The sequence below is a fragment of the Lepisma saccharinum genome, chromosome 8, assembly GCF_977018435.1.
Source record: "Lepisma saccharinum chromosome 8, izLepSacc3.1, whole genome shotgun sequence".
Lineage (NCBI taxonomy): Eukaryota > Metazoa > Arthropoda > Insecta > Zygentoma > Lepismatidae > Lepisma > Lepisma saccharinum.
The window spans coordinates 29,161,712-29,305,890 of NC_139236.1; the positions used below are offsets into that span (position 1 = coordinate 29,161,712).

Here is a 144,179-nt window from a genome sequence, read left to right on the forward strand (position 1 = left end):
CTGCGCTGTGATTCCCCAAAAAGTTTTTGACGATGGACACAAAGCTCAGCCAGGTCTCAGATTCGATGTAAGACATGTAAGTTGTAAAATTGACATCATTTATAAGTGTACGAATTTGTGGTCGTCCGTCAAAGTTTCCTGCCTTCAATTTTTCAATACTTAGTCCTGGAAAAGTGTGGCATATATATTTGAAACAATCACCACTTGTATCTAAGGCCTTGACAAACTGTTTTATCAACCCAAGTTTAATATGCAGTGGCGGAAGGATGATTTTGTCCCTATCTATCAGCGGTTCATGAATGATATAAGCTTTTTCCACTAATATTTTCCCTTGGGGGCCAAACTTTTATCGTCCAATGCTTTTCTCTAGCACGACTATCCCACAAACATAGCAAACAGGGATATTTTGTGTACCCACTTTGCTGTCCTAGTAAAAAATTCACCATCTTCAAATCCACACACACGAGCCACTTATGTTCAGCATATTCAATTTTTTTCTAAAACCATTTTTATGTTTTGGTATTCTTCCTTAAGGTTTGTTGAGTGTCCGATATATTGCCTAGCAATGCTTCATAAGTTGCCTAGCAACAATTTACAAATAAATAAATAAGTTTCTTATGGGAATTTCAGCCCATTATAAATTTTGATATTACCGAGAAAAGCGTAGAGTAATTTTACCTCCTACATTTTCCATGGTGTGTTTATTTTTATAACTGGAGTCAATTCAACTGAACCAATCATACAATTGGTAATCACAGCTGTTTTGTGTGCTGAAACTCTTATTAAACTTTATGCCGCAAAATATTTTTTTTTTTTTGTTCCCCAGTGTAATCTAACACTTAGTAACACATAATCTATCAAAATTTCTACAGATATTGTAAACCCTACCTCAGAGTAACACATAATCCATCACAGGTTGTACTGAGCCTTATCCATATGACCACCCTGCAAGTCATCACAAAACACATCGGTGCAGGAAACCAGTGGCGGATTACCAAATAGGCCCACTAGGCACGTGCCTAGGGGCGGCAACTCTTGGGGGCGGCAAATCTTTTTTCCAGAATATCAAGAATAATAAAAAATGTCTTACGTACACAGTGACAATTTAGACCTATGAAACCAATGTTTCAAATCAACTGTTTGCAACACTTTCGCTTCATACGAAAGAAACCTTGATGTATAGGATTTATGTGTTATCAAGAAATGTTTCGTCTGCTCTGCCTCCTTCGGGCACCAATCAATTTGTTTTTAACCCGTGCTGTGGCTTTTATCGCTTACAATGACAATGGAAGCCTTTGTTGGTTTGTTTTTGTAAATACATACTCCTCGATCTTCCATTAAGCGTTTGTTAATGGCCAGGCAGGAAAGAAGACTGATTGTTTGAAACTCGCATCTGTAACAAAGCCAGTCTTAAAAAAAAATAAACACTGCCGATAAGTGAGTGAGTGGGTGCAGCTTTCGCGTGGACCGCAACTAGTTTTTGTCTTACTGTATTTTCTGGCTGGTGCATTCAGTTTGTTGCTAGTGCGTTTGCGATTTGGTGTTTTTTTTTAAATTTTTATGCAGCAGGCAGCATGAATCGAACAAAGTTAAGTGGGACGGCTTATCGTAAACTTGCAAACGAAAAGCGTGAAAGAGAAGCAATCTTACAGAAAAAGCTTGGTACAGTGGACAGGTTTTTTAGGCGAAAGGAACAAGTGATTTCCGAAAGCAGTTCAAAAATTGAAGTGGAAGCGGCTACATCGAGTGAACTCTGTGAAACGCAAAATGTCGAAAATATTGTGGGTTTAGTGGAAGAAGAAAGTGCCCCTGAGGTAGTGTCCCCTCAGTTCGTAGGAGTTCCTGATTGTGACAGTGAGAGTGCAAATTTCGTTACTGACGATCCTGCCGAGTGGTGTCTGAATGAGTCTACAATTGACATTATTCTAAGACGTGGAATTAATCAGAATGATGAAAACGATTTTTCTAAATCGCAAAGACTCATAGCAGGTAAGACAAGATTTTTAAATAATAGTGTTGTTTTTTCGTAAACTTGTAAATGGCGAATCAATTTTGCGGAATTATTTTGTATATTCATGCAGCAGTGGTGCCGTTTATTGTGCATCATGCAGGTTGTTCGAGGGCAAGACAAACATCGCAACTCACGGCATTTCAGACTGGAAAAACATTTCAAATATTCAATATGGACACATCAACTTTGAAGAACTTATACACGAGTTTGCAACAACCAAAGTGAGGCGGAAGCGGCTTCATTTATGACTGGTGAGTGGTGAATTTAATTTATCAATAGATTACATAATTTTAGGTATAGCACATACAGAAAATTAATTGTTTGTTATTGATTTTTATCCTTTGTTTTTTATTTCAGTATGTTCACTAATTTTTATATTAGCCTGTAAAATACTGCAAATAAGTTACTACTTTTCTTTTGAGAAGGGCGCACATTAAGTTTGTGCCTAGGAGCGGCGAGAAAGCTTAATCCGCCACTGCACGAAACACATTTAGAAAAGGTGTTTCGTGCAGGGTGGTCATATGCAATAAGTCTCAGTGCAACCTGTGATGGATTATGTGTTACTCAGAGGTTGGGTTTACATTATCTATAAACGTTTTGTTAGATTGTGTGTTACTAAGCATTAGGTTTTCCATTCACAATTATGATTTGATTCTAATATCTGTTTTTCACAGAAATGGTGCGATCCGCGCGCGAGAGACAAAAGACAGACGATAGATTCGGGAGTTGAATGGCTTCGTCTACGCGGCTGGTCCAGGGATACGTGTCTCCAAGTTACGTTGCCGAACAATAGGATAGGTTAACCTAACCTACTCACCCACTCTGGGCTTGATTGAACCTATGAAACTACTCTGCTGTGCAACCTGGACGCACCCATCCCCATGCAGCTCTACGCTGTCCTCCAGTGACCATTAACATGGAGGATGTCCCCAGTAGACCAGCATCCATTCCGAGGAATGATTGCTGGTTTATCATAGGGACTTTCAGCCTAGTTATTCCGGAGCGAGAAGTACGCTTCCCGGACTTACCCGCCCAAATATGAATTGATAAATCAAGTTGTTGGAAAGACACATTTAATATTCGGGAAATTATCACTTTTAACCATATACAAGCACTGCACAAACTTATAAGATTGTTTTTACAATTGGAACCAACAAAATGGGTAACAAAAGCATTGTACTTACATCTTCTGCTTCCACCTCATCACACATGGGCCTTGAAACAAACACTTTTCACTCCAACTATAAATGGGGAGATTTTCTGTGAATTTACACTAAAAATATAGCGGTATCTTAAGACATATGGGTATTGTCTTGCAAATGAACTGTTTCAGGGAGCTATATCACAAAGGATGTGCCGATTAATTATGGATGTCTTTGGATACAAAGCATCATGGTTTCCTGAAGGCTCATTGTCCTCACCATGTGGTTTTGAGAATTTCAGAATTTTCATGGATATTGGTTCCATGCACTCTAAGGCACTTCAAGTGCTGTAATTCGTTCATATTATACACTACTGGACTATTTCCAAGCACTTAGTAGATATTTCACATGTTGGAGTCCAATGGCTACTCCATTGTCCTCTCTCCACTGGCCTACTATGGCCCAAAACTTGGAGCGATGTTAACTGTACCAACTGTTAGCAAGAAGTGAAATCAAGATGGCTTCCTCTCATGTTAAAAGCTATCTCAGTTGTATTCAAGGAATATAGAGATTAGGTAAAGCCATCCGAAGATTGCCGATCTTGCACGAACGCGTGACGTCACCGGAGAAGCAGTGAGCTCGGCTGAAGCAGACGGCCCCTAGCATTTATATGGGAGATTAGAGAGTGAAAGTATAATATTACTTTTAGGAGGGGGAAAATAATAATTGTCATCCTCCAAGATGGTATTGAGGCATCCTTTTAATGATTAGTAACATAATTGAAAACGCGCTACTTTTAAAAGGGGGCAAAGTACATCTGAAAAAATGTATTTTGAAAATTCATATTCCTAAAACTTTCTGACCGATGTGCTACAAAGAAAGTTGCGTGTTCTCCTTTAGAATTTCGTCATTTTACAAATCGTAATATAATTTTAACAAAAACGTGGCATGCTAAAGAAGAATTAAAGAGTTTAAAAAATAATTGATTAATAGACTTAGTTTATTTTACTTCGCTATCTGTCACATATGGCTAATCGCAAAGATGAGGATGCGTGATGTTATGATGAAATTGAAGAAAGGAAAGTAGACCCATGCCCGGGCGGGGATTCGAACCTGGGGGCCTTTGGCATCGTAAAGCGTTGTGCTAACCACTTCGCCACGGAGGTCAGCATTACAAGGAAATAAACAGAAATTGGCATCTATGTTTTAATATGCGAGGAGGTTATTGAAGTAACAAATAATTATTGCAAGACGTTGTGATGAAAATTATTAATCCTATCTGAAATATCGAGAGTTGACCTTGCAGTCTCTAAATGTACTTTTAGGGTTACGCAAAACCTTTACTCAAAATTGATAGTGTAAATTTATAAGCTATTAAAATTTAAAACTTATTCCTGTTCGAAAAGAGAAACTGCCAAGTCAAATTAATATTACGTAGAAATACATATATTTTTCTTTCATGAGGCCAAGAGAGTATTTGGAGGGGACGCTGGCTTGGGAAGGCTATAGCCCCGGATCTCGATCTGCAAAGGGGCTTCCAGTGGGAAAACATTGCTATGAAATAGTCCAGAAGAAGGGGCGAAATGATTTTTTTTTTAAATGGCTCAAGAATACAAAGATATAAGCGGATATTTGACAAGCTTAGTCTAAAACTTACAACTGAAGTCGTACGTGTGTGTGTGTGTGGGGGGGGGGGGGTTGCTACGTGAGGTAACACAGTGGAATATGATTCACAATACTAAAATTAAAATAAATATGTGGGAACAATAAAAATCAAAATATGTTGTAGCTAGTGACGGCGCAATAGTAAAGATGGAGGGGTAAATCATATTTTCCCGGGGCAATCATTTTTATTATTCCGTTACATACGACACAAAAATGCACATTTTGGCTAAAAGAGCATTCATTCATTTATTTATTTTGTCGTTTTACTGGGGGCAGATAAGAGAGAGAGAGAAATTGTCGAACGAGAATTGGGGGGCGTTCCTGCTCCCCCCCCCTCCCCGTAGTGTGGTCACTGCTATTGGCTATGCTGGAGAAGAATGCACCAATTAATACGCTATTAAATAAAACAGATACTTTTAAAACTTTTAATCAAATTATTTGTGAACTATGATTTAAATTTAGAGAGAACACATACCTGTTTAATTTAATTTGGATGAGTTAACTTCTGAAACCTGCCATTTCCGAGCCTTCTTCCGGTGTAACTGTACTGCCCTTTGAGCCCTAGCTGCTGCGTTCAGGTGGCGGAACGAGCTGAATACTAATTAAAACAAATATGTGACAAATATATATATAAAAAAACAACGTGTTGAAGCTATTGACGGCGCCAAAGAAAAGACCGAAGAGAAACGTGGAGAGTGCAGTGATATTTTACGGGAAGCAGCAGGCACGTATCCAGGAATTCCTTGCGGGGGGAGGCTGAACACCATTTTTTAAATGGGTATCACAATTGTATGTTTAAGGCCAGTGGTAGCAATTGGGTTCCAAAATGTGCGTGGGGGGGGGGTGGACAAGGAGACAAGCATTAAGAGGCCATAGTGTGATAGTGTGGAGGCAAAAGAATGGGGAGCAACTATCTCCTAAATCGTCGCCACTGTTTAAGGCTGTCATTTTAATCAGAACGTGAAATCGGGACATTTTCTACCACTCAACTCCTCTGTTTCCATGCATTAATATTGTGTGCCGGAACCATCTCAGTATGTATGTTTGCCCATTTCTTCTCATCAGGCATCAAAACATCTATGTACCAGAAGTGTTTTTAAGAAGGTGTCACACATGCACGGGATGCACAATCCACTCGACAACGCAAGATTCAAACTGTGTGCAGGGAACTGGAATCAGACAGTTCACGAATATTTCTCTCTAGTTCGAGTCTGAACACCACTAATGTGTCTTGTCCTCCCATGTTTGCAGCTCTTATAAAAGCCGAAACCCACCAAATTGTTCATATTCAGGCATAAGCACTCGCAAGTGTCCAAAATTGTCTGTTGAGTGTGTGTCGAACCCAGTAGCCTTAAACAAAAGTATTTTTTTATGCCATGAAATTCTCGGACTGCATACACAAAATTTGGTCCTGGCACAACCAAATCATCACTCAAAACTTTGATTTTCAGTTGATCTGTGCAGCTTATTTCTTTTTTAATAAATCGCTCCAATGCCCAGCCCGATACTGCCGAAATATTCACTTTAGAGAGAGAGAGACCTTCGATCTCTTCGTCCTTCCACCCGAACTACTCGTAGCACTACTCGAAGTTCCGCTGTCGTCAATGTTTTTAGCTTTGGGACCGAACTGGAACTAGTGGTAGACTTCGTTACTTTACGGTATTTAGTCCATTTCATTTTCGAATCACTAGATCGTATAAAGCAACCAATGGACACTGACTGATCACTAATCGACTGTATGAATTGTCACACTTACCTCTGAAGTCTCCACCTATTCTGTTGTACAGATCAACCGGGAAATTGAAGCCGCGTATTAATATCCTCATTATATTCTAGAACGTTTCGCAGATATCACGATTCGTAAATATTGCCAGTAGTTCGACTTCTTCTCTTTTTCAAGAACGTTCCCTCTCGCGCTTTCCAGAGATTAAAAAATTACAATGAATCCGAATCGCCCTACCTGCGGCGCTACCTTTGTTGTGCAGCTTCCAAATGCTGACAAGTCTCTTCTACATAGTGTTCAAGTTCGCTACGACAACACCGAAAGCGTAAGAAAAGTTTACGTGCAATATTATCAACAGCAGGGTTATAGAACATTCTCCGTCTTGCCTTGATAAGTATTTCTCTCCTAAAATTATCGTCACATTATTCAAGAAGACAAAAACCTAATTTTATCTAGTGTAAACTGAAAAATTTCCTTGGGGAGGGGACTCGAGACACCTGATGCCCACCTTGGATACGCACTATTAACAATAACAGGGTTATAGAACATTCTCCGTCTTGTCTCTATAATTATTCCTCTCCTTAAATTATCGTCAAATTATTCAAGAAGTCAAAAAACTAATTTTATCAGTGTAAACTGAAAAATTTCCTTGGGGAGCGGGGGGGGGGGGCTCGAACCACCTGATCCCTACCTTGGATACGCGCTATTAACAATAACAGGCTTATAGAACATTCTCCGTCTTGCCTAGATAATTATCTCTCAAATTATCACCATATTATTCAAGAAGCCAAAAACCTAATTTTATCTAGCGTAAACTGAAAATTTTCTGAAGGGGGCTTGAGCCCCCTGATTCCCACCTTGGATACGAGCTGTTACCAATAACAGGGTTATAGAATATTCTCCGTCTTGCCTTGATAATTATTTCTCTCCTTAAATTAACGTCACATTATTTTATTTGACACCACAAGAAACAAAAAAACTCATTTTATCTAGTGTAAACCGAAAACTTTCGGGGGGGCTTGAGCCCCCTAAGCCCCCCCTTGGATACGTGCCTGGGAAGCAGTCACGTTTATTACATCCTTACATTTACATACAATATTATAAAGTTCTGCTTTTAGATCTCGCAAAATGCCTTTTTCACAAAAATGGGCAATCTCGCATTTTTTTATATCAATCAAGCTGTGATATTTTAGTTTTCTTCCGTTAGATTTCTGATAATAGTTTTCACAGCTTTCCATAGCATTTAGGCATGATTTCAGTTGACAAGAACAAAATAATATTATTTCAAAAAGAGCAAAAAGAAATCCAACGCGCTTAAGTTAAAACTCCCTTACATTGGAAGCCTGGAGAGAACAAAACAGGGGTTCCTTCGTAACACGATTTCTTGAAAACCATTTTACACATTTGAATCAACTTTGTGATAAATTGATTAGAAAGGATGAATCTTAACAGTAAAAGTTGTAACTTTTCCCCTGCTACTATATTTTAGAAGATATTCGTTGTCAAATGTCTCAATATTTGCATAAGGCACCAGCCTTTTCCGTGCCGAGTGTTTCGATGGTGGTCATGCATCCACGGACAACTGCGCATACGATCTGCGCCGCCGAACGAGCACCCCCTGAGTTGTATTGTCTGGTAGCCACGCCCATGAGGCCATCTGATTGGTCCACAGCACCTTGGGTTACTTGCCTTCATCAAGTACCTTGAGAAGCCCAATAGATGGCAGTCTAGTCAGGGCTAGTTCCACTGACTCTCACCAGATGGCTCTGGTGCTGTGAGACCGATTGTCTTTTGTCCAAAAACATCGATTTTTTGATGTTTTTGTGGTTTATTTGTACTAATAATTGTGACTTGCAGTTATTTTCAGGGAAAGCAAGTTAATTTGTGCTTGCACAAATATTATCCTGAAAATATCTGTATTAATAAAAAATTTGCCTGAAAAGCAACATGTGCTCTCTGAATTCTGTTTATCCACAAAAGGATGTCTTTTTGATAACCAATGAATTTTGGTCTGGGGCTTATTATTTACTTAATATTTTGATGTTTTATCATACTTTTACTAATTAGGCCTAATTTCTGTTAATCTTAACATATCTGGGAATGTCTATTCCTATTAATTTTACCTGAATTGAATTGGCCTTGTACTTTGGTTGGAGTGGAGTGCTGCCTGTATGTATTGGGGATGTATACCCAACCTTTGGTTGGTTATAATGGATCGAAACTTTATAATCACCCTATATATTTTTCTGGCAAAGACCAAGGCAGTGCCCACCACAACTGGGAAAATATCTTTCTCTGGTGAAGATCAAGAAGGCACCCACCACAACTGGGTATATATCTTTTTCTGGCAAAGATCAAAAAGGTGTGCTCATAACGCTGCGAGTGGAGGTTGCAAGAAGTCGTCCTTGTGCAGCTGGGGTGGTCAAAATTAACTGCGTGATGGAAAATCCCGCCGACTGTGAGGTAAGGATTGTTATTCGATTTCTGAATGCTCAAAAGGTGAAACCAGCAGAAATTTAACAGCAACTGAAAGCAGTGTATAGTGATAATGTAATGAACGAAAGAAATCTTTTCCTGGAAAAGATCAAGATGATGTCCACACACAACTGGGTATATATATTTTTCTGGCGAAGATCGAAAAGGTGCACACCACAACTGGGTATATAACTTTTTTCTGATGAAGATCAAGAAGGTGCACACCACAACTGGCTATATATCTTTATTCTGCTGAAGATCAAGTAGGTGCACACCACAACTGGGTATATATCTTTTTTCTGGTGAAGATCAAGAAGGTGCACACCACAACTGTGTATATATCATTTTTCTGGTGAAGATCAAGAAGGCACCCACCACAACTGGTTATACATCTTTTTCTGACGAAGATCAAGAAGGTACACACCACAACTGGTTATATATCTTTTTCTGGCGAAGATCAAGAAGGTGCACACCACAACTGGTATGTATCTTTTTTCTGGCGAAGATCAAGAAGGTGCACACCACAACTGGGTATATATCTTTATTCTGCTGAAGATTAAGTAGGTGCACACCACAACTGGGTATATATCTTTTTTCTGGTGAAGATCAAGAAGGTGATCTCCACAACTGGGCATATATCTTTTTCTGGCAAAGATCAAGAGGTCACCCACCACAACAGTGTATACATCTTTTCCGGGCAAAGATCAGAAAGGCAACCACCACAACTGGGTATATCTTTTTCTGACGAAGATGAAGAAGGTACACACCACAACTGGTTATATATCTTTTGCTTGTGAAGATCAAGAACGTGCACACCACAACTGGGTATATGTCATTTTTTGGTGAGGATCAAGAAGGCAACCACCACAGAGGTTGTTTCCGATCTATGGTGACGAAATTGTACATCTCTTGCAGCACCACCAATCGGGAAGAGAACGTAGCTGCCAGTCGTGTGGGCACATTGGACCATTGACTGTGCATGACAGGTGTGGCCAGTGCATATCGGGAAGAATGCAGCCGAAAATCAGTGCATATTGGGAGGGTTACATAACTGCACTTTCCAACGTAAACTACAGTGATAGTGCCATTATAAAACTGTGCAAGGAGCGTGGATTCACTGTGTCCAAAAATGGCATAGCATGGGTGCAGGCCCGCAGCCAGGCAGGGGCCAGGGGGGGCTCAGCCCCCCTGGAACTACCATCAGCCCCCCCTAGCACTGAGGTCAGCCCCCTCTCTTGACATTAGGTAAAACTATTTTGTGTAATTTGTTTGCAGTGAGAAGTGAAAATATAGACAGCAGAAATTATTTTGCTCACAACTTTGGTGAAAGATAAATTCAGGGTGCATGAACAGCAGCTACACGTTCATCTTATTTATAAGAAGTCTTAAGTAGCAGCAAGTATTTAGGAGATTCTCCTCTCTAGACTTCAGAAAGTGTCTATCTGTACCTTCGTTGCCCCTGCTGCGATCTCCCATTTATACAGAAATCTGTGGCTTTCATGTCATTATGCAAATTCCCTCTGCATCTGCGTCAAAGGTTAACAGCTCCCAAGTTTTGGGAACGAAGGGGTTTTATTGTTTCGGTCAGGGAGTGGAATGTACGGTAGGCACTATGAATGAATATTGTCCATCTTTTCTTGTGTAATATAAATATCTGTATCATGAAACGTAGTATGGAGTGTGTAGTAAGGGATGGTTTCAGTAGCAGCCAATTAACACTTCAAGTGATATTTTGAAAGATATAGAAAAATGTAGTACACATAATTTACCTTCATTTAACACTGTTAAACCTTTGAGAAATTGACTTGATTTACAAAGCCCCCCTGATAACCCATGAGCCCCCCCGGAGATCAATTCTGGCTATGGGCCTGCATGGGTGTTAAAAGGGGCAGGTAAGGTGAGGCATGGGATGATTCCTATGGGGCAGAAACAGGCCAACCCCCGGCCTGCCACTAGCCGTACACCAGCTACAATTCGGGACGTCCGGGCGCTGGTCATCAGGCAGAATCCAGCCACACAGAGAAGTATTGCGAACCAGCTACAAACATCACTGAAGACAGTGCACACCATGATTCACTGCGATTTGGGTTTGGAAAAGCAACACAAGGGGCATGTTCATAAGCTCAAAACAAGGTGTCAAGTCACACATCTCTCTCAACCTGGCTCTTCCTCCAAAAAATGGCAGATGAAACTGGAATTCATGCCATTCGTTTCACAGACATTCCAGTGAAGTCACCTCAAGCCTCACCGATGGACTTTTGCACCTTCAGCCTACTGAAACGAGCCTTGTCTCATAGGAGACCCCGCACCATTGAAGGGCTATGGAAAGCCTGTCAGGAGGAGTCGAGGCTGGGCATACTACACTTCGTGCCAGTCTCCTACAGTGGAAACTTCGCTGTCAGGCAATTGCCAAGATGCAGGGACACCAAATAGAGCACTCTCGATGGTGGCGACATGGTTTCTCTTAAAGTAGATGCAGTTTGACATCGTCACCATAGATCGGAAACAATCTCTGTATCTGTTTCTGACGAAGATCAAGAAGGTACACATCACAACTGGTTATATATCTTTTTGCTGGTGAAGATCAAAAAGGTGCCCACCACAACTGTGTATACATCTTTTCCTGGCAAAGATCAGGAAGGAGACCACCACAACTGGGTATATATCTTTTTCTGATGAAGATCAAGAAGGTACACACCACAACTGTTTATATATCTTTTCCAGGTGGAGATCAAGACGGCACACACCACAACTGTGTATATATCTTTTTCTGGGCAGATCAGGAAGTTGACCACAACACCTGTATATATATATATATATATATATTTATATCATTCTCTGGTGAAGATAAAGGTGCCCACCACAACTGGGTATATATCTTTTTCTGGTGAAGGTGATGAAGGCACCCACCACAACTGGGTATATATCCTTTTCTGGTAAAGATCAAGAAGGTGCCCACCACAACTGGGTATGTATCTTCAGGCACGTATCCAGAGGGGGGGCTTAGGGGGCTCGAGCCCCCCCCCCCCGAAAGTTTTAGGTTTACACTACATAAAAAGAGGTTTTTGATTTCTTGTGGTGTGAAATAAAATAATGTGACAATAATTTAAGGAGAGAAATAATTATCGAGGCAAGACGGAGAATGTTCCATAACCCTGTTATTGATAATAGCACGTATCCAAGATGGGGCACAGGGGGCTAGGCTAGACCCTCTACCCAGGAAATTTTTCAGTTTACGTTAGATAAAATTAGGTTTTTGGTTTCTTAAATAATGTGAAAATAATGTAAGGAGAGAAATAATTATCGAGGCAAGTCGGAGCATGTTTTATACCTCTGTTATAGTTAATGGCTCGAGCCCCCCCCCCCTCAGGAAATTTTTCAATTTACACTAGATAAAATTAGATTTTTGGCGTCTTGAATAATGTGAAGATAATAAATTTATTAATCTGAGAGAAATAATTATCGAGACAAATCGGAAAGTGTTCTATAACCCTATTATTGTCAATAGCACATATCCAAGGTGGGAATCAGGAGGCTCGAGCCCTCCTTCAGGATTTTCTTCTGTTTACACTAGATAAAGCTAGGATTTTTTCTTCTTGAATAATGTGATGATAATTTGGGAGAAATAATTATCGAGACAAGATGGAGAATGTTCTATAACCCTGTTATTGTTAATAGCAGGTATCCAAGCTGGGGTTGAGGTGGCTCGAGGCCCCCCCTCCCGGATTTTTTTTATTTTACACTAGATAAAATCAGGTTTTTGGCTTTTTGAATAATGTGACGATGATTTAAGGAGATAGACAATTATCGAGGCAAGACGGAGAATGTTCTATAACCCTGTTGTTGATAATATTGCACATACACTTTTCTTGTGCTTTCGGTGTTCTCGCAGCGCACTTGAGCACTATGTAGATACTTGTCAGCATTTGGAAGCTGCACAACAAAGGTAGCGCCACACGTAGGGCGATTCGTTGTAATTTCTAATCTCTGGAAGGCGGGAGAGAGACGTTCTTGAATGAGAGAAGGAGTCAACTACTGGCGATATTAACGAATCGTTTTATCTGCGGAACGTTCTAGAATATAATGAGGATATAAATACGCGGATTCAATTTTTCGGTTGATCTGTACAAAGAATCGGTTAATGAGATTTCAGAGGTAAGAGTAACAATTCATACAGTCGATTGGTGATCAGATCAGTCAGCGTCCTCTGGTTGCTTTATAAGATATAGTGATTCGAAAATGAAGACATTGACGACAGCAGAATTTCCGGGGCCTCAGTGTAGTGCTAGTTCGGTTCGAGAGCCGAAGAGATCAAAGGTCTCTCTCTAAAGTGAATATTTCAGCAGTACCGGATATTGGAGTGGTTTATTAAAACAGAAATAAACTGCATAGATCAACTGAAAAGCAAAGTTTTGAGTGATGATTTAGTTTTGCCAGAACTAAATTTCGTATATGGAGTCCGAGAATTTCATGGTATAAAAATACTTTTGTTTAAGCCTACTGGGTTCGAAACACATTCAAACTCTTAACTACCATAAAGAGACAGCCGAAAATTTTATGAATGTCGAGAAGAGAAAGCAAGAAGATGTTGCATGTGTAGACATTTTAGGCGGAAATTGCAGGCTCTACCAGGACCCAAATCAGGGCTCTACCAACTGAGCCACCTATCCATCCTTGACTTCAACCGATTTTTCGTTGAAATGTCTACATAGTACATGTCCTGTGTATATCAAATCGAAAGGTGTTGCCTGTATAGTGAACAAACACAGAAAATATAGGAGAGAGAAGAAAACTGAGGAGCATTCCCACCGGTTGAGGAGAATTTTTTTCTGTGGTCAACAAGAGCTACTACTTCGAGGTGACAATGACAGTGGCCTAATAAGGGAGATTTCACACCCTGTCGCCTGAGGATTTCACAAATCGAAATTAGGTTTGTGCGGCCTTTTGTGTCGCTACGGTGTGAAACGTTGCTGTTGATTGGCCCATTCCAATCGACATGTATCGCGTGTCCCTTCGGTCTGAAACCTTCCTAAGTCTTGAAAATCCAAGTCACAAGGATGGAAAATTAGGGTCTTGTTAAGGTTAGGTGTGAAGGCAGGCAGACGACAGCACCCTAAAGGATCATATCCAAACCTGCAGGAAGAACGCATCTTACTTCAATCTCCAATACGATGATAGAAACTTCTGGTGAGTTGATTTAAAAAAATGTCCGAGATAAAGAGAGGCGTGCCCAGGATTTTCGGAAGGGAGAGGGGGGAATACTGGATCAAATGGGGTTATTACCTCAACAAACCTCCCTTGGGCACGTCACTGGAGATAAATGAGTAAGCATTTCATCATACTGGGAGACGAAACATTAGATGTGTTGGGAACGGGAGGGTTTTCACTGTGCATTAATTGTTTCGTGATCCACCTGCATTCGAGAAGACTTCCTTTGTTTCGTGCCGATATATGACAAGACAGCGGAAGCTGTGACAGGCATTTTTGAACACTTGTGAGTGCTAAGGCCTGAATCTGAACAATTTGGTGGGTTTCGGCTTTTATAAGGGCTGAAAAATGGGAGGACAAGACACGTTAGTGGTGTTCAGGCTCGAATCAGAGAGAAATATTCGAGAGCTGTCTGCGTCCAGTTCGCAGCCCACAATTTGAATCTCGCGTTGTCGAGTGGATTGTCCATCCCGTGATGTGTAACAGCTTCGTAAAAACACTCAAAGACACCATAGATGTTTTTGTGTCTGATGAGATGAAATGGACAAACACACATACTCAGATGGTTCCGGCACACAATATTAATGCATGGAAACAGAGGAGTCGAGTGGTAAAAAATGTTACGATTTCACGTTCTGATTAAAATGACAGCCTTACAGTGGCAACGATTTAAGAGATAGTTGTTCCCCATTTTTTTATTTTTTTGCCTCAACATTATGACCTCTTAATGTTAAGCCTTGGCTACCAAGAGAAAGCAAACTTTCCTTGCAACGCCCTCCGCACCCCCCCCCCCCCCCCCCGTTTTGGAACCCAATTGCCACCTCTGGTCTTAAACACACAATTGTGAGGTTCTTACTATACCCCTTAAAAAAATGGTGTTGAGCCCCCCCCGAAAGGAATTCCTGGATACGTGCCTGTGTATCTTATTCTGACTAAGATAAGGAAGACACCCGCCACAACTTTGTAATACCTTCTGCTGGGAAAGATCAAGAAAGCACTCATTACAACATATCATATATATATTTTTCTGGGAAAATCAAGAAGGCACCCACCACAACTTACACTTAGTATATATATCTTTTTCTGGGGAAGATCTGGACGGCACCTACTACAATTGGGTATATAACTTTTCTGGGGAAGATGATGAATGCACCGACCACAACTGGGTAGGTATGTTTTTCTGGCAAAGATGACCAAGGCACCCAACACAACTTCGTATATATCGTCTTCTGGAGAAGATTAAGAAGGCGACCAACACAACTGGGTAGGGTATATACAGGGTGATTATAAAGTTTTGACCTATTTCTGTGAAAAACCGATATTAGGATCAAACCAATAATTAGAATGGATAATCTAACATTTAGTAACACATAATCTAACAAAATTTCTACAGATATTGTAAACCCAACCTCAGAGTAACACATAATCCATTAGAGGTTGTACTGAGCCTTATCCATATGACCACCCTGCACGTCCTCACAAAACACATCGGTGCATGAAACACATTTAGAAAAGGTGTTTCATGGAGGGTGGTCATATGCAATAAGTCTCAGTGCAACCTGTGATGGATTTTGTGTTACTCAGAGGTTGGGTTTACATTATCTATAAACGTTTTGTTAGATTGTGTGTTACTAAGCATTAGGTTTTCCATTCACAATATTGATTTGATTCTAATATCTGTTTTTCACAGAAATGGATCAAAGCTTTATAATCACCCTATATATTTTTCTGGCAAAGACCAAGGCAGTGCCCACCACAACTGGGAAAATATCTTTCTCTGGTGAAGATCAAGAAGGCACCCACCACAACTGGGTATATATCTTTTTCTGGCAAAGATCAAAAAGGTGTGCTCATAACGCTGCGAGTGGAGGTTGCAAGAAGTCGTCCTTGTGCAGCTGGGGTGGTCAAAATTAACTGCGTGATGGAAAATCCCGCCGACTGTGAGGTAAGGAGTGTTATTCGATTTCTGAACGCTCAAAAGGTGAAACCAGCAGAAATTTACCAGCAACTGAAAGCAGTGTATGGTGATAATGTAATGAACGAAAGAAATCTTTTCCTGGAAAAGATCAAGATGATGTCCACCACAACTGGGTATATATATTTTTCTGGCGAAGATCAAAAAGGTGCACACCACAACTGGGTACATATCTTTTTCTGGTGAAGATTAAGAAGGCGCCCACCACAACTAGGTATATATCTTCTTCTGGGGAATATCAAGAAGGCATTACCACAACTGGGTATATATCTTTTTCTGGCAAAGATGATAAAGGCACACACCAAAACTGGGTGTATATATTTTGCTCGGGAGATGACGAAGGGGGCCACCACAACTGGGTATATATATTTCTCCAGCAAAGATGGCCCGACCCTGTGGCCGAGTGGTTAGCACATCGCACTGTGATGCCAAGGGTCCCGGGTTCAATTCCCAGTCGGGCTTGGTTGTTTGTGAATGTCCATTCATCAATTTCATCATTTCATCACTCATCCCCACCTTCGCAAATTAGCCAAGAGGCACAAAACGCGAAGTAAAATAAACTAAATCAAATAAAAAAAATCAAATCCAGCAAAGATGAAGATGGAGCCTTGAACAACAAGGCATATATTTTCTTCAACACCATACAAATGAAAATATTTTATGTACTACATAAATGTTTTTGTTTTTTAGAAGATTTTTTTCCAGAAGTTACTTGCATTAGAATGAAAGTGGACAGAGTTTTCCCCTAATAAATTTGTTCTAAATGTATAGCTTTTGTTCTTCAGAAATAAACTCCCTGAAATTTTGTTATGGTGTGATTTTTTTTTTTGTAATTTATATTTATATCGATCTATAAAAGTTGCTATGTATGAGATTTAGTTTTTCAATGAATTGAATGTTGGAAAATATGATTAATTTTTGTATTATACAATTATTCAGATTATTAAGTAATATACAATTGGTTGAACTGCATTTTTCTAATTTGTTGATATAATTTTTCTCACAACTGACTATTTCATTGAAATCTTGTTGAGTTGTTTTATGTTCACTTTATGCACAGATTTGCTAATTGGGACTGGACCTACAGTTTAAAGTGGAATCCGTACCAATCTGGACCTTTACTGGAACCCCGGATCCTTTGATTAAAAGACTGCTCCGTTACTACTACATCACTGAAGAGGCCTATTTTATTGAAATGTTATTTGTCTTTAATGGCATAGTAGCTACACCATCACTTCGAATTACTCTGGAGGCACATTTCAAAGTGGTTCGTGTACCGATTTGCCTATCTAAGCATTAATGCGACAAACTTTATTGGAATATTTTCAAAATTATATACTATTTAACTGGGTATAGATCAACAAAATTAACGTACTTTGTGTTCATTCTGTTTGTCTTATTTTATAATTCTTACCAGCAATGTTGCTTCATTTAAGATCTTCTTTTGACATTAATTATATATTTTGAGACTTACTTTCTACTTTATTACTTGCCTTCTCTGAGTGGATTAAAATTTAATGAAATATTATGTTGAATAAGTTTCTAGTAGAATAATAGTTTTGTAATAAGTAATTGTTAACTCCTGCCATCTTTTGTGAAGATTAAAATAGAGGTTCTTAACCTGTGGTACTCAAAGATTTGATGAAATGTTGAGAGCATTTTTAATTGTCGCAAAGATTCAAAATAAATAGACATACAATTATGAAATTAACAATTAAAATATTAAATATGTTTTACGGCCTGTTAGAGATAAACACAATAATTTCTGTCGTTGTAAACATTGTTTATAGTAGATACATTGTTTATAGTAGATATGTACAAAACTTCGTAATATTGAATTACCCTAATAGAGTTAAGAAGTGCCCTTCTGATTTTCTAGGTCTGATTATACAAAATTGTTATACATTGAATTGTCAAACAAATGTTGATACCTCTCGTAATGACATACTTATGAGAAAAATGCACGTTTGTTTTCCTAGCTTACTCAAGGGAGGCTGTCAGCCCCACCACATCTTGTTTTTCGATATTTGAAGTGTGAACATTTTTACAAAAAATGGAAAATAAATTACAATGTTTCTGTATTACTTTTGTTCACAAAAACATAAATGTAATGTACATAGGAGGGAAAATCCACTTGGCAGGAGTATTTGGCAGCCCCTTGACAGTAACAGTGTACAATTGGTTGGTAATGCTAGAAAGTTTTGTTATTATTAAATTTAATATATAACTGTACATATAAAAAAAGCATTGATGAAAAATTAATATTTTTTTTAGGTTGAGTGAATGATGTGTGACATACAATAATTGGTTAATATTTTTTATCAATGTTCATAATTATTCTAATTATTATGAATAATATATAACTACACCTACATAAATAACAAAGGAAGCATTGATTCAATAACAAAATGGTTTCTTGAATTTTGGTAGTAAAAAAAATGTGGGCCTGTGACCCCCACCCCCTCAGGTAAGTAAGTTTCTTCTATGGCATGGGTAAACTGGGCTTAAAACTAAGTAAAGAAACCATTTGACACAACACACAATATAAGTTTCCATTATTAATCCCATAATTGAAAATTTGAAAGTGAAATGAGTCACTAGCCTTCCTTTCCTTATGGGAATGAGGCTGGTCAGGCAAAGCTAATTGTAGCTGGCAGCACAATTGTTGTGCCCTTTAGCTTCAGACAGCTAACGTTTCTCCCATTTAAATACATGGGGAATTCCATGTTGGACATGCTGTTATTATTAAATTGAATGTTTAATTTGATTTTAACCCAAGAAATGATGTTCGAACACGATAAATTAATAACCAATGCTTTAAAACTAGCATTTTAAAAAAGATGATAGTCAAATACAAGGTGTTTCCCATTCTTATTCAATACTTCGATTGTAAAACAGGGGGTGTACAGAACAAAGTTATTGAACTAAAAATGCCTCAAATGAAACGTCTGCAACCATTTCAACCAGGGGCATATATTCTATGCTATCTATGTTACAGCTAAGCTGGAAGCCCAGAGACATTCATAAATAGTCATTGCTCTGTCATCCTGCACCCTCAGTATTCTACAACATGCATTCAAGGCTCCCTTCCAGCAGGAACCATTTCATTGTTAAAACAATGGTAAGACATTCAGCAGAGATGTAAACACTTTTCATGTCTTTTTAGTTCCAAAGCGAAAAACAGAATTATTATTTCGTAATCTCAGATTTTAATTTTTAAGATGAAGGGCAGAATGTCACTTCACTTTAGACATCCAAAAACATGAATGAGGAAGAGACTCCACCCTTCTTTCCAGTACATATTTTCCAATTCAAATGCTACAATATGGTGATTTCAAGTTACATAAAGGACATTATGTTTCATGTTCATTTCAAGCTATGTAAATTACTGAATACTTGTTTGCCATTCTAGGTCATAATGCAAATATTGAGGGAGTATTTTCATTAATATCAGCACAATAGACTGATGACAGAAATAAACTTTTTATCGCGTCTGTAAAATGTTTGGAACAGGTTGGGTATAATTTCCAAGAGTTTGACTGTTCAGAGTTTCATAAGTAAATTTTAACTAAACCTGAAATTTTGAGAAAAGTTGTCTTCTCTTGAGAAGTATGACTGAAAACAACAACAATAAGTGTATTGTTAAATATTGATTATAAGTTTAGGAATTATGATTGTAAGAAAACATGAAAAAAAAATCATTGTTCTTTTAAACTGAAAATGTGTCAATTTTACATTACTTCCTAACATGTTCTAGTAATGGGTATTATTTACTGTCAATGGTTTGTGTCCTACATTTTGGGGCAGCATGTCCTACTTTTCCCTTGAGTGCTCTGGTAACTCTAGACCAGTTACAAGTTTCCCTCACCCCTATAACACTGCAAATTAAAAATATGTGGCTATTTGAAATGGATGAATTATTTTGAATTATCCTGTATTTAATTTCGACATGCTAACATTTTGTTACCTTTCCTTTGCATGCTCCACAGAAATAACTATTGATGTACATTACTTGCAAACACTAATTTTTAAGACATTCACTGTTAGTATTACTATAAATCAACAGTTATTGTTTGTTTAGAGCATATCTCTCAGAAACATACCAACATTGTTTACATAGTAGTGGTGGTGAAGAGACAAGATTATAATTGAAATCGACCAGGAACTATACTCCATCCACTGCAAGAATGACAAAAAAGTAAACAAAACCATGTGACTTGAAGTTGACTAATATGGTTTTATCACATACATTTTAATGCAACATGCAAAATTCCTGTACAGTTGTCATTCGAACAACCAATAGGACTTGACGAAAGCCCCATATATTTGTTTACATTCACTATATTCTTAAAGCAGATGAAGCATAGTGCATACATGGTATGGTTTACACTTGTAAGTGAAAAATACTAAGTACAGTGTTTGTAATACCATTTTTTGCACATATTAATGTTCAGAAGACACAATGGCACTTATGGAGAAACTGCACAGTGTTGCCAATACAGCGCTAGCTCATGTTGCCGGGAAATGATGAGCTTCCTTCACAATGAAGTTGTTACATATTTTGTATATATAATCATATGTAATTATTAATATTAATATTATACTGTGAATGTCACAGTTCATTAGCATGCTATTTTCCCATTACATTTACTGTAATTTAATACACAGGCACATTTAATTTTCATTCGCCTTTCTCTGTAATTATTTCATAGAATAACATTGAGATATGGTAATGTGTTACATATATATATAAATTCATTATTGTTACCTTAATCGGATAGTGGACCAACACCCTCCATCGACGAGTCTTGGGAGGATTGGCCACTGCTGTCAGAACTGCTGCTTAACCTAATGATTAAAGGTTCGATGTCATCCTGTAGTAAGTCGGCATTCCACATTTCCTCTTCTATCCCTTCAACGTGTCTGCAGTAATTCGACCATTGCTCCTGGGTAACTGATTGAAACGCAATGTCGATCAAAGGTCCCTTTTCTTTCACTTTAAAATTAACGTTACGTTGCCCAACATGCCCTCTAACCTGACTCCATACCATTTCAATTGGCTTCAGTTCACAATGGTAGGGGGGGAAGTCTACAAACAATTGCTCCACGTTCTTCTGCAATCGAGTCAACGTAATTAATATTAAATTGGTGTCGCACAGAATTCACGACACTGAGCAATTCTCTTTTAAGAGAATCATCTCAAAAGGTGATATTTTTTTATTTCAACAATTCCCTAATATCTTCCTTACGGGTTTTGGAAGTAGGAATATTTTCTAATTTCCTTCAATGGTAAGACGCATTGTCCATAACAATGACCATCCCTGGCTGAATATTGGGCAGCAATTGCTCCTTGAAACACTGTTCAAACTGAACACTGTCCATTTCGTCATGGTACTCAGCAACATTTCTTTTTTGCTAAAAAAAAAAACATGTTTAGCCCCTCTACAAACACCATCTTACCACTGGCATGCAGCAAAACAAATTGTGGACCCCGAGCAGTAGGACCTTTAAGACCAATGGATAATCCAGTCAAAAAAGCTTCTTTAGAAGGTTTTATTGTTTTGTCGTTCCAAATCTTTGGCACAGTATGCCCTACGTTTACCCAACTTTAAACTTAAGTACACAATATCCCTTCCCTCATTCCTAAATTGTCTCATTTTCCGTAAATATGAACGTCGCCACAATATAATATCGTTTCTTTCAATCATTAGTGCTTTATTTCCTCGCTTTTCGAATTTGAACCCCATTTCTTTTACCAAACGGTAAAACGTTGAATAAGTGAAATTGGGCAAATCATTATCATCGTTAACTTCCTTCATTACGACCCTAATTGTCGGGGGAGCATTTTGAAACAGAAATGTGTGAAATTTCCGCCATATAGCACTACGTACGAAGTCATTATACTTCACTTCCCTCCTGGTTTTTATATTGAAGCCCACCTTGTATTTTTCACGGTGTAGTGACTGGTCCTTTGCCACTTTCCTTTCTTAATCTAAAGAAGGTGCTTTTACTGACACCAGTCGCTTTACAATAAACGATTGGCTACGTCCGGGGTTCTTTTCCTTCAAGTAGGCGAACACACGTAAGACTGCTGTTCTCTCGCCACTTTTAATTATCTTACCCTTTTTCCTACCATCAGAAATCGCTTAAAAAAAATAAAAATCACCGAGCGCTCACACAACTGAAAACACTTTTTCGAGAGAGGAAAAAAGTCGAAACAGACCAAAGCAGATCTCTCACTCAAGTAAGGGGAACCTGGCACATGGGTTAGATTCAAGTTGCAACCAAAACAAAGAAATGAGTTATGGCCCACTTGAACTCATAAGACGTCAATGACTCAAGCAAGGCATGTCATATTTCTATCTTGGAGCCCCATATTTTGTCACTTGTTGGAAAACCCTTCAAAGGTTAATATGGTGTCTATGAATTTATGTGTACGTTGGAAACTGAAAGGTGATCTTCATTTCAGTATTAATGTCGACAGTAATGTAAACAAAAACAATGTGTATTTGCGACAGCATTAATGTTGCTCACAACAGCAGCATTGGAAATAATTGTCAATTATTAAATTTAAGTAATTGCAATTCTATTATAACAAACTGCATGAAGTTAATATTTTTACTGAATGGAAATAAAATAACAACTCGAAAACTTGGTGGTGATTAGCCGGAATGCTGCGGTGAGTCAGCTCAAGATGACCAGACAATGTCTCCTTACTTCGCGTGCGGTTCGGTTTAAACCAAACCCCAAATGCATGGAAGTAATATTTCTGGGAACCTTTGAGTGGTTATAAAAAATAATTTCATTATTTTTTCCACAACTTTGTCGCTGGAAGTTTTTACTTGGAATTATAGAACAAAAAATGGCCAGCGACATTTTCTACTGCACGAATATAAAAATTCTCCACATACTTTATTTGAATATTTTTTAATGCGAATATGCTTTAAAGTATTGATAAATTCTGAGCACCACCATCACCTATGACAATTAAAAATCAGTCAATTTTTTTCATAATGAATGCTTGTTTCAACGTTAGGAATGAAAACAATGTAAAAATTTTGTTTTCACAGAGAATTTGCATTTTTAATTTATCTAAAAATATGTAAGCAAGTTACCAGTTTTTTGTGTTCACCATTGTATTCTCTACAAAATTTCCTGCAAAACTGCAGGTACCGATTTTACGTAAGCTAAATTTGTAAATAGAGAAATTTCACAACAGCGCACTCGTATTTTCCCATAAGAAAAGCATTGTCCATAAGAGCCCATTGTGTCTTCTGAACGTGAAAACGACTTTAGTAGTTTCTTTTGGCATATAAGTCAATAGATTTATATCCACACATGCACTAATTATACAAAAGGTAACATGATACACTGAATCATGCATTCTTTCTCATGTTTGCTTAATATTTTGGTCATACTTGTACATTGCATGTGACAGTCTCCGAAATAGCTTCTTTGGGAGCATTCACAGCAAAATCAATTGAATTTAATTCTCCAAATGTTATATTGTGTATTTTCTTTTCATGACAAAATAACATTCCATAAAACCACTATCAGTTAACTGGAAAACTAGTACATTGTCTTAAAGGTTGGTTGTAATAGTTTTCAGCAAAAAGCCAGTATTAGTAAATATTTATACCAGCATTGTATTGTATACAGTATTGAATACAATACCAGCAAGGACATAAATGTGCATAAAAATTATATGAGATTCAAAATTATGAAAATTATGTATGAACCTTAAATATAAAAATTTTCAGTTTGTCAATTAACTTCTGTTAAAGTAATTCAACTGCATTCCCTATTTTCTCTGTAACGGTTCTTGTAATTTAAGCAGTTGAATGCAACAGGTATATTACCCAGTTATGGCATTCATTATACAATAGTTGAAAAACATTACAAGATGTGATATTAAAACTTATCTGGTATTGAAATGTAAGTTCTATGCAATCTACACTTTTAAATTAATAGACTGCACGGACACTGAATTGTTTGAACCATCTGGTGATTACAGGCTGATTTGTTGTTTGCTGTCAAAAATAAAGTATGGGTCATAAACATCATTTCAAGCAACCCTTGTCACTTGCAGATTTTCTAGAAAAAACAATTTAAGCACTTAAAAGGGTCAGTCAGTGGGGGAAAGGCCACTTCATATATCTGGACGTGTAGATGCTGTGGCTCCATCAGTGGCATTCACTGCGCAGGCTTGTGTCAAGCAGTGCAAAGTGCAGAGACTTGCCGTCTGGCATATCACAGTTAGGAAGAGCAGCAAGCAGTCGTGCGTTTCCTGGTGGTGAAGACACTAGTTTGCAAAACTTTCACCGGAAGTGTATGGGGAACATTGTTTATCATCATGTAGTGACGTTCTTCTTTCGGAAAACCTCCAACTCAACTCCTTCACCTGCGACAGAGATAAACAATGTTCCCCATACACTGCCGTCATTGGACGGTGAATGTCTCATGTAGTAGCACCTTCCGCCACCAGGAAACGCACAACTGATCACTGCTCTTCCTTACGGGCCACCATGATATGCCAGATGGCTAGTCCCTGCACGTCTGCACTTCACATGACTCCACTCGCACTGCTTCACACAAGCTTGCAACGTGACTGCCATCTGACAGGCAACAACAGAACTCTCTCCCAGTGGCAGGAGTTTTGTGGAGCCGCAGCATGTACACGTCGAGATATATGGGGTGGTCTGTTTTCCACTGACTGACCCTTATATTTCTCTGGGCCTTTTTGTTCTTAATTTTGGTTCTCACTGTTAATTCTACTGTACAGTGTCTCTCAAAAGTTTTAGGACAACGACATTTTAAACTAGGCAACCCAATATACGCAAGCCGTTGGTGGGTTGCGTGTAGAGTTAGGCTCAATTTCAGGGTTGCCATGTGCAGAATAGACATTTATGAAATACGCGAAAGAAATAAAAAAAGCATTATTGTATAAAAATATAAAAATATCACTATTATATCGCAAATGACAAAATTCATTCTGAAAGAAAAAAAAATAGGTTTTCTAGCATTTCATCGCTGATGAGTCTACAGAAAGGAAAAGAGGCGAGAGCAAACAAATGGTGACAAGGGAGAGGAGAAAGAAAAAGCTAAAGGAGAAGAGGAATAGTAAAGGTGAGAAGAAAGAGAGGAGAAGTAGTGAGAAGAAAGAAAAAAGATTCGAGGAGAGATGAGAAAAATGGACCAAAGAAGAGAAGAGAGGAGGAAAGCGAGATGAGAGGAGAGGAGGGGAGAAGACGAGAAGAGGGTAGTGGAGAGTAGAATAAAAGAGAAAAAGAGAAGGATGAAAAGAAGAGGAGAAGAGTGCAATGGAGTCGGAAATCGAAGAGAGGAGTGGAGAAGAGTGGGATGGAGAAAAGATACGAGAAAAGTAGGGAAGGCGATATGAGATAAAAGCAGAGGAGGAGGAGGTGAAAGAAGAAGGAGAAGATAAGTAAGTACAGAAGGACCGGATACAAGAGGAGAGAAAAGGTAGTTGCAGAAAATATCGTCTCTGCGTCAAGAATTGATGCATTGATCAAATTATCGATGTGAAGCATTCAATAACATTTTGAAATGTATTAAAGAATGTGTGATTTCGGTGCGAAATGCCTCTTGGCCGAGTACAGAGCAAGAAAAAATCTTCCACGTAAGATCTTTGATTTTACCTGCGATTATATCACTAAAAACATGAATGTAATTTCAATATTTATAAGAATTATCCAATTTTCTCCACTTCTCGGTTCGTTGAAATGGAGATTTTGTAATTTAATATTTCCCCTCCCCCCATCGTTAATTCCAAACTGAATCGTTCCATTTCACACGGCGTGGACAATGAACACAATGGGATATGTCTAAAACTTAAGAAATTTTCTGCCACCGGAGAGGTTTGAACCTACGACCATCAGGTTGACATTCCTTAACATTAACCACTACTCTACAAGCTCTTGCTCCTGAAAGCAGATAGAAGGAGCTGCCCCCAATGTGAAATGTAGATGAAACTCTCATCCTACATGTAATGTGCAAAGGATACTTGTTTGTAACAAAGCAAACGAAGGCATGCGTAGAATGAATCGGCGAAAACATTTAATGGGGAATTGCACATGATGACAACTTTTCAGTCGATATTTGTGGAGGTATCATTCCATTGCACTCGAGTGGGAAAATGGGTAAAATTAGTATGTCCTGAATTTCCACAAATATAAATAGTTATTTCATTAATATTTGTCAGTGTCCTTGAAGCAGTACACAATTATCGTTAGAGTATCATGATTCACGATCTTATACATGAAAATATCCCTTTGAACGTGTGTCAATTCATTTTTCTTATATATATAAATTCCAGATGCAAAACAATGTAACGACTTTACTCTGCTATTACAAATAATGTCACCATGCTCTTCATTAATAAAAACAAAATTAAAAAAAGAGAACACCTCCCAAGGAGAATCAAACCTGGGACCACCAGCAGTCCAATCGAGAACTCTAACCACTACAACACGCCCTTTCCTTCCGTTGTAACAACAATTTTTAAGTATTCTGTCCCTCCAATGTTGTAACTGTCATTGGGTATATATATAGTTGAACTGTTACTTTAGTTTTGAATTGATTTCTTGTAGTATGCTTGTTTACTGACACAGTCTCGTGTCCAGAACTGTCTTATGAAATGTATTTGCTGTTGCGTAAGGCAACACGAAATAATTACACCATTTGCGAACTGCCAAATGTACGAAACGTTATACGTAAACAGGCAGAAAATTGCATTCATAAAATCACATCACATTTGACAGTGTTAGTCAAGAGGTAGAAGAAGCTGACCAATGTGAAATGTAGATGCTGACCGTTCTGGATGCGAGACTGTGTCAGTAAACAAGCATTTCGTTGCAGTATCACAGGAAGAGAACATCGTCCTGCAATGTTTAAGCCTATAGATATTTTCCAATAATAATGTCTAATCACAATAATAAGTTGGAGGAAATAACTCGCATTTTCACAACTACCAATATTCTCGTTTTTCTTCATCATTCGAAAATTATTTCCCGAAGATAGCTCCTATACTACAAGAAACCAATTCAAAACTAAAGTAATAGTTGAACTACATGTATACCCAATGACTGTTATAATATTAGAGAGACATAATACTTAAAAATCGTTCTTACAACGGAAGGAAAGGGCATGGTGTAGTGGTTATAGTTCTCGATTGGACTGCTAGTGGTTCCAGGTTCAATTCTACTTACGAGGTGTTCTCTTTTTTTAACTCTTTTTTTTTTTATTATTAATGAAGAGCATGGTGACATTATTTGTAATAGCAGAGTAAAGCCGTTACATTGCTTTGCAATTCAGGACATACTAATTTTACCCATTTTCCCACTCGAGTTCAATGCAAAGATACCTTCACAAATATCGACTGAAAAGTTGTCATCATGTGCAATTCCCCATTAAATGTTTTCGCCGATTCATTCTACGCGTGCCTTCGTTTGCTTTGTTACAAACAAGTATCCTTTGCACATTACATGTAGGATGAGAGTTGCATCTACATTTCACATTGGGCAGCTCCTTCTATCTGCTTTCAGAAGAAAAAGCTTGTTGAGTAGTGGTTAACTTAAGGATTGTCAACCTGATGGTCGTAGGTTCAAACCCCTTCGGTGGCAGAAAATTTTCGTATGTTTTAGACATATCCCATTGTGTTCTTTGTCTACGCCGTGTTCAGTTTGAAATTTTGGGGAAGGGGAAATATTAAATTAGAAAATATCCATTTCAACGTACCGAGAAGTGGAGAAAAATTGGATAATTCTTATAAATATTGAAATTACATTCATGTTTTTAGTGATATAATCGCAGGTAAAATCAAAGATCTTACGTGGAAGATTTTTTCTTGCTCTGTACTCAGCCAAAAGGCATTTCGCACCGATCTAATACATTCTCTAATATATTTCAAAATGTTATTGATTGTTTCATGTCGAAAATTTGATCAATGCATCAATTCTTGACGCTGAGACGATATTTTCTGCAACTACCTCTTCTCTCCTCTCGTCTCCAGTACCTTCTCTTCTCCTTCTCCTTCTTCTTTCATCTCCTTCTCCTCTGCTTTTATCTCATATCGCCTTCCCTACTTTTCTCGCATCTTGTCTCCATCCCACTTTTCTCCACTCCTCTGATCTCTTCTCCTCTCTTTGATTTCTGACTCCACTGCACTATTCTCCTCTTCTTTTCATTCTTCCCTTTTTCTCTCGTTTACTCTACTCTCCACTCCCCTCTATTCGTCTCCTCCTCTCCTCTTCTCCCATCTCGTTTTCCTCCTCGTATCTCCTCTTGCTCCATTTTCATCATCTCTCCTCATTACTTCTCCTATCTACTTCTGTCCTCTATTTTCTTCCCTCCTTTACTTTTCCTCTTCTCCTTTCTCTCTTCTCCTCTCCTTTGTCCCCTTCCGTTTCCTCTCTCCTCTTTTCTTTGTGTAGACTCATCAGCAATGAAGTACTAGAAAATCAATTTCTTTTCTTTCAGAAAGTATTTTTCATTTACAACAAATATAATACTGATATTTTTTTCAAGTTTGATACAATAATACTCGTACTTAGATTTATTTATTTCGCGTATTTCATATATACTGTATATTATGTGCATGTGGCAACCCTGAAACATCAGGTATGTTATCTATTTTTCCCTAGAAGTGACACCAAAGTGACTTTGTGCTTTGGTGACTTGCATGTAACACAAACACCTATCTTTAATTTTAGTGAAACTGATATGTTAATCAAAAAATAAAGTTTGAAAATCAGGGTTGTAATGTAGTAGTGGTGGTGGGGGAGTTCAACGCCCGAAAATGGGGCTCGGTGGGGCTCGCCTTAATGGATTTCTCTCGTAAGGCATGAGCCCCATTTTCTGGCAGTGTTGCCAGCTCCTCACTCGAAAAAATCACCAAGGTTTTTTTTTGGGTCCAACCTAGCCTAAAGCAAGGAGCTGGCAACCTTGCTTGATGCTTGCCTTAATGGTTTGCTCTTGTAAGGCATAAGCTCTATTTTCTCACAGTGTTGCCAATATTTTACTCGAAAAAATCACCAAGGTTTTTTTTTTTAGGTCTAACTTAACCTAAAACAAGGAGCTGGCAACCTTGCTTAAAACTTGCCTTAATGGTTTGCTCTTGTAAGGCATAAGCTCTATTTTCTCGCAGTGTTGCCAATATTTTACTCGAAAAAATCACCAAGGTTCTTTTTCTTGGTCTAACCTAACCTAAAACAAGGAGCTGGCAACCTTGCTTGAGGCTTGCCTTACAGTGCATAAAGCAAGGAGCTGGCAACCTTGCTTGAGGCTTGCTTTACAGTGCATAAAGCAAGGTTGCCAACCTACTGGTATTTTTGCCATAGCTTTTTACAAAAAAAGAGAAAGGAGAGAGAGAGGGAAGAGTTAAACAACCGACAGCTGCCAACACCCACCTACAGCTTTTTTTTCTTGGTCTAACCTAACCTAAAGCAAGAAGCTGGCAATTTTACTTAAGGCTTGTCTTACAGTACATAAAGCAAAGTTGCCAACCTACTGGTATTTTTGCCATAGCCTTTTACAAAAAAGAGAGAGAAGAGAGAGAGGGAAGAGTTAAACAACCGACAGCCTACCTACAGCCTTTTTTTTTTCTTGGTCTAACCTAGCCTAAAGCAAGAAGCTGGCAATTTTACTTAAGACTTGCCTTACAGTACATAAAGCAAGGTTGCCAACCTACTGGTATTTTTGCCATAACCTTTTACAAAAAAAAGAGAGAAGAGAGAGAGGGAAGAGTTAAACAACCGACAGCTGCCAACACTCACCTACAGCTTTTTTTTTCTTGGTCTAACCTAGCCTCAAGCAAGGAGCTGGCAACTTTGCTTGAGGCTTGCCTTACAGTGCATAAAGCAATTTTTGCCAACCTACACACACTAAACAAGGAGAGCCGGCAACAAACACGCACTGTCGTAAAAGAGAGAGAGATGGGTGGATGGTAATATAGTATGTGTGTGCGTGTGTGCGTATAATATGTAGTATTATTAATTAGAGTGTGTTGGCAATTTACTTACAACTAAAAAAAAAATAGAGATGCCAACTTTGCTGTAAGATGAAGAGAGAGAGAGATTTATGGCTGGCAACAGTGGTGGGCGATGTCCTCTTATTGTAAATTTTTTCCAAGTCCCAAAAAAAAAAGAGAGAGGCCAATGTTTATATATCGTGACTTTTGTAAACCTCTCTCGGGGGAACGATGTGCCACACACGCGCGCGCGCGTATGTATTGTGACGCAAACAAACAAACAAAATAATAATTGTTGTTTTTTAGGATACCTGGCCCCTATAACCTCGCCAGGGTGCGTGGTGCCCAGCCAAAAAAGTAAAAGTTTTCTAATGGCTGCGGTTATCTACAACCGCACCTCTGTAGAGTTTCACGTGTTTTTTTTTTTTCTCAAACTTCCATGAAACTCTACAGAGGACCTCCGTAATGCATGCAACGTGTACTAACGACTCTAGTGTTATTTGATGTTGTGATATTTTTGGATATAGAGTTTTATTGTGAGATATAGATAAAAATAATTATGTTTATTATAATATTTTCTTGATGAAGATGGAGAATATGTGTGTGTTACAAATAAAGTTGCATGCTTTTTTTTTCTAGTGTGTGTATGTGTTTTTGATGTTTCGACAGCATCTGAAACGATAAAAAAAGAAATTTTATTGTTAATTTTCACGTGTAAAAACAACAACAAATTTTGTGCAAATTTTCTGATTGTCTCGTGCTATAGTGCAAAAAAAGATATTGTAACTGATAACTAATGAAATTGACATTTGTAACTGATCTGAACTAGTGAAATTCGTATTGTGCTAGTACAAAAAATTTCTTATTGTGCAAGAAAAGATGTTAAAAACTTGTTAAAACTGCTCTGTGACCCTCTCGTTCTTCACGTCGTAGGCGAAGGACTTCTCTGCAATCAGGATGACACTGCATAGGGTATCCTCGGGCAAGGCATCGTGGAACTCGCAGACGACCTTGATGTTGGTTCGATCGTTGACCACAACCTTCTTTCTCTTAGATGTGTTGATGACGTTCATGGGTCTCCGTGCTTTGAACTCGCTGGGCGTGTAGTACATGTCCACGCTTCCCTCGGTCACGCGTTTGTAAGCCGAAAACGCTTCGTAAAGTTTGAGGTAATCGTTTTTGGTCACGTCGAGGTTGTAATTCTCGCGCGGGAACACTTCGTTCCTACCGTTCTTCAGATAAACGTTCTTGATCTTGCAGTCGTCGAACTTGCTGGAATCTTTTTCCTGATTCTTGTCCCTCCCGGTCTGAAAAAGCACTACGACGAAATCTGGCATGTCGAACTGTATGTTGTTGAACTGCGTCGTCACGTCGAATTCCATGTGACTTCCCAACGCCATTTTCTGTACGCACTGGTAACCGTGAAAGTGAATCGGCACCTGCGGACTTTTCAAGATCTCCGCTTTGTACTTGAGGGCGTAATTCGTTTCGTATTCCACCACCGGCATTCTCAATTCCATGCTCCGGATGACGCATTTTGCTGCTTCGGGTAAAGTGTTGGCTATCGGCGTGGTGCCGTCCGGACCCAAAGTAGCGTATCGCATCAGTGCGTTGTTGTCGTTGGCCGCTCTTCGAAACGTGATCCTCAGTCCTCCCTTCCACATGATCTCCTTGTAGTCCGAGAAGAAACCAGGCAGCAGACGCATGGGAAAAAGCACCGTGTGACTTCTCGTCGATATTTTGGTCCCGGCTTCGAATCCCCCGGCCTGGTAGTACGCTGCGTCCGTTTTGGATAATTTCAACGTTCCCACTGCCGTCGACGTGATGCCTGGATAATCTATTCTGTCGATGAAGGTGTTGTGTTTCCTCACCTCCACCTGCGAGAACAGGTGAGGCACGAAGTTGTCCATGAGTATCAAGTTTGCTGCTGCGGGAAACGCGTCTCCGCTTTCTTTCTTCACCACGTCGAATTGAAGGTAGAGGTCCGCTCTGTGAGGATGAACGAACCCATCGCCTACGTCCACGTCGTATTCGATCTCCCTGTTGGCCTCGTTGAGATTGGCGAACGTGCGACGGTTGGGAGGGAAAGATTGCAATTCGTAACTTTCGATTTGCTCCATTTTACATGTATGGTTATTTATTATATGTTGATCTCCACGATGGCCGTCGTAGTGGCACCTGCGAAATCCACCACGTCTCCTTTCTCGTTCGTCACCACCAACTCTATGTCGTCTATGCGGTTGCGACATACTGGAAAATAGATCGGCGAAGAGGGCGTGTAGATGATCGGTTCCATGAACTCGGAACTTGGTTTGAAAGTGGCTATGATTCCCGTCTGCTTGTGACTTCCTAACAATCCGTCCGAAGATTTCGTGATCATACCTTCCGCCACGTTGCAGTGTACGTTCAGAGTCTCTATGGCCAAGAATTTAGGAATGTTGGTTGCTACGTGCTTGATGCCAGCTTCGAGTTTGGTGTCGTTCTCGAAACCTAAAAGTTCTCCCATGGTGCCCAGGTCCACGGTCTCCGTCGCGGATAGGATTTCCACTCTGTGCGTGACCGAATTTTGAGAAAGGTACGTGCCTTTGGGTAACTGAGCTTGCAAAGTGGAAAGATTGTATTGACCTGGCGTGACGACGATGTGTTCGCTTCCGACGCTAATTTTGTTGTTGTGCTGCGTAACATTAGGTATGAGGTACATGCTGTAGAATGCACGCAGAGCCACGGATTTAGGATAGACGATGTCGTCGTGCAGCGTGAGTTTCAAGATTGAAGATTCGCTCGTGAGATGGAACACGCCCATCCTAGTGATGCTGTTTGAGGTTCCACAATGCTTTCTGGAAATCCTCGATCGTAGGGTTATTTATTTCAGAGAGAAACGCGAGCACGGAGAGGCAGAGATGACCGCAGTTCACGTCTCCGAAATTTTGAATGCGTTCGTTGTTGTAGTATATAGAGGTTTTGTTCGTTTTCAGATAATGAATTAAATTGATAGGTGGAACACCTCCGAAAGAATCGAAAACGAATGCTTTATCATCATTTTTGTGGTAACATATCCAATGCGTGCCTGGATTTTTTTGATTGTCCAAGTTGACTACTCCACATTCTCTTCTTTTAACGCTTGAAGGTAACGAGTCGGACATGAAAACTCCTCTGAAGTGTTTGATTCGTAACGGTTCGATCAGAGATTCAATGTCTCGGTTGGTGAGTGCTGTTGTTTCTTTTTTTTAAACTTTCTCATCACGCCCTTGCCTCCTTTTTTCTCCATGGCCAGGTTGTGACGTTTCTGTTCTTCCAATTCCGCTTTGTTCTTCTTCGAGTCGATGACGGTTTTCGCGATGGCGGCACTTCCACCGGCCAAACTTCCAACGGCCCCCCAATGCTGCCAGGATGGCCGGGATGCTGAATATGAAACCTCCGACCTTTTGCTGTTTCCGCGAACGCTGCAAGCGTCTCAATCGAGGTGTGCTGAGAAGTAATTTCATTCCGTGTCCTTTGCTCAAGCAAGAACGTTTCTTCTCGCGTTGTTTCTTGGTGAGTAACCCATCGAGGGCACCTAGATTTTTTAGATTCGAATATGGTATCTGGTACACGACACCCTTGGGCTTCATGTTGATGCTCTATGTGTTATTTTTACGGTATGTTATTTATATATATATTCTGAGATTTTTCTCGTGTAGTTTTTTTACGGTATGTTATTTATATATAAATGTTCCGAGATTTTTTTTCAAGGCCTCGCAGTCGTTACACAAATTCTATTACGTGCTTCGTTTTCTTGCCAAGAAGTTCCTTTGTCCCCTTGTACACGATTCGAGTTTTGTTCTCGATTAAAATAGATAGCTTCTCGTCGGATAACATGTTAGCGTATCGATCTGGTAAAAATAGACTGTATTGTGCGTTGAGCAACAGGCGTACCTTGGGGCCATACTGGGTAGAAACGATTGAACCGGAAGTTATCGTGTAAGGTTTGTCGACTTCCAATTCCTGAATTTTTACATACTCGACTGACAAATTTAGCATTTGTTTTAATGCTTGGAGATCGCTCATTTTTTCAGTCGTCATATCAAAAAAATTTCAGTGTGTTAGAGAGAAATTTAATTGTTTTTCACGATGTGTGTTATTTATATATACCAAAAATTATTTTTTTATGTGTGTTATTTATATATCAAGTTTTTTTTTTTGACACGTATATATATATTATTATTTTTAACAGAGGAAGAAAATCCGTGATGATGTGCGTAATGATATCTTCCGTCTCCTGCTTAGACTTGCGCCTACATCCTCACAATCGCCGTTTACTGCATGTTTAAATATTTTACATAGTAGCTCTAGCGGCAAATCAGTTATGCAAGCCATGTTGTTTTTTACTGGATGTTATTTATATACCCCACCCCAATTTTTGTTTTGTGTTCATGGCGATGGTGGTACCCAGTGCGGCGACCCGTTCACCCAACGATGCGTCTCTGCTCACGAATCTTTCGAAAGCTGCATGTTCCAATTTTTTGTCTGCTTCGTGACGTGCGTCCAGATCCGTCTGCGTGGTGTTGTAGGCGATGTCGTGATCTTTGCATGCCGCGTCCAACGGATTCACACCCTTGTCTCCTCTCTCCAATCTTTTCTCGAGTTTGGTACCCGGTCCGCAGTACTGGTAGCCAGGTAGATGCATCTCGAAAGGTAACTTGTTGATGATGTCGTTCACGAGCCCCTTTCCTTCGGCCACGTTCCAAAATTTTGGAGGCAGCGTGTTGATGATTTTGATCAGGTAACCTATGCCCTTGTCGTCGTTCACGATGAAGTTGGAAAGTTTCGTGCTGATCATGTCCACGATGCCAACCTTCTCGTTGTAGAAATTACGGTTGCCTGCATTCTCTTCGCCGGCTATCACCAACAATCGGTCCACGAGTTTCCTAACATCGTCCACCCAAACAAATTCTTTGGGTAGCGTGTTGTAGCGTTTGACGCCGCTGCCTGTTTTGACCTGGTTCCAAATCGGTTTGATGAGATTCCTGTACTTCTCGCCGCTGCTCGATTTCACCCTATTCTGCGAGGCGTCGTTGTTCTGGTACAAGGCATCCGTCATGATCAAAATTTCCTTGTAACTTTGGTAATCTTCGTCGGTGTAATCTTTCGGCTGCTTTTTGGCAACGAGTTCCCACAGTCCCACCGTACCCGGATACCTGTTCCAACTATCCTTGTCGCCTAAATTGACTTTAATGTCGTTGCCTTCGAAGGTCACCTTCGATTTCCCAATCTTCCACACCACACCGCCGCCTTCGCTGGTTTCCATGCTGGGATACAATCCGAACACTTCATCCTTGTCGAATTTCCCCGTGCTCAGGTAGTCTCGTGCCAAAGGTCCCAACTCGATTTTATCCGAAGACGTGCTGCCTATGGCTCGACGTCGTGCCGGTGCATCCTCCAGTTCGAACGGTGTCGAAGGAATGCTCGAAATGGGTGTGGGTACGGCATAACTTTTAGCTGCGAGCGGTACGAGTTCGTTGATCAAATTTTTATTTTGTTCCGTGACACTTTTAATTTCTTTACCTAGACCGCTGATGGAATCGATCACAGGTTGATCCTGACGTTTCTTCTCTTCGTAGAATCCGCGATTCTCGGATTTCCAACCTTTGAAGCGTTTCGCGAGGTAATCGCGAAGCTTGAGATTTTCGTCCTCGATTTTTCGTTTCGTCATGACGTTATTTATATACGTCGTTTCTCACAACGTTGCAACGTTTAGAAAGTCGTTGATTTTGTTTCTGTATTTTCCGTCGTTGGGTTTCCTCGTCATGTCGATCGTCGCGAATCCGAAATCGTCACCGTTCCAGCAAGTAGAGCAGCAGCGTTCCGAAAATTGATTGTAGTTCATGTCTCCGCCTACGTAGTCATCGTACGCATGCTTGAGGTTGGTGTGATCTTGACGAAACAAACATATGAAATTAGCGTTGTCGCGCACTAACTGTTTTGGAATTTTGGAAAACGTTTGAGCTAGGTAAAAACAATCCATTCCTTTGTGACGACCTTGCGTGAAAAAGTTGCGAATTTCATTTTGATTTTCCAGGATGGCGTCGTCGAACACAACAACTGAATTTTCACGACAATCGTCGAGTGGTTTTATTTCCGAGGCGAACGTTGCAATATCCAGACCATCGTACAGTTTCATCAGTTGCTGGTATTTGGATTGCTCCAAACTTTTCGAGAACACGTACAGGTGCCTGTTCTTCCAATCTAACCAATTCGGTGCGAGGAGAAAATTGTCCACGAGCAGTGTCGTTTTCCCACACCCCGAAGGACCTACGATCAGACAGCGGATGCTGTCGGGAAGCAACTCACCGTTCTTTTTTTTTTCTTGTTTGACTTTCCGGATCCGGTAGACGCTTCACCACGTTCCACGTACTCACAAGATCACTTCGTCCGCGTCGATCCAACTCTTTTCCGGAAGTCCCAGCCATTTGACAAACAGTTTGTCACCTTTCCTACGCAATACTTTCTCGATGAGGTACGTGTCGGGGTGTTTCGTTTTAGAGAGTTCCTCTTCGTAAAATCTTCCTTTCAAAATCTCGCCGCCACTATCTTTTATTATATACGTGTGTCGGTTTCCAGGTAAAACTCGAACCACCGTAAAAAGTTCCATGCTCCAATTTTTTGTGAATCCCTTCTCGAAGGTGCGTTTGAATTTGCTGATCCTCACCTGGTCTCCAATTTTGTATTTAGCTTTTTTTGTCGTGGGTGTGTACTTTGGACAGTAAACTGTAGAAATTAAATGCTGCTCGTCAGACTTGGTAACGTCGGCTGGCTTCATGCCTATCGTTCTGTGTACCGTATCATTATAGGTGTCGACGAGTTCCGGCAGGATGTCGACCCATTTGTAATTTCCCCGAAGCGTGAATCGTTTCCACATGTGTGTTTTCAAGGTTCGATTAAATCTTTCCACGATGCTGGCTTTGATGTGACTGAAGGTCGAATAATGTCGAATCTTGTGTTTTTGAATAAACTTTTGGAATACAGCGTTGTAAAATTCCTTCCCCTTGTCCGTTTGCAGAAACCGTGGTCGTCTGCCGCCGCTTTCGCGAAAAATTAATTTGAATGCTTCCGTGACGCATGTTCCCGTTTTCGCCTTCAAAGGTAGAGCCCATGCGAATTTCGAAAATGTGTCTATGACGGTGAGGAGGTACTTGTTGCCCTTGTTCAATTTATGTACGTTTTTCAAATTGCCGCTACTCATCTCCACGAGGTCGCTTTGCCAGAGGTCGTCGATGCCCTTGTTTACCACAGCCAAACGTTCGTAGTTGCGGCGTGCAGGTTTATGCAATTCTTCGACGATGGCTTGCCTAGACATTTTTTTTTTTTAGAGATTACGTTTCAAGAGAAGCACCAGCGTGATGGGATTCAAAGAGGGTGGTACCTCACCTGTGTTTTGAATGATCAGCTTATCGCCGGCACTCACGTCGAAAACGGTAAGATCTTCGTCTTCGTGTATTTCATATATGTTGCGCGTTTCGTTCCAACGTGCCAGAGGAATGTTTCCTGCTTTCTGGACACCACGATTCGATATCAAAGTCATGGTGGGAACGCTAGCTTTTCTACCGTGAGACCAGTACGAAAATTCGTTTATCTGAATCGTGCCATCGAGGAGAAACTTGTAGTACGGATGATAAGGATGCAACATGTACAGTTTGTTACCTTCGACGAACGTGGAGATTCTCTGTTGATTGGGTACGCTGTTGATTTCGATGGCTTGCAGAGAATGCAGTTTAGCGAATTTAGTGTCGACGCCGAGCAGATTACTGTGAACGTGTCCGAGTTTATTTTCGATGGGCAGCAAATGCTCGACTATGGTATCCGTTACGGCAGACAACGACGGTTTGATTTTCACTTCCACGTTCAACTGCTTGTAGTTTTCGTTGAGTTCTTGTAACTTGGCACCGAAAGAAGCCAGCGTCGATTCCTGCGTGGATTCCAGCACTCCGACTTGATCTCTGATGTTGACGACGATGTTCTGAAGGTTCTCGACTTGATTCAATTTCGAGCTCTTCTCGGTAAGATCGTTCACGATGCTTCGCATCTCTGTAAACTGCGTGTGAAGATCGGCGACGCTCTGCGAAGTGGGCAGCGTCGACACCAGCGAACTGATTTCGTCTCGAATCTGTTCCACGTTCGCTGTTTCCGTTTCCAGTCGTTTCAGCATACGTGATATGTTCCTTTTCAAAGCGTGCAATTCTTTGGAAGTGGGGAGATTGGCCACCCTACTCTCGAGATCGCTCAATGAACTTTTGATGTCGCTCGATTCGGATAGTGCCGTCACCGCCGTTTTCAATTTTTCCAAATCTTCGCTCGAAGGCACGCTCGTCCGTAACGATTCCAAGTCACCCTGTATGTTGTCCAGCACGTGATGAAAATGAGCAAGATTGGATTCGACGTTTAAATTTTCTAAATATTCGATTTTATGCTGAACCGTGCTCAACGTGTCTTGAATGCTCGTCAACGCTCTCGCTTCAGCGTGAATATTTTTAATTTCTTCGTTGATCAATTCCAAGGACGCCTGAAGCGTAGCGATGGTGGTTTGAATGTGTTCGAAATCTTGATAGGCCTCCAATTGAATTTTTATGTTCGCGACGCTTTTACCGATGACCTGCAGTTCGTCCGACGATGGTAGGTTCGTCATGGTATCTTCCAAAGTCTGTAACTTGGATTTGATTTCTTCCAACGTGCCGGTGAATTCTTCTTGTAATTTGGAAACGACGACGTGCAAGCGTTCTGCGTCTATATCGTTCACGACGGTTTGAAGTTCAGAGAAATTCTTTTCTATTGCGGAAGTTCGTTCTTCGATTTCGAGTTTCAATTTTTCCAAATCTTCATTTTTCGATTGAAATTGCTGTAATTTGGCCAAATCATTTTGAAGCGAATCCACGCTCAACTGTATATTTTGAACGTTGTCGTAAGAAGGTACGTCGACATAATTTTTTATCAGCGTCTTCAGTTCGGAATCGATTTTCAGAATGGGGTCGAGACATTGCGTTTGGAGCGTAGCGATTTCCGACTCTAAACTTTTGTTTAAGGTTTCCTGCAAAGCGATCAAATCGGTCCTCAACTTCTTAACTCGAATGTCCAACATGAGAATCTCTTCTGCGTGGTCTACACGCTTGGTGTTGCCGAAAATGTCGTTAGGCATTTTTGGTTAACGGTTATTTATAATAGGATAGACGATTCGTAATTCTACGAAGAGAGGAATAAGTTTGTCGTAATCTCCGAGGAGTTCCATGTAAAGATAATCTCCTGCAGACACATCGTACGTAATGTTAGAAAGCATCTTGTCGTGCTTGATTCGAAAAATGTTCTTGCCGGTAGAAATTTTGATTTCGCCTAAGTTTTCCGGATTCACGGTGATCCGAAGTTTCCCGTCGATCGGAATTTCGTAGAAATGTAAATTGTTATTGAAGACGTAAAACATCTTGCCCACATCGTCGTCCAATTTCGTCCAAATACTGTTGAGGTGAACGATCAGTAGACCGTTGAGTTTGGATAACATGGAAGGTAAGAGGTTATTGGAATTTGGTGGTGCACTTTCCATGTTGATCTGTTTCCGGAAACCAAAAAGATTCATTGTCCTTGTAAGTTATTTAAATTTTCTATATGCTGTGCCCCTTTGTAGATCGAATAAAAAGAAGAGAAGATTTTATCTACGGCGATGCAATTCAAAAGACTCGAACGTGTAATTATGTCATTAGATCAGGATGAAGAAGAAAAAAATAAGAGTTGAATTTAATGAGGCCTCGTTTAGAGCGAGCTTAACGACATAATAACAACTTCCAACTTTTCATCCCCCGAGGGCTCCTCTTTTCCTCCATATGTTTTTGAAGAATGGCAAAAAACACAGCGGACTTCATGGCTATGGGGTTACGGTTAACACACGTCACATTTATCGCTTCCATTACAGTGGCCCCACTCTCTCGTGTGGATTTGACAATCGAGAACACGTAACTTGTTGTCTCTGGCATCCAATGCGACCTTGGTTACGCGCGTCGTGTACAGTTCGTGTAATTTATTCGCAATGCGATGATCTGTGCTGAGTTGTCTTTTACCTTGAAACAGGCATTCTTTGTAGTCTTTCATGCTAAATTTGTTGGTACTTATTTTTCCTACCCCTTTCGCTTTCTTGATCTCTTTTTCTTCTGCAATCTTGACGCAGTACATTTTGGCACGAAGCCCCGCAAATTCGCTGATGTAATTACCAGCCGTTTCATCTTTGAACTTTCCTATGGTCATTTTATTTTCTGTCGAATGCAAGTGATGGCCTGATGGTAAGTTGCTAAAATCAAAAAGATGCTTCATCGAACTCAGATCATGTTCGAGGCTTGGTGTTTGGATTAGAAAAATGAAGCTATCCGTATCAATGTAACATATTTGGATGTTATCTCCATAAAAAGGTTGAAACTGATCGTAGTACGATTGGTACATGTGCAATTTTGATAGTTCAAGGACGGTGGCACCTATGACAATCGGCTTGTTGAGCATCACTTGCTTCTTGTTCTTCTCGACGAATACTAGATTCTCGTCGAAAATGGTGAAGTTTTTGAAATAGGGGGACGCGACAATTTTCTCAAATTTCTTTTCGTCCGTGACCAACGTTGCGTCGATGTAATTACGCACGTTCTCCATCGTCTTGCCGTAGATGGCGTTATTGAATAGTTTGTACAGATCCTTGTCTGCAGGCGATGTCGATTGCGCTCTGCGTTGCGTGTTCTCGGCTATGTAGGGTACGAGCCACCTACTCTGTCGGAACTTCAATCCTCTATGTACTTTCTTCAGCTGCAAGCCGTGACTCACATAGAATTGGAGGAGTCGGTAGTGCAGAACGTAATTCCGCTTGTTCTCCATGCTTAGTATGAGTTTTGGCTCCGATCCTCCAGGTGGCTTCTCTTTGGAGGGGGCCAGGGCCAATCCATGATGTTTCTTGTGAAGTGTTTCGGGATAATCGAGATCCACTTCCAAGAAACAGCCCCATTCGTTATCTTCGCTCCAGTTGAGAAAATCCTCGCAGGAGAGTTCCTCTTCGGTCATCCACGCGTAGTCGCTGATGGGAAGACACTGGGACATGGAGTGGCCATACAGGTTGTTGACATCCCAGTAGACGATGTAGGTGTTGGGCTTCGATGCATCGTAACCAGGCGTATGAGGATTGTTTGCCTGAGCATGGCGTCGAGGACATTGGACGATGCCACCACGTATCACACTCTCCATGAAGGCATACTGTTCCTTCTCTGCGATGAGACCCAGTTCCACGTTGGTGTATTTCATCATCGATTCCCAAGTCAATCCCGGCGTCGTGAAGAAATACGCAGGATCCAACTTGTAGATCGAGATGCATCTCTTGCGAAACGATTCGAAAATGTCCATCAGAAGTGTCACGTCCAATTTAAGATAGAGATCGTGATAATCACGAAAAGTTTGGCAATTGAAGGCCGTCCACACACTACGAGCGTGTTCGTAGTCCTCTTCGGAACAGACGTCCTCCGTGAGATGAGAATAAAATGCCTCCCGGGGTGGAAGTTCCGTCTCGTCAAATTTGTCGAAATCGTTGACGTACTCGTAGGGGTAGACACCCTTGCGACGCAACAGATTCAAATTCTCATCTCTCCCCGAAAAACACATTTGCTTGGTGGCCACAAGATCTTCGTCGCCAAGTTGAGATGCAAGGGTGGCCCGGCTGGAGGACAGGAAATTGTAAGAGTCCAGGATTCGCACTTCCACGCTTCCTCCTTCTTCGAGAGGGATCCACACTCTCACCACAATATACTTCTCGCTCGTTCTCGGGATGATGCTGATTCGAGTCGTGATGTTGTACAACTCCTTGACGAACAGATGCGTATCGTATTTTTCCGTGTAATGCAGAAACACGGCAACGAAATGCGACTCCTTAATTTTAAGATTGCACGAATTACAGATCGTGTTCAGGAATAATCCATTCTGGTGGTCATGGTGTACGACCTTGTGATTTTCGGGGGTGAAAGCCTGGTTACACTCCGCGCATTTCGTTGCCGTGTCATGTCTCCGCTGTTGTTCCGTCGTGAGAGCAGGTGGAGAAACGTAAGAGCCTTTCAGGCTGGGTGCAAGTTCTCTCGCGCATTCCGCTATCTTCTTAACAAAATGTTTTGCCGCATCAGGTCCGCAATACAAGATGACATCATTTAATTTTTCTCCGTAGATGGAGAAACTGCAAGGCTCGTGGTGAAAAATTTGGATCGTGCTTGAGGTAAAGGGATCAGGGTCGCAAGACGTCATGGGAACTTGGAAGCTTTCAAAATCGGCATAAAGGACGACAGGATGGTGGAGAAGAGCCTGGTGTTTCTGAAATTTCATCTTGGTTCCGGGTTCCGGCATGACATCTTCGGGTTCTGCATTCACAGAGCCAAAACACTTGTGCTGTTCTTTCATCTTCTTTCCCACGCGAAAAATTCTCAAACACCGATCGCAAATTTCGATCTTATCGTGATGCTTGCTCATCTGTCTTCCTACTAATCGTGAGAAATTCCGTATCAAACTGTAACGACCATCTACAAGCAAGAGTCGAATTACATTATTCTGGCTTCTCGCAGGTCTTAACACACGAATGTTGTCGCAATCGTCAACCCCAAACACAGAAATATCGATATCTTCTCCTTTTTCCTCTCTATAGTTTTTTTCAAATTGATTGATCTCATTCAGAGGCACAGGATAGGAAATTCCTCGCATGACATTCTTGTATTTCCTCTCGTATCGTCTGTAATTGGACAGGCGTTCGGGGTTAACATTATTAGCTGGGTGTAATGCGGCGATGACAGACCATAAGAAACTCTTCTGATCATTACTTTGTATGTTTAACACTGCATTTTGCTTTTTTTTTTGTTTTTGTTTTTTTGAGCACTGCGTAAGGGTTTGAAATTGCACACTCGAAGCTCTAACATGTGGCTGCGACCGCAAAGACTCCATCCACTTCCTCGACCTTCAAACGCTTCTTGTTTTTGTGTCAGATGCTCAAAAAGCCGTGTCACTATCTCGTCAAGATCCTCGTGATTGCCCTCATGTAAGCCTTCACACCCTACGTAAAAGCTGAAAGTGCTTGATTCGGACGAGACAACTTTCTCATACAGCAGGGTCAAGACGAGATGAATTTTAATTGCAACATTAACGAGGCAATCCCCTAGTTGATCAACTACCCGCGATTTCACATTGTCGAGGAAGGTACTCGAGTCACATTTTTCGTCACTTCCAGATTTATACGTCATGATGCGTGCGCTTTTATTCAAAGCACCCCATTCTTCTGCATCAGTGCGAGATTTCTTTGCCGGGGGGGCGTCATCATGTTCCGGTAGACAACATTTTTTCAAATGCCTAGCAATATTAGGTTTCGAAATTAATTTTCCACAGTTACGACATGCCACTTTCCCGCAAAGACCGGAGGGACCTGCTTGCGGTTCCATTTTTTTTCTCTGTTATTTATATATACAGAGAAATTTTTTGGGGTTGGTGGTGGTAGGGGAAAGCACACTGAAACAGAAGGAAAAAAAAAATAGATCAAAAATGCTAGACAGTTTTTTCTTTCCACAAGTGCATATATATATATATTAGACGCGATCAGTGTGTGCACTGTTGTAGGAGGTGTGTGTCAATTTTTATGACTCCTCTGAATATGTGTGTGTGTGTCAGACGCAAAACAAAATAAATATATGATGAAAAAAAACACTTGAAAAACAACTTACCTTTCAAGAGAGATAGAGAGAGTTCAAAAAAACTTGTAGCTCACTAAAACTTCCACGATGATATATATGTATACTGCCAGACAAACAAATTAAAGAATACTGAACTGCCACAATTGACGTTCACCTTTCAAGAAAGATAGAGAGACTTCAAAATAAAACTTGTAGCTCACTAAAACTTCCACGATGATATATATGTATACTATCAGACAAACAATTAAGAATACTGAACTGCCACGATTGAGGTTCACTATGATAATGATGTACAAAAAGAGAAACTGGTGGGTTATATAGGAACCCCCCCCCATCCCACGCGACCCCCTTGGTGAAAACACAATGAGCGCTATAGTCAATGTCCTAGCAATAAACCCCGTTGACAGTTCCACCTCATGCGTGTTTATCATGGTATTCGATCATTTTTTCCTCGCATCCTCTTACAGATTCGCTTCGGGCGGAAGCAGATGCGAGATAATTAGGTTCGGGGAGTTTGTTGCCGTTTGTGGTTGCCGAGGGTGGAGTCGTCCACTGCGGAAGCGGATGGCAATGAACCCCGTTGACAGTTCCACCTCATGCGTGTTTATCATGGTATTCGATCATTTTTTCCTCGCATCCTCTTACAGATTCGCTTCGGGCGGAAGCGGATGCGAGATAATTAGGTTCGGGGAGTTTGTTGCCGTTTGTGGTTGCCGAGGGTGGAGTCGTCCACTGCGGAAGCGGATGGCAATGAACGTGGAGAGAAAGTGATACACGCGCGCGCGTGTGTGTGTGTGTGTATGTGTGTGCACCACATTGTTCCCGAAAGAGAGAGGTTTACAAAGGTCACGATATACAAACATTTGACCGGGATTTGGAAAATTACAATAAGGTGCATTCATCCTTCAAGGGTGAGAGGATGAGAGTTCATCTTTCACTCATCACGGCTTTTCTGCGCCCGTGAAACATCGTCAGCGCAATAAATGAGGCACGGAACGTGGAGAGAAAGTGATACACGCGCGCGTGTGTGTATGTGTGTGCCACATCGTTCCCGAAAGAGAGAGGTTTACAAAGGTCACGATACACAAACATTTTGACCGGGATTTGGAAAATTACAATAAGGTGCATTCATCCTTCAAGGATGAGAGTTCATCTTTCACTCATCACTGCTTTTCTGCGCCGTGAAACATCGTCAGCGCAATAAATGAGGCGCCGAACGTGGAGAGAAAATGAGTGTGTGAGTGAGTGAGTGAGAGAGAGAGAGAGAGAGAGAGAGAGAGAGAGAGTGAGTGAGTGAGTGAGTGAGTGAGTGAGTGAGTGAGTGAGTGAGTGAGTGAGTGAGTGAGTGAGTGAGTGAGTGAGAGTGAGAGAGAGAGAGAGTGTGTGTGTGTGTGTGTGTGTGTGTGTGTGTGTGTGTGTGTGTGTGTGTGTGTGTGTGTGTGTGTGTGTGTGTGTGTGTGTGTGTGTGTGTGTGTGTGTGTGTGGGGCACATCGTTCTCGAGAGAGAGGTTTACAAAAGTCACGATCTACAAACATTTGGTTACGATAAGGTGCACTCATCCTTGAAGAATGAGAGGATGAGAGGATGAGAGGAGGCGCGGAACGGGGAGAGAAAGTGAGTGTATGTGTGTGTGTGTGTGTGGCACATCGTTCTCGAGAGAGAGGTTTACAAAGGTCACGATCTACAAACATTTTGGAGGATGAGAGCTCATCTTTCACTCATCACGGCTTTTTTTGCGCCGTGAAACATCGTCAGCGCAATAAATAAGGCGCGGAACGTGGAGAGAAAGTGAGTTTTTGAGGTTTTGGCGGTCGTTTGGTCAAGAAATCAGAATTGCAGTCAAAGGTACATTTACTATCTACTTAATGTGAACCAAATATTTGAGAGTCCTTTTATCTCAGATGACCACAAGGTCAAGAGGTGGGCAGGTGGTATAAAACCAAAGAACAGAATCAGTTTTTTCAAATTCCATTTCATGAAGTAATTCAGAATATTGTGTGGCTTGTAAGTGTGGAAACACCCATTTAAAACCAACAGGAATGGGTAAACATGAATAAAACATCCCTGTACATGACATAGGAAGAGGGGGACTTGTTAGCTTATGTTTTGAGCATGGTGTCCATCTTGGAGTCAACTTCATTATTAAAATGGGAAGACCATCATGTGATATAACAGAACAGGATAAAATTTCATAAAAAACATAATAGTATGTTTAACCTTTAGCAAATGGAGCCTCGCACATGGATAAAGCCTCTCTGGATGGGGCCTTTTGTAGTGCATGATTTTAAAACTTGCCACAAAGTACACAAAAAAAAATCTAGCTCAAAAACAAATTGTAACAGAGAGATGAAAATGTTTCTTTCTTTTCTTGGAATGACAGAGCTTTTAGCGGAGGTGAAATTTATGCCTTGTCCCTCCGAATAATGACAGTTAAGAAGAAGAAGAAGAAAAATCAAAAGTTAACTAGCCACCACAATAGACCGAAATGAATGAAAAAATGTATGTAGCAGTGGTACATTTCAACAACCATGCAAAGTTTCGTTGAAAAAAGACTGAAACCTCTTGGAAAGAACAATACATAAGAGTGGCTTTGTTGCCAGCTTACAGAAACAATTTCCTGAATTTTGCTTCTAGCGTCTTCTCTATGGATGCTGAATGGACCAAATTTGAAGGCAATTATCGTGCTGATCAATAATTCTCTTTTGTCTTTAGTTGAAAGTTGTGATATCCTTGCAAGGATGAAGTTGTTGCAAGGGTGCACCCTGCTACATTTATGTAAAGCAGATGGATGCTATCAAGTAAAAAAAAAAAATGCTGAAGAATGTAACGTTCTTTCATAATGATAATACTCCAGCTTACACTTTACTTACTGCAGCTTCAAATCTGTTTAATTTTTCTTTGCTACATTTTCCCCCTCTGCATTAACCTACAGTTGTTCCGGCTAGAGAATGGACTTGGAAATTCTATTTTTATCTTTTCTGTCGAAAGCAAAAGAGGGTCACATGAATCGCTGAACAAATCAGCTTTGTACAGTTGCCGTGGTGACACGTTGCCAAATTTTTCGTTTCGAGTCATTTTCGAAACAGGTGGCACCCTCAACAAGGCAAAGCACAGCAGTGCCTAATGGTTGCCGCAGCACAGCAAGCGAATAGGTCTCCCGATTCCCTGCCTCTCCCTGAAATGCGAGCGAAGGGGGTATGTTGACAGGAAGAGGTGTCGTGTTAGACTGGACAAATGGACAAAAATCAGGCATGTAGCAGCCGGTAGAAACACCGCTTGAACTGGAGGCAGAAAGTCTGGTTTTCCTCAAGTCCAATCTTTGGCCGGGTGGACTTTTATCTCCTGAACTCAAGAAAAACATCTGTTGAACATGGCTCTTTCTTACCATGCAATTATTCTTTACAATGGTACTTGAGAACTTCTCAATCAACCCTTGAATAACACTGTACAAGGCTTATCCGCATAAATGCACTGCTTTTCTCATTCATTAAATGTTTTGGAGCAAATATAAATTCAAAAGGGTAATTTGTTGTATACACTGCATTATGGGGAAAAGTCATGTTAATTCTTGTGGTTTCCAACATGCAATGGAACATATATCTAAGACCAAAGTTTAAAAATATGTCAACAAAATGTACTTCATTAGTAACAGTATGAAAAATACTGTAAATAATGTATTGCAATTTATTAAAAAATACTATTTTACTTCCATTTTCCCATGAACAGTTTATCTCTAGTCAACACATTCATGTAACATTTATAAAAATATACTTACAATTTTTTCTTTATATTTTTTTTGGCTACAATAGCACTGCAGAAGTGGAGATTATGAAAAATAAGCCACACATGATCTTTCTTTACAGTGATAACTCTGTCCACTATAACACAAAATTTTAACACTCATGTTAAAACTCCACACAGCATTAAATGGCATGGACTGACTCTTTTACATATGACTGCAACAGCGTGTTGGAAGAACAATACATAGGTTGTGCTTACTGTAACAAAAAAATCGGTGTTCCAGAATGGAGATTTCAAGTAAGACTGCAAAAATGCATTAACTGATATTGCACAAGTACAATATTTAAAACACGATTAAATGTACAAAATTCTCAGTAGAATGTAGTTTAATTTTTACAGGAAAGTCTCCAAATTTTAATGCACTTTGCACATCATTTAGAACTGTTCTCTAGTGGACAATAAATAAAGCAATGAGTACTACTTCGTGCTTGTGCACTAAGATCTTCTGTAACTATGAAATTTTTTTTAAAAAAAATCCATGCTCTTGACAACTAGTGTCACCTTATTTACTGTAAAAATGTTCAGGTACTTCAATTATTGATTCAGTGGACAAGATAAAAAATGTGAAAAACACCTGTTTAAACCTATAAACTATTTTAGAGATATTAATTTTTATTCTGCATTAAATGTCATGTTCTCAAATGAAAAATTACGTGACTTTGTAAATATGTTCCTAGCTTTCCTTTTGAATTTCTTCCAAAGATGGAATGTTATTTATGCGATAATCCAGAAGCATTTGGCCATAAGCTTTACCCTGTGGATCAAATCTCAATGAGGCAATTCCACCACCTCCCAAAGACGAGTCCAGAACAAAATTCATAGCATGAATGCCTGGTAGGGCATACCTGAAAGAACACAACAAGAATAAGACATTGATAAAAATATCTTTACCACACATGAATTTTTACTTTCGGCACTCAGCATTAATTTTTTGCCACTTTTGGCTAATTGTAACAATAAGGATGAGTGATGATTCAATTAAATTGATGTAGATCCATGTTCAGGCAGGGATTCGAACCCAGGAACTTCATGCTTGTTAAACCAGCTACTTTTTCACATGAGTTATATCAGTAAAAGCATATTTTTAAATGGTAAATATTAGGAATGGGCCAGTATGAAATTTTGGCCGATACCGATAAAGTACTGATATAAAATTTACAGATACTGATAACAGATATTCTACCGATCCCATATAAAATTAGAAATAGTCCTTGAAGAACCTGAAAGTTTCATTGACCTCCTTAATAAATGTGTGTTTCAAGGTGACTGCAGTGCAAAAGAAATTGCATATTTAAACATTTACTTTTTTAGAAAGTAGGGCATGGAGTTATCCATAAAAATTACAACAAAATAACAGAATTTTGCACTACATTATCAGATATTTATTGATATATCGGATCGGTAAAATAATCGGTAATTTTACCAATAAACCGATATGCCTATACCGGCCGATTAATCGGTCCCATCCCTAGTAAATATAAAAATCCCCTGCATGTTCATTTATTGTTATTTTTATGTTGTCTTCATCAGGCAAGTGTTATCAAGGATGTGATGTCTGGGTTAACTCTTTGCGGCTCAGGAGTTGGATAAATTTCCCGACCCTTCCGGCGCGGAGAAGGTTCGAAATTTTTTTTTTACATTAACACTTTTAATATCTTTTATTTTGACATAAGAATACATATTTTCATAATATTTCTTAAATTCTTTTGTAATTGTAATTTTAATTTGAAAAAAACTGGTGGTTATCAGCACTAACCACCACGCAAATGTAACATGTTTTTTTATGCAACATATGTGAATGAAAATTGTGAAATACAAAGGTTTTCTTTACCTAAATTCAACTTCAATTTCGGTGAAAGGTTTGGAAACAGTCTTTATCCTTCCGCAAACAAAGGGGCACATTACAAACACTGCACATCCATATCGTGCGGACTGGATTGCTCTTCGTGCTACACGTAGCACATCTTCTTGATGTGGACCTCTTAGGTTGATGGCTTGCACTCTGGTTCCTAATACTCGGCATGACACTAGGTTTGTGGCGCTTTATTTCTACACTTCTGTTTGGGGGAGTGTGTGGAGTTGCTATTCTTGTGGAGAGCAAACCTATATATACATCCCTCCCAAATTCCTTGTTAGTGAACTTCTCACCTTCAATTTGATTGTGAATAATAAAAGTATTTGTTAGAGCTGCATCAAGAAAGTGAAAAAATAATCTCAAGTACCATTTCTTACTTTTGCGGTCAATCTGGTAATCATTCTTCAGTCGATCAAAATTATCGACAAAATTCATATTTTCATTGTACTCCTTCACAATCTTTGGGCAGGGCACATCTGAAATAGTACCATCTTTTGCCTTCCTACTGATGGTTATTGTATCATTGGGATTGTGGAAATTAGACAAAAAGTTCACTGCTCGTTTATCCTTCCATCTTATCATTGTTATGTCATCATCGGACTGTTGCCAATCATATTCTCCTCTCTTTAGTTCCTTCTCCCCTTTGAGACTAGGTAGGAACTTCCGTGCATGATTCACTGTCCCACATGCAAAAATATTTTTGGCTTTTAGAGTTAGCAGGAGCTCATAGCTATTGAAGTAGTTGTCTACAAATAGAACATGGTTTTTATCAATAAAATCATGGCAGAGACTGAGAACAACTCGGGAAGCCAACCCTTTCTCACCTTGCTCGCTTGTTTTCCCAGTATAGATTTCGAACCTGTGGTTATATCCAGACGAGTCACAGAGCATCCATATCTTGAAACCTCTTTTGATTGGCTTATCCCTCATGAATTGTTTCATACTAGATCTTCCTTTGAATTTTACCATCGATTCATCGACGACAAGTTTCTGATAAGCTTTGTAGTTTTGCGCGAAAGAGTGTGCCAGATTGTTCAGAAATGGTCGGAGTTTATATAATTTATCAAATTGTGGATCACGACGCTCTGGTTGAACAGCATTGTTGTTGAAATGTATGTGACCCAACAGCCAACCAAAACTTTTTACACTCATTAGTTTTGAAATATAATAGTCATGCCAGTCTGGTTTTGATGACCAATAATCTCTGTAACTTTACATTCGTTTGAGACCCATAAAAATGTTCATTCCTATAAATACTCGAATTTCATCCATGTCTGTCGGTTGGAAGGGCTTACCTTGTTGTGTAGCATATAAGTTCGTGTGAAACACAATATGATTGAGCAGCTCATCATTGAAAAAGAGTGAAAAAATTGCAAGAGGGCTCTTATCTTGCAGTTCCTTCACAGCATCAGTCGGTCCCACCCTACTTGAGAAATGTGGCACTGGAGTTGTTTGATGAGATGTCTGATCCCAGATTGGTTACCTTGTTACATGAACCAATGGCACAATTGGAGTACTCACTGTGACCTCATTGGAACCATCCTGTTGTCTGACGCTCATTGATGCACTAACACAACCTGTGGCACTTTGTGTTGATGTCAAAGGTCCTTCGTTAGTAGGAATATTGCACCCAAGAAATTCATCTTCAGAGGACGTTTCTGCAATGCACATTCCTTCTGCACTTATTTCTGGGTGAAAAGTGGGATCTGCATCTGAATCATCACTACTGAAGTCCAAATCAGAGCCTGAGGGTATGTCCTCAGCATTAAAAAAGTCTCGAATATCCTGATCAGTCAGCCTCTCCATGATTCTAGGAAATATGTAAACTTTACACAGAGTTCCGAAAGCAACCAAATCTGCGCGGTGGTCAGCAACACTAACCACCTACATATGAAGAGTTCCTTTGTGAACGACCGCACAAAAACCTCCACTTCTTGGTACAGATGTAGCCACGGTAATGGGGAAATATAAAAGCACAGTGGATTCGGCAGAAAACGAAAAAGAACTACCATTACAACAATTAGTCATTAACAATCACTGTTTACAACAACATTCAACAAAAGCGGCACCATAAAGGAGACTGGAGTAAACATAAGAAACAACAATCCCCAAAATCTCATTTCAGACAAAAGGCGATACACCTCAAAGCGAAACATTCGAGTTAAAATACCACACAAAACGAAAATTTGCATTTCAAGTGGTGGTCAGTGACACTAACCACCGAGCCGAAAAGGACAATCTTGAGGTGGTTACCATTGGTAACCACTGCGCCGCAAAGAGTTAAGCAGGTCACAGGCTACTTTTGATATTTTTGTGCTTGCCCCACTTCCTTTTTTATTTTTTTTGCATCTTTTAAAAAAAATATTGTAAGAATAATTGATAACATAAAAAAGTAAAGTGCTCCTCTGTGCTTTGTACAACGTCATGAAGGCGTATAAGGGGTTTGGAGTTATGGCACCACACTTTCTTGATCACGGTTGAAGGTGGAGTATTGTGATCAGCACTATGCCCCAGGCTGCCTTTATTTCCCAGTTTTCTCCAAGTACCCACTTTATATGATGCTGGGTGTGTGCAGGAGCCATTTGAAAAGGTGGAAAAAATCCCAGTTCTCCCCCGCTGGGGATCAAACCCAGGTTTCTCATATGGTAGTCAAATGTCCTAATGACTGAGCTACCACAGCTGTTACTAACAAAATTTCAAGTACTCAAATGTTGCATTTCTCTATAATATATCTTCAGCCATAGATAAAAGATGGTGGATAAGGAAGTAGGTGTTTGACCTGTAAAGTTGACAAGTACAGACCAAAGATACAATTGGCCCAGAAAAAATAGTTGTTTGCCCAGGCTTGTTGAAAATGGTGAACGGTGAGAGGAAGAGGAAGATACTTGGGAATGGGGATAAGTTGGGACATGAAGTTTTCATTTTATTTTTCCCTAAATTTCAGTGTTATTTTCTACAGTGATTCAGAGTTATTTTTTGCAGTTTATGGCAAATTCGGTGTTATTAATTAAAAATCTGTGTTATTTTTACATGCATTACTGTTTTTTTTCTGTGCATAAGATTTCTACACAGGGTGGCTACTCTAGGGAAATGATAAAATTCAAGTATAATTCCCGGTTTTCAAGGCAAACTTTCCTGAAATTCAAAGGAACAGCAGATGTTTTCTCTATTTCAACCTCTCACCACCCACAAAAACACAAATTTATTAACAACATAAAGCATCTGTGTTATTGCAATGTGTCCAAAATTCTAATTCAATTGAACGGTATATGCATATGCAGTGCTCGAAAATCTTCTTCAGAGCTAGGCGCCTGCTCTGAAAATCAGGCGCCAGAAAACCAATAACTAGCAATTGTGCATATTATAAGAAGCTGAGCCGGTCCCCGTCGCGGAGTGGTTATCCCATCGTGCTACGATGCCAGGGGTCCCGGGTTCGAATCCCGGCTTGGGCATGGGCGTTTGCGAGTGTTCATTCATCAATTTCATCATATCATCACTTATCTCCATCTTTGCAAATTTGCCAAAAGTGGCACAAAAAGCGAAGTAAAATAAAGCAAATCAATCAATCTATAAGAAGCTGAGCAGCACCGTATTCAAAACCACTAAATCATGTGAGAAAGTGGGAAATGGGGGGTTAGGGGACAAAGAGTAAGACATTGTTACTGATTCTATGGAATGCTCACAACGTTGAAAAAATAATAATTTGCTAACTTACGCAGTACTGCAATTTGAACTTAGAATCTTCAAAATTTCGTACATGCAAACTTAAAAAACAGCAATATTACAGCAAAAGATCACAGTCGCCAGGCTGAAATTTTTAGTCGACATGGCAAAATGGCGACCAGGATTTTTCGAGCCCTGTATGTATGTATGTATGTATATACACACACACACACACACACACACGCACACACACACACATCCATATACCGGGTGGTCCAAAGTCCAGTAACGATCACATAATGTGAGAAATACACATCGAATCGGAAAACGAAAAAATACGTGTTTAATAAGTGAAAGAAAGCTATTCAATGATATTACACCTGATTCCCCACCCCCGCCCCTTGGGGGTGGGGTGGGGTGGGGTGGGGAGCAACTGTGAAATTTTAAATGGAAACCCCCATATTTGTATTGTAGAATCGGAAAGAGGACTTCATTCCGAGTCTGATGAGCTATCAACCATCCTCCTAGCTCAATTAGGAATGGAGATATGGCAATTTTAAATTTTCTGGGAGAAAAAATCATAAAACCCAAAAAAATTTTCAAAGGGGTCTACCATATACTCTATTGAAAGGTCTTGACGTGCACATTCCGAATCTGCAATCACTTTCACTCTAGCCCAATTAGGGGCAGAGCGTCCCTTTGAAATTCTTTTGGGGTTTATGAAATTTTCACCTTTATATATATATAAATCAAAGAAGGTAAAAGGAAACACTCACCGGACAGTAGAAAAATTCAAAATTTTCGCTAATTTCATAGCATCATCGGTGTGAGGAGAAAAAGACGGAACCGGAAGTTGGGGCCTTGCAGAGTTGCCAGGTCCCCATCGAAGAGGAAGCGGTGCGTACAACGAAAAAAACACTGTTTCGTCACCAGGCTCGTCGTAAAGTGTGAGTGTGTGGGATGAGCTGGGAGGGCGGGAGGGAAGGGATGGCTTGGGAGGGACGGTGGGTGAGGGATGGGCATTACTGGATGGCCTTGTTCAAGCCAGGTGGAGTGGTTGCACTCATGGCCGATATATAGGCACTCTCCCATCTTTTGCGAACAGAGGTGTTGGCTGGTTGGGGTAGGAGATGGATGATGGCTACCCGGAAGCAGTTGTTGAAACTGATGTTGTGGTGGTTGGTGTGGACGGCAACAGTGAAATCCAGTTGTGGGTGGAGGAGCGGTGGTTATTGATGCGGAGGTTGAGGGCCGTTGATGTTTCCCCCAGGTAAAGATCACCATAGATGTTGCAGGTGAGGATGTAGATAAGGTTTGAAGGACATGGTAATGTATGTTAATACTAAGTCGCATAAGATAAAAACCAGACAGTGAACAATTAATGTATTTAATAGAAAACTGGACTTATGTCCGGAACATTCATGTACATTGAAACCATGATACAGCAAGAATTACACAGAATACATCTGCTTATTATTTATCTTCTTCTGGCCGTGAAGACCATACCTTGTAGCCGTATCATAATACCTGGACCGTATCATCCCTCCAGGTGTCCCATTAAAAAATAAAAAATCAGGTATTGCTGATGACCGTATCGATCTGGTGGGCGGCGAACCCTGGTAGACCTTCTCGGAGACGAGTGAGGTGTGCTAGGACCTGGTTCTGGGTATCCGGCTCTGCATGGGGTAGGTTCTGGTACTGTTCCACCGGGTTTGGCTGAATTTCTGTTAGGTATTGTAATGTTGAAGTCGTTGTCATCTGCAGTGTCACGTGAAACACGTCTCTTCAACCACCTGGGATGCACCACTCGTTTGATTCCATCTTCTAGCATGATTTCGTAGAGGATGCTATCTCCCATACGACGAATAACAACTCCTGGGATGTAATTAGGAGTACCGTGTTTAGGCGATTGAACCCAAACTGCTGAGTTGATGGCGAAAGTACCATATTTCGACGAAGAGTCGTTCCGAAACTTTGCTGACTTCCTCGGCTTGAACGGAGATTCACTCGACAGAGGCAGATTGTTTGGTTCCCACCAAAATCTGGGTTGGTGTTTCAAGACCGAAAGTGCTGGTAGGCTTCCTTTTCCACCCAGTCGCGTCTTCCGAAGGATGAAAAGAAGGTTGGCGATCCCCATATCAAGTTCAAGCGTGCTCAGATTGGGTTTGTCAGTTATAAGCTTGACAAGAGCAGTTTTGACAGTACGAACGTATCGTTCGGCTAAGCCATTGCTAGGGCTGTGATAAGGTGGTGAAGTAACATGTTTGATACCATTCTTAAGACAGAAGTTACGAAATTCGAGAGAAGTGAACGTTAGGCTGTTGTCGGATACGATAGTATTTGGTATCCCTAGCATGGCGCAAGATTGCATACGCCAGCGGATCGTTTCCTTTGTGTCCAATGTGTGTACAGGCCATACTTCTGTCCACTTGCTGAAGGCATCTACTATCAGTAGGAACTTACGCCCTGCAAAGAAAAAGTGGTCTACATGCCATCTCTCGTTCACGTACGAAGCGAGATGCCATGAAGAATCGGGTCCGTTGCGGACCTTAGGAGCATTAGCTCGGCATGTATTGCAGCTCGCTACAAAATCCGTAATCTCTGCTGACATGCCTGGCCACCAAAATCTGGATAGACACAACTCTTTCATACGAGTTGAACTTATGTGTCCATTGTGTAAAACTCTAAGAACTTCATTCCGTTTAACTGTGGGAATGATAAGTCTACCCGACCACATGAGCGTTCCCTGCTCGTACGTAAGGTGAGCTCTTCTTTCGAAGAAAGGTGCGAGCTTCTTCCGTTCGGTAGACATGTCGTGTTGATCTGGCCAACCATTTGCTTCACAGGAGACAACTAATGAGAGCAGTGGGTCTTCTGAAGTGGCGTTCTGTATTGCGTCTCGAGAAAGAGGAGTTACAGCATCTTCAATGGACCCGAAATATGCATGAAGTTCTTCTTCTCCAGCTGGTATTGTGTCACGTGTTTGCGTAGGCAACCTGCTTAGCATGTCTGCTACTTCTACCTTGCTGGAATGAATTATATTATATCGGTATGAAGATAAAAGTAGAGCCCATCTCATCAATCTATTGGATGAATGTTTTGAAATGGTTCGATCTGGAGAAAATATAAACTTTACAGCACGTGCGTCTGTAACAATCTCGAACTTGGATCTGAGTAAAAATTTGTGAAATCGCTTGATACCGTGAACTATGGCTAGAGCTTCTCTCTCTACCTGGGAGTATCTCCGCTCCTTCTCACTGAAGGTGGTAGAAGAGCAGGCAATGGTCTGTAGACCGTTTTCAACTCTATGACACAATTGCACACCACACCCGAAAGGAGACCCATCGGTGATAAGTACAACTGGCTTTGTTGGGTCGAAAGGCACAATAGGATTTACCTGTCGAAGTTCCGACATGATGCTGTCGAACTCGTGTTGACAGTTATCGTCCCAGTTCCAAGAGACGTTTTTCTTGAGTAAAGAAAGCAAAAAGTGAAGTTTTGAAGCTAAGTTGGGTACAAACTTTCGATGAAAGTTGATCATCCCGATGAAGGAAAGTAATTGTGATTTGTCTTGAGGTGGTGGAGAATTTAGAACGGCCTCCAAGTTCTTGTCTGACGGCCGTATACTAGTGACATCAATCTTTTATCCTAGGTACTCGATAGATGAGGTTAGGAATTGGCTTTTGCTGGTGCTCGCTTTGACATTGTGTTTGGCCAGACGATTCAGGACATCACACGTGCATGTGAAGCATTCTTGCAATGTTTCACCTCCGACGATGACGTCATCAAAGTAGAAGGAAACTTCGGGAATGTCATCTAGGATCTTCGCTAGGACCATTTGAAACAGATCTCCACTTATGTTTATGCCAAAAGGTAGTCTGTGAGGTTTATATAATGCCCAAGGTGTGTTGACGACAGTGATGCGTTTGGCAGCTTCAGAAAGTTCCAACTGTCTGTAAGCCACTTGAAGGTCAATAACCGTATAGTATTTACACCTGGCCAACTTAGAGAAAATATCCTCGACTCTAGCAATGGGAAACTTGACGTTTTCGGTCATTTCATTCACCGTTCCTGAGAAGTCAGTGCAGAGACGAAGTGAGTCATCTTTCTTGGTAACAACAACAAGTGGCGAGGCCCAATCAGAATATTCGACCGGTTCCCATAACCCTACTTTCACTAGATTTTGAATAGAATCCTGAACACGGTCTCGAATACCATAAGGAACTTCGTAATGTCTACGAAATATCGGTGCAGAGTTGGATCTCAGTGGTATATCGACCAAATAAGGTGCAACGGGCTTGGACAAATCACCATCGTATCTAGAAGAAATTTCTCGCCTTATGTCGTCGGCACCAGCGTTAGTAATAGTACCTCGTTAGTTGCAAGAACACTGGCTGTAACTAATAATCGCCTCCAAGATGGTTGAATAACGTCCAACCATGTACGACCGATCAATGGATATAAAAGTTTCTCCTGGCAGAGAAAGACAGGTAAAGTGTAATCCCTATTGTCTAAGTATAGTTTGACGGATGTTTGTGCTGTAACACATACATATCCTTCGATTACACCTCGTAATCGTAGGCTGGAATTAGATTTAACATAGTGTGGAAACAACTGGTCAAAATACTTTTCGTTGAAAAGAGTAACAGCAAACCCAGTATCTATTTCACATTTAACAATACACTTATTGACTTCGAGATTTACTATGAAGCTATCCGAACTGAATTGCTGCTCCAAAATGTGTTGAGTAGAAGTGTGGAATGATGACTGAGCGCATCAGTATTGAGATGGTTGAAGCTGAACGTAGACAACTCATCGGATGTCGTGTTCCGTGAGGTTGAACTGGACGTTCTATTCACGGCTCCTTCTGCATCGTATATTCCAATGGCCTTGTCGTTTGCAGTAGCTACAGATTGCGTTTCTTGCCGGACATAGACCTTGTGGGTGATTCTTTGTGCAGTTGCTGCACTGGGAGTGAGGATTTTGTTTGGTAGCAGTTGAGTTCTTAGGTTGATTGTAGCTGTTCTGCCTCGTTTTGCCTGAGCGTGAACTCGTTGAAGGGCCTGTTTGATGATCTGGATTCATCTGCATCAAATTTCTTGAGTTGGTGGCAAAAGTCACACAATCTGTTATGTACTTATTCGAGAATAATTTAACTTCTCGCTCTAATAACTCACAATGCAAAGCAATCTCTTGACATTTGGCAAAGGAGAGATCACTTTTGGACAATAATCTTTTCCGAGCAGAATCTGAAAGTATACCAACGATGAATTGTTCAACAAGTGCCTCATCTAAATACTGCTCATACACACATTTGGCTGCTTGTTGTTTGATTTTCACTACGAATTGAGTAACTGATTCTCCTTGAGACTGAATACATTTTCGAAACTTGAACCTTTCTGTAAACTTGTTCGTTTTGGGCCTGAAGTGCTGAACCATTTTGTCGTGAATGACAGCATATGTTAGATTATATGGCATTTCAGGAGTATTGCGAAGTACTTGGAAAGCCTTAGGACCAATGACTGCTAATAGAACTGCTGCTTTTCTTTCATTTGCCACATTATGGGGGAGACAGAGTTGATCAAAACGCATGAAATAACTCTCGATATCTTCATTTTCTTCAGCAAATTTGCTGAATGTAATGTTGAGAGCCATGTTATCGAAACTTCAAATTACATTAACTGATAGAAATAACTGGAAAATATAAAAGTTACGATGTGTAACTGAAACTTGCTTTTGCTTAAGCGTGAACAAAATTAGCAAACTGAATGTTACCTGTAAAACACAGTCTTGTTGATTTGCTACATGAAATCGTACTTGTCACTATCCCGTGCCGATAAAGTCATCCTGACGATATGATTAGAATCCTTCAAGTCTTCTAAGCACTGTCAATCCTCTGTTCACTGTCCGCAGCGCCAAATTGATAGGTTCGGAGTGAATGACATGGTAATATATGTTAATACTAAGTCACATAAGATAAAAACCAGACAGTGAACAATTAATGTATTTAATAGAAAACTGGACTTATGTCCGGAACATTCATGTACATTGAAACCATGATACAGCAAGAATTACACAGAATACATCTGCTTATTATTTATCTTCTTCTGGCCGTGAAGACCATACCTTGTAGCCATATCATAATTAGAGCTAGGAATTTTAGGTGCTGCACCTTAAATTTTTTTGTGTGAAAATGGGCAAAAAAGTGACTCATCCCCAAAATAAGCACGTATTGAACTCTACTCATGGTGTTTCGGTTGCACCTTTTTGCACCTTTTTCAAAATCTCAGAACCTTTTCCACCTTTTCACAATCTCAGAACCTTTTGCACCTTTTCGCCCTTTTTGCAGCTTTATCATTTTTTTAAATACAACTTACACGCTGTTTAACCCCACCTACATTCGAGGCACGGCTTCTTGGAAAGCGATTCTTGTTTACCGCACAACAATGAATCGGCTTTCTTCAGTTCTTGGACATAAATGTAGTAAGCGTGCGGACTTTAAACAGTGCCAACAATGACGCGTTACAATTGCTAGAAGTTGTGCTCTTTTTGTCCTATGCTGTATTGTTTACGAATTGTTGTAGAAATGCTGTTTTGTTTTCGTCTCCTTCTTCCATCTCACCGAGCAAGGTAACTGCAGTCTGTGATCGACTGATCGATGCATCTGATTTGCTTGTTCACCATGCCAAAACATAAAGTAAATGTTGGGAAACTGCAGGACATTGTTAAACAGTTATGCGGTGATGGCATTCAGAGTGATGGATCTGTTCTGAGGTGTGATGTGTGTGATATTCCTATTGCTGTAGATGACAAACACCAACGCACTCGGGTTGTGCAGCATCTTCAAAGTGGGAAGCACGTCAGGAATAAAGAACTACGAGATGGTAAAGGTGGGAAGCGACAGCAATTCATTGGTGAGGTGCTTGCATCTTAGAGTTCCAGAAATACAAATTAATTTTTCAGTGAGACAGCAAGGGCATTTATAGCATGTGGAATACCTCTTTCGAAACTTAACAATCCTGTCATGAAATCATATTTGCAAAAATATACTGCAAAGTCAGTTCCAGATGAGAGCACCTTAAGGAAATCTTACCTTCAACCTCTGTATGAAGCTAAAATCTCGCAGATCAGGCAAGTAGTAGCTGTCTATTTCATACTAGATGAAACCCCAGATAGGCAAAACAGGTACGTTTTGAATATTTTAGTAGCACCTCTCAATGATCATCAAGTGAAACCCATGCTTTTTAAAACTTATTTTCTCGGCAAAAGAGATAATGCAAGTGTAATGCAAAGTTTCAATGATGCATGTTTTGTATTGTGGCCGGAGGGCGTAAAATATGTTAGTGTGTGGTTAGTTCTTGCAGATCAAGCATCTTACATGTTAGCTGCATTTTCTAATCTGAAGAATATGTATCCTAACTTAAAACATGTGACTTGCATTGTTCATGCTTTGCATAGAGTTTGTGAAGCTCTTAAAGATGAATATACATATGTGAACGAATTTGTTTCTAGCATTAAGAAAATACTGAAAAAGGCTCCTTCTACAATACAGAAGTGCGTAGAAATTACGAAACTTCCACTACCACCCTCTCCCATCCTCACTAGATGGAGTACATGGTTAAAAGCTGCAGTGTTTATTTGCAATCATTTCCATACAATAACGAAATTTTTAGATGCTTTGCCTAGTGATTCCTCAGCTGTAGAAAAAGCCAAAAAACAGGAATTGCAAGATGATCTCTATATTGACATGGCTTCTATTTCCTTACTACGGCAATCACAAAACTGGAGGAGCAGGGTACTGAAAAGGAAGCACAGTGGGCTGTTTTGATGGATGTGCAACGAGAGCTGCAAGGGGTCGGGAAAGAGAAGTTAGAACAAAGTTTAGCCAAAAACCCTGATGTTCAAGAAGTTGCAACCAACAAGGATGTGGATTACTGGTTGAAAACAAAATACGCACCACTTGTGTCTGTTGACGTTGAACGTTCTTTTTCAACTTATAAGTATCTGCTTAGTGACCGCAGATGTAGCCTCACTCAGAAGAACATAGAAATTTTGAATGTTATCTATTTTAACAGTTTTCTAGATGACTAATTCTAAGCAAGTAAGAAGAAGCATGTTTTCCTTTATGTCGCTTTCTAATATTAGAGAATTTTCGTTGCTTAGTTATATTAAACGATTTAAAACCAGAGAATACTCTATGTGTTTATCCAGACAAGTTGAATCATATATGTATGCATTGCTCACAATAAATTTTACATCTGAAAATTAGCACCTATTTTAGCACCTTTTTTGTACAAATATTGGCACCTCTTTTGCACCTTTATTGGCAAATTTTTGCACCTAAAATTCCTAGCTCTAATCATAATACCTGGACCGTATCAATCTTTCTGCTCAGAAAGGCGACGTTACCACTGCCCCATCAGGGAGGCTTCTTTCATATTTTTCAGTGCATTGTCTCATTTGAAACAGAACCGTGTTCACTATACCGGCACACATAAAATCATAGTTCCAGTCCCAACTAAAGAGGATTTAAAACTGAATTATTCAATTATTAGTAGAGGTGTGAAATAGATGAAGTTCTGTTGTATGAGGGCAAATCGAAAAGTCCTTGCACCTAATTTTTTTCTAGCTTGTTAGAAGTGTTATTACAAAAGTGAGATATACGAGCGATGCAGTAGGCTTTTCTTGGAACAGCCCTATTGTAACTTCCGATTTCTTCCACGAAGTGTTATTCGTTTTTTATGGTGCAAAGGACAAACAGCAACAGATATCCACAGGGAAATGGAGCCAGTGTATGGGGACAAGTGTTGATCAGTGCGAAGTGTGCAGTGGTGGTGCAAGGAGTTCGAAAATGGACGGGAAAATGTGGAGGACAATGAGCAATCGGGCCGACCTTGTTCCTCGCTGACATCACACAACATTACCTGTGTTGATGAAATGGTGAAAGCTGATCGACGTATTCATCTGAAGGACATTGCCACTGAACTTGGCATTTCTGTGGTAGTGTTTACGACATTGTTCCCGATTCGCTGGGAAACAGTAAGATGTAGTGTCGATGGGTTCCTAAGCTTCATTATGATGTCCACAAGGGCAAGCGAATGGTCATGTCACTGAACCATTTGCAGCGTTACGTCGACGAGGGTGAAAGTTTCGTGGACCTCTTTGTCACTGGCGATGAAACGTGGATACTGTATTACACACATTTTCCCATCGTTTTTCAAACTCCTTGCACTACCACTGCACACTTCACTGATCAACACTTGTCCCCATACACTGGCTCCATTTCCCTGTGCAGATCTGTGGCTGTTTGTCCTTTGCATCACAAAAAACAAATAACACTTCGCTGCTCATATGGTGTGGACTTCCTGTGCACTCCGGCCATCTTTTCCAACTGATAACAGCGCTGTGCCGTGGAAGAAATCGGAAGTTACAATAGGACCATTCCAAGAAAAGCCTACTGCATCGCTCGTATATATCGCTTTTGTAATAACACTTATAACAAGCTAGAAAATAATTAGGTGCAAAGACTTTTTGATTTGCCCTCATATTTGTGTGAACAATGATTACAGAAAGAAAGAAGCATACATCGGAAATATTCAATCTTGAATGCTCTCGCTTTCTGTCCATCAGTTAACGTTATTGCCTTGCACGCAACAAGTCCCGGATTAAATTTACTTAAGCATCTCATAAATCTATTCCCTATTTATGCATTTGCATCAAACTTTGATTTATTATTTTAACTATCTGGAAAAGAACTGCTCGATCATATCATGTTCTTTTAATATAATGCTATCAATATTTTTTATGATACTAGGTCATCCTTTGGGAAGAGCAAGTAAACCGGGGGATCCTCCCACCAGATTCACCAATGCTTACAATATGCCTAATTTTGGAGAAGAATTGCCCAAAACGAGAAAGTGCGCACACAAATAATAAACCACTTGACCCCACGGAAGCCTATTCATGAACTTTTGTCTGGTCATTCCTCGTCCCCCTCCCTCTTTCCAACACATGTTTGCAGCGAGTGGCAACAGGCGGAAGGCTGTTATTTTTAACTCCCCAAATCGCAGTTAACACAAGACAGGAAAGCATCTTTTTTGAATGGTCTCAATTGTACAGTACAAGAGGTGAGACAAGAAACTCTCCCACCAATGTGCTGGGTCGAAAACGCGGCAAGCGCATGCGCGAACTTCCCCTATCGTGCACACAGGCAGGGTTGCCGAACGTCATAATGTTGTGTGAGCACCGAGAAACAATGCGATCGACTTGCCTGTCTTCATTTAAAGTGTGTGTTTGTTTTGTGTGCAGTGTACTTGCTAGCATGGAAGCTTGCAGTTCAGAGAAAGCAAGTAAACTCGGTGGACGGAAAGTAATCCACAGCCAAGGGCGAGAAATTGTATATAATGTATATGTATTTATGAAACACGAGGTGGGAGTTCGTATGTCCGAAAACCAGTTGCAAAGGAGGGTGGCTCGCGCATGTGGTGTTTCATTCAGAAGTGTGAGAAGAATTGTACTAATAGAAAGTAAAGCATGCACTACGTTGAAGAAACACTTTCATACGCCCCATAGAACACGACCTCGCCAAAAAATCAAAAGTCATATAGACGAGTTCGATAAGTGTGTTGTTAGGCGTGTTGTGCACGAATTTCACCTTACGGACGGGGAAGGTATCCGAAGGGTTTTGAAACAAAGAATAGAGTTCCAAGGCAGTCTGGTGTGTGCGCAAGATAATACGTGACCTAGAGTTTAAGTGGGAAAAGCAGAAAATAATAGACAATTGCTTATAGAAAAGGACGAAATAAGAAGTTTCGTTCATCGTACCTCAAAGCCATAAAAATCTTTCATCTACAAGGACGACCCATTGTTTACGTTGACGGACTTATTTTCACAGCTCGACAACAAAGAAAGAAGCTTGGGTGGATGGAACCCCGGCTGCCGTCAAAGCACCGGTGTCTAAAGGGCAATGTGTAATTGTTGTACATGCTGGCGGTTAATGTTCAAATCTGGAAAATGTTTTGGCGATTACCACCATGATATGAATGCCCGATTTTTTTTTTTATTTGATATATTTTATTTTACTTCGCGTTTTGTGCCTCTTGGCTAATTTGCGAAGATGAGTGATGAAATGATGAATGGACATTTACAAACAACCATGACCGAGCGGGATTCGAACCCGGGACCCTTGGCGTTGCAGTGCGATGTGCTAACCACTCAGCCACAGGGTCCGGGGAGAAGTTTATCCCAAATTTGACACGAAACAGTGTTGTTGTTGTTGTCATGCCTCATTTGTGAGAAATGACCAGATATCTTGAATTTGGAAAACTTGAAATGTTTTCTTAAATTCACTTTTCAGTTCACAATCACTAATGCATTTACTGCTGGCTTAGGAATGCTGCGAAGTACACCTCAGAAGAAAAAAAAATGCACAAATCATGCAGCTGAAATTTCCCTAATAATGCATACAAATAAATCCTGCGCCTTCTTCCTCCTCCCGAAAAGACATTATGATTCATTCAGTGGCTCGTTCAAATCAACACCCCCTTTGACGCACACATGTTCAAACCAGAATTGTATTCCTTGGTGAAAATTAACAAACCCCGTTTGAAGATGTTCAAAATTGATTCCATGTTAGCAGAACGCGGTCATTCAGTTGTATGTTTACCAACATACCACTCAGATCTTCTTGCTTAGTTTTCTTGTGTTCTCGTTCTGCGTAGACATTTGACCCGTATGCACTGCCAACCCTGCTTCTGTGCGTCCTTCCCCTACGTATGGCTTGGGCGTTAGGCCGCCAGGAGTTTCTTGTCTTACCTATTCTACTGTAAAAGAAGGTGTAGATCATCAAAACCTTACATTTCCTCTGCTTTTTGCATATTTATTATTTTCTCCTCGAATGTTAACGGCTTTTATTTCTGACAGAAACACTCTTGTTTGGGGGTGGTGATCTCAAAAGTAAAAGCCCATAACAGCCCATACTGAACTCTTTAAGTAACAAACTAAACGGTTTGAGAGGATTCTATTTTATTTTCCACACAGCTTTCTTTTCCTTCCTCCATAGAAATCAAAGCTAAACTGTAAAAAACTTGCCTCAGAGCATTTATAAATACGTATCAATACAATGGGATTTGAATTAATAAAAGTTGCAATTTTTCACGTCTACAGAGAAAAATGCATGCAGAATTCACACAGAATTCCCAGAGCCAATAATTCACACATAATTCCCAGAATGCAAGGAATTCCTGGTGAGTAGCCACCCTGCTACATTGCCTTAGTAATTGAAAATTTAGGCAACTTATAGTTTTAATGTCAAAAAGAAAGAAATTTAAGGCTTAGCTTTGTGAGAAATGACCAGATATCTTGAATTTGGAAAACTTGAAATGTTTTCTTAAATTCACTTTTCAGTTCACAATCACTAATGCATTTACTGCTGGCTTAGGAATGCTGCGAAGTACACCTCAGAAGAAAAAAAAAATGCACAAATCATGCAGCTGAAATTTCCCTAATAATGCTAAAAATATCCCTCTCAGACCTCAAAATATTGTTTTGTGTACATCCATACACCCTCAACCTAACCCCTTCTCCCGCAACACAACAGGTTATTTTAGTTAAGGTAAGGGGCTGGAACCCTTATAATGTGACATGCAAAATAGATTAAGTGCAGTTGCACCAAAAAAATATTTTCAGTGCATCAATCAACAACAGCTGTTTCTCCCTGGAAATTTTTCTCGTTACTACGAAACTTTACTCCTGGGAAGCTCCCTGCAGCGAATTATGTTCCAGTCATATCTATGCCAAACTGGGATAAATGAAGCATGGCAATCTCTCTCAAATCGAACTTTCCTCAGCTAGACTAGAAATGACAGATCTCATAGCACTTCACTTAGTTCTTTTTGAACAAAAAAGTGTTATCCCCAGTTTATATTGATTATTTCACAAGTTCTTTACGTTATAGTACAAAATTCGGTGTTATTCTTTAAAATGGCGTAATTCAAGTTAATTTGAGATTAAAAAAAATATATATCGAAAACTTGCCTTCTTAAACTTACGGAAAACCATTTTAAGCACATTATTTGGCTCTCCTCAACTTTTAGGTGTTATCGTTAAAATGAAAACTTCATGTCCATAGAGATAAGGCATGGTTCGCAAGGTTATCTAATGGCCTTATTCAGGTGAGGTGGGGGAGCAGTTGCACTCATGAGCAACAGGTGGATGATTGCTGACTGGAAGCAACTGTTGAAATGGGTAAGGTAAAGTACTCAAATCGACAACAGACAACAGTTAAGTCTACTTTACACAGCAAGAACTGCAATAGAGTAATGAAAAATCACAAAAACAGAATTCTGGCTTTCCAGTTTATAGAAAATGCACTTAATATTTATGCAAGTGGAAAAACCTAAAATGGTATGGTTAATGAAGAAACGGCACAATATCAATCCAATGACAAATACAACATTCAAGTAAAGGGAAATAAGACAGAATCAGAGCTACATTCAAATGTTTGCTTCTTTGTCATTTTTTTTAGTAATAGTTTGTCATAAATCTAATAAATAATTTCATCACCAACAACTGGCCCTTCTAGCAGGATGCCAAGCTCTAGATGGAATTCTAAGCATTCTTTGTTCAACTTATTGATCGTGCCATATGTTTCCCTGATACACTGATTTATCATCCTTATTTGCAAGTTTTTTTTCTTTATTTTTCCTCCCATTTTCAACGGTTTAAAACCTCATCTTAGAAAGTTTGGGATCACCTTCAACCTCTTACACTCTTTGAGGAACCATATTTTATTTATGTTACTATTAATCCCACGAGCTAGCATCCCACAATATGACTCTCAAAAGCAAATAATGATTAGTTTATTACAAGTTTACGTTTTTTTTTTTTTGTTTTTTTCATCTTTCATAATCTTGTGTAGTAGTAGTGTGCATTTGTTTTTTTTCCTTGTGTAGTGGTTGTTATGTGTTTGTGTGTCTTGTGCAGTAGTTGTGCTGTGTAGTGTGTGTTTGTCTTGTGTAGTAGCTGTGGTGTCTAGTGTGTTTGTGTTTGTCTTGTGTAGTAGTTGTGGTGTGCTTGTATATGGGTTTGTCTTGTGTAGTAGGTGTGCTGTCTAGTGTGGTTGGGATTGTCTTGTGTAGTAGTTGTGCTGTCTAGTGTGTTTGTGTTTATCTTATGTAGTAGTTATGCTGTCTAATGTATTTCTGTTTGTCTTGTGTAGTGTCGGTGATGTGTATGTATGTGTCTTGTGTTGTAGTTGTGCTGTCTAGTATGTTTGTTTTGTCTTGCGTAGTAGTTGTGCTGTCTAGTATGTTTGTTTTGTCTTGCGTAGTAGTTGTGGTGTGTATTTTGTTTATGTTTATATTGTGTAGTAGTTGTGGTGTGTTTGTGTTTATATTGTGTTATAGTTGTGTATGTCTTGTGTAGTAGTTGTGCTGTCTAATGTGTTTGTGTTCGTCTTGTGTAGTTCCTCCATTCATATTGGGGGTTAGGCGTAGAGCTGACAACTCTGCACTGTAAAAAGACATGTCAAGAAACAGCAATATAAGGCCATGGATGTTCCCAAGGTAAAATATTCCGGAGGTAAAATAGTCCCCCGTTCGGATCTCCGGGTGGGGACTACTTTGGGAGGTCCCTGGACTAAGGATATTAAATTAGGCACCTGGAATGTTCTGAGCCTTTACCGGCCTGGGGCATTTCAGTGTACAGTTAATGAGATAGTTAAGTATAAATTAGATGTAGTAGCTGTCCAGGAAGTTAGGTGGCCAGGAGAAGGGAATTGTAAAACTAAAAATTATACTTTTTTCTATGGTGGTACTGAAAATCATAATTTTGGAACAGGCTTTTTCATAAATAATAGAATTATCTCGGCTCTTAAAACAGTAGAATTTATTAATGATAGGATATCATATGCAGTTTTACAGGGTAGGTGGTGTAAAATTATTTTAATAAACATACATGCACCAACGGAAGATAAAGATGATAATACTAAAGATGATTTTTATACAGAGTTAGAACAGGTCTTTGATAAATTTTCTCAGTATGATATGAAAATTCTGTTAGGTGACTGTAATGCACAGATTGGCAAAGAAGAGACATTTAAACCCACGATTGGTAAAGAGAGTCTTCATGAATTAAGTAATGATAATGGTATAAGATTGATTACTTTTGCAACCTCAAAGAATTTAATTGTGAAAAGTACCACTTTTAAACATAAAGATATCCATAAATATACCTGGTCTTCTCCAGATGGTAAAACTCATAATCAGTTAGATCATATTCTCATTGATAAGAGAAGGCATACTAGTATAATTGACGTTCGTACACATAGAGGTGCTGACTGTGCCAGTGACCATTATTTAGTAATTGCTAAATTAAGAGAAAGACTCTCAGTGATAAAGCATAAGCAACAAAATCTAAAAATTCTAAAATTTGATACAGGAAAGTTTACTGATGAAAGAATTAAGAAAGATTACCAAATTAAACTGTCAAATAGATTTGATGTTTTGCAGGATTTAAATGATGATGAAAATATAAATGAAACAGACGTAAATAAGAATTGGGAGCACATACGTAATGCAATAGAATCAGCAGCTAAAGAAAGTATAGGATACCATAAACCAGAAAAAGTAAGCCATGGTTTGATAATGAATGTCATAATCTAATAGAAATAAGAAATCAGGCTAGACTTAGGTGGTTAAATAACTCTGATGATACAAATCTAAACAATTATAATAGAATAAAGCGAGAAGTTAACCGCACGTTTAGAAGTAAAAAAAGAGATTACTTGAAAAGCAAAATTAACAAAATTGAAACAAACAGCAAAAATAAAAATATCAGAGATTTATATAAAGGTGTAAATGAGTTTAGAAAGGGGTGGCAACCTAAAGTAAACTTGATAAAAGATATAGACGGTGATTTTCTAGCTGACCCAAGCGATATTCTAAATAGATGCAAGAACTACTTTAATGACCTTTTAAATGTTCATGTAGGAGATAAATCAGAAGTAAATGAAGTCCACACAGCAGAACCTTTAGTTCCAGAACCTAACTTGACTGAAGTTAAAGATGCTATTAAAAGGCTAAAGAATAACAAAGCACCTGGCATTGATTTAATACCAGCTGAGTTAATTAAATATGGTGGGAATTCATTAATATGTCAAATTCATAAATTAATTTGTTTAATATGGAATAAAGAAGAAATCCCTCAACAGTGGAAAGAATCCATAATTGTTCCTGTGTTTAAAAAAGGTGATAAAATGAACTGCAATAATTACCGTGGAATTTCTCTACTCTCAACAACATATAAAATATTATCTAACATTCTTTTAATAAGACTAACCCCATATGCTAATGAAATTATAGGTGATTATCAATGTGGATTTAAACGTAACAGATCAACTACAGATCAAATTTTTCACATCAGACAGACACTTGAAAAAAAGTGGGAATATAATCAAAATGTCCATCAGCTATTCATTGATTTCAAAAAAGCATATGATTCGGTCAAAAGAGATAAATTATATAATATATTAGTAGAGTTTGGAATACCTAAGAAGCTTGTTAGTATGATTAAAATATGCACCAGTGAAACAGAAAGTAAAATTCGTGTGGGTATTAATATGTCTGACAAATTTACAATTCATGATGGGTTAAAACAAGGAGATGCATTATCTCCATTGCTGTTTAATTTTGCCTTAGAATATGCTGTTAGGAAGGTAAAAGAAACTAAAGAAGGACTAAAATTAAATGGTGTGACTCTGTTGTTAGCATATGCAGATGATGTAGACTTATTAGGGGATGATGTGAATACAATTAAGAATAATGCTAAAATATTTTTCAAAACTGCTAAAGAGATAGGTTTAGAAGTTAACAAAGAGAAAATTAAATATATGCTTACAGGCCGAAACCAAGTGTTAGGTAATAATCAAAATCTAATTATTGATAACAACTCGTTTGAACGAGTTTCCAAATTCAAATACTTAGGAGTAATATTAACAAATGAAAATTATATTAAAGAGGAAATAAAAAGTAGGCTTAATTCAGGAAATGCATGTTACTTCTCTCTTCATAAACTTTTGTCTTCTCGTTTAATATCTAAGAAACTAAAAGTTAAAATATACAAAACCGTAATTTTGCCTGTAGTATTATATGGATGTGAAACTTGGTCCCTTACATTGAAAGAGGAACATAAATTGAGAGTATTTGAAAATAAGATCCTTAGGAAAATCTTTGGACCTAAAAGGGATGAGGAGACAGGTGAGTGGAGAAGGTTACATAATTTAGAACTACATAATTTGTATTCATGTCCAGATATTATTAGAATAATTAAATCAAGAAGACTTAGGTGGGCAGGCCATGTGGCACAAATGGGAGAGGAAAGAGGAGTTTACAGGATTCTTGTTGGGAAACCTGATGGTAAGAGACCTGTAGGAAGGCCAAGACGAAGATGGAGGGACAACGTTGAAATGGACCTAAGGGAAATCGGTGGGGATGGAAAAGAGTATATAGAACTTGCTCAAGATAGGGAAAGATGGAAGGCCTGTGTTGCTGCAGCCATGAACCTTCGGGTTTAAGAAGGCTAGGGGGTTAGTTAGTTACAACATTGATATTTGTATTGCAATTTGGGTGATATAGATCATTAGATAAAACCATTTTTATTCAATTATTTCTAATGATATTATTTTCTCCCACGTTTGAGAGTAGGGAAGTGCATATTCTTTAATTTGTGTGTACTTTTGTTAAGGCTGAGCCGAAGCTGATGTATCGATATCGGCCCATACCAGTGGTATCGATATCAGAAAGTATCAGTTGGAAATCATTTACTGATACTGGCCAATACTTTTTTGCCATCTTGATATTTTACAAGCTTCACAATAATGCTGCACGACACTTTCGAGGAGTATAATTATTCTGGAAAGTATTCAAAATTTGAAGTTTCATATTTCACCATTTTTGTGTAAAGAATATTTTGATTGCATATGTAATTTAATATTCTGATGTCATTCCTGAATATTTTAAAGCAAAATTTTGGTAAATTGATGCATGAGTGGAATGCATACATACTAATAGTAATCAATATTTTGAACAATTTTTAATTATTGAAATTTTCAAGGATCAGTATCGGTTAAAAAGTGGTATCGGCTCAGCCCTAATAATTGTTTTTATGTACTGTATACTTTTGTATTTGACTTGCTGTTTTAAGTCCACTGCAGATAGGCCAATCGGAAATGCAGTTACAGTTTAAAGTGGATTGATTGATTGATTTGGTGCTTTAAGTCCACTTTATGCACAGTAAGGTTAATCGGGACTGGACCTACAGTTAATTTAAAGTGGGATCTGAACCAAAAATGTGCCTCCACCAGGAATTGAACCCAGGACCCCTTGATTACAAGGCACCGATGATACCATTGCACCATCGGGGAGGTCCAGTTTAACATGGACTCCACACCACTATGCCCCTTTGGGTATCAAACCAAATCCAGAACCCATTGATTACAAGGCATCATGCTTCACAGGATGGGTATTGAATGTTCAGTTCACAGCCTTTTATATTAATATAATATCTTTCATCTTTATATTTTGTTTATTTTACATTACTTTTCTACCTCTTGGGTTAATTGTGACAGTGAGGATGAATTGGTGAAATTGTCAATGTAACAAACACAATGATACATACATGCGTTATGCAGAATTCAAACCTGGTCTTCTACAGAGCATTCCTTGAAATTCGCTATGAGACTCAGCGGCAAGCGGCCCGGCATCAGTACTTATCTTTCCCGGTGAACGGGGTCCACGACAGTCGCTAGAGTCTGCTATTAAAATTACAGTTTTCATATTGTGTACTAACCTTGACTACAGAAGGTGTTTAAAATGATGTCCCTCTGCTGCAACACATTCCTGGCAACTCCGAAGGAAATTGACATTTACATGTGCAAGTTCGTCTACTGTAATTCTCCCGATTTCTCACACAATACTCTCTTTTAACTCACGGATGGTGTGCAGATTGTCTTTGTATACTTTATTTTTTAGTCAGAACTGACCCTGTTACTCTAAACTTTTTTACAAGGTTTAATATAGTGGTCCTATGTGGAACGGAAACACCAGGAAATTTCGTTGCAGAACGTCGTCGCACTTCTCCACAATTCCCCTTTCCGAAGTAACACTCGACAAGATAAATCCTTTGTTGTAATGTAAACTTTTGTGTGCATTTTAAGCCACAATCTTCAACACACGGACACGACACAACACAACAGTGTTGAAGGGAGGGAGAGCAAAAAAAAAACAGACTGTAGCGTGCGACAGTCGTGGACCCCGTTCACCGGGAAAGACAAGTGCTGATGCCGGGCCGCTTGCTTCAGTGTCTCGTAGCGAATGCTCTTTAGTAAGTAATACTGACTACTCTGACATGGAATACTGCAACTTGTTACATGGAATACTGTAACCTGTACGGCAATCACTGCATACTGTAAAACAATCACTGTGACCTGTGAGGCAATTTTGTTTGTGCTCTTGTTTAATATTATTGTTCTAGTAACATACAAAAAAAAATTACCTCTTTATGCAGCTTTTGGCAGATGCACCATCCTTGAACAAATGTGACATGTAATTCCCAACACTTTCTTCCGTAAGTGCCTGCATGAGGTAGGGGAAGTATTTTGGATGCCTTGCAATCACACCTGTAAAACATACAAATATGAAACTTAAATTTGAAAACTTCCACAAAAGAAGGCATCTGTAAATCCACAAAGTTAAATTTTTATAGCTAAAAACTTTAACTAAACTCCAAGGTGCAGCAGCCCTTTGAGGGTTAGAGTCTGTCGAACAGCTTATTACTGGGTGGAGTGGATAAAAATCAAGATTTTTTTTATTTTTAAAAATAATTTTTGATGATTTTTTAAAATTTAAATCACAATTTGCAATTTAAAATATTATCAGCTGCTATGTAGGGTCAAGTGCCCATATTTCGGATAGGTTCCTAATTTCGGATACCAAGAAATTTCCACCTTAGAACAGCAGCACCGAAGTGCAGATAGTGCCAACTATCATGCTACTTCATCCCCCAGTTGCACCCTTGTGCGTGACCTTGAGCAATGTTTCTTTAGTGTGTGGCTGATAGTTTTGACTTTTCCGGATTTTTGATGTAATATTTCACCATCCAAACTTAAGGCCTACAACTAGAAGGTTAGTATTTACTCACTTCTGTCTAAATTTTATATAATCTTGAGAGATTCAGCAAACATTTTTACGTAGTTTCAGTCACATTATTTCAGAGGGGGAATGCAGAGAATCGCCATATTGAATATGCGACTGGGTTTCCTAATTTCGGATGCTACACAGGTACCTAAATTCGACTATCCGAAATTGTGCCCTCTTTCCAAATACCCATGATGTGTTATTTATTTCACAGATGCCTGGGCAAAAAAGGAAAAACTGGTCCCAAGAAGCAATGAAAAATGCCATTGAATAAGATGTGTGCAGTGCCTCAAATGGGTCCACGAGAGGTGTGCAAAAACAGACAAGAATAAATGGAAGACTTTCAAGTGTGAATACTGTCAGTGATAAAGACAACTCAAATTGAGTTCATGATATTTTTCAATTTGTAAGAACATACACGTCCTTTCTAGACAGTCAGTTGATTTCATTTTAAGAGTTTAGCAAATATTTTAACTATATTGAAAGCTGAAATTTCTCATTAGTAACCCTATCCGAAATTAGGAAATACCCTATCTGACATTAGGCAACGTTTTTGTCAGACTAAAAATATGCATACAATTCTTTGTTTCATAAAATATACCAAGTATTTCTTATAAATGTTAATATAACTTTCAGAAACATTAATAAATATATGTTCATTGTTTATCAACACATTTATGGCTTATTTTGTTTACATTTAGGTACTGAAAATCTAATTTGAAATTAAGTATCCGAAATATGGGCACTTGACCCTATATATAGAGTTTAATGATGATGACGCTATTTACAGTTTAACATGATTAGTATTTTGTGCATTATTCTATACAATGTAAGTGCTATTTTTGACTATGAAAATTATGAGTTTTAAAACAACAGAAATTTAGTTACTTGCGTGAAATTTTAATTTCGTATTTCAAAATTTCACGTAAGTAATTTTAAACCTCATTTACCACATCCATCATGAAGAAATTTAGTGCTTTACAGTTTACATATTACATTCTCCTCTTGTAACCTTCACCCCATCAGTACATATATATTTCATTCCCATGCTTTTCCTATGAAAATGTTACAGTATCTAAGAGCCTAATAAACACCATTGAATGATTACAAGATTAATCTACTTTCACCAAAAATGATTCTGATATCGACAAAATTGCTTATACATACTTATATATATATATGTCTACCAACATAACAAATACAAAATTCTTGACTTTTTCTTCCCCTTTTTTAAACATTTATTTAATAACCCCTAACTTAGATACAGCTGGAAATTAAGTAAATAGATATTTTTATTCAATGAAAAATCCTTACCACAAGGCCAGTTGAGATGAAAACTGAAATTGTACTTTAAAAAGGTATTTAGATTTGCTTTAATGCATGTTAAAATTCATGGTTCAGACTTTATCCTGGATGGGGAAGGGTCACATTACTTTACTTAATATTTTTTTACAAAACTTCACGCATACAAGAATGTAATTTTTAAGAAACCAAGTGATCAAATGTTAACCACAAATCAATACAATTTTAGATTTCCAAATATTAAATTTTATCAAATTCCAGTACAGGTATATAACAATGTAAATTGACTATACTGTAAAAAAAAATAGCAAAAATTCTTGACCATAAGTAAAATTTCTTGACTTTGTTGACTGGTAGACAACCTGTTATATGCATTATTCTATAAATTATTATTTTTTTTAAAAGTTATTTAAATCACGGATTTTTTTTAAAAAAAAACACACAATTTAAATCAAACAACCTTGTTACTGGGCAACCTGTGGTCAGTGCATTGCATCACATCACTGCTACTGTTTGAAGACATGAATGTATTTAGGACACGAACCTGGAGCTACAATTACAAATCATATGGTGAGGTCCAATTATCATGTTGGCTTGTAAGTATCCAGTCAACATTTTAATATCATACTACACAACAAAATTATGTGTGTGCAGCCATTTGGTGAGAGCTGCTACTGGTTCTGGATTGAATTTCCCACGAATTTAGGTGCTGACCTAGGAGGTCCTTACAAAGAAGTGAAATACTATTATTTAGAAAGTAATTGATTGGTTTGATTCACTTGCTTTATTTTACTTCGCTTTTCTGTCACTTTTAGCTAATTGCAAAGATGGGGATGAGTGATGATATGATGAATGAATACTCACAAACATCCATGCCCAGGCCAGGATTCGAACCCGGGACCCCTGACATCGCAACACAATGTGCTAACCACTCCACCACGGAGGCCGGCGATTTAGAAAGTGGGGTGACGATGGTAATATGAACTGACATCAATCAAGTTGGCAATAAAGAGCTGCTTGACAGGCTGCTTACTGCACCACAAAGTAAGTTATACACTAGAAATAGTTTTAACATTGCACCTGCTTAAAGCTATATATACACATATATGTATGTCCCTCTTCTGCCACTTTGGCTATCGCGAAGATGCAGATGAGTGATAATTAGATGTAATTCATGAAGGGACACTCACAAAGAACATCAATACTGACATGAGAACTCAAACATGAAAACTTTGGTGGTGAGATCAAAGTTAATCACTTATCATGGTTGACTATTGAGCTGGCTTTTTCTACACGTGCATTTTTCTAGTTATGCATAATGCTACTAAATATTATCAGTGCCAAGATTCTGTGCATGCTGGCAGTTATGGTTGCTTCTTTGTGCTTGTATGCAAGTGTGGCATATTCTTGCAGCTGGGTGGAAAAAAACTTCAACTGAAATACTGTTAACTGCACTGTTTTTTAGCAAAACACTGGTTTAAGAGTGGTTTTCAAATTTCAAAAATAGTGACAAGTTAACTAAAGACCAGCCATAACCTGCCAGACTATCAACAAGCATATCTGTATGCATATTTTGGCATTTTTTACTGAATATAAATCCACACCCTACTAATTATTATTCAGTCTCATCATTACAATCAGCCAAAAGTGGAAAAAATTTTTTTTAAAAAAATGAACAAAACATATCCAATCTTTGAAGCATGTTTCAAACTGATCAAGCTACATCAATGAAATGCCATATTCGCCAGCATATAAGGTGCACTCTTTGCCTTTAAAAAGTCTTATACACCGACACTCAGGTTTCACCACCAGAAAGAAGAAAGAGTGCATTTCACAAGTTTGTGAATGGGTCAAAGCTTCATGGAATGCTGTGAAAACTAAGACAATCATTAAATCATTTAAGAAGTGTGGCATTAGTAATGCACTGGATTGTACAGAGAACACTTTGTTATATAAGGACTCAGATTCTTATTTAGAAGAGGTTTCAAGTGACTTCATTTAGCTCTGGATATGAATGTCTGGGTTTTGACGAAGAAGATTACAATGTATTCTGTCCTAGTTAGATTATGCAAGTTATTTGTTGAAAGTAGATCTGCCCATTACTTCATATTTGAAATACTGTAAATTAATTATGATACTCAGTGATACAATTTCTTCCTCTAAAATTATATATGGCAAATACGATAATTACTGGGGCAAGAAAAAAAAGCAACTGAATGTTGATAATACATTTCTTACAATGGCTGTTGTAGAAATGGCATCAACTTACCAATATTTCCTGTGTCTCCCTTATCTCCACTACGAGTATATGCCAGGTCCTCCAATCTGTATGACATCTGACCCGACTTTACTTCTAAGTTGACATCTGATGCAGTTGTGGAATCACCTGTTTGACTGCCATGTTGATCACTTTGCTTGAACACATATGATTCTTCCTTGTTATCCAAAGAAATCTTCGCCTGTAACATTAAGCCAAAAGTAAAATTAAATTGCAGTAATAAGTCTGCATTTTCATCACATGTAGGAACCACTCTGCACACTATGGACATGATTTCTTCCATGATTCTTACAGGTTTATGGTCAGACAGTGGATTCTTCAAAACTTGAAAAACATTTTTATCAAAAAGTACATGTGCCTATGTAACCCTTTCTCTCAATGTTTGGCTTATTTGATCCTAGAGAACTTGGAAATAGAAATCAGAAAGGATAACAGTTGTAAAAAGAAACTTATGTTTTTCGAAGCGTAAGCACCATCAAGAGATAAGACAGGCCAAGCTGCACTTAATAACTACGATATCAAAGACTACACAGATGGAATATAAATAAACTTACATTGAGTTTATCCTTGGGGTAAAGAAATGAGAAAAGACGAAGCAGAGGAACAGCTTTTGGTCGCCCTCCCACCAACGTCGTGAAGCCTGGTGCCATCCCTGTTGCTGCAGGAGCTATTTCTCGACCAAAGATCTGGATGGCTCTTTTGTCTTGATGGTGGACTGCCATCCACATGACTGCTTCTCGTATATCTTGACACTGAGGGCTGAAATATTGAGAATCTTAGAATCTATTGGATTAAAAAGAAATACACACATAAGCACTGAATATAATTATTTTGCATCACCATTAACTTGACTAGATGTTATGGTTCTAGATGCTTCAGTTCAATAACTGAATACATAAATACGTATTATGGATGGGAGAGATTCATGGACAGGGGTTCTGCCAGAATTCTCCCTCAGGGGAGGGAGGAAGATAATTTTTAGGAGTGTATATTGGAAATTGGGCTCTTCTGAAAAAAAATATTGAGGGGTGTTGGGGTTTTGGACAAAAATCATGTTAAGGCGAAGTGTGATAATTTCGCACCAGGCATGCATTTATTTAAATATCGTCGGAATGGGCAATGCTACTAAAGAAAATCCATGCATAATTTGAGAGTGTGAATTTCTCCCCATGTTGCAAGTGGAAGCGGTTCTTGAAGTTGATTATTAAGCTAGATACTCGGTTTTTGAAGTTGATTATTAAGCTAGATACTGTGTTTGAAAAATATGATGAATAAGTATTTACAGAATCCCATGTATTCCATATGGACAGCCAACTTCAAATTCACGTTAATGCTAAACAAATGGGAGTTTCAACTTTTTCAAGTGGAAATATCATTTTCAATGGATCCTCTACCCGAGTATGTGTTGTTTCTTTCACCATCCCCAAGAAAATGAATAAAATAATTCTCCCATAAGCATAATGCATTTCTCCTTGCCTCCTTCGGCCATCCTGGCAGTATTGCCAAACCTGATGCATATAAAAGAGCTAAATGTCACCTTAAATTGAGCTAAAGTTGACTTTCAAGGAGTTAGATTTACGAAGGCTGGATAAAATGTCTCCCATGGTAATTTTAGTTACCAAGGGGATGGGGGTGCTGCTATTACTGGTAACTTTAATGTGATGAAAATCTATTCTTAGTTTTTACTGTCTAGATCTCAATAATCCACCGATGGTTGTATGAATCGAAAATAAGGGATTACAGGATAACAATATTGTCATCTTTAACTCAGCCAAGGCTCTATATAAAAGTAGCTGTGCAGGTAAGAGGGGGTGGGATGACACAGCCAATATAATAATATCAAGTGTGCAAAATGTATACGCATGGCAAAAGTTGTTCTACATGGGCCGGGGTTAGTTATGGCATCATAAGTGTGGCAGGGGGTAAGGTGCCACAGCTCACAGCCAAACGAGTGCACGAAAGAGCCAGATCTGGTCCCAAAAGAGCTAAGTTGGCAACAGTGCTCCCCAGCTGCCTTAGAGAGAAGGACCTAGGGGAAATTGTCCCTCTCCCCCTTAACCAGTACTCTATCATTGTAGGTTGAAATAGGGAAACTGCTGTATCAGTGCAATTACTGTTCATTTTATCAATCTGATATATCTACAAATGGTCTATAATTAAGTGCAAAATTATGTTGCTTTGTTAATACCAGGGCTGAGATTAATATGTTCTAACAAGTGGTTTTATATGTACACACATTTGAACTAAAAATTGGCAAAATATGGACTAAAACACACATATGGACTAAAACACACATATGGACTAAAAATTGGCAAAATATGGACTAAAACACACATATGGACTAAAACACACATATGGACTAAAAATTGGCAAAATATGGACTAACACATGCATAAAATGACCCAAAACGATGCAAAGAAGACTTCTTCATAGTGATTTCCTCATTTGTTTGATTTCAAATAAAATAAACACTGTCCACTCCCAATAAACCCGCTTACACTGGTACTAGAACTACAACAACATGTAATACATGACTGACAGTACCACTGGTTTGAGAACTAATAACCTACAAATGTGTTAAACCTTGACAATTAGACCACAACACTCCTCATTCAGCAACAATAACAAGTACATATAATACTGCCACCAGACGATAAGCTGCGTAGCTTTTTCTTTTGCTATGAACTTGTCACCCACTAAAGCATGGCAATCTTAACAAAGAAAACAATATGCATCGAATTAAGAAGCAAAAATGACTGCTCTCTTTATACAATTTCTACAAGAACATGTGCCAGAGCCGAGAGTTCAAATGCACATAATTTATTTCTTTTGAACAATTCCAAAATGATGCAATATGAACAATATGTGAAATAAACCTGTTGAAATATGTAAAATTAAGTATGTTTTCCTTAAATATGTAAAAGTATATATTAAAGGTAGAAATATTGAAAAATATTTAGGATAAATCATGTCTTAAATTGTTACAAACATTACTATTCCTAAAGATATTACAAAATTTCAGTGATAATTCGTCAAACTAAAAGTATGTATTTACATATGGTACATGTCGAATGACATGGGTACCTGGGGGAAACCCTGGGGGATAAAGGCGGTCAGGGGCATGATGCTGATCACATCACCCCCACTCACGACTGGATCAATCAAGTGTAAGGGCGTTACCCCCACACCCCCTATATGCCTTCATGGCATGGTGCTAAGCACAGGGGAGAGCACTTTACATATAAATCCTAACCCTGGATTACATTTATGGGCGTAAACACACAATTAACACAAAAGGTAACACAAGTTCATTTTTACAGATAAATTTTAATAAGAACATCCTTTAAAACATTTTTATTTTGTTAAAAAGAGTGCAAATTATTTTTTATCCATTGTGAACAATGGTACACACGAGTGAGACATTTGTTCACATTGATGCAATCGATAACATAATTCTATATGCCAGAATTACTTTAACTGACAATTTCCTGCAAAGGTGCTTGTTCTTTTTTACCTTAAGGTGAATTTTTAAGTGCCTATTTTAGTGTCATCTGGATTTTACTCGTATAGTGCCTTATTAAATGCCTATTTTCATCATTTTTGGTACCTATTTGCCTGCCTATAAATCCGCATATTAATCATTAGCATGATAATAATAATAATAATAATAATAGTTACTATTTGTATTGTTCAAGTTTTATCAATGGCCTGACTGAAAAATAGCACAATGCTCAAACATGTATATAATTTGTCACGTTTTACTTTATATTTACAGCATTTACGCATTTTTAAAATTTTAAATCAGGGAACGCCAGGCATATGGGCATACTAGGATGCTACGCTACTGAAAAAGACCACACCCAACGCAAAGGGAGCCAAACGAGATGCCAAACAAAGGAAAGTTCCTAATCAACTCTGCTATGTCTCCTAACAACCAATTGTAGAAGCCAGGCTTCCTTTCTGAAAAACAAAGGCAGTTTCACATATTCCGAATTTCTCAATAATTCTCGTAGTACAATCTATTGGAAATGAGATGTAGCTTTCATGCTGGTATGGAGCTCTGTGTGATCGAATTCTGCTTTCGCGTAGGGAGAGATGTCTATTTGACTTTGCTCACAAGGCCCAGCCTCTACTCCCTCAGCCTCCGATCTCCAAATCGACCTCCAGCCTCACATGGCCTTCAGCCTCACACGGCCTCCAGCCTCTGAGCTCAAGGTCAGCCTCCAGCCTCACACAACCTCAGCCTCCAAACTCCATCTTGGCTTGGGCCTCACAGGGCCTCAGCCTTGCAAAGCTCTTGGAGGCTGAAGCTGAGGCAGGTTGGACATCTCTGGTACTCAGTGAAACAGCATGTGTTTATCATTCGCACGTACCCACACAAGGACTAGAGAGACTGTGGTGCCATCTCCAATGACGTCACCATGCTTCTCATACACCAAGGTAATTCCGTAGCACATTTCATTACATTATGACCAATAGTGTGATTTTTATAAGCAAAAATCAGGGGGCAAGAGTGAGTGAAACACCCTGTATTCATTAATATTAATACGTAAGTACAGGGTGTCTGAATTGAAACGCCTATTTTCAACTGTCTGTAACTCCACATGTGTTTGATGCATTCAAATGAATTATACATTAATGAATATACACAGTCCTAAAGTTTCTGTGAGCAAAGTAGTAATTAGTACATTTAGAACATTTGGTACATTTTTAGTGCATTTAGTACATTTCTACATGCACCCCACGAGTCGCACGGAGGATGTCAAGCCGATACTTGATTCCCACCAGGTTGCCTGCAGTATGTTGGTTGTCCCATGTAATCCTATCACGAAGCGGTACCAGAGTTGTCTCTTTGGTTGAATACACCATGTCCTTGACATGCCCACAGGAAAAAAATCGAGGGGGGTAATGTCAGGCACATGCATGTTTCAATTCGGACACCCTGTATTTCACTGCAATTATATGCGTCAGATTATCAGTTTTGCTTTAAATTATTCATATTAAAGACAAAATTCATTTTTCACACAATACCGGTTCAAATTGAATGAAAACTGTGAATTGTGCATAATCTCTAGGTTATTTATACACCATGAAAGTGTTGCATGGTATTTTTGTGGACTCAGCAAAATAGCCAAACTGGAAAGTTATCTTTATCTCTGTTGGTCAGTCTACGGTAATTATTCTGGTCTAAAATGCTATGTAACACCAGCAAAGGTAACTATGCACTGACCATTCCATCACCAAATGAAAATACATTTAGCAGTCTTTGGTACTCAAAAGACTATTGCCCCACAGACCTTATTTTTTATTATGAGGGAGAGTCAAATGGAAAACTTTCAAGTCCGATAAAAATTAAATGACAGACTGTATGTAGGTCAAACTTACTTAAGGTATCAACTGTTATTTACAAAGCGATCTCAAGGGTGCAACACTGATCAAATGAGCTTCAGAACACCATTTTCGACATTTTTAAAGATGGCATCTCCTTCACACACTTGCACAGTGAAGAGCAGTGGTTACTTGCTCTCTGGCAAATGAAAATTCAAAATCTCTATGCATGATTACCATGCTAGCAAGTTTACAAATGTAGGGAGAAGTATGACAATGTCTTCAGCTTGCAGGCAAATTGACAGAAAGACCTTCGCAATGAGTCATAAGTAGGGCTAGGATTTTATGACCTAAAAATCACCAAAATATGCAAAATAGAATATGCTCTTATGACCTAAAATTTTAGAAAATATGCACTATAATTTGAAAAATATGCCCTTATAACTATACTGTTCCAAACATCAATATCTAACTTATGCCGAAATATTTTCATATAACAGTTGGGCTGAAAAGTTCGTAGGCTGACTCATAGATGACGTTACTAGAATTGAATCCATGTGATTTTTACTTAGTACTAACCTTCAAAAGATACGTGTATAAATTTCACAGCTGCCGGATAATTAGTTCGTGAGATATAGCATTGTGAGTGAAGCAGCTTTTGTTATTGTAAAAAAATGGATAAAAAATAATTTCGTGTGTTAATAAAGCATTGCTTTTTGGCGAAAAAAATACTGTTGAAGCCAAGGCTTGGCTTGATAAACATTATTCGGACTCTGCGCCAGGAAAATCAACCATTGAGAAGTGGTTTGCTAAATTTAAACGAGGTGAAATGAGCATCGAAGTCGATGCACGCAGTGGACGCCCCAAAGAGGCTGTTACCGACGAAAACATCAAAAAAGTCCACAAAACAATTTTAAATGATCATAAAGTGAAGTTGATCGAGATAGCTGAGATTATTACATAGCGTTGTTGGAGCATTTAAAGGATGAAATCACGAAAAAACGGCCCCATTTGAAGAAGAAAAAAGTGCTGTTTCATCAAGACAATGCACCGTGTCACAAATCAATGAAAACGATGGCAAAATTATATGAATTAGACTACGAATTGCTTCCCCATCCACCATATTCTCCAGATCTGGCTCCCAGTGACTTTTTCCTGTTTGCAGACCTTAAAAGAATGCTCGCTGGAAAGAAATTTAAAACTGATGAAGAGGTAATCCCCGAAACTGAGGCCTATTTTGAGGCTAAAGAGAAATCGTACTATAAAAATGGGATCAAAAAATTGTATGACCGCTATAATCGTTGTATCGCCCTCAAAGGCAACTATATTGAATAATAAAATCGAATTTTGTCAAAAAAATATTTTTTACTATGTTAGCCTACGAACTTTTCAGCCCAACTGTTACATACTATTTCTAGTTCACTTAATGGGTCCTGATGAATTGAAATGCACAATGAATACTTTCTGTAAATTTTCAATTAAAAATGAAAAAGATTTTGCTGCAGTCAAAAAAAACAACTCAAGTGAACATGGGTGTAAGAATTCACTTGGAAAATGACTGTATATTTCTTGAAATAACAAAAATATGCTGAATATGACTGAAAATCCATCAAAATATGCTTTATCATGTAGAAATGGCCAGATATGCCAAAATATGCCCTTAAAAACACCTTAATTCAATTAGTTTCTCACAATATGAATTTCTATTAGGGATGGGACCAATTAATCGGTACTCTGTCGGTATCGACCGATAGGCATATCGGTGTATCGGTAAAATTAGATTATTTTACCGATCCGATATATCGATAAATATCTTATAATTTAGTGCAAAATTCTGCCATTTTGTTGTAATTTTTATGGATAATTTCCATGCTCTTCTTTCTAAAAAGTAAATGTCTAAATATTTAGCTTCTCTTGCACTGCAGTCACCTCAAAACACACATTTATTAAGGAGATCAATGAACATTTGAGGCTCTTCAAGGACCATTTCTAATTTTATATCGGATCGGTAGAATATTGGTTATCGGTATCGGCAAATTTTATATCGGTACTTTATCGGTATCGGCCAAAATTTCATATCGGCCTATCCCTAATTTCTATATTTAGGGAACACATCACCCTTACCAAAAAAAAATATGCTAAGTCATCAAAATCCTAGCCCTAGTCATAAGTGACTGCACGTGCATCCCAAAGATTATTTTTCCTCAGATATACAGGCAATAACTCAAGCCTTGAAAATATATGTGGATCAGCAATGGATATATAATAAAAAGCAGCAAACGTGTGCAACTCTACATGCAGAAATCTACTAGATAAAAAACTATGTGCTTACTTTGCATTGGCCCCATAAGAATCCTCGGCTCCAATGACCTGAATGTTGACCCTCTGGAAGTCTGGTATTCCCTGATGCTGAAAGATTGCTCGACAGCGACTGATAATCTGCTCAGCTGTCTTCCTTCCCTTCATTGCAGCTTTAGGTCCTCCAATAGGAACCACCACTGTTGCACGGAAACCATCCAAGTACGTTGCACACACCTACAAGGGAGAATTAGATCTGGAGTTACAACAATCACGTTTTATATACGTGTGTCCAATGCACAATGAATACAAAAGTTTAGGGAGAGATGAGTTAAGAAATTTTAACAAATACCAATGAAATATCAAAGTAAAATTTACCAATACTGAGAACTCATATTCTATTGATCCAATAGATATGTAGAACAATCCATGACCATCCTGAGATCAAATTCAAGAACAATTCAATGATTTTCAAGGTAAATTTTACAAAAATTCAAGAAAGGAAAGAACCAGTTATAATAAAATGTAACTTGTACAAAAACTGCATTAATATTTGGAATACAGTAGAATCCCGATTTTATGTTCCTGAATTTTGAATTTTCCCCCATTATGCATTCAATGTTGATGGTCCCAACACATAAAATTTTCATTGTTTTACATTTTCCTGAATTTTAAGATATTTCAACTTTCAACTTTTCAACCCTGAAAAACATAAAATCAAAGTTTCACTGTAGTTCCATATACATGTAAAAATGTGAATAATTTATCGACAAAATAACTTGCTTCCCCTGGAAATATAAAATTGACAAAACATAGGGAGAGAGGGAGAGAATTTTTGATTTGGTGTTTCTTAAGTTCACTTTATTCACAGTAAGGTTAATTGAGACTGGAGCTACAGTTTTAAGTGGGATCCGAACCACTATGTGCCTCCACCGGGTATCGAACCCGGGACCCCTTGATTACAAGGTGATGACTAGAGACCGGATGTTTAGGCACCAAAAACATATAAAATAGGCAGGCAAATAAGCACTTATAATTTTCAAAATAGGCATTAAAATACAAATAGGCAATAAAAAAGGCAATGAGATTTAACTCAAAATAATGAAGATAGACATACAAAAAGAAATAGGTGTTTAAAAAATATAGAAACATACCTGTACATTCTTTATAGTTTCTTAAAATAAACCAGGAGCTCATCATTAGAGACAGCAGTCTTATTGTTGTACTTAATATTGTACTTAATAAATCACTGCAAACAGGAGTCACATCAGCCCAAAATTTTCCATTGTATAATGGCTACACACAAAAGTCTGACAAAAGAAATTGTTGGCTACTTCCAACTAGTATGCAAATTATTTAAATATACACTTTATCACTGCACACAGGGTTATTTCAGTTTAAAAATTTACACTATATATTCCACACAGCAGTTCGAACTAAGAAACTGTTTAAATGCATTTCAAGTTTGTACTGTACGGTTTGGTAGTCTCTGAATAAGAAGCACTAATTGTGGTTGCCCATCACAACAAGGTATTTCTTCAGGTGATCAACCGACAAGTTATGTCTGCGATCGGACAAAGACAACACATTTTTTAGAATTGAAGATGATCTTTCAACCTCCACAAATGTTACCGGAGCATACGTAAAGCACGCGAGAACATGTGGATCTAACTCAGTTTGTATATTTTCACCTTTCAGAACTTGTTGAATTGTCCTTAATTTGTCCAAGTCCTTATTAGCTGCAATAACTCGCTAACTGTTATTTTTAAATTTCTTGGAAGCATCGGAAACTAATCCTGAGAACAGGAAATTGTATGCACCAAGTTTAGTCATGTCCCAATTTTAAAGAAAATGCCTAAAATAGGCAATATCTGGCATTTATGAAATAATATAGGCAATATCGCATGAAATAGGCAAAATAGGCAAAATTAAATTGCCTTTAAATGAAGCTAATCCCTCCCCCCCTGGCCTTTGCAACATTCGTTTTCATCATATCTCTAACAGCAAAGAATAGGCATTTTGCCTAACATCCGGTCTCTAGTGATGACGCTACCACTGCACCATAAGGGAGGCAGAGGGAAAGACATAAGAGAAGAAACAGAAAAGAGAGAGAGAAACAAGAAAAGAAAGTATCTCTCCCTCTTTGTTTCTTTCTCTCTCTCAGACAATGTAAATGTTAATGACCATTGCCAGTTTTAAAGTTTAAAAAAAGACCATAACTCAACCCCATGATTGGAATTAACAAAAGACCCCCGAAACATCACAGTTTATTCATTACAAGAAGAGTAGCTGAGAAATACTGATTATCCTCCATTTTCCATTTATTCATCTAAAATAGTCCCCACCCCCTCCTCTCAGACTTATTTAAGTAAGCATAATAATATAACCTTGAATCTGGTTGAATGAGATGGCTAAAAAAAGAGAGGGGCTCAATGTTCCAGAGTCTAATATAAATTAAATTTGGTCGGAGTAACAAACAAAGATGTCTAAATGTCATTTTATATACCACTTTTGATCCATTTTTTCCCCACAATAACACCAAAATTGTACTTTATTTACCGCTTTTAAAACCTGAAATTGACTGTTTTTGTATCGAAATTTTGCTTTTTTTATTTATCTAAAATATGTGCCTCTAGCTATCGGCAAGCGAGACACTTGCAACCGTTTGTCGGCATCGTAGTGTGTGAATGAAGCAAGCACCCAACAGTTTCCGTGATTATTTTAAAAAGTGATTTACTTACCAGATTTATAAAAGGAGGTGTTCAAACTAGTCGCCTTCGATGAGGAGACATTTTTTATACATCTTTATTAAGACATTCACTAAGGTCCTAAAAGTAGACAAGAGACTGAAGTTATAAGTGTCCTTGTTTTGTATTCTGTGGTCTGTTTATTAGTCTGGTGACTGTAAAATGATAGGGTGCTTGTTATGTATTGCATTTTTTCAAGTGTATTCAACTTCAAAGTGTGTTATGGCTCAGCAAATGTTTTCTACTGCACAGGGTGTATTTATTTATGATTCATATGTGTTAACTCAATCGGCACGTCAAGAATAAAAGCGATCTGAAACAAAATTCCCGGGTGTAAAAGTTCCATGTTGTAAATAAATCACTTTAAAACTAGCACTACCAGGAAATTGATTACACAAATTTTGACCCCTTGTGTTCTAAAGGTTTCTTAGGTTGTAATTGAGCGTTCCTTTGGAAACCAAGACTTGATGTGACTGGATACAAAAATGAATATGCATTAAAAACCACACTGGCTTCATCCAGGTATCAAACTCTGGTCTCCCACACCTAAGGCGGTTGAACAATATGTGTATTAATATACAGTTGAAAACTTTTTAAAGATAAGCTCAGGAATATTTATTATACCAATAGATTATACATTTAGTTAAAAATATAAGATATGAGCAAATAAACGAGTACAAGGTTAGGTTAGGTTAGGTTAGAGTGTCAAGAGTAAATTTAAGTTCTGATAATAGTAATAGTAATAGTAATATTATAATGTTGAGGCATATAGGCATATATTTCAATGCGTATCTGAACAACATAACCATCTTTGTTCCTAAAATAAATTTTTTCAATCAAAATCAAAATTCTTGTACTTTACTCGAAAATCACAAAACACAGTGCCCCTCTTTATTCAGGGCATGTGCGGTACAAGATGTACTTTCGAACCAGAACAGACAAATTTCTTGCATCGGAAACACTGATCGGGAGTTTTGTTTCCCTTACAGTTCCCGATCTGGCACTTCTTGCTTTTTCCGGTACAAGTCGTAGATGCTGCTGGCAAATCTTCTTTCGAAACACGCTTTTGTCTCATTTTCTCAGAAAGTTCTTTAGCCAACTTGATAAGAAAATTCTCTCTACTAATTTTCCTATTGGTAATACCCTTGTACACAGTATGAGAGTTTATGGCGGCCAAATCAAGTAGGTTATAAAAGACCTGTACCGGCCACCTTCTGCTAGCAGCCTTGACAGAATAGTTACGAGCCATTTAGTCTACAATGTCTACACCAACTTTCTGCTGGTTGTAAAACAAAAATGTTTCTGGTTTCTTCTTTTCATGAGCAGTCATTACCTGTACGTCAGTGTGAAGGGTGCTCAATATCAGTATGTTTTTGTTTTTCTTGCACTGATATGCAGTTAGTGTGATATTGTCCACGGTTTTGAGTACGTCTGTGGTATACAAATCTTTATTATGGGAACGTACTGAAGCTGGAATTTCCCTTCTGATGCTTCGGATAGTACCAAGCAAACTTATTTTGTTATTTTTTAGTTCCCTTGGAAGGTGTAGAGACGTAAAATATTTGTCACACGTTACATGCAATCCCGAGTGTACGAAGGGTTTCACAAGCTGTAGAACTACATGTTCAGAAAGAGAGATTTTTGTTGGCCTCTTTTCTTCTTTTCCTAGATATGGAAACTATTTACAATATATTTGTTTTTCACTTCAACAAGCATCCAAAATTTGATGCCATATTTGTCCAGCTTGCTACCCATGAACTGAATAAACGGACAGCGAGATTTCATAGGAAAGAACTGTTCATCAATAGTGCAATAAGTATCGGGATTGTAGCACCTTTGGGAATTTTCAATGAACTGATACCAAATATCAGAAAATAAGCAAAACCTGTCAGTTTTACATCTTTCGCTTCTCGTAGATTTGAGTTCAAATCTTATAAATCTCATTATTTCTTCAAACCTATTTCTGGGCATGACATTCCGAAAGAAGCTGCAGCCCAAGTTTTCAGACCAGACACACTTTACACTTACGCCATTCATCCCCATTCCTCCACGGAAATACAACAAGGCAATAAATGCATCAAGCTCATCTAGAGAAATCAACCAGTTAGGATCATCTAAAACTCGACGGGTCTCAGCTTCTGTACACTTTTTTTTTTATATTTCGCAGCATGGTATGAGTTACAATCAGTCTGAATGCACTTGCACAAGTATCATCCACATTACGCGTAGCGTGTGATGTGGGTCCTGGTTTGGTACGAACTATATTATGTTTTTGTAATCTTCCACATGTCTTGTTGTTTACATCCAATAATACCATCCACACAGTCTGAACAGGAGCCACTTCACTACCACTTGGTTTTCAGTCCAGCTGTCACTGCCTTCATCACCAGAAACACTATCGTCAATATCCTGCAACTGTGCTAGAATCTCTGCCCCTGAAAGTCATTTACTCCCTGCAGACTCCATAACTTACAAACACTAAAACATCCTGCTTCAAAACAACCACAATGGCTGTTCACAATTGTTTCAGGGGCATCTATAATACACCTTCATAAAAAGGTATCTACAAGAATCGAAAAAGTCGTGTTTTTTTTATCCAGGGTTAAAAAATAGGCAGGTGTCAAAATGACCCCCCTGGTAGTTCTAGGTAAATCATAATTTTTAAAGAAAACCAATAATAATTTAAATCTGATATTTAGGGTGTAATCACAATGATTAGAGAGAAGGAAAGTGACGCCACCTGTTGAGCATATTTTAATTAATGTTCAAATTAAAGAATGATGAATAACGTTGAGGGGTCAAATTGACCCCTTTGGTAGTTTGTGTGTTAAACTAGTTATGGAAACTTGCACACTTGATTCATGGACAGACTACAGTGCCGACATACAGCCATGAGCGCTTAGCTTGCCGATAGCACAAAAACTGACACGGCGGTCTGCATTTCAATGGATCACTCTGTACAACAAAGAAAGAACATAATATAAACAAAGTTCAACTGCCCCCTTCCCCAAACATGAAGATAAGGAGAACAAGGAACAAAGAAGGTTAGAAGCAATATATAAAGTGAGTATAAATGAATCCCACACTAGCCTTCTGTAAATAGGAAGACATGGTAAACAAGATAGAAAAAGAAGGAAGAATGAAAGAAGTCAACAGGGAAATAATGGAGGGGGAATACAATTTTTGAAAAGCAAAAAAAGAACTTGAGCAAACCAAACCCAAAGTTGAAAAGGATCATTTGATGAAGAACCTGAATCCGAGATCACACAATACGCCATAATCCACGAAATCACTGACAAAATCTCTGGAAAAATACACGCGATAGAAATTCAAAATTAATTACAATTTTGAAATTCTGAATATGGTGTCATTCTTTGAAAAGGGCATGCCAAAAATTAAAAGTGAAAAAAAAAAGCATATGTATATACACTGTAAACATACCTTGTAGAATTCTGTAGGTGGTTTTCCCTTTGCACCTTGCACAAGAACTCCATCTCTTGTTTCTTCCATTTGGACGTTGGAAAAATCACAAACAACATCTGGCAAAATGTAGTTGGAAGGATCCCCAATTTCATATGTAAGTTGTTCAGCCACTGTTCCCCGAGTGACTATGCCTCCAGTTCCTTCAGGTTTAGAGATGACAAATTTTCCGTCGGAAAAACATTCAGCAATTGGAAAACCTAAAGAATAATAATAACAAAAACAGTCATCCTTATGGAGCAGCTTCAACTCAAACCTTCAATTGCAAAAATCTTTTCAGTTATCTACACTCATTCTAACAAGATCGTTGAAGGTTGACAGACATATTTGTGAATAAAAATGTGGTAAATAGCTGGAAAACGTTAAAACTGCCAGAGGATGTACCTTCATCCTTCGCGAGTATTGAGCGTTCACCCCGATGTAGTTGGTGCATGAGCAGTAGCTTCAGCAAAAATGGCAGCCCAATGTCTGCAGCTATGGAGCAGCAGTGTATGATCAAATTCCTTGTGAAGGAGAACCTGAAGCCAGCTGAAATTATGTAGCACAGTATAGGCAGTGGCGAAGCGTAGAGTCGCTAGCAGGGTAGGCAGAAAAGTGTGACAATTTCCATTAGTTGCTTGAAACTGTAAAAAGAAATGGGGGGGGGGGGGTATGTCATGGAGAGTGGTTCAATGTCTCTCCAGGCCGCTTCTTTACTTGCCAGTGGCATGACATTTTCAAAAGTGTTGTTACCTGCCATGAGTACGATAATTATGTATGTACGATATCAGTACGATATCCCTTCCTGCCCACCATATGTCATCAATCTAGATTTTTGTTCATTTCGTTTTTGTTTGTATTTTTTCAACCCCTGAGTGATTTTTGCACACACCTCCTGAAAGACCTACCAATCATGAGACATCGCGAAAATCCAACGAATAGTGGTCGAGCCCTGTTGCCAATTCTTCATAACTTTTTTCTAAATTTATTTATTTATTTTGCAATTGAGGTGAAAAGAGGAAGAAGATCCCTATAATTTTTGGGTCAATATGACGTTTGTGTCATGAGCAGATGACAGAATTCCGCACTTTCAGTGACTGTCAGTTTGGTACGTTCTACTGTTGCCAACTTAGTTTTTTTGGAGCAGGACTTCCTCACATCGAGGAAAACACCATTGTTATTTGTTGCCTAACCAAAGGAATGGTTGTAGTTAATTCCATTCTTGGCTTTCCAGATAAATGAACTTCTGACACCTGTATGTGCAGTAAACATAATTTAAATTTTGAATATTTTCATCTCATTTGTTCTGATCTGTGTTAATAATGATGATGAGAATGTAAGGAGAATGAATTAAAGAGGATAAAGAAACATTGACATGACCGCAATTAGGTCACCTGGCTTCATAACATGTTAGGATGAGCACTACGGGGCGGAAGCTTTCAAGAAAAAATAAAGGTAAAGGTGACCTCTCTCATTCAGGAATACAAAACTTCGCATTGTAGTTCGTTCTGCCCTTCGTGTAAGTAGACACCTTTACGTGATAATAGAACATAGGATCCTTGTTTTGGACCCTACTATGATGGCAACATGACAGGTTACTATATAACATATAAACAGGTTATAATAAATGTAGTTGCTTGAGAGAAATAGAATCCGAATTTTTAGGCGTGATTTAGCTCTTTTCTGCCAACCCAATCTGACAACACTGGCCTGTTCCGCCAGACCTGCACCGGACATGGCCCGCACGTATAACCTTATAGCACTCTTTGTCCTAAACCCTGAAAAGTCTTCCCTTGCATTGTACTCTCAACGACCTCTTCTCTTGTTATCTCATCAGGGTAAACGAAACGGCCTAATTCTTCGTTTGTGTCGGCTGCATAAAAAAATGTCTGCTTGCAATATCTATTCGACAACAGTGTTAACGCATTAAATAACGTTTCAACAACTTTTAAATTTTTCAAATTTTGCTGTCACTTGCCACTGCTACTTGCAAAGGAAAAGAGAGTTGAAAACCTTTTAGAAATGATTGTCATAAGAAGGAAACATGAAAGAACAAAAGTGGGTCCTACCTTACCGATGATTACATCTTCACTCAATTAAGAACTCGATTGTTCTTGTTCTTCTTGCATTTCAGTCCAGCACTTCCTTGCATAAATCTGATCGCTGTACACGACATGAATAACAAACAAAGCTCTACTGCCACGAACCTCGCGCTTTGAGCCACGCTGCCTTTTAGCATCATGGGCAGGAGGCAAGTTTTCACAGACAGGGAACAAGCTAGGGAATCCCCGTTCACAATAAAAATAAATTATTCTATTTCCACTAAAAGTAAAACTACTTTGTAAATATAGGGCGTAACTAGCATTTTAAGTTACATAATTTGATATGAAGACTTACTTTACAAATAGAAGTTCTTTAGACTTTCCATTTACGCTATGGTGTTGGGTGAATCAACAAGACCATCAGCACTCTGACCAGAAAACGAAGTCAGAACTACAGTACTCCGTAATTTTCAATTTCACTTACTCTTGTCGATGAAAGAAAATCTAAGTTTGGTACAAAATATGGAGAATGCAAGGACACAGGCTAATGTTTATATAAAATGCTGGTACACCACAAATTTCCAACCCTGGCGGAAATGCAGTGTTGCTGATATTCTGTTTTTCCTAGTGGGTAACACCGCAAGGCCAGCCTCAGGAGCACGTTATAAGCATATGTACAGTACTCGTAAGATTAGGCTTCTCACATATAAAACCGTACGACAGAATGTGAAGAGAAGAGGCCCCAGCAAATGTGCCTCACTCCGTGGAAAGTTCTTATACTGGAGAGGGTTAGAATTTTTTTGTAATTATCATAAATGAAAATTCCAAACTCTTGCATTGCATTACATATGTTTTGACAAAATAAGTAAATACACCTTTAAAAGAGTAATGGTGTGGGTAGGGCCGGCCTCCTGGCCTCATAGGGCACTTTGCCAGTGAGTATAGGTAACAAACGATGTCATGGGCAAGGGTGTACAAATGATGTCAACAGTTGGTCGAAGAATGTTAGTTTCTGATGAATTAACCGCATGGACACATTTGTCCAACTGGGACATGCAAGATGTTCTTTATGTGGATTATTTTGGGAATGGGTCATGATTAATGCGCAGTTTAAATGCACATTGATGAATGGTGTTGTACATACATAATGCCATTCGCAAGAAAAGACCAGGGATGTTGTCTGCAAATGTCATTTTTCACCATGACAATGCACAGCTCAACGTGGTTAATTTGACAGCAACAACTCTCTGAAAGGGTTTTGCTTCATTTTCTTACACTCCAGACTTAGCCCTCAGTGATTACCAGATTTGAGCCACTTAAAGAGCATACGAAAGGGAAGAAATTGAAGACAGATGAAGCACTAACAAAAGATGTTCTGCACCATCTACGACAGCAGTCAACTTCCTTCTATGCCAAAGGACTCCGGGAACTGACACAATGATGGCAGCGGTGCTTGGATGTCCAAGAGGTTTCCTTTGAAAAATTCATACAGTTCTTGCAGGACTTTCCAATTATTTCTTAAAAATAAAAGTCTCTGTCAACCTTGAATGATCCTTGTTCAATACAGGTAAGACAAAAGTAGCATCAGGAAAGGTGTCTTCAGCTCACACAAAACAAGAAAGGTTAATAAAAAAAGGTAAAGTGCTCCCCTGTGCATAGCACTACGCCATGAAGGCATATAGGGGGTGTGGGGGTAATGCCCCACACTTTCTTGATCCGGTCGTGAGTGGGGGTGATGTGATCAGCATCATGCCCCTGACCGCCTTTACCCCCTAGGGTTTCCCCCAGGTACCCATGTTATTCGACACTGGGTGGGCTTCCATCGTTAGAAAAGTTCCCGGATTTGAACCGGCTGGGGATCGAACCCGGGACCTTTAGCATGGTAGTCAGACGCGTTACCAACTGAGCCACCGCGGCCACTACAAAAAAGGTTAATGGGAAAGACTATTCAGGAATCATCATTCATCATTATTCTGACTGTGGTTCTAGCTACCAAATTTTCTCTTGTGGCCTGCATGTAGTAGTTCACTTGCAAAGATAAAAAGGTTGGCTCCTGAGTAAAACACCCCTTTCATTGAGAATTAAAACAATCATCATACTTCACCGTTTCTGGCTTCTGGCTAGGATGGCATAATTAAAACAATAAAAATTTAAAATGAAGGAGCAAGTAATATGAAGGAGGTAGAGGCCTCGGGACACAATTCCCGGTAACTTTATCAAATGTTTCTGTGGTTGAGTCAGCCTCTTATCAATGGGTGCATCCCTGGGGAGCAAAGGTGACTGGAGCTTGGTGCATCACACTCACTATGCATAAAATTACGAATGTGTAGAACTCTATATTACCACATGTTTTCATCAGTTGGGGATTTATCCTTAACTCATTCCACCTCAATTGTTGGTTGGTTTATAACCAGATAGATTATACTACTTTTTGTCTTAGTAATATCATAGTTGTAAAGAGAGAAAAGAACTTGGATTAGGATCTGGCAATACTCGAGAGTGCCAATGGAGGATGGATCAGAGACGGTTGCGAGAAATTTTTAATGTCACGGTCTTGTTTATAAATAGTTATTTCTAGTGTGTGATCTTCGTTGTTAAGTTGGCTGTTGTTTTTATATGTGTTTAGTACATTAATACATCATTGTTCTATAAAACTATAATACATCATTGTTCTATAAAACTAACTGTTGTTTCTTGTGAGTTGACTAGTATTTTGCCTGTCCACGTACGACTTGTACTTTCCGCCATTTACCTCCTAGTTGCTGTTCCGAGGTAAAACAAATCCAGTAAGGTTTGATTGAATATCATGTGTGTTTGTGCCTGTATCCGGTTACAGGTAATTAAAATTATTACAGCATTATTAGCACACTGAGGCTATTTTCTCACTTTACCATAACAGAAAAAAAAAGTCTACAAAATAAAAAATGGCTTTTCTATCACAAATGTCATAGAGATGAACTGCTTACCCAGAACAATTTAAGTGCATCTAAAAGCTACAAGCACTATGACACTGATAAAGCTGAAAGGCTGCATACACACACATGCCCCGAAAGGATTATCCTGACTGTGGGTTCAGGTGCTAGAGCCTCGTAATTTTCAGGGTATACTACATGAAAGTACATTCTACATGGCTCTGGAGTGCTATCAAGAAAGGCCATCCTTTACAATCTCTACCTCATTCCATGGAATACCCTTACCTATAATAATAATAATAATAGTTGGATATGCAAAATGGTGACAATCACAACCACTAAATGAGTAATATGAACCTCTTATGAAACTTTATATCAGTTTATATGTAAATGATAACCAATACATTGTGCAGGGAACTGTATGTACATATGTACAAATAACAATGGATGGTGGACATGCAAACTTAACAATATTTTTATCTTTAAATATCTCAACTTACCTATTTCACTCCATCTTGGAACTTTGGCCCAGTCTGTGTGTATCCCTCCTGTGGCCTGGGCTCCACACTCGATTAAATGACCAGCTAAACTCCCTGCGGCCAGTTTATCTAAGTCCCCTGCTGACCACTGAAACTGAACATACATAATTTGTTTAGATTATCACAAGAAAAAAAATAGACTACATTAGGTATATACTTTTAATTAGTCATACAAAAACTGATGAATACCTGGAGAAAGACGAAACTGACAGAAGGTATACCTTTATCCTTTGTGAGTATTGCATGTTTGTCCCGATGTAGTTGGTGCATGCGTAGTGGTGTCAGCAAAAATGGGAGCATGTAGTGTGTCTGTAGCTGTGGAGCAGAGGTGTATAATAAAACTCCTTGTAAAGGAGAACCTGAAACCAGCTGAAATTTTGTGAAGCTTGCAAGCACAGTACAGGGAACAAACACTGCCACAAACAAGAGTGTACGAATGATATCACAGTTTGGTGAAAAACAATAGTTGCTGACGAATGAACAGCATGGACATGTTGATCCAACTGGGACATGCAAGGTGTTCTTCATGTGGATTTTTTTGGGTATGGGTCATTATTAATGCCCAGTATTACTGCACGGATGAAGGGTGCTGTACGTAATGTCATTCGCAAGAAAATAACAGGAACGTTGTTTGAAAATGTAATTCTTCACCATGACAATACCTGGCCCCATACAATTTGACAGTAACAACTCTCGCCAAATGCACTCCTCAGAAATTATAAGATGTGTTGGAGGCTCTGACAATCTGAGAGGGAAGAAAGTGAAGACTGACAATAACATGTCCTGCAGTGACTACAACAGCAGCCAACTGCGACAAAGAAATCAGGGAAACTTCCACAACAATGTCAGTGGTGCCTGGATGTTCAGGGAGAATGCTTTTAAAAATCGACATAGTTTTAGTTCTTGTAGGGCTTTCCAGTTTCTTCCTAGAAATAGAAGTCTTGGTCAACCTTGAATGACCCTTGTATATAAAATTTAAAACTTTCCTTGCTGTGTGAAAGTTGTTGTTCTACCACAAGTTGAAGTAGTTCCCTCAATAGCACAGACATGGGAATAGTGTTTACAACTCCAAGGAAGTACAAGTCCCAAAAAAGTTGTACACATGAAATGCACATTAAATCTAATGTAGAGTCCAGAGATTAGCTTGGCAGTTCGGTGATCAAGCACTGGCACAGAATGTCAAAAACTAGGTTTGATCCCTGATTGAGACATAATTTTATGTAAGTTTGCAGCAAGTTATAATTGTTGAATTGTCCTGCTATCTTGTAACTCTTCTCTCTAACACCCATCAGAAGAAACTGAGTACCTAAAATATATTGATATGCCATAATCATTAGCTGACATCTACTAATTATTTAAATGAAATCCATGTCATTTTATGTTTCATCCACAACTTATAGAAAATACTTGAGAGCTAATAGTGTTAGCAACGCCAATGCTGAATAACATTTTATTTTGAGTCCGAATCAAATGGGACAAATAAGGTAAAACATTTAGTTTGTTGAGGAAGTCCCTCATATGGATAATATGGCTAATCAGAACTGGATCAACAGTTTAAAGTGAAGTTGAAATCAGTGAAAGATGTTGTTACCAAGAATTAAATGTCATGATAGACGTTCTAAGAAGAAAAAAAATCATCTCTTCGAACTGTGAAATGTCACCTGGAATTTTTGCTGCTATACAAAACTTGTTGATATTCCATTTGAATGGCTTATTGCAGAAAGGGACCTGAGTCACTTTTGCACAATTCTGAGAAAAAAACAAGAAAAATCGTATAATATTGATAGTGTAAGAAAGAAATGTGCCGTTGTTGGCTCACATTTTCAGCATAATGAATAGTTAATTTTGCAACCCTCAATGCGCCCCCCTGCAGTATGCTGCTAGCGACAGTGGAGATGAAAAGGTTGTAACTCCGATACCTCAAAAATGTGACTCAGGTCCCTTTCTGCAATAAGCCATTTATTTAAAGAATGCAAATAAATGTGTTTATAATTCAATTCATTTGTCCATTCTTCCTTTTGCATAATGGTTGTAGAGAATTATATTTATATGTTTGTTTTGTGGTTCACCAACTATGACAAAGATACAATATAGTTTGTCTCTAAGTCCATTTTATGCACAGAAAAGCTAAACTAATTGGACTGGGCCTACAGTTTAAAGTGGAATCTGAAACTACCATGTATCAAACCCACTACCCTTTCATTACAAGGTGACAGCTTTACCATTATGCCATAGGTTGATTGATTGATTGATTTGGTGTTTAAAGTCCACTTTATGCACAGTAAGGCTAATCGGGACTGGACCTACAGTTTAAAGTGGGATCCAAACCACTATGTACCTCCACCGGGTATCGAACCCGGGACCCCTTGATTACAAGGCGAGGACGTGACCACTGCGCCATCGGGGAAGGCAAAGAGACAATATACTATATATAGTGAGAGGTCATGTTGAGATGTGTGTTATGGAGTGTCAAATTATGGTTTTGTACATCTACGCATAACTGAATATGGTTACATGATTTATTTATGTTCCATATTTAACATTGAGTATTTAGTCATGATATTCGCCTTCAAGTTCATTACTATTAGTATTATTATGATTTCTACAGATACACAAAACACAATGCACAACCCCTTTATTTAAATAACGCACATCATCCCAACAAGAAACTATTATTAAAATGCACAGGCAGACAAAGACAAAGACAAAACACATACACTGGATGTTTTGATTTAATTTGATTTAGTTTATTTTACTTCGCGTTTTGTGCCTCTTGGCTAATTTGCGAAGATGGGGATGAGTGATGAAATGATGAAATTGATGAATGGACATTCACAAACAACCAAGCCCGACCGGGATTCGAACCCGGGACCCTTGGCGTCGCAGCGCGATGTGCTAACCACTCGGCCACAGGGCCGGGCATACACTGGATGTAAATTATAAAAATGCTCCAAACTGAATTTCTGTAATTTTTTTTTTTTTTTTGTTATTTCATGTTACTTTTCTACCTCTCTAGGTTGATTATAACAATGAGGATGAATGATGATTCAGTGAAATAGATGATGGGACAGACAGAGAGAGAGAGAGAAAATGCCTTATCCAGGATTCTAACCTCGGCACCATGGCTTTGAAGCATTTTATATTAATTACTCCACTTTTAAATGCATCCCATACATAAACTTGACATGCTGACATATGTGTCTATACCAATTCCATCTCCATCATATGAAGGATTATATTGTATGATTATATTTTCCAATTTTACTCCCTTCATCTCATCTTTTATGATCAGACTTAAAACTTTTCAGTCATGAAACATTAAAATGCTGACCAAGGAAAAATTTATTGTATAAAAAATATACACTAGAAACATAATGTTTCCACCCTCTAAAAGGGTCTTCTTCAGACGAAGATTCACAATAAATTCAGTGTTACTATATTCAATTATCCTTCATATTTGACATTAACAGTTACATATTGGTAAGATAACATGCTACACTGAAATACATTTTCCATTGCTAGTCCATGGTCACCCGTTCTTCATTCAGTATTGAAACACCCTTCCTTATAGCCAAATACAAAGTTGATGGTTGATTTGTTGTTTTAAGTCCACTTTGTGCACAGTCGGGACTGGACCTACAGTTTCTACCACTGCACCATCAGGGAGGCCCAAATACAAAGTGAACTGCATGCATGAAACATACAAAAAATTTTATTACAGCGCAAATCAATATAAAAAATGCAATGACACATATATGTACATCGTCCAATACTTTATGGCCATGGTATTACCGCATTGACACCCAGTGCAAAAGCCTTCCCGAGATACATGAACATAACTTACATGGTTCATAAGAGGACCAAGAACCAGTGCACTATCTGTGCACCTCCCAGTCACCACAATATCTGCTCCCATTGCCAAAGCTCTAGCTATTGGCACAGCTCTGAAAGTGCAATATTTGTCATGTCACTAAGTTCCAATAACATATAGGTGTCTTTAGTATTTAGATTACAAAGTATTCATAGTATGAACCTGTTATTAACACATTAGATCACCTTTTTCTTCTTAACAAAGCATATTATTCTTGTCCTGTTTATACTGAAATATGAGCCGATTTTAATTGTGGGTGTTACATACCTAGACGAATGTATAATTCTTCTTAAAAATGTACTTACTTTATTGTTACCATAAAATTCTGTGACTGTATTAGCACTTGAACTGGATATGATGAGTGTGAGCTGATGTCACAAAGGACACAGAATCTGTTGTGGTAACTTACGTTGCTTCGAATATTTATAAGTAATTAATGTAATAAAAATATATATACATATATCACAATAGCCAATTTTGGCATTGTAGAAATCTCATTAAATATATCTAGTCCACAAGAAGTGCACGTAAACAACTACAGGTCATTTTGAAACTCTCTTACAACAGTATCTGTACATAGGATGAGAAAAGGTGCCAGAAGGGTGGATAAACACAAATGAAGAAGGAGACAGTAAACACTTACCACATTAAAGGAAAAAGTTTGATATTTCGTAGCCTAGGCCAGATTTTCAACGGAGAAGAAAGAGGTTCAAAGAATGACGAAGAGTAGGAGCACAGAATACTAACTGTAGCGTTGGTACAATGTTGCCAGAGAAAGACGATTGGAAACAAATATAAGGTACTTTCACCAGTGTTTACTGCATAGGGTGGGTGGTTTCGGGGAAGAAGGGAAAAGGTTATTGGTTGGCTAGGTTAAGTCCGGGGGGTATAGTGACATGCATGCCTGATATATAGGCCCTTTCCCATAGCCTGCGGAAAGACGTGTCTGAGTGGGGGGTAGAAGATGGATTATGGCATCACGGAAACAGTTGTGGAAGGTGGTATTATGGCTGTTGGTGTGTATTTTTGCACTTGATTTGTGAACGTGCACTCAAGTTTCCATTAACAGCAAGAAGCACGCGACATCACAGACAGGTCTCTGCAAATATCCCCATAGGAATTTGCTGCTTCTGTTTCCAGCTTTGCTTTGAAACCTGACAGGTTTCGTACCTACAAGTGCACTCACATATAACAATACCCCGAGGAGGGGCACAGAAGACACCTTAACTTTAAATCTTCCAGTGCACTTTCCGAACACGAGCTTTCTTTAGAGACCCATTGCTGTCAAAAAGGTCATCGGCCGTGAGAAAAGGTGCACCTTGTAAGTTCTTGGAAATTCAAGCCTAGGCTAATCTCACCTTCCCTTTCCAAATGGTCAGATGACACAGTCATTAGTTCAGGCCGGACCCTGTGTCTGAGTGGTTAGCACATCCTGGGTTCGAATCCCGCTCGGGCTTGGTTGTTTGTGAATGTCCATTCATCAATTTCATCATTTCATCACTCATCCTCATCATTGCAAATTAGCCCAGAGGCACAAAACGTGAAGTAAACTAAACTAAAACAATCAATCAGTCACTAGTTCAGAGTAGAATAACTGCAGAAGGTGTGTTTCAGCATTTACTCTGCAAATTCTAGTGATGAGTTTGGATTTTCTTCCACACCAAGCTATATAACTGTGTATACAGGGTGAACAGAAACTATAGGGACAAACTTCAGGAGGTGATTCCCGACAGGTAAAGGAACAAAAAAGTTCATAACAACATATATCTGGAAATGGACGGTGATTCTGGAATAAAGCAATTAGTACAGGTGCACATTACATGGCATGACTTTCATCCATGTTACAACAGGTGTTCAAAGTGGCCTCCATGGAATGCAATGCAAGGGTCCACACGTCGCATCATGAATTGCCGCACTCGTTCAAATGTTCCAGCCTGTACCCGAATAGCATCACAGGCTACACGTACACGCTGTTCAAGGGTCTGCACATCAGGAATTGCTCAGCATACACAACACTTTTCAGATGGCCCCACAAGTAAAAATCAAGTGGGTTTAAGTCCGGTGATCGAGCGGGCCATGCCACAGGGCCTCTTCGTCCGATCCATCTTCTCGCGAAGATGATGTTGAGGTGTTGACGCTCCACCATGCATCAGCAATATTACCTGTCATATTTCCAAAGACACAGTCTGAAGCAAAAGAGGCAGAGTGTTCTGCAGGAAATCCAGATGCGTATGTCCAGTGGCATGCCCAGAATTTTCGAAAGGGAGGGGTTATGTATACTTTTTCTTAGTAGTCAGCTCTCATTTTGTCATATTTTCCTACCTTTGACGTTCTTTTTTTTAGGAATACTGGGCGAAAGGGGGGAGGGGTTACCCCCATCAACCCCCCTTGGGCACGCCACTGCGTATGTCCATTAAAGCATAGGGGAAGAACAAATGGTCCAAGTAGGTGGTCGCCAATAATTCCTGGCCAAACATTGATGCTGAACCGTTGCTGATGAGACGATTCAACCATTCCCCGAGGAATGGCTGTAGCCCACAGATGATGATTGTGTAGGTTGACGTTGCCATCTCTACCAATGGTCGCTTCATCAGTGAAGAGGACTGACGACAGAAATCCTAATATGGTGGTGGCCTGTTGCAAGGACAAAACCGTTCCCTTGGAGGAAAATCTGCTGGTGATAATCCCTGCCCATGTTTCAGGTGATAGGGATAGTAGTGGTTTTCATGCAGGATACACAACACTGTCGTTTGGCTTACACCAGGGGTTTCCAACTGGCGGCCTGCGGGCCGCATGCAGCCCGCGATGTATTTTTTTGCGGTCCGCGAAGCCAGTTTGCAAAATACATTAATTTCATGTATTTTTATTAAAATCCATCTATTTTTACTGAAGGAATGGAAGCTCTGTGAAGAAAGACAATATCACAGGTAGAATTGATTTTGCAGTCAATGATGATCATCAGAAGAATCTAAAGTGACGTAACGTTCTCTTCTCACCATGCATTACAGATTCCACCCCTTCGCTATGCGGAATGAACTCGCCCGTCAGATTTAATGGGAAACATAAATGGGTTTCGTAATAAACTGAAGATTTTCAACGTTACTTGGGAGAGGAATAACGCTGTCGGCGGCTAGCAGAAGATGAAGAAACACTGGACTTTTTTTAATTCAGTGCAAATATTAAAGAAATAATAGATGTGTTTTGACTCCAGATTTAAATATTTTGAAGAACTTAAAAGCAGCATCCAGCTATTTAGCAATCCTCTTGGTGTTAATATGGAACAACAAGAAGCTTCTCTCCAACTTGAATTGTGTGATTTGCAAGTTTGTTCCTTCAAACTAGGCAAGAAAAGGGGCCAGAGTTTTTCAAATATCTTTCAAAGGAACAATTTCCAAACCTTCGTAGTTTCGGACAAAGAATGACATCGATGTTCGGCAGCACATAGACGTGTGAAAATGTTTCTTCTTCAATGAAGTTCATCAAGAACCGCTACAGAAGCCGACTGCTTTACCTTCTGAGACTTTCAAATACAGAAATTGAAGTGCACATTTCAACTTTAATAAAAGAAGCAGATCGGCCTCAATTTTCACATTGAACACTTAGTATGAAGGATTCTTATTTGTATTGTGTGTTTTTCATTTCTTTCAATTCATCCATAAGTATTGGGTTTTGGTGAAATAAATTGTATTTATACAATTTTGATTTGTGATTCCATTGTTTTTATTGCCTCATTTTAGAAATTTAGGTCATGCGAGAGTCCTACATTTTAAGTTCAGTATGTACAATTTTTGTAATTTTTAATCCTCCCCCCAAAAAAAACTGTGGCCCGCCAATCAACTGCTGGATATAATTTTGGCCCTCGGACCTTTTGAAATTGGAAACCACTGGCTTACACCATACTGGCGGACCACTTGCCTGGGGTTGTTTTCAATATCATGTAGCACATGTTCCTCCAGATCTGGTGTACGCACGTGCCACGGCTGCCCTGTATGAAAGGACCCATGCTCACACAAACGCCCAAATATCGCTGCAAAGGTTTTGTGGTTGGGTGGTGATGTCTGTCCGGGTACGTGGCTCGATAAATCCTTGCGGCCTCCACACCGTTTCCATCTGCTTGACCGTTTACGAAGACCATCTCGGCTTGTTCCTGGTATGAATAATGGACCATGGTGCTTCGACGTAGCTCTAATCACAGAATCTCCAACACAAAAAAGCACACTGTGCGTTTCCGGACATATGTTGATATGAACTTTTTTGTTCCTTTACCTGTCAGGAATCACCTCCTGAAGTTTGTCCCTTTAGTTTCTGTTTACACTGTATATAGTTTATATATATATATTTAAATCATTCGCAGAAAGTAGACCGACTGCAAGATCATGTCACTGCACTGCAATTAGTCGCCTGATATAGAATTCACAAGACTGGTAATATTTTACATCTCTCCTTACATTTTCTTTACTACTTTATATTTTCTCTGTGAAAAGACAGAAAAAGACGAGACTAGAGACAGACAAGTATCATCCCGATACACCATCAGTTCTCTGCCCCTTTGGGCTTTAAAGCTGTAAACTTTGGATTGTATGAACCACATCCTCTCGTTGGAAGGAAGGAACTTTTATTTCTTGGCCATTTAGATTTATTAAAAGTATACTGTTTGTTTTAAACGTCATGCTCAGGGCTGATGGCTTAGTTTTAGATCTAACAGAGAGGTAACACCGTTCATTGTTATGTTCGTGGGTGATTTATTTTTACGTTGGGAGGTTAGTTTTGCGTGGCAAGGTTGAGGCATGATCCTTTAGACTTCTCGGGATGGGGAGGATCGCCCCTGTCACCTTCAGCCTTAGGTTCTTCTCTCAAATCTGAAAATCTAAGAGGGGCCATTGATCTGCAAAGACATGTAAAGTTCAGACTGATTTCATTCAAATGCAATACCAGGTACCTATCTGCTATGATAATTACAGATCAAAATATCTAATGTTAAAGCTGTTGGCGTAGCATGGCGACTTGCCCCATATTTAACACCTCGGCCCTCTCCAACCATACACTATATTTTAAAGTCTTGATTGGAAAATTTTAGCCTAGAAATGCTCTAAAATTACTGATAGTTTCATTTCTTAATCTTAATCTCTGAATAGCAGTCTGGGATTCAGTGAAAAGAGAAAGAATTGTTTTTGTACACAATTTTAGAAGCAGAAATGTTTTATATGTTGAAATACGAAAAATATAGTGCTTACAAAATAAAATATACCATATTGCTCAATCTCATTGACTGCCTTCGCGATCAGCCATTAATGGTAGAAAAGTGAAAAAATAAAAATAAACTAATTCTATCATTCAATTATTTCCTTTTAACTTTTTCATTCATATAATTCTTCCTTACTATGCGACGTTTTTGTTAACATTATACTAAGATTTATAAAATGATGAATTGGTAAATCAGGACACTACCATGAGCAACTTTCTTTGCAATACATCGATCAGAAAGATGGATTTTATTAATATGTTTGCATGTAAAAGTTTAAAAGTAGCATGTTTTCAGTTATGTTACTAATCAATAAAGGAATGCCTCAATGCCATCATCCCTCCCTGCATGCGAAGATCGAGTACCAGGCAGGGATGGAAATTTGCGGTAATTATTGTAAGACCCAAAATTTCACTTTTCATGTACTAAGTGCCGTTTAATGCAACTATAAGTAATAAAATATTCCATATAGAGGTCTCTGGGCTTCCTGTTATCTCTTAGGAGTCTTCTCCACTGAGGATATTCATATATTCAATAAGTATATATTTATTAATGTAATAAATATATAAATGCAAAAAATAAGGTACATAATAATAATAATAAATATATATTTATTATTATTATGTAGCTTATTGTATATATATATATATAAGGGAAGAGATGTAAAAACTGGTTGATGGATTTGAAAACCTCCCCCCCACCGCTCCAAAATAAGTTCCGACGTCCCTGAAACATGCTGTTGCAATTCTTTCCCCAAAGAGGCAGGTTGGTTTAATAACAATACAGGATATTATTATTATTATTAACCTGCTTAATAATAATAATAACAACAACAACAATTATTTCATTGAGGCTATCTTCAGTCTTCACTGAAAATCAAGTCACTGAATGAAACAGTAACATTAGCATTCAATTTCCTTTTTCTGACATACACCCTTTACGATTACAGATATTAATTAATTCTCAAACCATTTTCATCTTCACACTTAATCGACTTGCACCTGTTCCAAATTACATACGTAACACATTGTTTTCGAGAAAAAATGTTATATTCATAAAAAACAATTTAAAATTTACTATCACGGTAATAAAATCACCTTTCGGAAAATTAAGTACACAGACTCATGCATTCTTCGTAATTTCTTTGCTGCATTTCAGTTATGCCAATCTTGCCAATCAGTTGTTTTCCCTGATTTATTTACAAATTTCATTTTGTTGATTCCAAGGGATGGAAAACACATGTAAGCTTTTCACTTGTCCTGACCCACAAAACGATTTAGAGCAGAAAACTGAACAGTAGACATTACTTTTTCGTTTGTTTCCGATGCTTTGAACGGCTTCAACACAGTGAAGTATTCTACATGGAGTGGTTCCTGAAAATCTCACCAGATGACATATCAGATAATTTTAATCACGAATAGCAAACACGATGTTTTTTGAGCCAAAATTTTGGACAAAAAGTACACATTATAGATGTGCAAATATGGAACATGCATTATTTACGTTTCACATGCTGAACAGCAAAAATTCAGTAACTTTTAATTTGCAGGAAGAGTCAAGAATCTACAACACTATGAAACTGAAGCAATAAATTTATATGTTCAGTAACTCTATCTTCTCCATAGGTGGAACTTTGAATTAAAGAAAAAAGGGTAACGACAGTTTAAAGTTTTCTCACCCAAGATAAGCATTCATGCTATTGATTGTCTGTGGCAGTGACAGTCCCGAGGCCATCTCACGGATGTTAGACTGAAACAAGCTCTCTCTTATTGGCATGAGGTCATCTCCGGAGACTGCAGCTATTCGAAGATTAACACCTGCTTTCTTGGAAGCCTCAGAAAGAGCTTGAACACATGAGTCCACATTGATGCCACCAGCATTGCTAACAATACGGATACCTGTAAATGAAAAAACATGCATAAATATATGTATTAGGGATGGGTTGATATGAAATTTTGGCCTATACCAATAAGTACCAATATAAAATTTACCAATAACTGATATTCTACTAACACGACATAAAATTGAAAATTGTCCTTGAAGAACCTAAATGGTTCATTGACCTCCTTACTAAATGTGTGTTTCCAAGTGAATGCAATGCAAAAGAAGTTGCATATTTAGACAGTTACTTTCTTAAAAAGTAGGGCATGGAGATTATCCATAAAAATTATAACAAAATGACAGAATTTTGCACTAAATTATAAGATATTTATAGTTGTATCAGATCAGTAAATTAATGGGCAATCTTACCAATAAACCGATAGAGTACTGATTAATGTCCCATCCCTAATATGGGGTATATATACAACATACACACAAAATTAGTACAAGAATTGAAGCACAACAGCACCAACAAAAATTGTCCTAATTACAAACTGTTATGTACCCAATAGGCCTAATACTTGTAAATTGTTGCTAAGTTGAAACAGAACTGGCAACACTAGGCAAAAGTAAATTAGAAAGATGAACAATAATAAAATACAATGTAAGAAAAAAAGAAAAGATATAAAGACGACAAATTAATAAATATAATGGCAAAATTAGCCAAGTGCTCATATGCAAATATATGTGAAATATAAAGAAGTGGAAAAACTGATATAAATTTGTGTTTCTGAACAGATTTCTAAACTTATTTACGATCCCCTTTGTGGAAATTTTGACACACCAGTGGCAGCATATTCCAGTCATGACCCACAGCACTTTTTGGTTGCATGTCACAATCACAGCACTGACCTGACAGAGTTCAAACTTTGGTCATATTTACTAGTGGCGGTGCATTCTAGCCGCTGCCCCAAGGGTTTGGGAAAGTTAGATGTTGAAACCTAGATGCTGAAGATTAGCTGTATCTAGAAGTAATATCAATAGTTTTGGACTTGCTTGTAAAAGTTCAGAGAGGTCACGAATATATCTCCATATAGACTAACCCTTCAAAGTCAAGTGAAAGAAGGAAGTCCAGACCCTGAACCAGAAAAAAGTTCAGATCGCGATACATAAGGAATTCCTCAACCGTTGATGAAGGGAATAAAGTTATAAATTATCGATTGTGGAAGAGGGATACCCATCAAGAAAAAAATCGTTAAAGTGAATTTGATGAAGTAATAAGAACTTTGAAATAGATGAAAGTAATTATGTGAAAGTCCGATTACCTTTATATAAATCTTGTATTATCATGTGTTCTCAATTATATACTATACTTTGTAAAAAAGGAAGAAACAATATCTATTAACTGTCTCATTTTCCTTCTAACAAGAACCCCACCCTGTAGATTTAGCCGTGGTATAAAAGATTTGCAGCATCAGAAGGTAGCAAAATTGTATGGGCAGAACTCATTCACAAAAGAGTGCATTTGCTCATGCATTACTATTATGGGTATGCCAATCTAGCAGAAGTGTTATAGGGTGTTCCTTTCCACAGATACCCAAATGACTCAGCATAACTAACTTGTAAAGTGAATAAAATTCACGCAGAAATTCATTGCTTAATGGCATTAATGCCCATAATACTCATTTATTTCAAGCAGAATTGGGCAAATGTGAACTTTAGAAATCATAATTCCTCCACACACTTTTATCATTATCATAAAAAATTACTACCAGGTGGCGCATATTGTATCTACCAATATCATTCGACAGCCCTGTCTGAACACAGGTGCGTATGTGCAGAAGTTTCCCATGCTTAGGCAGATGCAAGTCTGGCAATCGGTCTGCCATGGAAGGTTGGCAGATTCAGACACAAATTGTGGCAGTGGAGAAGTTCATCTGACACAGACGCGACATACACTGCTACCTACAATGATCCAATGAGGGTCGCCATCAACCCATGCCAGAGCATCACAACATGATACGATGGGTGAGACAATAGAAAGCCAATGGCAGCATGTAGAAACAGAAACCTCCAGGTTGAAGGAGGCATATTATCTGGCATCCTGGTGCTTCTCAGTGCAGTGTCTACTGTGTTTCCGATGAATGCCTCCACTGCCACGATTCTTGTCTGAATGGGTCAACATTCCATGGCAGACCGATTGCCAGACTTGCATCTGCCTAAGCATGGGAAACTTCTGTACATCTGCACCTGCATTTTGACAGGGTTGCCAATTTATATTGGTAGATTCAATGTGCACCACCCTGTATAAATGAAATAGTAACAAAGCTGCAGTACAAGTGCAAAGATTCCAATCACCAGGCCCTTTTAAGCATGCAACAGCTACGGTTTTATGGATTCATTAAATCAGAACACAGCTTTCGAAGGTATTTTCAATTATTATCCTCTCCCATCATCATTTCACCCTACCTACTTAAATAACTACCAATATATTATATTTCAATGAAATTCCATAAGAAGTACCTTGTCTTTTTATCTCGGACAAGCATGGCCCTACAAATTCAACCATGTCAGGAACATATCCCAAAGTTGGAACTCTGTTCTTTGCAGCAGCTAACAAGGACATTGTTATTTCTGAGAGGAAATCCAACACCAGGAATTGCAGTTTTCCTTTGTGAACCAGCTGGGGAACTGTGGAAAGATTTTTCTAATTAGTAAATATATATAAAAAAACATGTTGAAAAAGATCACTGAAAATTAATTAAATAATCAATCAATCAACCATCATTTAATGGTATTACACCCTCAATCATTTCTGGCACACACTAACTAATGAACAATCCCTAAATCTTAATTAGTTAATGCAACTCAATTTAAGTTCATTTAAATACAAATAAAAATACTGCCATTAATGTCCACAATACTCAGCTATTTCAAGCACAAATGGGCACATGTGATTCATTTTCATAGTTCACAATTATTATTTTAAATTTATTTTACAATGGCCCCCTCCAATTACTGTCCAATATCAATAAGAAAACTAATTCAAGAATAAAATGGCATTACTGTGCACATAATTAGTGACAAGGGTTGCAGGTTTTCTGGGAGCTGAAGACCATTTCAAACTGAAATGTGCAGTGCACAAAATAAAATTTCAAACAACTCATGTATCCAACATTTTTGACATATAGAAGTTTACAAGATAACACACAATTAATCTACAATGCAAAATAAACACAATCCAAAACCTACATCTTCAAAGCACCTTGTGTAAAACAAGTTATTGAAGTTGTAATTATTTTCAGCAATAACTCTAGTCCCTCGGATATTATTCATTGAGAATTTTGATCAATTAAAATATTTAGCCTGACATTTGTAATGTTTTCATTACCGAGATATCCAGGTTCTAAGAGTGTGGGAATCCTGTTCATACAGGGTGAAGGTAACTGAAACTCAGCACTCGAACCCACTTACCTTTCTTCAAACAACCCGTAGTAGACATTTTTGCTTAATTTACAACTAGTTGATAATAAAATGAAGTAATAAGATAAAACATAAAGGCAATAGGAATATCTTACCAGATAAAAGCACGTTTTACATCCTGTTGCCTGCAAATATTCTGTTTTAATCAAAAGAAATATCAAACTTTCATATTGACAAGCGAGTATTTTCTTTGTTTAAATATACACTGTACATCCAGCTCTCTTCTTCTTCTTCACATTTGTACTTGTAGTTTACTTGTTGCACAATACTTTTCTGCCATTTTGGCTAAACGTTAACATGAGGATGAAATTGATAAAAGAGACCCTGCCCACACAGGGACAAAAACCCGAAACATTTTGTGTACAAAAGTCTCAAGTCAAGCACTCTTGGCACTATTCCTCCAGGCAACTGATTTCACATGTGCATGTGTCTATAATACTAAAACAGCATTGTGTATAATAATAAGAACCTGGCTCCCATGTCGGAGTGGTTAGCACATCTTGCTACGATGCCAAGGGTCCCACAGAACCAGATTTCTTACTTCATATGAATATACAGGACTGTCATTAGGAAGTTAGACCCCCTCTTCCTTTCTTTCTTGTCCTGGCCTGGGTATGGATGTTTGTGAGTGTGCATTCATCAATTTCATCATATCATCACTCATCCCCATCTTCACAAATTAGCAAAAATTGGCACAAAAAGCAAAGTATAATATAGCAAATCAATCAATAATAATAATAATACTGAAACATCTTTACTGTAATATGTTTACTGAAATAGTGTGTCACTTTAATTATACGTGGGTTGGAGATTTAATCGTGGATACTATTTATTTATTTACAAATTATACAAAAGAAACTTTTACAGCCCTTTGATGTAGTCGCCAGCATTGTGTACAACCGTTGCCAGTGATGGGGTAGTTGTAGTATTTCTGTAGCAGTGCCGGTACTGTTGATGACTTGAATGGAGAGGTCTATTGCCTTAACAATCTCTGGAACAAATCGGAAGTGAATATCCTTCATCTTAGGGATCAACTCAAAGTTACAGGGACTTAAGTCTGGGGAGTATGGGGGATGGTAGGTAGAGCACCTGCCATCCCCATCGAGCTGACATATCAGCCACAGGTTGCGCTACATGTGCCCGAGCATTGTCCTGCAAAACGATGGGATGATTCAGCAGAAAGTGTTGCCTCTTCTTTCACAACGCAGGTTATGTTCCAAAAATGAACAGTAATACTGCACATTGGCAGTCTGCCCTTGTGTTATGGTATGCTTTCAGATAACACCATCGCAGTCGTACACGAGAATCACCATAACTTTCACATTAGTGGGATTATGACTACACAACTTTAGACCAACTAACTCCAATTATACTCTATTCCACTCGTCACTGCACATGCACCTAGCGTTGGAAGGAAGAGTCCATTTACTGGGAGAAAGGTTAGGTATCAAACTAAGGTGTGGTATAAGTAGAGTTCGAAGTGGTCGAAAAAAAACCGGCTACCTGAGTTTCTTTCCGTGGCTTTTTTCACAAGTGTGTCCCAAATCAATGAAAATACAGGAGTTGACAGTATTTTTCTTGTTCCATGGTTCTTGTTTATCTCCCTACTGTAAAACAGACACTCATTTCTAAACATAAAATACAATTTACAATATGAAATTCGAAGCTAGACAAAAACAGTGTTTTCAAGAAATCTGGCTTTTTTGAATGGGCGGTTCTTTCCAAGTGTTATATTCATATTTCGGTAGGCTTATTAAAAATATATCTATGTAGTTTAGCATATTCACATAACTATGGTTCAAATCACAAACCCTGACACCTTCTGTAAACAAAACCACCTGCATGCAGAAAGCATTGCAAACTCATAGAAGTAAAATAATCCACACGAAAATCCAGCGTTGTTACAGGATTCATTACGTAAGGTAAAACAACAGCCAATTTGTAGTATGGGATACGCTGCCGCAAATGACGTCTCACTTTAAACCCAATGCTCTTTCTTTTTTTTACTTATTGCTTCACCTTTATGGTTAACTCTTTGCTCAAGTAATCATTTCCCATAAATTTGGCTTCTTTCTTGCATGTGAATTGAATATATTTTACTTGCATTTTTTTTAGACAAACTGATATAACATGGTAATGTATATTTCTAAGGTTTGATAAAGATAGGAGTGTATTTGAAATTTGTTTGTAGATTTTATGTAAATTGTATCTTATGTAAATAAAATATATAATGGGCATAAACAGCCATATGCATTGCTGTAAGTCCAATAAATATATTCATGATGATGATCAAAACAAGACAAAATGTTCGTAAATTTATTGCGGTTGGAAACTTTGACAAGCATCCTAATAACGATTTTTGTTCCGCCAAATATAGTGCACTTCGTAAAATAACTTGGTGACATGGCAAGGAAAGATAAGTGTGAACATTTTGTAGTAATATGCATTGTAACTTTTAATGAGCTTAGAGATTTGTGCACATAATGATATTTTATAACATTGGTTATTTTCTAAAAATAATCATGTGAACAGCAAGGAAGTAGTGCAACTTAGTAATATTGCCTGACTTATCGTTAGAAAAATAACATGCCGAGTTCTATGCGTGCGGGAAAGTCTCAGTGTTCTCCGAGCTTGTTTTCAAAACACCAGCAAGGACAGCCTTTGAAAAGGGGTGAGAAACAAATTCTACTCAATATTTATGTAACGTTCTGTCAGTGGTATCCTGAGAAACCAGTAAATGAAGTGGTTAAGTTCGTATCCCAGTGCAGTGGTGTGTCAGTGTCTGCAGTTTTAAGGGTTATGAAAGAGAGAATGACCGGGAGAGTAACATTGTATGCGGCTGCATATTCGTCTGATGTTTTGAGAGCGGGTTCTCACATTCAGAGGCTCTTATATAAAATTAATAAGTGCGGCGAACTATGAGTGTAACAGCAGATGATTGTGGTCATGAATCAACTGACGCGGAGTGATACATCGAATCGGTGAGACCGTTTGTTTACAGAAGGTCTCAGGGTTTTTGATTAACACCATAGAATTGTTTTGTATGTGTTTTTAATAGAACCTAATAGTATGATTAGTATGATATGATTTTCAATGTTTGAATTTGTTATATGAACACGTACATGAAGCAAAAAAGAAAATACTGCTCTACCTTTTGAAAATCTCGTATCAATTGTCTTTACATTAAATTTTGTGTTCAATGATATATATTTGTATTCTTCCTTTCCAATGCATCATGTAGAATTTTGTTAAATGGCCGCTAAACCTGGCTACGGAGCAACTAGTGATGTATTTTGGCTGCTTGTTGCAGTGGTTCTCGATCTTTGTGAGACCACAGCTCAGTAAATATATTTCTTACACGTCGATGCCCTGATCCCAACAATAACACTCATAAATACATTTCTGAACTTTAAAGTTTATATAGAAATTAATATGCAACCTTAATTAATATTAATATATCAAGTATGGCATAATCAGAGTTCAAATATGTATAGACTTGCTGTTAAATATAAAATTAGTTTTAAATTTGTCGTCAACCCCTGGGTGCAACGGAACTTTTCTGGTTTGGCGGTTGAAAAACAGTGGCACTAAAACTGAAGTAGAAGCAAATAAGACTGGCCGCAAATGGAAAAAAAATCGTACAAAATAAATCTGGAGTGGACGTACAGTTTGAAATGAGATTCGGAGCACTGCCTCCACTGAGGATAACCTCAGACATCTTCTTATTACAAGGCAACAGCATCTCTGATGAAGTAGCTAACAATCTTGTTAAGTATAGAGAATATTCAGACTGAAGCAACACGTAACGGTCAGGGGGGAGGGGGTCACATTGAAGTGACAAATGGCATAGGCACCTTCAGTCTGCAAGCTAGCATCCACCACGCAGGCACAAACAAGACAGAGGCGACATGATGTATGCCATTGAAGGAGCTTTCAGACTGAAGTCACAGATGACAAGCGACACAGACTTCTTCAGTATAAAGGAAAACATTCACAGTGCATGTAAGAAAAACAGACCGATGCACCCGTGCACGATGAGAAAACATTGAACAAACAATATAGTCCGAGCAACATGCAAGTGACATGTTTCGCTCATTGTAGCACTTCAATTCAAAAGGTTGAATGGGTTACTGCTTCCAAGTGACACATGTTACTTGTTGTTTCAGTCTAAAAGTTCCCTGAGAAAACAGTACAGGCCAAGTGACACTTGGAGCTTACATTGCTTCCGTTCAAAAGGTTGCATTTACTTCTAAGGGTTGGTTTCCAAGAGCCACATGTCGCTTCCGTCTCAAAGGTCCTTAAAACAGGATATATGCACACATTCACGTAATATGTATATTTCTGCATATGTGTTGTGAACAGTAAAGATTTTTAATTGTCCCCTAACATCGAATATTTTGATACTAACATTTCTTTCATATTTTATGACATCAACATTTAAATTGACACACAAACATGTAAAAGCCTGTTTTAAGTCAATTTCATGGTCAGATGTGCTCATTAGGACTTCACGTTTCGTTTTAACCCTAGCTTAACCGCACCGTACGAGAAACTTGCATACCGGGGGGTGGCTCACAGGCCACACTTTGCTTTATCACTAAATTTCAAGAAACCATTTTATAATTGAATCACCGCTTCCTTTGCTGAATATATACGTGCAGTTATTTATTGATTATAATAATTACAAAAATCTCTATTAATAAAAAATAATACCCAATTATTTCATGAGTCTCTCACAAATATTTTAGCATTCACTAAAACTCAGAAAATCCATAGTAATTTCTATTAATGTTTTTTTTAGTTTGCAGAAGTGCAGTTGTTTATTAAATATGATAATTACAATAATTACCATCATAACCAACCAATTGTACACTGTCACTGGCATGAGCATCTCGAATGACACACATTCAAGAATGGCACCTCATATGCCCACCAAGTGTATTTTGCCACCTAAGCACATTTATGTTTTTATAAACAAAAGTAATACACAAATATTGGGAACATCGTAGGAAACAAATGACAGTTGTAAAATATAAATAACAGAGGTTTTTTGCCTGCAAGGCCCTTCCCGGTAAGCTAGGGTTAAAATTATATCTGAACCACCATGCAATGTGTGTCCACTGGGATTGGCCAATATCTGCCTCTTTACTCCTACATCATGTAAATATATTTTAGCTAGTTGTAAAATATGTCCTTACAAACCTGTAAACTCATAAAAGTAACTTCAAGTGAAATAGGTTAGCTGTAATTGGTAAAAAGTCAAAATGTCCATTTTTTTTAAAAAAAAGCCGGCTTTCCATCGAAAGAAAACAGTCCCTTCAAAAAAGCCGGCTTCTTTGCTACTCTAGGTATAAGCGAGAAGCAGCGGTCCCATTTCATGGCGTATTTACAGCAGTGTTGCCACTATTCATGGCGTGTTGCCACTATTAAATCTCCAACCCACGTATATTAATATGTGCTGTAAGTACAAGAACCATATTTAATATCTTTGACCTTTCTACAATATTTTGTTACTCAAGACTGATTCTGCTAACTGTTCTAGGACTTCCCAGACAATGGGAAACCATATTTACCACCACTGGTTTCCTCAATATGAGAACTAAATATGTCTACAAATTTTAGAAATACAACATTAAGAAAACAACATTGAAAAAATACTATACTTCAAACTCCTTTATTTTTTCATGACATATTACAATGCACCATATTTGGTGTGGAATGAATCGCAGAGCGTAGGTGTTCTCAATGAACAATAAAATTAGCTACCAGTACCAATATTATTTACCAACATGCAATAAAAAAATTGTAAAAATTACTGCTTATAACTGCATAATTTGCTTCATCCATAACTAGTTCTATCCAGTCATACAAGTTTTGTATTACACGTTTTAACTTACATTTTCATCACCGAAAAAGTTATTTATATGAAAATCTGCTTCTAATATAGTGTAGGTTTATAAAGTCACAGTAATTAAAATGACACTACACAGCAACATCATCATTACCAACAGTAGTAAGTCCATTAAAAAAACAAGTTAACCTCTGTTAGGCACAAATATTCATTGCAAGATTGCAACACTGTGAACTATACTGGACATGGGTGCTTTTGTATAGCTGAAAGTTCTTTCATTTTCTTTGTTCCAAGCTCAGCTGTTATGTTCTGTTGCACTTCCAAGTCATGTAATATTATAAAGTTAATGTTATTCACATGCTTGGGGGACTAAATGCATAACGAAAAATTCAGTGCTGAAAAACAAAGATGTCATGCAGAGTGGGTTAGTGAAGGAAGTGAACACAACACGGCTTCCGTTGTTATGTAGTCACATTGGGGACAACTGTCTCCCAAGCATGAGACCAACATTACCTTCACAATATTACGTCACTTAGAAAGTGCAAAGAAAGAATGCTCACAGGGTGGCTACTCTAGGGCCATGATAAAATTCAAGAATATTTCCCAGCTTTCAAGGCGAACTTTCCAAAAATTCAAGGCCACAAACACACGTATCTAAAATATTTAAGGTTTACATTTGCCATTTCACATACTCTACTCAGTTTCGAAATACATCTACAAACACAAGTCACAAATGTTACGGGATAAATTAATTTTTTAAAAAAATGTAAATTGCATAAGAATTTCAAACTCAAATTTACCTAATCAAGTTCAAGATTTCAGTTTTCAATACTTTTGTCGGTTAGACATAGTAGATTGCTCTGCAAAGAGTAAAGGAATTGAGAGAATTCCGTTTTATTTTCCACGCATTATCTTTTCTTTATCTTCCTCGATAAAAATAATGGCTAACTATGAAAAACTTGCTTCAGGGCATTAATAAATAAACACAGTCAAAAAATTTTTGCATCAAGATGGAAAATGACAAAAGATATATAATTATTGACAATGACAGTGGGAATACAAAAGAAATGATGAAGAACAACACATGTTGAATGAAAAGGGAACAAAAATGTACAATTTTCTCGGAAATGTGTTTAAAACGAAAATGGCACAATTCATGATGGAGGCGAAAAAAAACAAAGAACTGTCACAAGAAGACTGTTCGTCATAGCGGATCCACCAGGTCCTGTTCTGCAAGAACAACTTCACAATGATTGATGGGAGCCACAGGACGGTTTGCAATGGCATTTTTTAGCATTGCACATGCATGTTCAATGCAATTCATGTCGCGACTTTGCGCTGGCCAGAGCATGCGACGGATATTCGCAGCCTGCAGATAATCGTGTACCATCTGTGGACGGCAATTGTCATCCACCAAGACAAATTCGTCACCAATTTCCTGATGAAATGGTTCCACAGTCGTCCGGAGAATGTCCCTGACATAACGAACAGCTGTTTGTGTCCCTCTAATTGGAATTAGGGGTGTTCGACATCTGAGCATGATCCCTAACCACACCGTGATTCCTCCTCCTTGGTATGGATGGACCCCCTGGACACCACAAAGACGCTCCTGCAGTTCTCTTCGTGAATCTGGCCTTAGACAGAGCCTACATTCATTGATGAAGAGCACATGAACAAAATGATTGGGTCCCCAAATTCGATGTGCACGGGCCCAATGCACAATAGGTACTGGCACCTGAGAGGTCTTCTGGAACGTAAACCACTTGCTCGAGTATGTTATGGACAGTTTGGTTTGATACACGCACACCAGAGGCTGCCTGGATGGCACAAGTGATGTTCCTTGCAGGGCAAAATGTGGAATTTAAATTCAAGTCGGACACATCAGTTTTCTTCTGTAAAATTCAGTTTTTCAAAGCGTGACTTTCTGGTCTCACTTCTTGCAAAGACAGGAATGTTAAATTTACAGCCATTTTTTCTTAAAAAAGAAGTGCAACTTTCTGAGTATTAGGTTGTTCTTTTATTTTTGTAGAATGCATTTAGGGACTATTTTAATGCTAAGAGAACCAAACCTGGCCCACCTAACCTCACTACGAAAGCATATATTGAACAAAATCTTAGATAACGATAAAATTGCAGTTATGTATTAACAGTAAATTGCAATAAAGCAAAAGGGAATTTGGGCTGAAATCTTTATACGTTTCAGTGAAAAGGTGACATTCTCTCTGCAAGAAATCTACAACTTGCAGAGCCATCCTATCAGTTATGTGAAGACATACTTTAGTTACTCACCACATGATATATTTTAGTTATGTTTAACGCTTTTATTTTTTTCATGTTTTTGATAGGTTTGATGCTGTTAGTACTGACAATATATAGCAGGTTAGTGATGTTTGGTTCAATACTAGCAGCATGTCTTTTTTTCTTTTGTGCTTGATATGCATGTAATCAAATTTTGGTGAAAGTAGTCATGCATAGGTTTTCTACTTATGCCAGCCATATATTGGGATCAAATATCTTGAGGGGGTACGGACGGTCAACGGGCCCTACACCAGCTACTATACTAACATAACTCAAAGAAATCTATGGAATAAAATAACATCATTTTAATAAAGATGTAATTAACTTATATACACAACTCCAGCTAACCAACATTTTGAACATAATGATATTACAGTACTAACAATTCATTATTCATTTGTGTGCTTACAATAAAATTTCAGATTTTTTCTTTTAGCCAGTGCAATTTCCAAGAATTTCCGGTTTCTTCTTTTCCAAATTGGTAATTGAGTATAAGAAAAGTGTTTCCTTCCATAAGAATAAGTATATTGGTTTTGCAAAGTGTGTATTCAAAACTGCTGATTAGAACATTAATTAAATGTATGCAACGTCGTCCACCAGCATGAACATTTAATCATTCAATATCACTTAACAAAATTAAATTCACTGTTTTTGGAAGGTATACAGATGTCTTTTGGCATGATGCTCATCAAAACAAATCAAATGGGCAAATCATATAATATTTGTATGTTTTCATGTTAATGACATTAACTCATAGAACTGTAAATAGTATCACAAGGGCACAAGAGAAAACTAACATCAGCACCAACATCTAATTCTCCAGGACTTGATCCATGCTGAAAAAGGCGAGCTCCACGTACACCTCTTAACACTGCCTTGCTGTCACTTACAAATAGTATGCTTCCTTCACGAAGGCCTAGAACTGGAGGTGTTTCTGGTATTTCGTGATACTGATTGATCCTATCTTCCCTTGTTTCACCCATGTGTTTTGAAGAAGGATCTGCATCTATGTAATGTGGATTGATATTAAATGGTACTAGCTGCAATGCACTAAAGCTTGGAGGATAAACGATTGGCATATCATTGGTAGTGCAAATACTGGTGGTAGCTACATTAGTGCCAGCACTACTACCAATGTAAGGCATTCCATCCTCCAACACTCTTTTCCTTATTACAGGAATTAATCCATGATCATACAAGCCTTTCAATAACTGAAAAGTATTCCCGCCTCCGACAAATAATGCTTGTGCTACGGAAACTGCTTCACTTGGGTTGGAAGATTCGTGGACACTTTGGACTTCAATGCCCAATTGTTTGAAAGCATTCTTCACTTTTTGTGTGTATCTATCCATATCACGTAAGGCGTATGGTACAAACAACACCGTAGAGACTCCACTCAGAAACGATTTCAATTCTTCTTTTGCATACTCCAAATAACCGGCTCCATGAACTGTGGAAGAAGAGAGCAGCAATAACTTCCTTTTTACAGACATTTTCAGCAAATATTTTCACTTGTTCAGCACACCTTGACGCTGTGCCACATTACTTTCCACTTATCAAATGCACATGCTATTCACACATTTTCTTCTTCGTCATGGCGATATACCTGGGTGTACTTGCTTCATGTACTGCATTACGCAAAGTTCTAATTGCAGTATTTTTATTTTTATTAGTTTTTTAAAGGGCTCTTATATCATGAAAAAACAGTAAACACAAGACTGTACGTACCGTGTAAAATATTTAACTTCTCTCCGTAACATTAAATGACAATATGCAAGGCACGAACAAGTAATATTAGTATACGTATCCACTAGAAACACTGTTGGACTTACCACAATGTAAATATATACACTACAAGTATATATATATTTTTAAAAAAATACAAAATAACTAACCAGCTGTGGGAGTGTCGCCCCAAAATCCACTAGCACAACCTATTCTGAGACTTGATTTTAAGCTTGGTGAACTGCATACTCCACGTACGTGAATTTTGCTATTACGTTTTGTTATATCGACAAAAAAGGACTTCTTAGTACACCTAAACATAATTTAATCCTGTATTCTTTCACTCTCTACAAAGTAAAATGTGTGTAAGCCTAACTAAGAAGTTCAATGCAAGGAACAACCACCGGCATAAAAGAACAGATGATCGTTCACGTTCAGTGTTGCCAAACTGGATCTGCATAAAAGAGCTAGGACCGGAGCGGACCGGAACGGCGTTTCGGTTCGTGAATATCAGGAACCTTCCTGTTCCTTCTCGTCACAAATGGTAACGGACTAACGGGCCCTTTCGGTTCGTTTTTTTTTCTTAGCGTGAACTATTGTTAATATTCCTCATAGTTTTATAGCATTCATATAAGCATGATATAAGCTTCCACTCTTCGTGTATTTGTGTTGGTGTGAAGGAGAGAAGCTCATCAGAGCAGTGTGCGAAGTAAAGAGGGCGATGTCGGGCACCCCCCAACTCGAACATATTTTGTCCCCGACAAAATATTTTTTTTATCCCTGCCAGGGATATTTTATTCCCCTCAAAGAAAAAGTAATTAAACTATGTACTATACATTTTTCAATTGCATTTTCTTCTTTCACACTGCCATATCCTCAAACATAGGCGCCGACTCCATGGGGCTTGGGGGGGGGGTTCGATTATATTATGTTATCGATGTGGGGCAGAGCCCCCCAAATAATGTTGCTTAAGAGAATCTAATGTATTATTTTGCTTCTCTTGTAAAGTTTACTCTGAATTGTGCCACATGAACTTAACTTTAAATACACATTTGAAATGTTCTAGACCCTCAACTTTGGTGGGGGGGGGGCTATGACCAGAGACAGCAAAACACATGACTTATTACTATATACTAAGTATATAATTATGAGTATTGTTAACATTTTTACTAAAAAGAGTTTCAAAAGAAGATGTGCATGAACTAGGAGAGTGGATGGGACGTTCGGGCTACAAATGGCTCTCACATGATATTCAGAACGAGATCATTGATATATTAGGGAGATCTGTTTCGCACTCCGTGGTAGCAGGTATTACAAGACGGGAATATTTTGCTATTATGGTTGACGAAACTTGTGACATATCCATCCGTGAACAATTGACATTTTGCATTCGAACTGTAAATGAAAATTTTGATATTTTTGAGGAGTTCATTGGCTTTTAAGAGATTCCGAATACTGAGGCCAAAACTTAAAAAAAGGGAGGGAGGGAGTCATTCAGTAATTTATTTCAGTGATCAGAGCCCCCCCCCCAATAATTTTAACAAGTCGGCGCCGCTGCCCTCAAAAGAGATAGAACGCAAGTAAAATATCAGCACTACCATGAAAACTTAAGCGAAAAACAGCTGTTGTTTATCTCGGCTTGGTGTTCGGTTGCCACATTCAGAGTACTAATTTCCATGGCGGAAAGGAGATTTCCCACCTTCCCACCAACGATCTTGTTCTACTAAAATTTTCTCCCCCCATTAAAATTTTCCGAGGGTAAGAGTTTGTTTCATAACAACAAAGATAAGCAATTAGTTTGGACTTCAAACATACTGTACTAAGAATAACATCATAAACACATACAAAGAAGGAATAACAAAGAATGATGTCAGCCTGTGTGTGAATGTTGCATAGCTACATGTCTTGTTCTCTCTCCTCTCTCTTTAGGGCTGGTAACAGCATGAGGTAAAAACGTACTTCTACGGTCATAGATAAGAGTTTAAAATTGCATCAAATTAGACTAGTAAGAAATGGAGCTGTAGCTGCGAAGATGGTTGTCATGTCACGCTAGGCCCCTGGAACATAGAAATTAGACCGACCTGTTATTTCTCCTCCATTTCTCACCTCCTTTCGTCGGGAATGAAACATAGCATTTACATGCTAATTTAATAGGAAACTAATGTGTTCTTAAAGTTTCTCATTTTTTTGTCCCTCCACCTAGTTATCTTTAATTTGCAATAGATTTTGCAGATGTGAACACTGAACAATAACACACACTGCTTCAATGAAGATGGTGTGGGATACACAACCGACTGTCCTTTTATTAGTCACATTTCTTGAATGCTAAGTTCTCTTTTCATCAAATTCAACGAAAAAGAGTATGTACATAAAATTTCTAAATGTCTAAGTATGCGAGCTACATCGAGGTGGGGGAGTGCGAAAATCATTCTCGTCCTGGGCGCTGAAATCTCTAGCTAAAACTCTGATAAGGAAATATTATGTTCGAGAGACCTTTAATAGATTTGCACCATTAAAAAAACATAACACAATAAACGTATGAAAATGTAATTATCATTTTTAATAAAAAGCAATAATTAAATAATATCTAACACTTATTAAAAACATTTCACCTATCTTCTAATTTCTTGACATTTTGAACCAGTCGTTAAAGGAAATAATTTGCTAGTTTATAAATGTAGCAAATGAATGTGTTTATATATGTTTAAAAATATAAATAAATGAAATAATTAATTAATGATATTATTAATTATTTAATAATTGACACATATTTTGACTATATATATGTGTGTGTGTGTGTGTGTGTGTGTGTGTGTGTGACAAACGTTTCGGGCTTGGCCCCCTCCTCAAGAAAATCCTGGGTACTGGCCTGGCTCTTTTTATGTAGGGAGTTTGGGTTTTCTCACAATGTAAATATGTGTACTAAATGCTTCTAAATCGCATTTAAATGTTATCATAAGTAGGTCATAAATCAAAAATATAAAAAAAAACAGACAATAGTTTAGTTTACTGGCTGGTAACATACCCATTTGCATAGCCCCTTTCCCGAAACGAGCCCACCTCCAGAAATGAAATCACAAATACGTCACTGATCAGCCCTCCCCGCCCCCTCCCACCAAAGCAAGAAGCTTAATTCGCATGGTGCATCAGAGTATCAGAGTAATGGTGCCTTGTGGTTCTTGTTTTTACTTATTTGTTTGTCTTTTGTTGTGGATTCGATTATTCTGGCAGATCACAAGATATTTACACAATTTTAGCTTCTCTTTTTCTGGCCATTCCTTTTTCTTTTACACTTTCGTCTTTTATATCTTCCCTGATAAACCTAATGAAATTGTTCTTTCATATTTCTGATACTAAGCTGAGCAGACGCATTGTTGACATTCTGAAGAACAACTCAAAATAACAATATGGAAATATCTTTCACTTGCACACATTGATTTTTTAATAAGTATTATTTAGACACGATATATAAGATATAAGACAAACCTGCATAATATCGGATACTTTTTGAAATCACCATAATTAACACACGAAAATGAACAAAAATACGTAATTTTTGGTAATATGAACTATTGGTACCTTATATCTTTTGCCTTGTGATGTGTTTATCTCCCTTATTGTTCAATTATTTGATGTACTGTACAAAATTAAAAAGAATGCAAATTTGAGGAATCGAAAAAAGCCGTTCTAATATCGGATAGTGTGTATGCCTATTATCGGATAGGAATTTAACATATTCTATATATCACAACATCATTTTTAAAATAAAATGGTTTGTCTTGTGTAGTAGGTGTGGTGTGTTTGTGTTTATATTGTGTTATAGTTGTGATATGTTTGTGTGTGTCTTGTGTAGTAGTTGTGCTGTCTAATGTGTTTGTGTTTGTCTTCTGTAGTAGTTCCTCCATTCATATTGGGGGTTAGGCGTAGAGCTGACAACTCTGCACTGTAAAAAAGCCATGTCAAGAATCAGCAATATAAGGCCATGGATGTTCCCAAGGTAAAATATTCCGGAGGTAAAATAGTCCCCCGTTCGGATCTCCGGGTGGGGACTACTTTGGGAGGTCCCTGGACTAAGGATAAGATCTACGTTAGGAATAAGGATATTAAATTAGGCACCTGGAATGTTCTGAGCCTTTACCGGCCTGGGGCATTTCAGTGTACAGTTAATGAGATAGCTAGTTAAGTATAAATTAGATGTACTAGCTGTCCAGGAAGTTAGGTGGCCAGGAGAAGGGAATTGTAAAACTAAAAATTATACTTTTTTCTATGGTGGTACTGAAAATCATAATTTTGGAACAGGCTTTTTCATAAATAATAGAATTATCTCGGCTCTTAAAACAGTAGAATTTATTAATGATAGGATATCATATGCAGTTTTACAGGGTAGGTGGTGTAAAATTATTTTAATAAACATACATGCACCAACGGAAGATAAAAATGATAATACTAAAGATGATTTTTATACAGAGTTAGAACAGGTCTTTGATAAATTTTCTCAGTATGATATGAAAATTCTGTTAGGTGACTGTAATGCACAGATTGGCAAAGAAGAGACATTTAAACCCACGATTGGTAAAGAAAGTCTTCATGAATTAAGTAATGATAATGGTATAAGATTGATTACTTTTGCAACCTCAAAGAATTTAATTGTGAAAAGTACCACTTTTAAACATAAAGATATCCATAAATATACCTGGTCTTCTCCAGATGGTAAAACTCATAATCAGTTAGATCATATTCTCATTGATAAGAGAAGGCATACTAGTATAATTGACGTTCGTACACATAGAGGTGCTGACTGTGCCAGTGACCATTATTTAGTAATTGCTAAATTAAGAGAAAGACTCTCAGTGATAAAGCATAAGCAACAAAATCTAAAAATTCTAAAATTTGATACAGGAAAGTTTACTGATGAAAGAATTAAGAAAGATTACCAAATTAAACTGTCAAATAGATTTGATGTTTTGCAGGATTTAAATGATGATGAAAATATAAATGAAACAGACGTAAATAAGAATTGGGAGCACATACGTAATGCAATAGAATCAGCAGCTAAAGAAAGTATAGGATACCATAAACCGAGAAAAAGTAAGCCATGGTTTGATAATGAATGTCATAATCTAATAGAAATAAGAAATGAGGCTAGACTTAGGTGGTTAAATAACTCTGATGATACAAATCTAAACAATTATAATAGAATAAAGCGAGAAGTTAACCGCACGTTTAGAAGTAAAAAAAGAGATTACTTGAAAAGCAAAATTAACGAAATTGAAACAAACAGCAAAAATAAAAATATCAGAGATTTATATAAAGGTGTAAATGAGTTTAGAAAGGGATGGCAACCTAAAGTAAACTTGATAAAAGATAAAGACGGCGATTTTCTTGGTGACCCAAGCGATATTCTAAATAGATGGAAGAACTAATTTAATGACCTTTTAAATGTCCATGTAGGAGATAAATCAGAAGTGAATGAAGTACACACAGCAGAACCTTTAGTTCCAGAACCTAACTTGACTGAAGTTAAAGATGCTATTAAAAGGCTAAAGAATAACAAAGCACCTGGCATTGATTTAATACCAGCTGAGTTAATTAAATATGGTGGAAATTCATTAATATGTCAAATTCATAAATTAATTTGTTTAATATGGAATAAAGAAGAAATCACTCAACAGTGGAAAGAATCCATAATTGTTCCTGTGTTTAAAAAAGTGATAAAATGAACTGCAATAATTACCGTGGAATTTCTCTACTCTCAACAACATATAAAATATTATCTAACATTCTTTTAACAAGACTAACCCCATATGCTAATGAAATTATAGGTGATTATCAATGTGGATTTAAACGCAACAGATCAACTACAGATCAAATTTTTCACATCAGACAGACACTTGAAAAAAAGTGGGAATATAATCAAAATGTCCATCAGCTATTCATTGATTTCAAAAAAGCATATGATTCGGTCAAAAGAGATAAATTATATAATATATTAGTAGAGTTTGGAATACCTAAGAAGCTTGTTAGTATGATAAAAATATGCACCAGTGAAACAGAAAGTAAAATTCGTGTGGGTATTAATATGTCTGACAAATTTACAATTCATGATGGGTTAAAACAAGGAGATGCATTATCTCCAATGCTCTTTAATTTTGCCTTAGAATATGCTGTTAGGAAGGTAAACGAAACTAAAGAAGGACTAAAATTAAATGGTGTGACTCAGTTGTTAGCATATGCAGATGATGTAGACTTACTGGGGGATGATGTGAATACAATTAAGAATAATGCTAAAATATTTTTCAAAACTGCTAAAGAGATAGGTTTGGAAGTTAACAAAGAGAAAACTAAATATATGCTTACAGGCCGCAACCAAGTGTTAGGTAATAATCAAAATCTAATTATTGATAACAACTCGTTTGAAACAGTTTCCAAATTCAAATACTTAGGAGTAATATTAACAAATGAAAATTATATTAAAGAGGAAATAAAAAGTAGGCATAATTCAGGAAACGCATGTTACTTCTCTCTTCATAAACTTTTGTCTTCTCGTTTAATATCTAAGAAATTAAAAGTTAAAATATACAAAACCGTAATTTTGCCTGTAGTATTATATGGGTGTGAAACTTGGTCCCTTACATTGAAAGAGGAACATAAATTAAGAGTATTTGAAAATAGGATCCTTAGGAAAATATTTGGACCTAAAAGGGATGAGGAGACAGGTGAGTGGAGAATGTTACATAATTTGTATTCATGTCCAGATATTATTAGAATAATTAAATCAAGAAGACTTAGGTGGGCAGGCCATGTGGCACGAATGGGAGAGGAAAGAGGAGTTTACAGGATTCTTGTTGGGAAACCTGATGGTAAGAGACCAGTAGGAAGGCCAAGACGAAGATGGAGGGACAACGTCGAGATGGACCTAAGAGAAATCGGTAGGGATGGAAAAGAGTATATAGATCTTGCTCAAGATAGGGACAGATGGAAGGCCTGTGTTGCTGCAGCCATGAACCTTCGGGTTTAAGAAAGCTAGAGAGTTAGTTAGTTAGTTAATCTCATGATAGAAGCAACCTATTTTTTTTATTTTGCTGGAGGTTTGCAAGTGTTCAAAGATAACAGGATCACAAAAGTATGATTATTACAAAAGTATGTTGAGTACAAAAGTATGTTTAGTACAAAAGAGTATTGAATGACTTGTTATGCTTCACAGAAATCACATAATATGTCTTCCAGTTGTCACTATCAGCACACAATTTATGTGCCCCTGAAGGCAACGGGTGCAACGAATCCACTCCTCACCATAAACCAGTTCTTCGCAATACTTCACTAACTCATTTTCCACGTCTGTACCAAGAGTTGGTTTTCGTCCTAAAGGAAATGCTACAAGGTTCAGAGACGTTTTTGTTGGATGATTAACATAATTTTCAAGTGTCGAACGCGGTACATTGAATGCTTTTGAAGCCTTCAGTAAACCTATTTCATGATTTTTAACAGCTTCCACTGCCTTCAGCATCGACTCCTTGCTTCATTGCTTTCTCTTCAACATCTGTAACAGAACAATGAAGAACCCGTTGTGTCAGGGGTTTATCCAGGATTTTTCCCTTGGGGGGGTGTTGGAAAATTTTGGGGGGGGTGTAAGTTTGGGGAAGTTAAGTGCATATTTTGGACCGTTTTAAAAATGTTCGCCCTAATTAAATTTGTTCATGGATGTTATTAACCCCCCCTCCTTTCCCTTCACGTAACATTTCAGAAGAAAAAAGATGTCAAATACAGGAAAAGATGGAAAATAGATTAATGTTAACATTTCAGTTTAACGTTTCGAGTATTGTTTTCCTTCCGATAATATTCAGTACTTGATTTAATCAATCGTTAGACAAAACACAAGGGATGACATTAAAAAAACACAAAATTTTAGCATATTATTACCAGGAATCATTTCATGCAATTCTTAAGCTAGTTATAAAGAAATTAGGAACATTTGCGCAATATTTTACCTGTATTTGTATCGTTCTTGCCGTAGGTGTAACTCGGAGTTCAACTTGGGGGTGCCCAATTGAAATATCAGTGAGAATGCATTGCATTGGTGTGCGCGCACTTGCCTGTCTGAAGTAGTAGTAATAAATACAGATATAATATGACTTAAATAAATTATGACACTGCCAGCGAAGGGAGCGAGAAAATGTTTAGAACTATTTCTTTGCAAACTGATTATGCATATTATTAGTTAAACATAGCGACAGTATCCCATGATGTTTACTCTTTACAATCTTGCTTTGCTCGTTCGTTGAAGACTTCAATATGAAATTCCTTGACCGATTTCGTTCAAAAGCAATATCAGGTATCTATCAAACGTGCATCCCAACTTCCCACTATTTTTTAACGTCTTCATGGCCATGCTCTAAATATATCGAGCTTCATTACTTTATTTCAGTTTGTGAATCATCGTTTAAACAGAGAGTTGAAAACACCGGCAGAATTTGGAACTCACTCGTTACATAGAACTTTTAAAATTATAAATGCATATTTTCTAACTGTTAGAACAGGAGGGGGGAGGGGGCATGTGGTGAGGTAAAGAGGACGCCGAACGAGCAAAGCAAAATTGTAAAGAGTAAACATCATGGGATACCGTAGCTATGTTTAATTAATACTATGCATATGCATTATACCCTTACAAAACTTTGCAAAATTCGCTTTTGAGAGTTTATCTTACAAATACTAAATGAGAGACTAGGGAATTAGGAGTCACTGAGACTGTCCTATTCTAAAACTGTCATGTTCAAAGTTAATATTATTTATGTTATTGATGTTGTTTTTAACTTATGCATGTTTGTTTTATAGATATTGTTATAATAATCTTATCACGCTGTATAAAATACAAGAAATGAAATTGATGTAACCATAGCAACGAGAAATAATAAGTACTAAAAATGGTGATGGAAGTTGTGAGATTTTCTGCGCCTGTATTGTATTTATTTTAAATATAACGGTTATCATTAATTACGCAATTTTATTTGCATTGATAATCGTTCTGCAAGTTTAAGCGCAGCGACGGTTATCAAGAGTGGCGACCCAGAAGCCAGGATTGTTCAGAAAGTGTGCAATCTTCTGACAGTGGTAAGAATGTCTGTTGTAATGGAACAGAATTTTTGTCATATGCTGAATTAAGACTTACGTTACAATCTTCAGTGTGCTTGTATAACGTAACTTCTTAAGTGAATCGTCATATGTGTAAAGATCACAATGGCTGATAAGTTAAAACAAAGTAAATCTAAATCGTCGCGTAAAGAAACAAACATTCAAGCTAATACAATGACTACTTACTTTGATGCTGGTAATCCCGTAGTCGCTTCCAGTAATGCGAATACTACAGAACATGATGTTTGTTCTACAAAACCTGATAAATTATCTTGTTGTAATGATCCTGACAATGATTTGAGGTATCTTCAGTGTACACAGTGCTCGTCATGGCATCATATATCTTGTCTCAAACTTACAGTCACTCACTGGACAATTTATTCGACTACACTAGAAAATTATTATTGTAAAGGTTGCAAACCAGATTTTGATCCTTTTAGTTTGCCAGCTTATCTAGAAACTCTTAACCCGAATTTTGGTGATTTGTTAAGTACTGTTAAGAGTATTCTATTGCTAATGGTCGCTTCTAATGAAGACCTCAAGACGAAACTAGAACAGTCTACTGCTGAAATGAAATCGCAGTTAGAACAGTCTAATGCTGAAATGAAATTGCAGTTAGAACAGTCTAATGAAGAACTAAAAACCCGAATGGATCTTGCTAACCAAGATATGAAATTACAGTTACAGCAATCTAATCAAGAATTTGCAGAGTTTAATGAGAATATTAAGTCCCAGTTTGAACAATTGGAATTGGATATTTATAGTAACCTAACTTCAAAATTTGAATTGGTTCATCGAGAATTTAATACTGTTAATCAAAGATTAGACAACTTGACTTCCGATGTTAAAACACAACTTGATTCAATAGCTTCTGAATGTGTCAAGAAAAATGAACATTTGGGAAGTATTTTAAATAGCGATATTTCTCAAATCCGAACAGAACAAGACCTTCAAGGACAACAAATTTTAATAAATAAAGATTTGATTAGTGAATGCGATAAATCTATTACAGTATGTTCATCCAAAATAACTGATATTAATAATAGATTATCATCGTTGGAAGTTGCTGGTAAGGAAAATGTACATTTTGGAACGTATCTTATTGATTGTAATAACAGGTTTCAACATATAGAATCTCGTATTGATGTTTTGCAAACTAATTATGCAAATTTTCAACGCAACACAAAGGGAAATTTGAAACCTCCCCTTGCACAAAATAGTTCTCAAACTAAGACATCACGTGAAAGGGCTAGAAATGCAGTTGACTCGGGGGTGACTAATTCATCTACTTATTCATCTGATGAATCTTTAACAACGCATGTGAAAACAACGTTCCATGAACCGCATGTTCGAAATCGTGTTCGCTGGAAGCGAAACAAAAGATTTATTCCAACCTGCAATGAGGAACATTATCGAAATAATATGTCACCTAATAGTGTACAGTTTAAGGATACAAGTAATTATGCGATTAACAATATGCAGACAACTTCTAGATTGAATTCTACCGTTACAAATATTGATAAACGTTCCAATGTTCAACAATGTTGTTCTGCTGATGGTGAAAATAGTTACATAAATCAAATGTTTACATACTCGCAAGAACCTAACCTCCCTGCCGTTCATCATAGTAATGTCCCTGGTGAAACGTGTTGGTTTCGTCATATTTCTTCCTTGCAGAATGAAGCTTGCAGACCATGGTTTCAAGGTGAAAGGCGTAATGCAAATTTAATGACTGGCACAAGTTGTCCAAATGCTGAAATTGGTGTTAATGAGTCAAATACAAATAACAATTACTGTGATAATCCCCAAAGTCAGTTTGATCGTTGTATTTCTCCAACGTCTTTACCTGTAATTACTGTTGGGGATAGAGGAAACAGATATGTAAAGATAAATGAACTGTCTCATTTACCCAAATTTTCTGGAAAAATAGAAGACCAATCGGCTCGAGAATATGTAAAACATCTTAATTCTATGCTTGATCTTATGGGCATTCCAATTAACAAAAGGCTACAGAGTATTCAGCAGTGTTTCACCAACAGAGCTGCGTACTGGTACAGAACTCACAAACGTATGTTTTCTTCATAAGATCATTTTCAAAGGAAATTCGTGAAACAATTTGCAAGTCCGGAAATACTACAGTCTCAGTTATCAGTATTAAGGAACAGGAAGTATGATCCTACAGTACATGGTGATTTAGAAAGCTTTGCGTTGAAAACATATTCAAATTATTGCAATTTAGTTGAGAATCCAAACGAATTTGATTTTATTCAATTAGTTATTAGCCAGTTACCAAATAATATAGCTAATAACATAACTTGTCATGAGATACGTTCTATGGACCAGTTAACAACTATGTTAAGGAAATTAGATGTTGTCCGAACTAGTAGAAGAGGACTTATTTTCCTACCGGAAGAAACCGATAATAGTAGTAAGGTTAAACCCAACAAGAATCCTGACAGTATGAAATCAAAATTTAGTGTCAAGCAAATTAATGTTAAACAAACCAAAAACACATGCTCATCTTCTACTCAGACTTCGTCGATGGATGCTCAAGTACCTTTTACTAATGAATTTGGCAATGCTAATTCAGGATATGGACAGTTTAGAGGTAGCAATGGTAGTTTTAGAGGACGTAGAAATAATCGTGGCTATTCAGGATTTACATATAATAACAGAAATAATTTCAGATTCCAAAGAAATAATGCATACTCTGGTATTTCCGGTGACATTACAAATAGGAATTATAATCAGGATGCTATAAGTTCTCAGTTACCTAACAGTAGTCAGAATGGAAGGATTTTCTACAATAGGCAAGCACAGTATACAAGTGAGCCTGCTCTCGCTCCTACTTACAGTCAACCTGTTAATGTGACTTCATTACAACCACAAGGTGCATCTACAACTTCTGGAATATCAAATTCTCCTTCTGGAAATGTATCAAGGACCTTTACACGACAATCTGGTATTGGAACATCTTACCAATCAACAACAAATTTAAATTAAAGGAGCGGATGGAAGTGCCTCGTTCACTCTGCTTTCTTTCAGAGAGGCCAAATTTGAACAAACGAAATTCATTTCAAACACAGGAAATTATGAATGTACGTGATGATAAAGACTTAATATCGGAACCACTACAAGTGAATTTTTTATTGGAATGGTTTGAAGAAGAACCTGAATGGACTGTTAGTGATTATGATATTCCGGTTCCATTAACTGAAGTTCCAGTTATTCATGGAATTATTTGTCAAATACCTGTAGTTTGTATTATAGATTCTGGAAGTCAGGCAAATGTTCTAAATTTTGACGTTTGGTGTAAACTATCGTCTTTGATTGGGAACATTAAACTGGATAACGTGGAAGATGTAAAACTAACCGGTTTCGCTGGATCCAAGAAGTGTAAAGTTGTTGGCAGTAAAATTATTAATCTGCAGATAAAGAACGAATACTTTTCTATGGAATTTTTTGTTCTTAAAGAGTTGAATGCCGATGTCATTTTAGGAGTTCCATTTTTGAGGAAATATAAAGCTGTAATTGATTTTAAAGAAGGGAATGTAAGTTTGCTAAATGATAAAGGAAAGGAAATTTCCTCTGTTTTAACTCGGCAATGTTCTTCTACAGAAGATTTGGTGTATTGTACAAAGTCTAACTTTTGTTCCGAAGATACATTAAATGATAATGAATGTTATTCATGTAGATTGTTACGTGATGCGTCAAGTTTGAATGATGATGTAGAATATATGCCAGCTAAGAAATCCATTTATGAGTCTGTTTTTAGAAATGATAATTTAGACAATTTGGAGAAAGCTGATTTATTCAAACTTCTGTCGTATTATAAAAAAATATCACGTACAATTTTCAGATAAACCTAGAAAAGCAATTGTTGAACCTTACAAGATTCAATTAGATACTGTAACACCTATTACAAGCACACCTTATCCCATACCAATATAAAGGAGACTACCTTTAGAAGAAGAGCTTTTCAAGTGGGAGAAATGGGGAATTATTTACCAAGATTCTTCACCATATCTTAACCCGCTACATATAGTGCCAAAGCAAGGAGGTCTTTGGAGACTTGTGATCGATTTTAGGAAACTTAATCAACATGTTATCTCTCCACAAGTGAGAGTAGAAGCAATCAACGAACTGTTACAGAGGTTCCTAGGATGTGTTTAGTTTTCTTCAATTGATTTATCATGTGGTTATTTTCAAATACCGTTGACTGAAGATTCATATCCTTACACAGCTTTTTCTTATAGAGGCAGACAATATCTTTTCCGCTATCTTCCGTTTGGGATTCGTTCAGCAGTCTCAGTTTTCCAGGACAGGATGAATAAAATATTCTCCACCGATTGCAGAAATTTTGTTGTTTGTTATTTGGATGATATTCTAATTTTTAGCAAAAATTGGTCTCAACATATGCAACATTTAGAACTAGTTTTACAAAAGATAAAGGGTGTCAATATGTCTATTAAATTTTCCAAATGTAAGTTTGCTTACAAAGAAATCTGCTTCCTTGGACACATAGTGTCCGGTGATAAAATTATGGTTGATCCTGCAAAGAATTCAGCAATTATTAATTTTCCAATTCCAACAAACAAGCGCTCCTTGAGAAGGTTCTTAGGATTAGCTAATTGGAGGCGAAAGTTTATTGAAGGATTTGCTGAAATGGCACAGCCTTTGTATGATCTGTTGAAAAAGGAATCAAAATGGCAATGGAATGATGTTCATGCTTCAGTTTTTGAAAACCTCCGCAAGTCACTGATATCTCCAAAGGCTTTGTATCAACCAGATTTCACGAAGTCTTTCAATGTCAACACAGACGGTTCGAAGAAAGGAATAGGAGCTGTTCTAAGACTCAACTGAAAATTCTGAAGAAGGACTACGTATAATTCAATACGTTAGCAGATCTCTTAAAGGCAATGAGTTATCATACAATACTCACGAGATTGAATGCTTAGCGATATTATTTGCTTTCGAAAAATTCTACATTTACATAGCTGGAACTAAGGTGAAATTGTTTACCGATCACCAATCTTTATCTTGGCTAGAATCTACTAAAACTTTGAATCCACGATTAAATCGTTGGAGTTTGAAATTACAAATGTTTGATTATAATGTATATCACGTGCCGGGAAAATCTAATGAAGCTGCAGATGGTTTAAGCAGATATCCTGAATCCCACACACCTTCATAAATCACAAAATCATTAAGTGTCTTTGTTATGTTGCTAGAGTAATTGTAAAGATTAGTGAGAATTCCAGGTGTTCTGTATTTTTCACAAGGGGGGGGGGCAAAGCAGGCTCTCAGGGGGCAGTTGACCCCTGCCCCCCTCTAGCTACAGGCCTGCTTACACTTCCTTTGCTTCCTCTGAAAAGTTGAATAAAATTAAACATGTCATTATGTCAGTAAACCTACTAGATACAAAGAGAAAGACAATTTTTACTAAAGCTATATCTTTGCAAACTGACAATAACTTAATTTAATTGGGTGCCAGTAATTTCACAGGGCAACACGACGTTAACGCTTTTCTATTTTTATCTGTTTTGCTTGTTCGGCACCCCATTTGTACTTAGCGCCCAGGCAAGCACCCCACGTGGACCCTCCCCCTTTTACAACTCTCTTTCTAATAGTATATAATTTCTTTTACAAAGGTAAGAACTCTTGGAGCCACAAAAATGGTCATCAACTATAGACGTGAATGAATCACTTAGGTTCTTCATGAAATACTTGCCATTTTATATCGAATACTCGGTCAGTAAATTTTATATTGGTACTTTATGAATATCGGTTGGAAGAAATTATACCTACATATAGTGTCACTGATTTTCTACTCACCACTTTCGGTTTCTTTCTGTCTGGTTTTCATTTTCTCTATCTTCTTCGGCAATTTTGCAGTAAAGTGTCAGACATTGTTATACACTAAACAGAACGACAACATACGAACGGAGATGATATACTGAGACTGACCTAAGGCATTTGACTGTTCTTTTCTCTACCACTCCAAAATCATTCATCTCGCCAAGTTACAGAAAATAGTGTTGCTAACCATAGTAACAGAATTCACTACAAGGAGTCAAACCTGTATCTTTGAATTTCTTCCCTTACTTTTATCGTACATTTTTCACATGAAAGAATCGAAAGGAAAATGCAACAAAATGTAAATTCATTGACTCAGGGGTTGAATAATTGAATTTACGAATCTGTAACGTGTTTAAGAAATATATATAAGGTATTCAAACGCTGAACTGTCAACACTGTGCGCGGAATGTGCCCCCTGGAAGGAGGGCGAGAGGTCAGTTTGATATTTTCCAGATGGCAGTGTCCCTTCCCTAGAGCTGACCGAAGCCTTGTCAAGGGAGCTAGTGTTTCCACGAAATGACGATGCTGCACATTCCACCCTCCTTCCTTGACACTTTGGTTTTAGTTGATCGAAAGGTCCATTGGACTACGTTTCTTCAGCTACAAATGATTCCTTTCTGTGAATGTTGAAGTATTCTATTGTTGATATAAACATCCATATTTACACCCCCCCTGTAGGGGGGTGTTCCACTTTTCTCCTGGGGGGGGGGGTGTTCACCAAAATTTGGGAGGGTGTTAGGGGGTGTTAGGGGGGTGTGGATAAATCACTGCGTTGTGTAACCTGCATAATATCGGATATCTGATATTTGTCAGGCCTCCCCATCCGATATTAGGTGTCGTGTCGTTTGCGCCGAGGCTTCTTATCGGTTCATTTGCGCCGCGACATATGTCAAGACCTTCCTTGGTGGGTTTTCCCACAATCGGGAGTATCATTACCGCCGCGCGCACGTGTGTTTATGGGAACATGGTGCATAGTGCATGAAATCAAACAAACAAACGTGTGTTTATGACGTTTCACAGCTGTGTTTACACTGAAATGTTAAACCTATCCAGAGAGTCAAATATGACTTTCCTTTGCTTATTTCAAAAGACGTTACACAGGATTACTTGTATCAATTATATTCCACAACACAAAATACATAAATCAGCCTATTAACTATTAATCATTTATACACTACATAAAATCGTTAAAAAACATTATAAATACAGTATTGTTAAAATATTGCAAGCATTCTACAAGTACGCTTTGGAAGCAACATAAATATGCCAGTCTGTTACACTTAATTATTATACACTACATAAAATCGTCAAAAATATTATAAATACAGTGTTATTTTTTGCAAACATTACATAAGTAATAGCTACGTATATATAAACACAATATTTCGATACACTATATAAAAGTTTACATGTGGAAATTTGCTTACCCAAACTATCGAACCATCCTTGTTCTCCCTCTTCTTCCTATACTGCTGGCCTTCGTAAATAAGGGACGGCTTTCCACGCTTTGTTTCTATCATGTTCATATTCTCAGCCATCTTGTCTCTCTCAAGTCTCAGTTTTACATAAATACTAATTTCCCAATGTAGATCCCTCATATATACTTTCATCTTACATTCATTTACCAATCACCTTCCTTTTCAATCGAAGATAAACACAGCTACAGTTGGGCAACGTCATAGACACACGTGCGCGCGGCGGTAATGACACTCCCGATTGTGGGAAAACCCACCAAGGAAGGTCTTGAGATATGTCGCGGCGCAAATGAACCGATAAGAAGCCTCGGCGCAAACGATGCGGCCTCGTGGAAATACAACCTTAATATCAAACAAAGTAATTTACCGGAATAGGACTAGCATATCAACATACTCTATTATTCCATCTTTCTATGAAATATAAGTAAGCTATAGTTTCTCCTTACCTTCAATGTGAAAACCTTCGATGATGAAATGTTTCCAAAAACTCAGAAACTGAAAATTTCTGTTTTCGTCGTTCGTGCAGGCGCAGTGTGCTCAACAGCGTTCCCACGGTTCCCACTCACAATGGAGCAATGGTGGTAATCGACGGACGTAGTTCAGTAAATTGCTGCAGATGACAGCACCCACGATCCGAGAAACAAGGGTATCCGATATTATGCAGGTTTACCTTACTTATATTATGAAACTGGGGGTCAGTGGTTTTTCTATGGGGGAGGGCTACCTCGACCCATATTTAGTGTCACTATTGTTTTCCCGGTTTCCCCACAATATAGTGGAAATTTATTTATATCTTCGAGCCGGTGGGGTATGTGCTGTAACTGCCACGCGGAAGACGCGGGTATGATTTCCGGAACGGATGATCAAAAGTCGGAAATTTTCCGGCATTGTCCTTGTTTAAAGCGGCCCTGGGGTACACCCAGCCTCAAATAAATGGGTACCTGGAGGCAAAGGGAAGAAACTATAATATGGAAGATATAGGAGTTTTGATTACATTATGCTATTGTAAATGATCAGCAGAAATTCCCGCATCTTGAAAAATGTCATTCATCAACGTCCTTCACACACTATAAAAAAGTTTTTAAAGTGATAAAAATATAGAATAAGAAACAGCTGTTGGTTTGCACAAACACAGACTACAACATTCAGCAAAGAAACCAGCGGGTTACATCGAAAATAGCCTATTATTGTTTATCTATTTCCATCCACTTCTATTGTGTTTATTTTACGTCCGTTTTCTACCTCGTAGGCTAATCGCGACGATGACGATGAACATGTGAAATGAATGAACTGGGTTTGCGGCGTCTCAGTGGCGACAACCTTCAAGATAACCTGCAGATTTCTGGCACGGAAATTCAGCGCTTCGGTTCCGCGCGTTTCCCTGTAGTGAGCGTTACACAATTTGATTTCAATAGAAGCAGACAACAGAAGTTCTATTGTCGCGTTTCCCCGTGTCTCAGTGGGCGATATGCTTTATTCATTCATGCCTTGACCAGAGTTCGAAATTTGGAGCTCTGGCATCGCAGGGTTTGACGCTGCCCAGCCCGCCACGGAACCGGCTGTTGCTTGGCTCTCATGTATAAAACGTTAAAAGCAGAAGACAAGAATATGGTCCCTTTGACATGGGTGTTTCAACATTCTGAGAAGGCGCTGTAGTTGGAAACTCTGGACGTAAGGTACCTTGCCTGAATCCAACATGGACTATTTGCTGCTTCCAAGTATTTACATGGTCCATTCAACTGATGACAGTAGTATGGCATTTAGACTATCCGGATGACGTAATTGAATCAGTTGGCTGTACCTATAGTGCAATAACTTAAGGACAAAGAAGCGAAATAACCGGATGGATCTCGTCATTGTGTACAACGTGATCTAATATTGCATATGGAAGTTATTACTTACTGCTTCTTTCAACTAGCTCATAATTTGTACTTTACAACGACGCATTTAGTTTAGACTTTAATCTAAAGTACTGTTTATAAAGGAGAAAATAACACTGTGTAAGGTGAACTCAATATGGCTTACATAGGAATATATCGTGAAGAGCATGCGTTCATATAGAGTGTGTGGAACTCAGTAAGAATGATGAAAAAGGACCTCTCATTTCCCCAGACTGTGATGTGTAATCCATAGGATTAGTGTTTCCGATTGAACATAGGTTTTGAGAAAGAGGTGCGGAAGAAAATTAAGGGGTGCGCAATCACACCTTTGCACCCTCCCCCCTTCTCCCGGCATCGTCCCTGTTGGAGCTGTCAGATCTGAACGGTGTTAATTAGATATCACGAAGAACATGCTGAAGATAACAGTTTATTACTAAAAGGGCTAAATTTATTCTCGTGAAGCTAAAAATATCGGAACCAATTGAGATTACAAAAGAACCAGATCTGGTTCTAAAAAAGCTGAATTGGCAACAGTACGAATGACTAGTCGCGTTCACACGGGTCTTCCTCTCCGCACAACAGTTTTGCTACCTTGTATTCTGACGTCAGACGAGGAAAGCCTACGAGGTTAGGATAGGCCTGTTGCGATAGGTTCCATTAGTATAGATAGAACGAAAAATTATTATCAGGCTAAGAGAACTAAACCTAGCTAGCCTAACCTGACAATGTAGGCATCTAGCCTAAAATTAAAAGCTTTGCTTCGTGACGTCAGAACACAATGTTGCTCAAGTGTTGTGCAATAAGTGAGACCCGTTCCCCACAGACTAATTGAATTTTAGTGTTGGCAGAAGAGAATGATAAAATAATAATTACGTTTATGAGAAAAGTTACCGGAATAGCCTGTGGTTGATGGAAACTGAGCTGTTTGTGTAATATTGTGGTAATATTAATAGTTGTTAATTAAGTGAGTACTGTTTATAAAGAGAGAATTTTGTGACTGGAATTGAGTTAAACCCATATACTTATTTAAGTTGAAGTTTAAAACTACGGTAAAAGGAATTATACTCATAAATGTGATTTTCGTAAGGCAGTCTTGTTAACGTCATGGCGGATGCCATAGGTTATATGGAACTTAATAATCAAGTAGAAATTATAACGAACTTGGTAGAAGACAATGAAATTGTTATAGAAGATAACGTTATAGAAGAAACATCTAGAAAACAAGCTAAAAGAGTCAGATCTTCTGAAGATGATAAAGTTCCAGCAAAAGCGGTAAGGATAGACAGGTTAGATAATAGAGATAAAGTAAACACGTTTGGAGAAGGTCGAAGAGAAAATAATGTAGACAAGTGTAAAATGTATTATGATACACATAATGGGCCATATTTAGTAATAATGACTAGTACTAAAGGTGCAGAAAAGAAATTTAACTCTATGAAAATAGGCAATGAATTGAGAAAGAAAGATATAAGGGTCAGATATATCCAACCAAGTGGTTTATTTAGAGCAAAGATTTATTTTTACACCAGGAATGAAGCTAACAATTTCATGAAAAATATGCATTTTCATAAAGAAAATAATATTGATGTGTTCATCCCGGAATCCTTATTGGTGAAGGAAGGATTGATATATGGTGTACCCACTGAATTTGAAGAGGAGGAAATTAAGGAAAGTATTGAAGACCCGACAGTAATATCTGTGGAAAGAATGAAAAAGAGAATTCGAAAAGATGATGGTTCATATTATTTTGTTCCTACTAAGCTAATATCAATCACGTTTAGATCTCAAGAAATGCCTAAACAGATTATAGTGGTTAGTCACATTTTCGATGTTACTCCTAAAGTTAGAAATGTGATGCAATGTAAGAAATGTTACAGGTTCGCACATTCAGCAGCCATATGCAAGGATAAAGCTAAGTGTGCTAGATGTGGAAGAGAGGAACATGAAAATTGTAATGAAACTCCGAAGTGTTTAAATTGCGGAGGAGAACATGTTGCTACTGATAAGTCATGTGTAAAATGGGAAATGGAAAGAGAAATCATGAGAGTTATGGCATATGATAATTTATCCCGGCAAGATGCAAGAGAGAAAGTAATAACAGGTAATGTTCCAAGCAATTATGTTGTTCAAGGCAACTCATATGCTGATCAAATAAAAAACCATATAAACAAAAGTCAAATAAGTGAAATTGACACAAGAAAGACTGGTGTTGTAGGAAATAGCATAACAATACAAAACAGATTTGAAGCCTTAAGTGATTGGGGTGAAAGAAAATCAGATACATACTTGGAAAATGTTTCATGGAAAAGAGTTTCTCCAGAACATCATAGAGACTATTCCAAATTTGAAAATAAATATGGAAAAAATTTCAGACTAAATTCCTATTCACAAACAAAGAATTATAATGGAAATTCTGAAGGAGAATCAAGTAAAGGTTCAGTAAAGAAATTACAAAGTAATCAAAAACAATTAAATGGAAAGTCTACAGGAACTGTAATTAAGACAAGGAAAAATGAGGAAGATGTGGATAGTACAAACAGAAGCATGCAGGAGGTGAGCACCGGAATCTACAACTATGAAGAACAGAAAAAAATCGTGTACTTTCCTCACATAACATCTCAGAAGGATCTTATGTATAATTTGTTACAATTAATGGCGAAACTTATGGCGACATTAACTAAAAATTCTGACTTATTAAGCATAAAAGAAATACTAACAGAATGCTCACAAATAAATGGCCAGGTGCAGAAAATTATTGAGGATTTGGAAATTTTTGGAGAGACACCTTAGGGTGTGGAAGGAAAAATAATGGAAAACATTCGTGGGGGTACACTGGAATGTAAGATCATTGAAAGCAAGAAAGCAAAATCTGGTGAAATTAATACATGAATATAGACCTGAACTTTTATGTTTATCGGAAATCTCTGTGAACCCATCAAACATAGATTATTTTAAAGTAAATCATTATCACATAATTTATGAAAAGATTAAAGATGATAGTAAAGGAGTTGCAATTATGATTAATGAAAGCATTCCATTTGAACCTATATCTTTTGATTATACATTGTCTATATACGACACATACAAAATTGAAGTCGTAGGAATTAAAATCGCTTTTATGAATCAAAAAGATAGTATTACATCTATATATATTCCTACAGGTGCAGAGTCACAGAAATTAACGACAAATACATTATCGCAAATGTTTCAATGCATAGAAAAGCCTTTTATTATAGCAGGGGATTTCAATTGCCATCACACAATATGGGGAGATCAGGATGAAGATAAGTTGGGGAAAGTGTTAGTAGAATGTATGGATTTGTACAACTTTACTGTAATTAATGACGGGTCTGCTACGTATATAGGAAGATTAGGTACTCGGCCAACAGCTATAGATTTAACGTTAATGTCAGATGATATATGTGGTCAATTTCAGTGGGAAACAGACAGTGATCAAAGAACCAGTGACCATTATCCATGTTTCTTTTATACTGATACTAATTCAGTGAGATCTTTCACTATTCCGCTCAGAAAATGGAAAGTTAACGAAGCTGATTGGAATAAATATTCTAAATTACTTACAATCTTATTTAAAAATACAGATTTAAATAATATTGATAAGAGTACATATGATTATTTTGTAGATTCTGTTAGCATTGTTATGGACAGATCATGTACAAGGGCAAAAGAGGAAGTTGTAAAAAAGTATCCAATAGTACACTGGTGGAATAAAGATTGCCAAAATTTTAAAATACAGAGAATTGAAGCTACTAAAGTTTATAAAACAATACCAAATCAGGAAACTTGGATTAATTATAAGAAAGCAATAGCGCAGGCCAAGAAATGTTATATCAGCGCAAAGAGACAATCGTGGGCAAAGTATTGTGAAGACATAAATAACAAAGAGAGTATCAGTACCGTGTGGGCTAAATTTAAATCAATCCGCAAACCACATACCCCTCGATTAATACCACTCAAAGAAACCTGGAAAGATGAATTTATTATGAAGGTAACATGTAATAATAAACAAGAACCTGCAGATGCCCCTGATGAAATTTTCTCTTTCAGTCCTAAAGATAGACATTCACAAGGATTATATACCAATATCATGATCGATGAAATAAGAGACATAATAATAAGAGCCAAGGACACAACTCCAGGAAAAGATGGAATAACATACTCGATGATTCAAAACTTGCCGGAATGTGGTATAATATATCTTTGTAACATCTACAACTATATAATGCATTCAGGAAATGTACCGCAATCGTGGTACACTCAAATGATTTTACCAATATTGAAACCTGGCAAAAGTCCACATAAAGGAGAATCTTATAGACCGATAGCTTTGTCTTCAGTACTGGGGAAAATTTTTGAAAAATTAATTCTAAAGAGAATAAGTTGGCATATAGAGGGACAGGAATTATTTTCAAGGCTTCAAGTTGGATTTAGGAAGGGAATGGGGTGTACAGATGCGTTGGCAATGTTATCATCAAAAATTTATGATACAATGAAAAGGAAAAGTAGTCTTATTGCTGCTTTCTTAGATATTAAAGGGGCATATGATAATGTAAATATAAATAAATTATTAAACATTCTACAAAATCTGAAAATACCTTATATGCATCTAAAAATAATTTGGAATCTATTAAAAAATCGTTGTTTATATTTTTACTTTCACAATAAAGTTGAGGGTCCTAGATGGATAACAAGAGGACTTCCACAGGGAAGTCCTTTAAGTCCTTTACTTTTTAATATATATTTAATGGATGTTCAAAGAATATGTTCTGAGCCATTTGGATTTATACAATATGCAGATGATTTATGTATATATGAGAGTGTCAAGCAAGTAGATAAAGGAGTCACCAACATGGAAGCGAAAATAATAGAGATAAAGAAATTTCTTGAGAATAGGTCTATGAATATATCGTCAGAAAAATCAAAGTTGATTATATTTAGTAAAAAAGGAGCTCCGAAAAATGTGAATCAATATACAAAAAAGTTACACATTCCCATAGAAAATTCAGTGAAATATTTAGGCGTTATATTTGATAGTAAATTAACATGGAAACCTCATGTAAAAATGTTAGTGAAAAAGGCAGAAGTAATTTACAATGTATTTCGTTCTATGGCTACAACAAAATGGGGAAGTCATCCTAGTACCATGATGAATTTTTACAAAAACTATTACAAACCAACAATAGAATACGGGATTATAGTCTTTAATACAATTTCG

General features: G+C 38.0%; 2 protein-coding genes across 2 annotated transcripts; both read right to left on the reverse strand.

Moving 5' to 3' along the window:
- Positions 1–47,604: 47,604 nt before the first annotated feature.
- Positions 47,605–121,025, reverse strand: LOC145990896 (uncharacterized). The gene is made up of 11 exons (XM_083126379.1): positions 120,771–121,025; positions 109,767–109,934; positions 107,101–107,320; positions 100,154–100,253; positions 96,271–96,403; positions 90,799–91,037; positions 84,645–84,847; positions 77,539–77,743; positions 76,976–77,165; positions 72,764–72,887; positions 47,605–48,539 (listed from the first exon to the last, which is right to left on the reverse strand). The coding sequence occupies exons 1-11, from the start codon at positions 120,919–120,921 to the stop codon at positions 48,368–48,370; spliced, it is 1,905 nt and encodes a 634-aa protein (XP_082982505.1). The 5' UTR covers positions 120,922–121,025; the 3' UTR covers positions 47,605–48,367.
- LOC145990897 (alpha-aspartyl dipeptidase) lies at positions 116,385–120,504 on the reverse strand. The gene has a single exon (XM_083126380.1). It carries the CDS (start codon positions 120,366–120,368, stop codon positions 119,622–119,624), a length of 747 nt encoding a protein of 248 aa, XP_082982506.1. The 5' UTR covers positions 120,369–120,504; the 3' UTR covers positions 116,385–119,621.
- Positions 121,026–144,179: the final 23,154 nt, after the last annotated feature.

What these genes read in the sequence shown, in the direction of transcription:
- LOC145990896 (XM_083126379.1), bottom strand. Translation starts at nt 120,921, where the DNA reads ATGTTTAGGTGTACTAAGAAGTCCTTTTTTGTCGATATAACAAAACGT. An exon ending in AGCATGAATGCTTATCTTGG is followed by an intron (nt 100,254 to 107,100) that starts GTGAGAAAACTT and finishes TTGCACTTTCAG; the next exon opens with AGCTGTGCCAATAGCTAGAG. An exon ending in CACCTACAGAATTCTACAAG is followed by an intron (nt 84,848 to 90,798) that starts GTATGTTTACAG and finishes TCTCCCTTGTAG; the next exon opens with GTGTGTGCAACGTACTTGGA.
- LOC145990897 (XM_083126380.1), bottom strand. Translation starts at nt 120,368, where the DNA reads ATGTCTGTAAAAAGGAAGTTATTGCTGCTCTCTTCTTCCACAGTTCAT.